General features: G+C 36.1%; 6 protein-coding genes across 13 annotated transcripts; 4 read left to right on the forward strand and 2 right to left on the reverse strand.

Annotated features, from left to right (window-relative positions):
• Positions 1-5,000: 5,000 nt before the first annotated feature.
• LOC115918141 (potassium channel subfamily K member 16-like) lies at positions 5,001-9,141 on the forward strand. Its single transcript, XM_030999139.1, has 3 exons — positions 5,001-5,019; positions 5,228-5,575; positions 8,823-9,141. Exons 1-3 carry the CDS (start codon positions 5,001-5,003, stop codon positions 9,098-9,100), a joined length of 645 nt encoding a protein of 214 aa, XP_030854999.1. The 3' UTR covers positions 9,101-9,141.
• Positions 9,142-15,357: 6,216 nt separating this feature from the next.
• Positions 15,358-28,141, reverse strand: LOC589719 (HHIP-like protein 2). The gene is made up of 8 exons (XM_030999140.1): positions 26,852-28,141; positions 25,994-26,322; positions 25,345-25,474; positions 24,830-24,972; positions 23,026-23,107; positions 21,756-22,057; positions 19,246-19,468; positions 15,358-15,427 (listed from the first exon to the last, which is right to left on the reverse strand). Exons 1-8 carry the CDS (start codon positions 28,015-28,017, stop codon positions 15,358-15,360), a joined length of 2,445 nt encoding a protein of 814 aa, XP_030855000.1. The 5' UTR covers positions 28,018-28,141.
• Positions 28,142-32,860: 4,719 nt separating this feature from the next.
• LOC115918157 (HHIP-like protein 2) lies at positions 32,861-45,607 on the forward strand. 3 transcript variants are annotated; one of them, XM_030999278.1, is made up of 9 exons: positions 32,861-32,944; positions 34,777-35,866; positions 36,265-36,596; positions 37,941-38,070; positions 38,418-38,560; positions 39,235-39,316; positions 40,126-40,211; positions 42,232-42,309; positions 42,941-45,607. In XM_030999278.1, the coding sequence occupies exons 2-9, from the start codon at positions 34,809-34,811 to the stop codon at positions 43,285-43,287; spliced, it is 2,256 nt and encodes a 751-aa protein (XP_030855138.1). In that variant the 5' UTR covers positions 32,861-32,944; positions 34,777-34,808; the 3' UTR covers positions 43,288-45,607. The 3 variants fall into 3 exon arrangements, with proteins under 3 accessions (XP_030855138.1, XP_030855139.1, XP_030855140.1); XM_030999279.1 differs by having other exon boundaries at positions 41,999-42,309; positions 42,941-43,051; XM_030999280.1 differs by having other exon boundaries at positions 42,026-42,309; positions 42,941-43,051.
• A 1,152-nt stretch (positions 45,608-46,759) lies between these two features.
• On the forward strand, positions 46,760-58,257 carry LOC589744 (transmembrane protein 179). Of its 2 annotated transcripts, XM_003729228.3 has the most exons (6): positions 46,760-46,955; positions 48,993-49,183; positions 50,530-50,661; positions 51,517-51,643; positions 54,009-54,146; positions 56,711-56,823. In XM_003729228.3, exons 1-5 carry the CDS (start codon positions 46,857-46,859, stop codon positions 54,132-54,134), a joined length of 675 nt encoding a protein of 224 aa, XP_003729276.1. In that variant the 5' UTR covers positions 46,760-46,856; the 3' UTR covers positions 54,135-54,146; positions 56,711-56,823. The 2 variants fall into 2 exon arrangements, with proteins under 2 accessions (XP_003729276.1, XP_011682594.1); XM_011684292.2 differs by lacking the exon at positions 54,009-54,146 and having other exon boundaries at positions 56,711-58,257.
• Positions 58,258-64,034: 5,777 nt separating this feature from the next.
• Positions 64,035-80,559, reverse strand: LOC589211 (metastasis-associated protein MTA3). Of its 5 annotated transcripts, none has more exons than XM_030999763.1 (19): positions 80,393-80,559; positions 76,922-76,989; positions 76,059-76,152; positions 75,152-75,339; positions 74,392-74,509; positions 73,870-73,972; positions 73,429-73,528; positions 72,802-72,990; positions 72,429-72,562; positions 71,870-72,009; positions 71,295-71,411; positions 70,815-70,918; positions 70,238-70,463; positions 69,530-69,652; positions 69,082-69,201; positions 68,156-68,209; positions 67,409-67,449; positions 67,089-67,174; positions 64,035-66,596 (listed from the first exon to the last, which is right to left on the reverse strand). In XM_030999763.1, the coding sequence occupies exons 1-19, from the start codon at positions 80,418-80,420 to the stop codon at positions 66,428-66,430; spliced, it is 2,202 nt and encodes a 733-aa protein (XP_030855623.1). In that variant the 5' UTR covers positions 80,421-80,559; the 3' UTR covers positions 64,035-66,427. The 5 variants fall into 5 exon arrangements, 3 of the variants coding, with proteins under 3 accessions (XP_030855623.1, XP_030855622.1, XP_030855621.1); XM_030999762.1 differs by having other exon boundaries at positions 64,035-66,593; positions 70,238-70,466; XM_030999761.1 differs by having other exon boundaries at positions 70,238-70,466.
• Positions 80,560-99,219: 18,660 nt separating this feature from the next.
• LOC115929605 lies at positions 99,220-100,222 on the forward strand. The gene is made up of 3 exons (XM_030999141.1): positions 99,220-99,431; positions 99,761-99,918; positions 100,123-100,222. Exons 1-3 carry the CDS (start codon positions 99,225-99,227, stop codon positions 100,220-100,222), a joined length of 465 nt encoding a protein of 154 aa, XP_030855001.1. The 5' UTR covers positions 99,220-99,224.
• Positions 100,223-101,122: the final 900 nt, after the last annotated feature.

Here is a 101,122-nt window from a genome sequence, read left to right on the forward strand (position 1 = left end):
GCCTTTAAACTTCTTTTCATGATCACGAGAAACATAATTTTTGTACCATGCAGATAAGGTACGTAATGATCCCTTGTCCATCTTCAAAATAAGATGTTGATGGGCTAACAACTCGTTGAACGTCATTAATTCCTCCTTGTTTTCACGAAGTGACGGTAGTGAGGAAAATCGTCACGCAAAGTGAATGCAATTTTTTTTCACTACCGTCACTTCGTGAAAACAGCGACGAATTGATCCAGGTGGCGTGTGCAAACAGTTGAAGCTGATGGTTCTAAACCAGTGATGAAGGAATGCAATAGTGTGACTATCAATCAATCAAGGCCAAGGGCAATAATTCAGCTTGTAAAGCAATGTTAAGTACCTTTCTGAACTCTTTCTGAACTTGAGATCACATGTGGTCTTGTGAGTTATGTTTATGTGACATTTTAAAGATGGTTAGTGTGACATTACTCTAATAAATGATGCAGATCTTGACAAATTCCATGGTGAAAGATTTACCCTCAGGAAACAACTTGACATTGTAATTTTCATTTTAGAGCCAGACTGCCAGCCATTTTAACAATTTGAATACAGTCAAACCTGTCCTAGTGGCCAGCTCTCTATATAAAGGCCACCTGTCTATAGTGGTCATGCATTTTGTCTCCCTCGAGAAAGAATTATGTGTTGTAGAACCTGTCTACAGTGGCCACCTTCTCTGTTTCCCTTGGGTGGCCTCAAAAGACAGTTTTGTGTAAATTGCAAATAGTATAGTTCTTTATACACAAATCAGTTACAAAGTTGTACTTTAGAAATGCTAATACTCTCGTGTCATTCCTGATTTTCTCCTTGAAATCTACCTTTTTTCCAGCTAATCCAAAAGAAAGTCAGTACTCTTTTATTGGAGGCTAATCCTTTATGAGCTTGTTTTTACCTTGAATTTGGCGATTCATGCAAATTTTAGCATTTATGTACTATGTTTTTCTGACATTTTAGCTTTTGGTATGTTTTCAGTTTGACACTCTAGACACCAAGATGTTGTTGCTGATATCTTTTTATATACATGCTTATCTCATTAAAATGACAATGTCTGAATGTTTCACCCTGTCAATTTCATTTTTAAAAATTCCCAACAGTGACTATCTAATATTCTACAGGAGGCCGTTTCATGAAACCAACTCCATGACAGTCATAGCTTTGTGGTCGACTTACGGAGATGTCACAAAGTCGATAAACCGTTTCACAAAATCATGATCAGTAACAAAATAATTATTTTGATACTATCGGCTAAAAATATATAGTCTTTGCTATGATCCGTCAGATTTTATCCTGAATTTCCTAATTTGATTATGAGGCTTAATTTCACTCAAACTGGTTAAAAAAGCAAAAATCTAAGTTAGTGGTAGCTCAAATAATACAATCTTCCAGTTTGCAAGAAAACATGTGTTATTATACTAATGATATGTACGAATGTATAAAATTGATGAAACTCAAGGTCGTTTTGGCGAGGACCGAATGGAAACTTGCAAATAAGCGACAGTTGAGCGACATAGTGTCGAGATGTCGTTGATCTATTAGTTATGACGGTTTCGAGAAACACTTAGTGGATTAGTTGAGCGACAATGTTGAAATGTTGTTGATCTTTTAGTTATGACGGTTTTGAGAACAACCCCCTGATGTTAAGAGGATCTGACTTGTCACGAATGATCTTTGTAATCTGTAATGCAGAGGCAATGTATTAAAATGATATTTTCCAAATACATTGATGTAAGGCAGTGAATTAAATCTGTATAAAACCATGACAAAAAAGATGAAATCAGTCATGTTCTTTAACATACAAAGTCTAGCTAAGGAAATGATGTCCTTTTTCTTCTAATGCATGTTGAATCTTTGAAGTGTAGCAAAGCATCTGCCATTTTCTTGAACATTTAAGCACAGTTATCCCTTCTGACGCCTGATGCTTTCTCTATTACATTTTGTGTGCCCAATAAAATGCATTTTTTTTAAATCCATGAGCATCAACCACAACTGTAAAAGTCAAAGTTTATGTTTCATTTGCCATCAAACAAATCATTTTTTTCTCAACAAAGTGTAGGATTATTGTTCATCCTAGTACATACTATAATCATGAATAATGCATCGTATTGCAATTACATTTGACCGATATTCCTGTAATACCAGTACCTAGTAAAGCTTTCCTTGCAAAGAGAGGCGAAACCTAATTGCATTCATGTTGCATCACCTGTATTGTAACTAGATTATCGGGAGGCGGTAGGGATGAGAGAAATGGAATCAGTTTTATTTACCCATACAGTTTCTCATAATAATTCAAGATGTACATTGTCCTCAGTAACATTTTCATCCGCAGAGAGCCAGATCAAGGGTGTTAAACTCTAACTTGTAATATTTGTTACGGCTTACAGTGTATGTGTCCACCTTTGTATTTGTAAAGCAGTATATCCAAATTTCATTAAATTCCATGGGGGAGGGTATACTGCAGAAGAGATTTTCCATCTGCTGGACTCGCAGGTTGTGTGTGTTGTGAAGTAACAGATGGGATAATTTCATAACAATCAGGTTATCAGGGTGTCTATATCTGTGTTTGCAAAAGCGATCCTGCAGATGTTAACTGTTACACCATCCATGTGTTTGTGAAGTGACATTTCCTAATTTTGTTGAGTCATTGTCCTCAGGCAATCCTGTGCAAGCAATTGAGGGGGTGTCAACCCGCTAATGTACTATTACTAGATATACATCATTCAGTAGTTATCACAAGGCAGACATAAAGCAGGGCAATTTCCCTATGTTCTATCAGCGAGATGGGTGTGAGAATCTTATCTGCCGGGATGGATGATAATGCTTGTATGTATCAACACCATCTTGCACCAACTTCTCTCAATTGTTGCATAATGGACTTTCTGTGTTTGCTATATCTGCACAAATATGGCAAAGTCCCCTCCAAACATATATTGTTTATGATATTTCCTGTGGTGAAAATTAAGAAACAATTGACAAAATTAATTCAAACCTTTTTTTATAAACAAAGGACAGAATTAGTTTTGAATATGAATCACCATACAATATTAAAAAATAGTCAGTGTGATCAACAACACACTTTCTTCTATGTTCATATGTTTATTTCTGTTGTCGGGATTTCCAACTTGTTGCTCTTAAGTTGAGATCCAAAAGGGCATCAACTCGTCCTCTCACATACAAGTAGAATAAATACCATAGGGCTCTTAGACAATATTTCAGACATTATTTCAGATGTCACTTGCTGTCTTTTGCTTCATTTGAGCTGAATTACATCAGCTTGGTTGCATTTCCCTGTTTAAAGACCAGTTTTGGAAACGCCCCCCCCCCCTCTCAAAAAATGAAATGGAAACTCTTATAATTACCAATCATGTGAAAGAATATGTTTTGACTAATACGTGGTCATACAAATTTTGCTGAGAAACTGCCTACTAATTGATATATTTGGTAAATTAGTTTATCTATTGGGATGTTATAGATATTATGCACGTGTCCCGCACATGTGCGTAGTCCCGTATACATCTTTCTGTGTACAGTGCTTGTAACTTTACCAAGACTGGGCCAAATTTCTTATGATTTTGATGATTTCAGAACCTTGCAGTACTGGTACACACCAATACTAATGCTAGATGATCAACCTTTCTGATCGATTCCACAACGTTTCTTTCACAATGCGATCGCATAATTGGTCTTTATCTTGAACTATTTAGAGTGACAAGCAATCCATCGGTCGAAAGGTGATCCACGGGAGAGAAAATTAATAACAGGAGCCCCTCCCCCCCCCCACAACCTAGTTCTGTTTATATGCTATATGCTTCTGAGCCGATGTAGACTTTCGTACATCTGCCTGATGTGTCAAACAATGGTTGCAAACAATCTTTCAAGATATATTGTGCATTGTAATCAATAAGAGTGCTGAGTGACCGTGTGTTGTGTAACCATAGCAACCAATCATGGTAAAGCCCACCAAATAAAGATGGAAGCTGACATAGTGTGAAGGACACAGAGAGACCTAAAGATGATGTATTTTATTAGTATTGATTGTTCAAGACGAAACCGGCAGTAGTAGGAAAACACAACTGATATCTCATCATGCTATAATTGTGCATACTCACTGCAAATTTATGCAACTGGATTCAGCAAAAAAAGATAAACAGTGCTATAATGGTATTGGTTGACTAAAAATATTTCTTTGACTGACGAAAGGCAGAAATGATGATGAGATGAGATTAATATATAAGAGAGAAATGGAAAGGTAAAATCAAGCAAAGAAAAAAAGCAGATTGAAGTAAAAATGTGAGAGTCCAAACCTGGAGGCAATAGGCTGCTCTGAATAATGACTTTTGTGCCATGCTTTTAGCTGGATGTAGCAATTGAAAATTGTCCTATATAAACCACTTTTAATCTCAACTAAATCAGTTTCCAGGATATGGAATGGATTTTCATTTTCAAATGGAAACTGGAGAAATGGCCTTTTGAGGAATAATTTACCACATGTTTATAACTCTGCTTCTGTAAGAAATATGTAGAATCAATTTGTCGATCGTCAATGGATTTTCATTTTCAAATGGAAAGTGGAGATATGACATTGTGAGGAATAATTTACCACATGTTTATAACTCCTGTAACTTCTGTAACAAATATGTAGGATCAATTTGTCGTTCTAACCCATTGACTCCTGTTTTAAGCCTATTGGAAATAAACAATCCAGTAGTCAACAGGTTAATTAGTGCTTAACTGCCGACTCTGTAAGCAGGAAAAAAAACTAAAACTTGCAAAAAAGACCACAAAAAACGATCACTGATTTCAATCTTGATAACAAATTAATTAGTCAGTAATTTAAATTCATTTTGTTATGAATGTGATCTATATTGCTACCAAGTATTGGCATTCAATTATATAGCTAACATTAAAGGTGTTGATCTGTTTCTTGTAAACGAAAACAAAATGTGACCTGAAGCTTTCGAGAATCAGGACCACTCCCAATAATGATGAGAGTTTCTTACACAGGCAAGTTTCAGGTTTTATAGTTCAAACCCATCAGTAGCTGAAGGAAAGAGAGATGCTCTAATATCAATGTTTATGTTGAAAGGTTAAAATTTATTAAATGACTACAAGTGTGATTAATACATATTGTGTAGTATTAGATAGATGTGAGAAATGACTGCTTTAATGAATTAAAGCATTAAATGTGTTCTTCTTCATTCTCTACCTACAGGTTATGGAAACATCTCGCCATCGACTCGCGGGGGTCAGTCCTTCACTATTTTCTACGCTCTGATTGGGATTCCCCTGTGCTGCGTGGTCCTGGCCCAGATGGGCACTAAGATCAATGCCAAGGTCAAGCTCCTCATTGACAGGATCTCTGAATGCTTTGGGCAGTATGAGATGAAGTCTTGGATGTTACCTGCCATCCAGGGCATCCTCCTTACCACATTCCTCCTCGGCTTCGGCTTGATTATACCGGCCGCTGCTTTCTCTGTGACGGAGGGATGGAGCTTCCATGAGGCATGGTACTACTGCTTCATCACCGTGACAACCATTGGCTTCGGCGATTACGTAATTGGTGAGTTTTCCTGTTTGGTCTACAGTGTTTATACATTTAGGTTAGCTTTTCTCTGTGTTTATGTCTTTTTACATTAGTGCAATATTTGATAAGGAAAATTTGAATTTGTTTGACACTAAATTAGTGTGGCAATTGTATTGTCAGTGATTGAGCTCTTGTAAAGTCAGCTATTTACTTTTTTTTAACTTATCTCCTTACATTAATAATACATTTAATTTATTAAAATAAAACTGAATTTAAAAAAGAATAATGACTCATGTTGGTGCTGCAAATACATAGTAAAGTTTTCAGTTTGTGTAAAGTATTAGCTCTCTATTCTCTCTTGACATATATCTCCTTAGTATAAGTGAAATATTTGTTTGAATGTTAGGAAAATGAAACTATCGAATCAGAATTGATTTCCTTCTAATGTGTCATCAGAAGCAGAGTCAACAAGATGGATTGGGGCTAGAATACCTTGTAGAACTTTGACAGGTTGATATACAATAAACACACATTAATTTCCATCCTGTATTAAGTGTATTTGAACACTACACTGGAAAGTCTGTCGATTTGAGTCCTATGGGCAAGTGCATGATCCATTATGCTTCTAACCTATCTTTTTATCATATTACATATTTAATTGTAGTTCTCTGAATAATTTGAATGTCAATGTCAGGGGAAAAAGTGTCAATATGAAGTCACTTTTCAGGTGCTAGAAAATGTGTGTGCATATGGTAATCAAATGAAATTAAAACACTTCCGTTGAAAGTAGTGCATTCTGTAACGAAACTATTAAATCACAAACTAAAGGACCGATGGGTGACAATTTTTTTCAAAGGCAGATTTACACTTAAAACATGCTGGATACAACTCTATAAAGGTTGAATCTAGTATGTTATATCATCTACCTTTAAAAATAGTCACTTATTGGCCCATTTTAAATAGTGATTTAACACTTTTGTTCTAAGTTTTTTTTCCAGTACATTTTCCTCTAAGGGTAAGCAAGTGGATATTCTATAGACCATGACACATAAATTTGATTTACTACATTAGGTAAATTTGACTTTATTTCTAATGATTTGTAATAGGGTGGATTCACAATTAACAGCGCCCCCACCAGCAAGTCGCGACACTGCAACAGTCTTATTTTCAGCTCGCGGGTCGACTTCTTTCATCCAGTGCCGAGAGCAGCAAAATGCTAGCAACCGATCGAAATGACCAAAGTCGTTCGAATTTTGTGAATTCATTCAATTGGATTGATTGTTCTGATATCAGCACACATTTTTATATTAAATTTGGATGTCAAAACCCACCCATCAATTGCTTTTGAGTGAAAATTTGGCCTGATTTTCGACAAAATATCAATGCAAATGATAATTTTATAATAGGCCAATTAAATCTCTTTTGCTGATATTAATGATAGGATCACCCCTGACCAAAAGTGACCATAATGGTAAGATCGGCCAAAATGACCAAAAACATCATGATGGTCAATAAGACAAATTTTAACTTTGAAAACTTCGTCGCCTAGCTGGCAGAAGGGCGTTAGCTCGAACTTCGGGTCAAATATGAAGCGTTAAGCAGAAGGGTGTTAGCACTAAATTGCCTCAAACTTTTATAAAACTGACTTATTTCTGAGAAAAAAATTGTGGCCGTGTTCTATTATAACATTTCTATTAGTCTTTAAAATTTGAAATCAATTTTCGGGATGGAAAGCAGTTTAAATATAAAACAAATCTTTAAATGCGAATAATTCAAAGAGTAGTTTTTGAGTCGCTCGCGCGCTAACGCCCTTCTGCCAGTCGGCCGACGGTCTTCTTTGATATTTCACTTTATAAGTGAGGATATGCATAATAAAAGTACATATTTCCTTTCTGGTAATTATAAAGCACAACTTGAAGAAAAACAATAATTCACTTGGCAGCTTCACAGTGTATAGTGTCTATAGAAATCCTTTGATAGGCATTATGAAATGGAGAGATGTTGCAATCAACCTCCGAACCGGGAGAAGATACTTAGATAGATAGAACCTTTGCACAATTTGATATTACAAACTAGAGAATAGGCTAGTCTTTATATGATCATTCATGTGATGGACATTTCTTGGCAATCAAATGGTAGATGTGTGATTCAAGATGTATAGAAGTATCACGCTTCATGAGCAAATATTGACCAAATCAATGCAGGAGTGATGAGTCTGGAAGATATGGAGAGGAAAGTTTTTCACACATTCCACTTTAAGTCACGTACTGTGTTTTCTCACAGTATCATAATTTCATGAAATTACAGTTCTGGCTTAATTGTCATATAGCCTCTAGCCATCTAATGACTTTGAACCACCTAGACTTTGATGAAAAAAAAGTATATATCTGATATATAAGGGGGAAAGAGTATCAAAAATGAGAATGGAAACTCTTTTGAAAAGGATGAACCGATGAATAAAAGTAAGCCGATATACAGGGTGTAGAACCATGTAGTTTAATCTTTAGAAATCAAAGAAAGGAACAAACGAAAGAGAGAGAGAGAAAGAGAAATAACAGTTGAACACAGAAAGAGATAAATGTAGAGATATGAGTGAATGTAAAGAGCAATGAATGGTGTAAATGAAAACATAAATTACTTGATACCAACCATGTCAAGAAAAAAATGGGTCTGTTGGTTGTGATAAAGTAATATTATGTTATTATTTTAAAGCATATAGTTTCTGAATATGTGTATATGATAAGCTGTGGATTGAATAATAAAACAATTTTGGTTGGTATGTAGGAAAAACATGTGTCATACTTTAACTGAGCATAGTTTTAAAAGGATAGAGCAACCTTACAGGTAATATATGAAATAGCTATAGTGTTAGCTATGCATGGTTTCAAAATTGATTTTCAGTCATACTTGCAAAAGTCTGTATATGAAATAGCTATACAAGTGTTGAAGAAAAAACTCTAGGTGGAGCTATTTATGGTTTGGATAAGTCTTGCATTGGTTCGGTAGCAGCCACGTCTGTAAAATGTTGACATTTTATCAATAAACTAGGAAGTAATTTGGGGCACCAGATTATTCTGGAGTTCCCAAAATATTAAGAGCTCCTTTTTTGTCTGTGTTGGGGTGGGGGGCATGTCAGACAATTTTGGAGTGGTTCTTGGGAGGGGGAAGCCCCCTAAAAAAAGTGTACAGTAGTGCTATTTATTCACTTCTTTATGTTAATATGTGAATGATATCAACACAAATTTTGACTGTATATTTTTTTCTTTATTTTGTCTTTTTCCAGGGACAAACTCAGATATCCCATACACTGTAGTCTACAAATGGTTCAGTCTCCTGTGGATATTCTTTGGCCTCATTGTCATGGCAACTATCATCTCCAAGATGACTGACTGGCTGTCAGAAAAGACGGAGAAAGCCCAGGTTTTCGTGAAACAAGGACAAGAGAAAGAAGGGGGAGAGATGGAAAGTGACGACAGCCGTGGAAAGCTGAATGGGAATGGAGGAGAAGAAAATGTCGATAAAGACGTAGAAATGAATACAGTATTGAATGGTCAGGATTAGATACTGATTATATGGCATGTTTCTACAGGATTACAAATACAGTTACTTTCCGGCCTTTTCCAGGTACACGCTTCCATAGAAACACACCATAATCAGAAAGTTGCGGTGTACAATTCCAGTGATTTGATTTCTAATGTGTCAAAAAGTGTGTTGGATTGGATACTTCCGATAGGTGCAACACCAAATCTAAATTTGAAATTAATATGTCATGTTATTGAAGTATATATGGCATGAAGACAATCTTGCAAAATAATCTTAATCGGTAACAGTTTGAACAAGCATATTAATAATAATAATAATAATAATAATAATATGGATATTTATATAGCGCCGGTATCCGCCAGGCTCTGACGCTCATGGCGCTGTACATACATGTATTATTATCACAAAAATATAACATTCTTAACTAAAATAAAGTAAACTAAAACAACACAAATTATTACGCTACATTAACATGATTAAATAGCACTGTTTAGAAAGAGATGGGTTTTTAGAGCAACTTTGAAGGCATGAAGGGTAGTTAAATTACGAATACTAAGTGGCAGCTTATTCCAAAGGGACGGACCAGAATGAGAAAAAGCTCTATCCCCCCAGGAACTGCGCGTCTTAGGGACAACTAATAAGGAGGATTGAGATGAACGAAGACGTCTTGTAGGCTTATACTTAAAAATCAACTTGATATTGTAGGATGGAGCAGAGTCATACAATGAATGGAAAACTAACAACAACTTAAAAATGATTCGGTCGCATACCGGGAGCCAGTGAAGAGTTTTGAGAATGGCGGTGATGTGGGTTCTACGAGAAGAAAGTGTGACAATACGTGCAGCAGTATTTTGCAGTTTCTGAAGTCGAGAAAGTTGTGTGTTAGGGAGTAGATAGAGAATAGAATTACAGAAATCTAAGCGTGATGAAATAAGAGCATGTACAAGTTTCTCTGTGGTCGAACGACTTAAGTATTTCCTAATAAAACCTAGATTTCTTAGTTGATATCTGACTGACTTACAAATACTAGAAACAAATACTAGAAAAATGTTTTGAAACCTTGGAAGTGAAAGAATAGTGGTGAAATCAGCATATTGAATTTGGTTTGCAATGTATTTTTCATGCTATCTTAATTTAAGTATCCTTTTCTTTGAAGACTTTTTTGATATTTCACTTTTTTTAGTGGGTATATGCATAATGCAAGTACTATTTCCTTACTGGTGTATAAAAGCACAACTTGAAGAAGAAAAATGATTCACTTGGCAGCTTCACAGTGTTATGTCTATAGAAATCCTAATAACCTTTGCACAATTTGATATTACGAACTAGAAAATAGGCTAGTTTTTAAAGGATATGAGTATCTGCAATGAGTACATTAAATATTGAAACTCCTTTCTTTTATTGCGTTCATATTCGCTTATATACCCCAATTATTCAAACTTATTATTGACAAATTCATTTTATGCTATGTAAAATTGTTCGAAAACTCCTGTTTTTGAAATGCACATGAGAAAATACCCACCATGGGTGGAATTTATATAATTCATGTTTTGAGAAATGATCTCTCAAAACTAACAAGTATTTTGTGTTGTGTGATATAAAATGAGTTAATTGGCTGCTTTCTTTTTTCTATGGTAAAGTTTAATGCAGAGGCTTTAGTAGAGGCTTTTTATTGTTCACAGGGGGGTCACTCTCATACCCACCCATGTCCATCAACCTCTGAAATGGACCCTAATGGCATATCGCACCTTTTCTGAAATGACCCTTTTTAAAGAAAACGTCTAAACCTCTGAACCTGAAAAGGTACCCTTTTATTGGTTTTTGTGCGATCAGTGCTTGAAAAACACCTCTTTTTAAGGAAAACGTCAACGACGCCAAACTTGTGAATCTGAAAAGGTACCCTTTTTTTGTGGGTTTTGTGCGATCGGTGCTTGGAAAACATCCCCTTTAAGGAAAACGTTGATGCCACCGTATAGCTGAAAAAGACACACTTTCAACACTTTTTCTGGACGTGAGTGCATAGCCAGTCATGTTGGGAGTTACCCCCTGGGATATTGTTTTGGTGTCGCATTTCAATTGTAGAAGCTTGATACATGAGATATTTTACCAAATATACTGCAAACATAAATTTCCCATTGATAATAGATAAGAGGCTTGTGCTTTTTCTTCTCATCAGTATATATTTTCTGGAGGAGCATCAGTTTGAAAAAGTATTTTTTGATAATATGTGAATTAAAATGATTTCATATTTTCGATAATATCAATATATTACTTAAATGATATATTAATGTGGGCATTAATTCAGAACACCAAGGATAGAAATAGTATAGGTTTAGCAATTGTTAATGACAACAAAACTTGAAATAAGGTTCTGCCAAAAAAAATGTTGATCATTCAATTTCTCGAAAGCAAAAGTGCTTTAGGGGCTAAATTTTTCTAGTGCTTATAAATACATCCACAGGGGCATCCAAATATATCAACATTTTAAAGAATTACTATCCATCCAATTTTCAAAATTTTTCCAAAACTTTGCATTACCTTTAACTTTTTACATTTTACTTGAGATGTTTGAATCTGTTCTTAACAGATTTTTATACAAGAACTCATAAATAAAACTATAGGCTTACTCCTCTGGTGCTAGAATTGTCTTAGAAACTGAAAAATAGTTTACATTTGTGTGGCTATCATATTAAATGAATTTTTTACTTTTGATCAAATGATATAAAGATATTTCTCATAGTATGTTATAAGCCTATCAGCGTGATATTAATAACATTGATAGTTTTTAGAAAACAAAATTTACTTATGAATATACTCATTTGCAGATACATGTACCTTGCTTTGTCTCGTCTGTATTTGACGTGGTCCTATGATGTTCTGCAGGTTTTAGGCAAGTTTCATTTACATTTTCATCAATTGAATTCCAAACATCATTACATTTTCAGGACAAAAGTATTGCTTACATGTGAGGCTTGAGACTTGCTCATTATTGTACACAAGTCTCAAAATTTGCAAGAATTATTTATCGTTTTTTGTTTATTCATGTCAGAAGTTGGCGATTGTTCAAGTGACCTTATTTTCAACCAAACCTTTTGTGTGATACCTAATATTTCATCATATTCAATTACCTCTTGTAGATACTTTTTACTTTGCATATATTTATGTTATAATATTTACAACAGCTGATGCAAATTGTGTAAACAGAGGTTGATATTCAGTTAGTTTAAGAGGAAGATGTTATGTAGTTATGTAGTGCTGAATATAGCAGGGTCTTTCTCCGTTCACTTTTCTCTTTTATATTTACCGAGGCTACTTTTTATATTTTCTTACTGGAATATGTTATCAAAGATGAGACTTTTTATAAACATCCCAGATGACTATTCAATATTTTTAAATGATTATTTGGGTAAGTTTAAGATGGTTAGAGGCAGAAAGATGCTTACAATTGATTTTACCTTGTGAATGAGTTGGGTTTTTTTAAATTGAAAATTCTATTTGACAATCATATAAGGTTTTCTATAATAGATTGTAAAGATTAATTTACAAGTAGTTGTTCGAATCTAAATTAAACAAATAATGTGTACTTTCATTTGGTATTTTCTATTGGTTGATTTAGGATTAGGCAAAAATTGTAGAGAAAGTCATATGATCAATGGAGGCTTATACTTATATTGTACATAACTCATTCCGTGCTAACATGTTTTACAAACGATTACTACTAATGAAAGTCACATTATGAGTTTTAAATTTTGTTTTATGACAAGACTTAGCATGAAATATTTATTCCATGGGATCAAACATGGCATTGCATACTCCTGTTTCCATTCTTTTTTTAAATGAAACTGCAATGATGTCACATCTACTGATTGACCATTTGGGACATTCATAATCAATATTGACAAGTCATAGTAAGACAAGTCATTGATAAATGTGTTCTTATTGTTAGCGGTTTATTGAATAGAATCATTATAGAAGAAGTAATTACTTCATTACAATTATGAAAAACATGTGAGTTACATGAATTATATCATTATTCATGTGTGAATGTGTACGTAGTACTTGTTGACATCATTTTACAATAGTTAGTATTTGTATACAAATCTGTGCTAAATACTTATTATTTTTGTTCAGTTTTTGCAAAAAAAAATATAATAATATAGAATAGATACAAGTAATTTCTAAAAAAAATCCATCTTGGAAAAGATGCTTGAGAGATAATTTGACCATGCCATCTTGTTAGTGTACACCTTGAGTGACCAATTTGTAGAAACAATAAATTAGGTTTAACAACAAATATGTCTGATTGTCTATTATTTCATGTGAGGCATAATGATTTCCGCCCTTTTATAGCAGTAGGGAAAAGATAGATGATAGTTCCATTTATGCAATTAGCAAGATTAAAATATAAATTTTGAAAAAGAAGTAATTATCATAGAGAGAAATAGATGGAGGAACTTATGAATAAATGAATGGGAGACAGAGAAGCTTGACGAAAGGAGTTAGAGAGAGAGAGAACACATGGTCCATTTTATTTCATATTTCATTCCCTTATGACATTAATGGCGTGTGTTAGAGAGAGAGAGTGAGGGATGCATGGGGCAGAAATGGAAGAGAAGGGCCACAAGAGGGGAGTTGGGAAGACTGGGATACAGAGAGAGAGAGAGACAGAGATTGATTGAAATAAGAGGGGAGTGTGGGAAAGAGAGAAAGATCACTGAGGGGGGGGGGGGGGGGTAGCTGCACTAATAAAGTGGTTGATGTTGTTGGCGATGAAAATCATTTTCATGATAAATGAGAGATAACAATAAATCATGTATAGCTCAAAAGTGTTGTGAGATTGTTATACACTTCTCTTTATCTTTCTGTCAAGTCCAAGATATTAATGATCTCGAGATAGAAAGCAATCAGCCAGTATCATAAGTAATATAAATAATGTATGTACAGTGCGACCCAGAAAAAACGAAACCGAGAATTATCGATGTTTTATCATAACTTGATCACAATTATATTTAATAAATGACACAAATTTGTAAAGCTTAGATCCTCCTCTTTCATTTGATGTAACTCATATGATGCATATTTCCGCATGAGTGATTAAAAGCAATTTGAAGGAAGGAGAAACCAAAAAGTCATTTGGCGGGCGGTATCTGAATTTCGAAGAAAAATTCACATTTCTAAAAAGTTAATTTTCTGCTCTTTCATATGACACCTCCATCAGGAAAAATGAGCCAGGAATAACAAAGTTCTGTTCGTTTAAAGTGATGCTTGCAATCCTTGCATTTTCATAATTTGATTAAACGAATTCGTTTTCACTGGCTGCCTGCCGTAGCAACAAACGGAATTGACAAAAGACTTAACTCCGTTTCGTTGACGATCAGACATAGACGAAAGACTTCAAGAAAAAACAAAGAACTACATGACGAAAGAGAAAAGGATATAGGTTGAAGAAAAAGCAAATTAAGACATATTTACGAAAAAGTGAAGAGGATATATTGAAGGAGAAACAAAGACATAACGAAAGAGAAGAGGATAGATTGAAGGAAAAACAAAGAAATACATGACGAAAGAGAAGAGGATAGATTTAAGGAGAAACGAAGACTAACGTAAGAGAAGAGGATAGATTGAAGGAAAAACAAAGAAATACATGACGAAAGAGAAGAGGATAGATTTAAGGAGAAACAAAGACATAACGAAAGAGAAGAGGATAGATTGAAGGAAAAACAAAGAAATACATGACGAAAGAGAAGAGGATAGATTTAAGGAGAAACAAAGAAATACATAACGAAAGAGACGAGGATAGATTGAAGGAAAAACAAAGACATAACGAAAGAGAAGAGGATAGATTGAAGGAAAAACAAAGAAATACATGACGACAGAAAAAGGGATAGATTGGCTGGCTCTCCAATTAATTAGGGCTTCAAACACCTACAATCAGGGGCGGCGATTTCTTTTAATGGCCTGGGGACGAAATGCGAGGGACGAGGGAACGTAGTGAGCAAGAGGGACCAGTGGCATAATGAGCAAAAACGTTGGGGTGTGGGGGGCTCAAGTATTTACGATCAGGTAGAGCAAAGCGAGCAAAACAAGTGGAGCTAAAATTGGCTTGGGGTCCAGGGGCAAAGCGCCATGAAGCTCAGGGGTTCTTTAGGCATTTAATAACGGTCATATGAGCATATGTTGATACCTTATTTGTGATACTGGCAGGTCACTAATTTGGAGTGAGGTCTAGGGGCGGCGCTCCCAGAAGCTCAGGGGTTTTAGGCATCAAATTACGATCAGACTGATGAGCATTTAGGGACCGTCTTAGGGCCCTCGGTGGGGTCCAGGGGGTAGAGTCCCGGGAGCCTAGGGGAAAATAATGCCATTTTAGCAACATTTGTATATTGCTGGTACCAAATTAGAAATAAACCATGTTTGATTTTATTGGGGGGGGGGGGGGGGTACTGGTACCCCCTACATACATACATACATACATATTGGTATTTATTTAGCGCCTTTACATGAACATGCTCAAGGCGCTTTACATTTTAAAATACAAACATAATAGTTATATAATCTCCAAGTGCATTACACTCTAAAAAATGACAATTACAAAGAAAACAAATGAGTTTTTAAATGTCTCTTAAATGATGTGACTGAGGTGCAAGAACGAATGCTTAAAGGGAGACTATTCCAAATAGTGGGACCAGAAATAAATACAGCATATTACCGCACAGAACCGGCTCTAAAATATCCCTGCACATAATACAACAAGAAAGTATGCATTATATTCACACAAGTACATAAATCCAGTAAATATAACATGCAACTTGGAGAGCAATAACAAACACGTCAGTCTGTTAGGCAACATAACAAACAAAACAATGTATGTATGTATGGAAATTTTGGTTTCGTGTGACACGTAATTGTGCCTTTTTTTTCTTCAGCCCGGCATTCCTAGATCATTTTTCATAGTCTATGAACCCCCCCCCCCCCCCCCATCAGTACGCCAGTGCAATGGGAGGAAGTGACGGAAGAAGTGACTACCCCCCCCCCCCCCCCCCATGGGGCATCTCGCAAAAGACATGAGGAAATAATTTATGTCGTGTGAAAAGCCAGGGAAGGACACAGACACGAAACCTCCATGTGACGTGCGTGGACTTTGGCTCCACCTACTTTGTGTTTTGCTCAAAAAAGTATCCACAAAAAGGACTATGTATGCCCTTTTTGTGATGCGACCTATCAGTAAACCTGTATTTTACGCAACATTCCATGGGCCAGTACCCAAATGTTCATAATTATATCGGTCCCTTTCTGGATTGCCTCACTCCCGGCCGTCCCCCAAAGAATTTTTTTTTTCAAAGTGTTACATGTGTCCTCAAAATATATATTGATGTGTCATCCTGACGAAAGTGGTGTTTTCATAATGATTATGGGCCTCCTTTATATATATTATGGAAGACTTTAGAAGACAACTGTTACAGTCCAACTAAGAGTGTAGGGCATGCTTGAAAGCATCTTCTAATCTGTCCTGACTAAAATGTAAAATGTTGTTCAAATTCTGAATTCTTTGTTGAAAAACTTGCTTGCTAGCAATAGTGTATACATTTTTTACAATTTTTAATGTCTAGTCCGGTTAATAATAGCACGTAATGATGTTATTAATTGACACGTACTTCACATTATCTATCGATAAGCGTAACGATTTGGTTTAGTATCATATAACAAAATATAACACATGACAAGTATGGTTTTCCTGAAAATTACATTACAATGTATATTCATCGTTATGGAAAGTGTTGTATAATATACAACAATGGGAAAATAATTGTTTCCAGACCAATGATTTAAGTGAGAAGAAACATTTAACATTGAAGCTGTTGCCGTTTGTATATACATAAACTTGAAATAATAAGTAGCCTTGAAAGTGTCGCAATATATCATGTGTGAGTTAACTTGAAGTTTAATGGTGTAGGTTTGTCTGAGACTATTATAGCCTATACTGAGATATCTCCAATCAAATCAAACTGAGTGATGTTATCTAACAACTTAACAATATCAATCATCTATTCTCCTAAATAAACATATACTTTATTATCTCATACAAATGTCTGATATAAAAATAGTGGAGAAACATAAGTACACTTTATTCTTACATTACAAACATCTTTAGAGAACTAAAATAATTTCAATGTAATTGAAAGCACAAAAACTTTCCCAAATTTTTAGGTACTGGTTTAAACTACATGTATAAAAAGATTGATTAACTCATTAATCAATCAATAATGAAATGCCAGTAAATGTTATAAACAATACAATTTTAGATTACTAGATCTTCACATCAAGCAAAAGTACCTCCTGAAAGAAAATATAGGAAATCTTTCTCCATATACCGTATACGAGACAAATTCCATACTACTACACGAGACTTCATTTGACCTACATTTTATCTTATTTTAACCCATTGCTTACTACATTGTCTCAATTCCATTTGCTTAGTACATGAAAAACCTGGTTCCTGAATAGCTAATGGATTAATAAGTTACAGATAATATTCTAATTTATATAACATATTTTATATAATTCAATAACATTTATAGTCTATTTCAGTAATCTAATTTCTTCCAGATCAGGGACAGTAATAGTTAATAGGCAGTGACAAAACCTTAAAAAGGTGAAGAAAAAAAAAAATGTGTTCCAATTAAACAAAGAAAATGCTTCAATGCAAAGTAGAATTAAACTGAGTTGTGATATTAATGCAATACACAAGTACTTTCATAAAATGATAAAGTTTTTGTTGTCGAAAAAATATGAGAGGTCCTGGGTTCAAATCCCCCAAAGGAGAAGGATCTTACGAGAAAAACAGAGATTAGTGATATTTTTTCCATGGCAACTGGGAGAGTGATCCACGTCCTACGTCACAATCCACCAACCAAACTACTAAGTTGAGATTCGGATAGACTGAAGTGATCTCATATTTCAAACATTCATAACTTCCTTACTATTGATCCGATTCATTTCAAACTTTTGCCATTCTGTTTCTGTTATCTTTCTGCTTTTATACAAATCAACCTATTACAAGGGTTGGATTGTCCTGTAATATTCATGAAATTTGTAACAGTAAGAATATGGTAATATTGATTATTATCTATGTAAGGCTTCCAAGTGGTACAATAAATCAGTGTATTCAATATCTTTAGCGCAGTAGCCGGATGACTGACCAATATTGTTTTCGTATTGCTCAGTCATCCGGGAACTTTCAACCTTGAAACGAAACGAAAACAAAGCCATATTTACCGAGGTAAGCCAAATTGTGTTATTTCGCTAGTCAGCCTGATATAGATAATAATGATAATATTGTATGGCTTTGTTTTTGTGTGATACAATAATATATTGCTCTCGCTATGACAATATGTTCTTGTATCACACTCAAAGCCATCCAATATTATATAAATATTTTTACCTCAATTTTAAGAGCAGAGTAATGCACTAAAAAGTTTTTTCAAGGTACAATCTAACTTTTGATGTAACCATGAATTATAATTAACCTAGCTCTGTAGACTGTACATCCACCAAGAAGATAACTGTGGCAGTTTTCATCAAAGAACATTTTGTAAATACACTTAGAAAAGAGAGAATATCAAGGGGCATCTATCTATAATAAAAATGATCACACTGTTTAAGAATTTGGTCATGTTTTCTTTTCAACTATCTGGAGGTAGGTTTATGCACAATCTATTTTAGTGTTTTAAAGTACCTTTGAAGTTACAATTAATTTGAAAGTGTTGAAATAGTTCATTGAAAAATTGTTAAGAAAAACATCCCGGAAATTTTATGGAAAAGAAAATATTTTGTATTGAAAAACAACCTAAATTATTCATGACTTTCAATATCCTATTCTTATATGAATAACACAAAATCATTGATTTTTTACAATGTGTAATTATATAGAAATCCATGATATTGTCTTCACCTGCAAATATGAATCTCATTTCTCATATTTTTTTGACAGATCTGTTTTTACATCTATATATAATTTTGTTAAAAAGTATATTGAACTAAATTGCTTGGTAAAGAGTTTCATAGTAAGACTAAGAGCCCTGCATTCCTTATTCAGTCGAGGGATCATGGAGGAGTGGTGCCAATGATAGCGTTTAACAATGGAAGACTCTTTCAGGATTAACTTCTGCCAAGACGACTTGAAGTCGCCAAGGATGAAGTAGGTCTGTCCCACCTCCAGGTTTGGACATCGGCAGCTACCAGATCGAGAGTACTGCGAGATGGAGATCCTTCGTCCTGCATGTATGGCAGGGAGGTCGTATGCCTTCTTGTGGAGTTCATCAACATAGACAGTGAGGCACAGTTCATTGTTAAAGCGCTGCGCCTTTCGGACTGTACCTGTTATCACTGCAAAAAAATGTGGTTTGATAACAAAATGGTAAAGCATAGAATTTGGATCCATTATTGTGAAATCAAACTCTTTTTATTTCAATTCCCTAGAATTTTTCAAATTCTTTGCAGGTTTGAATTTCATACCACTAAAGAGGGACTTCAGTTGGTTTTACTCAATTATCCTGTTGACCCCCCTCCCCCCCCAAAAAAAAAACATATATGGAGAGGTAACAGCTTGACATAGAATAATGATAAGACTAAAACCAGGTAAATGGCATCCCTGGAAGAAAAGTTCTTCCAAAAACATGGCCCTGAAGTAAAATGAAAAGACAATAGAGGGAGTGCTACTTAATGTTATTTCTTCATCATAAACATTTAAAACAAAAAATAAACATAGCCTTCATCTCCACTAGTCTGGAAAACTCACCTAACGTTGTAGATGATGTATACAAACATGGGAGAGCAGAGCTAGGCAAAGCATAACCATATAATGTGAAGGATGCAGGGTCACACATTTTGCACTTCCTGTAGTAGGGACAGTGGAAGAAATAGCTGAAGGAAGATGAAAATGACCATTAGCATGCAAGCTATTTTTTTAAAATTATATCCTGCATAACAAAATATTGGTTCTTTATGAGAGCTCGTCATGTGACCAGAAATATTTCAACCAATTTAAGGTTGCTCTGAAAAAGTATTATTTGGGAGTACTATTTGGGAGGAGAAGTACTACTTGGGTTTACTACTTGGGAGTTGATTTTTTTTTGGATGAAGTTTATTCAAATTGCAAAATGTTTAATACACTTTTTTTTAAAGGAAACAAGTATTATCCAGACAAATTTTAATACTGTTTTTTTTTCTTTCGGATGCAGAATATAAAAAAAACATACCCTGCCTTCTTTTCGAGGTACTGGCCTCGATGACTCTAATAGGACGATTTGCTTCGGAGCTGCGCCCTTAAAACAAATTGTACTAATGGAGTCACCTCTTGCCCATACTTTTAAGCAGAACCTCACAAGACAGTGTTTATTTGTGTAAATACTTTACTATGTTTTTACACTTGGTTCTGGATTTAATGAGGATTTAGATTTTAATTATAATAATGAAGTAAAAGCACATATTAATTTTTAAATAATTTTTGTGTGTAAAATGATAGCAAACAGATAATACAGCAGATAAGCCGAGAAGAACAAAGAAGTTATTTTGATCCAAAATAGCATGAAATCTCCAAACAGTCTTACTTAGATAACTACTTTTTGTTTGAAGGCAATGAAGAAAAAAAAAGGGGAAAAAAAGGTGTTAATCACATTAAGAAGAATCAAGTGTAACAATCATAATTATCCAACACAAAAACATGTTAATCGAACTTGCATGCTAGTATTTGTTACAATATAGTGGTTACTCTTTACTACCTACATTCTATTTTTCATAGAACTCTTTGTCTTCATCTTTAACTTAAATAATGCCAGTCTACATTTCATGCATCCTAAAAAAGGGTAAGGTCACACTCAAAATCAAGGCATTCATGATCATTAGTAAAAAGCATTAAGGTACATTCTTTCATAGCAAACTAACAATGTTATATTTAACAATGTCACATCAGCATTTGAGTCTATTTTGTTTCTTCTTCAATTCAAGTTTTTAATGTTTATGCAATCAGAAGGAAATAAAACAACTGAAAAGGTGATGATGCAGTTGGAATGTCAATAATCATAATGAAGGATAACATCATTATTCTGAATGAACAGAGCAGAGATGGGAAAGTTTGGATGCACACCTGCACAGGATGAACATTTCAATATAGACAATAAAGATGACCTTAAAATGTATGTCGGATTGCGATTTTACACAGCTAATTAAAATGATTTACCTTTGGCATACCATTTAGAGAATTAACATGGAAATCTGTATCATCATCAAGTGATTCCAACGAGCCAGAAATATAAATATGATATCATCTTTAACAAAAATGTAGATATAGATATTGAATCTAAAATAGGATAGGCTAGTACATAAGGATAGTACAAAAGGCTACTCAATAGGATATTGGTTAACCTTAGTGCGTTTTGAGTGAAAACAAAATTGCAGCGTTTACATGGGGGAGACTAGGAAGGACCAAATCACTTTTGAAAGTTTAAAGTGTGCACTGACATATTTATTACATTTATCAATACACTAGAACTTGTCCTAGGTATTTTTTTCTTCTGAAATTCCCTATGCTTAGTATTTGCACCAAAATTATAATGCACTGAGGGTATCCTTGTATGGACCAGACATCCCCTTCCTCTGGCACATGTGACATTACCTGAGGGTGATGGTTCAAAGGGTGAGGTAGGACCATGGACATCAAAGGGTGTGGTAGGACCATGAACATCAAAGGGTGTGGTAGGACCATGAACATCAAAGGGTGTGGTAGGACCATGAACATCAAAGGGTGTGGTAGAAACATGAACATCAAAGGGTGTGGTAGGACCATGGACATCAAAGGGTGTGGTAGAACCATGAACATCAAAGGGTGTGGTAGAACCATGAACATCAAAGGGTGTGGTAGGACCATGGACATCAACGTCTCTGATATCCTTGAGACACTCCTCAGGATTTCCTCTCCTATGACAAGAAGTGTCAGAAAATCAGCTTTAAGTGATACGAGCTATACAATAAACTGTTCCTACTTTAATTAGGCTGGTGTCTACTACAGGAATAATGATTTATTTGAAAGTTTTTGTTCTCGATACAAAAATCTGTACCTCAACAATTTTTAGCTGTTCAGCTACAGCCTGGACAACAATATGACCCAACTTGACCTTTCTTATGTAATAAATAATAGGTTAAACTTTTGCATTGAATTTAAATAAAAAGTTTAACTTTCTTACATCTTCACTATCATAGACTAACAGCCATGATTAGAATAAGTACTAATAAAGATTTGGTTGTCTAGTGGATCTATTTTTTGACAGTTTGAGTCCCTGACATGGCCTCATGTCCTTTATTAAGACAGTGATCTACATTTACCACTCTCAACCCAGGGGTAGATAATGGGTATCAGGCATGTAGAAAGTCCTTGAAGCTTGGCTACAGGCAGGGTAAATTACTTCTTTCTTGGCACCTTGAGGGTTCCCTTATTATGTTCACAATAGAATTGTAGCTATTATCTTTACCATGATAGCTGAATTAATATCTTTGGTGACATTTTTCAAATGCTTGCCCTTAAAATCTATCTAGTTATTACAATAATAATGATAATAATAATAGTGGGTTCTTGTATAGCGCTCATGTCAGTCAGATTTGACCAGGGCTGGATTTGACCCTCCTGGCGCTCCCGATTATTGTCCTGGCTTTAGCACGGGTGCCAAACGGCGCTCTAGCATTTTCAAGGAATATTTAGCTACAATTGTTATCAGAAACAAATTAGATGGTCATTCAAGACATCTTTAGTGACAGTTGGGAAGGACATGTGTCAAATATTTGATAACCGTAAAGACAAGGACATATTTCTAATTAAAATCAAAATAACGTCATAGGCATAACACAAACATCAAGAAATAAAATCCAAGTGTTCAAAGAGGAATACTTACTTTCGAGGATCAACGATTTTGAATACTTTCCCTTGAGGAACAGTGGTCTTCGCCTCACTAGTTGAGAGAAGATACATCTCACCTACATCAAGATATATTAAAAGAATAATACATAACCATGTACAAAGTTGTATCAAATTTACATTTGTCTTAGGCTCATACTGTGTTTTATCAACGATATTAAGCAAATAATTACCGTTGATGAAGGTGATGGGACAAACTATCACTTCCGAGGCGATCTGGATGTAGCTATCTTTCCGAAGGGAAGCTGAGGAAAGATAGCGTATACATTCAGATCGCTGAGGAAGTGATAGTTTGCCATCGCCTGAAACCAAAAGGTTATTATTTGCTTTATATTCCACACCGGGAACATTTCACTTCTTCCGTCATTTCAGAGCAACACATCATCAAGTAACAGCTAGCAAACGGTGTACGATACGTACAGTGCAAGCAGTATTTACATACGTACGTATACGCAACGTATACAGGAAAGTGCGTTGCACTGTGCAGATAGTACTTTTATCTTCAGTAAAAGTGCGTTGCTCTGTGTAGATAGTATTACTATCTACACAGTGCAACGAACTTTTCTTCTACCATCAATGATGGGCGAACTATCTTTCATCACGTGAATTACTTTTGACCAATCGCAGCGCAAGATTCTTTGTATGTGGAATATATTAACAATTACATCCTTCAAAAACCAAATAGCAATTTTATCCTACAACTATTTATCTAGGTTCTTTTTTCTTCTCTCTTTTATTTCACAGACAATGATGTGGTTGTAGGACACATGCATGCTCTGGCAAAAACTTCTCCATGATCAAGTACACTAACTAATTATTAAGTTCAATCTTGGACTAAATGTTAAACCTAACCCTAACTCTATAACCATAGACCTAACCTACAACTCAATTGCAATACTAATAACCCTGTATTTTTTGACAAAGTAAGCTTGGAGCAATTATCGACAGAGCATACATGTATATCACACCATATGTGATGTCTTTCATGTTTCTCTTTGAATCTATCAAAACTAACACTGGAATACATTCTTAAATCACTCTTCACATTTAAGAATGTTATCTCGCCAATTTTCTGAGCTAATGTTAAAGGTACAAAGTTTTGGGAAATTTTGAAAATTGGGTGGATGGTGGATGTGGATTTATCATAAGCACTAGAAAATTTAGCCCCTAAAACACTTCTGCTTTCGAGAAAAATTGAATATAAAAATTTACCGGTACTCCCGGTAAATTTTGATAAATTTCAAATAACGCCTACATGTACGGAGTCGAACGTATAGCTGCGACTATGAAAATCTCAGAATATGTAGTTGTGATATATAATTTCCAAACGGGAATAGCTAATCGGTCGATTTTAGTGAAGAAACATTTTTTTATAGCTTAATTAATATCTTGACCTTGAGAGGGAGCTATACAACATAAAGAGTTTATTATTTACAATTGCATATCTTTAGACTCAATTTCAACCGCGACAACGATCACTGAATATTGTAGGATCGCATATAAAATTATGCTTCCAATATGTTCATTTGAACCAAATTCATGACCCCATACCAAAACTTTGTATTACCTTTAATCTAGAACCGTTTGCATGCATGACATTTTAATGAACTTTGTAAGTAGTTCAGATTTAAGAAGGATTCATGCCACAAAATAATTACATACAAACTGACACAATACCCATTTTTGTAGTTGATTTAAGTTTCTTGCCCTGAAAATAACCTTCCCTAACAATTCACAAAAGATTTAAAATGCAAGATTTGATAAATTATACGGAAATATACCTGCTTCATCCTCTCCAAATGAAAGGATATTCTTAGGGAAGGATCCCAGCATAGACCCAGTGCAAACAGTGTTGTCCCCAAGACAGAACTCTCTGCTATTCCATTCTTGGGTAGTTGTGTTCTCATTCAATTGAAACAATCGTCTATTAGTCATACAAGAGTATAAGAAGAAAAGAAGAGTTTAATGTGTTGAATAAACAGACATTTCAATTCTTGAAAGAAGATCATCCCGTTAGACTACTATCCATGAAATAATTAATCTCCAGGAGGTTCACATGCCTCATCAATAAATCTTGACCTGATCTGAAGAATAAAAGATATGGTAACTTGGTCACTTTTAGTCACATAAACTCACTTTTTACGTACAGTTCATTAATAAAGTGATTTGCAGGATAAATAGAAATTATCAAATTTATGAAACATACACTCCCAAAACAGGGCCAAGACAAGTCAAGTGCACTGAAGAAAGTCTAACAAATATTTTGTTGAGACATGAAGTAAATTCTTGTACATACCCTGATACATAATCTCCAAAGATGTATTTTCCATTAAGGTTTGGGTACTGACACCCTCTGTACACATATCCGCCAATCACAGATTTGCCAACGGTATGAGGGTATACATGGATGGGCAGTACTTCATTCTCTGCAAAACAAAAACAATAATGTTTTTTTACAACGATAATCATGTCACATTTCATAACGAAAGTTCTCCATACATGCTATACAAGTATGTCATAACAAAGTATCATGACAACAGTCAGGGTTTTCATTTATTCACATGTCAAGATGCTACACAGAGAATCTTTATCGAATTAATAATTCGATGCTACAATAATGAAATAAGGATCATGTTGCAGAGTGGTTTATATTGAAGTGGTACTGGTACTTCATAAATAGATCCCAACAGGCATCATTATTGGTTTATCCAAACTCAGATATTATATTTCTCACTGCTAACTTTGAACAAAAAAGCAATGAGATCTATCAAATATCATCAACAGCGTATGTATAAATTTTTTAATACTGTTATGAAACATTCCACAACCTGCAATTTTGCATTCTAAACCTATGTGGTATGATTCATTCAAGAATTTTCTTTTTCACATCATGGTTTTATTGATAAAGGATATGAAAGTGAACACAGACTGTCTCATTCTCTTACCAAGAAAATTACAAATTGTATTATCATAGCAGGAAAACCCTTCTTTCCCCCGCCATCCATAGTTGCCTCCCTTCTCGATGATATCAATCTCTTCATAGCTACTCTGGCCAACATCCCCACAGAAAATACGCCCTCTTCCCTCCCCTGTCTGTCTATCGCCCTGGTCGATAGAGCAACGCCACATGTTCCGGGTGCCATAGGCATAGATCTCGTGACGTCTCTCACTGTTGCTGTACGAGACATATGGGTTGTCGGGTGGTATGGCATAGGCAAGACCTTCTTGTTGCTGATCTACATCAATTCTGATTACAGATCCTAGCAGCTCAGCCCTACAAAAATAAAACAGATTTAAAATAAGCAGAATACAATCTCTTACAAATCCACAACAGACACAAAGGTTTATGATACAGAATTTCCTATAAGTATGTTAACTGTCGAATTAAAGCTGGAGCTATTAAAAACACTTACTGTTTGGTTGGAAACTCTTACGATGAGCATGAAAAGTCTTACAGATTTTCACTAGAGGTTTAGATAAGATCTGCAAATGTTTCATATCACGAAATAATGGAATTATAACCAACACAACACTGGTTTTTGCAATTTTCAAAAGGCTCTTCCTGTAAAAAATGCTTTCGTGTTATGAAAGTTTCTGGTTTATATACTGGCGTGCACATACGTGCATACTACATTAAAATGATGAGTCCACAAATACAAAATTTCACTTACATCAACCAGTTTATGAGACGTATAGTATCATTAAAGACAATATAACAGATAAAAGTATTTAATAGTTGAGGAGAAAAGCTGACTAAGAGCCAAACAATGAAATGTGTGCATTAACAGAAAGAGATGACTTACAAATTTTGGGCATTTCCATATTGCCCAAAGGGATCTCCACCTCGTCCACCATCACCAAGGATAGCATAGAGGTAACCCTGATCATCAAACAGCATCTGACCACCATTATGATTACCAGCAGGTTGTTCAACATCAAGGATAACGCTCTCTGTTGTCATGTTCACCCGGTTGGAGTCATTGGACATGGTTTGAAATTCACTAATCCTGATTATTTCTGACCCTGAGGAAGATAAAGTGCTGTAATACACAAACAATCTGCTGTTGCTGGTAAAGTTCGGATGGAAGGCCAGTCCAAGGAAGCCCCTTTCATCTCCCCTTCGACTTGATGTCCGGACGGTGTCCTGGATGTCAAGGAAGGGATCGTTGAGTCGTGTCCCATTCCTGAGATACACATGGACAATTCCTACTTGTTCTGCTATGAAGAGACGGTGGGTGCTGTCGTTGGCATTGACAGCAAGAATAGGGTTACGTAAGTCATTGGCAAATTCCTCGAAGCACAGGCAGCCATCCCCTCCACCAGTTCGTGCTTCCCAAGCCAAGTCATCAAGGAAGGTATCCTGAAGGATGTTTGGGTAGCAGTAGTCCATATCACCTATCTCCACTGCAGCACAGAATGCGCTCTCACTTGCATTGTGTGCATCAATAATTGCTGCATCATCCGTCACTAAGGGAATAAGTCCTGGACATGTGTTGTAGAGAGAAGAGCAATATCCTCCACACAGACCTGGCAGAGAGGTCTTACGATGTGTAGTCTCTGCATCAAATAAATGAGCTGCGTAGGGTGAACATTCCTGGCACAAGATATCCTTCAGGAAGTTTCTGCATTCATGTGCGGCACTTTCTGGCAGGTTTCTCTTCAGCGTCTGGTATCTTTCTCGGATGGCTTCATTCTGAGTCAATGTACAACAACCAAAGTCCTTGTAACCATCACAAAATGGCTGACTGTCTGATGGAAGCTCAAATGGTGGGTAGAAATCAAGGCACTGGGGATGTGCACGGACAAAAGACAGATGTAACCCTAGCACAAGTAGGCTCAGCATCATGATGACCCTCTTCATATTTATCTTCTTTTTAAGGTCTGATGGGAGATCTAGAGAAAGAATGCAAAGAACCACATAATGAAATACATTTATAAACCAATGTTGACTTGACAGGGTGGCGTACATTCAGGTCTACCTGCCAGAGCAGCCGGACTATATACTCTGCTAATATCATTTGATAAAAACAACCAGGAAGTAAAGGCCGAACAGGGCATTAAAATGATATCATCACCATTCACCCATGTCCCACCCCCTCAAAATGATAGTCCATAGTGTTCAGGTAAACAAATGACGAAGAAAACAAATATCACTGCCAGAGATAAACATTCCTGTAAAAAGTGAATACTGAAGAGAGAGACAAGTGATTTTAGCGTTCATTTAGCAGTGCACAAACACTGCTGTAGTGCAGTGGTCGCCGACATGCAATGCCAGGATGCAGAGAGAGCAGACGCGCCCGGTGGGGTCACTCAATGTGACTTCCGGACCGCATGACCGTTACCAAAATCGCGGAAAAAGGGGTCAATTTCAAGCAATGTCCGCGGACAAAATATTCCTCGAAATAAAGAAAATAGGGGTGCACAGGTGTCCCCGAAATTGATAAATAGGGGTCAGGAAAAGGGAAAAGAGAAAACCGGGAAGGAAAAAGAGAAAACCGGGAAGAAAAATTCTCGGAGCCGAGTCTTGTCCTTGAAATATGGTAAAATAGGGGTAAATTTGCGAAAGTGTCCTTACAATCTTAAAAATAGGGGTATTCCAAAGTACGATTTTGTCCTTGTTTTGATGTAAAAAAAGGGGGTTAAATTTCACAAAATGTCCTTGAAATTGACCGCAAAAGGGGGTTATATGCATTGGTGGTAACGGTCATACGTGTCACTCTTTGCAGGGGAGTGACCCCACCGGGCAGACGCGACAGCGACTGGTCGATGTACCCGGCCCCCCCCCCCCCCCCACTCAGTGTTATTTAGGGTACGCATATGCTCGTTCCCTCTTTTTGAAAGCACCCCCTATCTGAGGACTGCCAACATTTCCGAACCCCCCTATCGCGGGCTTTTCGCGGGCTTTTCCTGCTTTGGAGACCCCCCTAAATCAGGAAAAATGCTCAATGTACCCCCCTAAATTCGGAATAATTTCTCAGGAGTCCAAAGAGATGAGAGGAAAATAGAAAAAACACCCCTTTTTAAAGAAATCTCCGGGTGAAAGTCAAATACCCCCCTTTTTTAATATTTCTCGGGCCGGACTTTGTCGCATGAAAAGTACCCCTTTACCGGACATTTTGGCAACACGCATGCGGTCATTTCGAAACCTGAGTGGGGGGGGGGGGGGGGGGGGTCGATGTAATAGTAATAATGACTGCTATGAGAGACATAGCTGTTTTTTATACTCTCAAGGGGAGGTTACATCGTGCTATCGCCCAAAGGCGTGCCGAGGGATAATAGCACGATGTAACCTCCCCGAGAGCCTATAAAAACAACTATGCCTCGAATAGTAAAGCAGTCATTATAACTTTTATATACCGAAAAGGGTCATTGAATACATGTGCGACTTACCAATCATGGTAATCAAGTTTGTTTACGCTATATCGAGACCTAGTCTTAATAGGGTGTCTGATCGTGCACCACTCGAGTTTGTGTGCTAAAATCCTTCCCATTGAGATTGCACGCGCATATACGTAAAATGCCAAAACCGGTCAATAGTCTTTTGAAAAGTGCCCTTTGGCGTTTTTCAAAAGACTATTGACCGGTTTTGGCATTTTACGAGAATGGCTAAAATCACGACTGCAATTTCGACCAATCAGGTGGCTGATTTTTTTCCCTCTCTTTTTTTCCCTCCCCCTTTTCTCTTTTTCCCGACGGCAGCGCAATTTTACCGACAATATCCTGACAGGTGGGGGTGTCGCACCCCCACACCCCCCCCCCTTTGGCGACGCCCCTGATCGTACATCGCACTTCGTAGGCATAACATGACTTTTAAACATTAAGTCAATCACTAGGTATATAATTTACGCCGTTGCCTTCCTAAAGTCGTTTAGAAAATTTCCTGCTTACCAAACTTTTCGGTGTTTTCTGGTCGAAAAAAAGGTATCTTCTTCCGCTCCTGCACGCGCATATTTTTTTTACACAACAGACTGTTTATAGCCACTTCAGTATACTTTGCGAATGACTGGAGACTGCAGAGTCTAACATTACTCTTCTCGGTATGTTTGGATTGCTGGAGCTGTACCTACTCGGGCGTGTAGCTAGCAGCGGTTGTGATTAGCTACATTAATTGTAGACAGGGGCGGCGATCCCAAGGGGGACGGGGACACGTCCCCCCGGAAAATTCGAAAAAGTGCCAAAAAGGTATAGCAAATACTGACTAAAGACTGCAACACACTTATAAGCTGTGGAGGGCCCAAGAGTGCAGCGTTTAGACTAATAAAAATACAAAAAACCTTCTCGCTCGTTCGCTAGCATCCCTCGCATTAATATCCTTCAAAAAATACAAGTAAATATTGTAGAAAATCTGTATTCCATTGGTATCACGTAAGCCCAGTTTACACTGTATGTTTACAAGATTAAGAGTTATAGAAATAGATCAGTGCTACAAAAATGAATATTCCGCTTGCTCTTTTCAGTAAGGAGTAACTACAACATATTAAGTGTATATATTTGCCAGTCTGATATTTTAGAGCAGTGGTCTTGTAATCCGGTGACCCGGGTTCGATGCGCTAGAGCCCTTTGGTAAGGCATTAATCCTCATTACCATGTCTCTCGGAGAGGACCTAAAGCCATCGGCCGCCTGGTTGCTTACTAACAAGCATTTATGCTTTCTTAGCAGTCAGGTAAAATAACCACCACCAGGCTGATATTTGCCTTTTCAACTCCCATGTCACGTAAGCTATATGACACAGGTCTAGAGTGGGAAATAGAAATCCCATCCATGCCCAAGCTCCCTACTGATACTAAACTTTACCTCCTAAACTGATATTAACAACCCTTCGGAATGCCCAGCTAATTACCAGCAAAGTAAAAGCGAAGTGTAAAAAAAAAAGGTATTTTGCTTGGTTTTATAATATAATTTCGCTAAGGAAAGTAATTTTGTAATAGAACAAAACTTCAAAAACATGTGAGGGGTTAGTCAGTGTCGTCACCTTTGCCCCTCTCGATTACTATGCTCACTGGCGTACTGATGGGGGCTTGGGAGCAGTTACCCCTCCCCCCCCCCCCCCCCAAAAAAAAAAAAAAGTTTTTCTAACTTTTTTTGTAAATTATACTGTTGTATGCGTTTATGGAAATTTCCCAAATTTATAGTCAGCCAAAAATATGCTTATTTAGAAGCCTACATGTCAAGGCCCGCGGATCGGGGGCTCAAGCCCCCCCTCCCGGCCACCTCACTGTTTTGAAAAAGTATGTTGAAGAGAACCTGCCAGTGTCACAAAATATGAGGTATCAAAATATGCTCGCCTGACCTTAATGATATAGTTTCTCAAATATATATTTCGTATTTGTACAATGTGTGACCAAAACAAATTTCCATGAACTCTTGTGAATTTAGATGAATAAAAAGAATTTAATCGAATTGAATTGAATATATATTGTGCACATTATGTAAGAATTTAAAAATACTTTTTTCTTTGGGGGAAAGGCGGGGGGCAATCCAAAAAGAGACCGATGCATGTATGTGAAAATTTGGGTACTGGCCCATTGATTGTGGCCTAAAATGGAGGTTTACTGATAGGTCGCTTCACAAATAGGGCATACATAGTCCTTTTTTGTTGATACTTTTTTTGAGCAAAACACAAAGTAGGTTGAGCCAACGTCCACACATGTGACATCGCACCCATGGAGGTTTTTTTTCTGTGTCCTTCTCTGGCTTTTCACACGACAGCATGTCACAAACTGCACGCTCGCGATGAGGATGTTGTGCACATTATTTCCTCATGTCGTATGTGAGATGCCCCACGTTCCGAGGATCTATTCCCTTACCCCTTGGACACAGCTAGAGCGTTCTGCAGTTGAAAATGAAATGTGCGAGTCAGGGGCGGCAATCCCGGGAGAGGGGGACTGGGTACACGTCCCCCCTCAATTGTTTTAGGGAGGATCGTCCCCCCCCCGGAAAATTTGAAAAAGTGCACACCAAAAATGTATAGCAAATACTGACTAAAAACTGCAACACACTTTTAGGCCCTGGAGTGCCCAAGAGTGCAGCGTTTAAACTAATACAAATGCAAAAAATCTTCTCGCTCGGTCGCTACGCTTCCTCGAATAATATCCTTCAAAATGCGCATGTACAAGTAAATATTGTAGAAAATATGTATTCTGTTGGTATCACGTAAGCACAGTTTACACTGTATGTTTACAAGATTAAGAGTTATAGAAATAGATCAGTGCTACACAAATGATTATGCTCTTTTAAGAAGTCCCTCTACTCCTGCCTACTTACTAAAATGTACCTAATAAATATTTACAACCCTTCGGACTACACACTTAATACCGGCAAAGTAACAAAACTTTGTTAAACTTTCGGTCTGCTGGTTCCTTATTTACAAACATGTACATGTAGGCTATGTCCATGCTTATAAGCATACACAAGCTTACTTAGGCAGTTAGGTAAAACAATTAAACAAATAAACATAACATGATACACTAGGTAATTATGAAGCGTGCGTCATCAGCTGTAGTAAAAATGTACAGCTGATTTGTGATCAGGTGGTACCATCAAGGTTATCAGGTGATGACAGCTTACCTAGTCTTGCAATCTAAACATTTTAACAGGTAATACATATTCTTCAAACGTGATTATCAGCTTTATTGCCTCATTTAAATCAATGTCCCTCGATTTGAAAAAAAAACGAATAAAAAAAGAAATAACAAATTGAAAATAAATCCATTAGCCTTAATGTTGATTTAATCTCGAGACAAAAACGTCAATAACAACGGGATTTAGAAACATTATAGATCTACTAGGGTCTATATAACAAGAATACAATCATTACTTCTCCTGTGCAGGATCAGGAGCGGAAGATCAGAGGATACCTTCTTGATCTTTCGACCAGAAAACACCGAATAATTTGGTAAGCGGGAAATTTTCTGAACGACTTTAGGAAGACAGTGACGTAAATTATGCACATAGTGATTGACTTAATGTTTAGAAGTTAAATTATGCCTACGAAGTACGATGTACGATTATCAAAACTAAAATGCAATTCATGGCATTGATATTACTAGCAAGTAATGTGTATCGACCACTACGTTGCTGGTGTGGGTTTCGCCATTGCCAGTCGCCGTCGCGTCGGCTCTCTCTGCACTCTGGCATAGTCAGCGACCACTGCAGTGTCTGTGCACTGGTAAATGAACACTAAAATCAATTGTTTTTCTCTTCAGTATTCACTTTTTACAGGAATGTTTATCTCTGGCAGTGATATTTGTTTTCCTCGTCATTTGTTTACCTTGTTATTTGTTTACCTGAACACTAGCTGTGGACTGTCATTTTGAGGGTGAATGGTGATTATATCATTTTAATGCCCTAGCTCTTCGGCCTTTACTTCCTGGTTGCCTAGATCTATATCAAATGGTTTTAGCAGAGTATAGTCCAGCAGGTAGACCTGAATGTATGCTACCCTGTCAAGTCAACATTGGTTAAATGTGTTTCATTAAGCAAAAAAAACAAAAACATGTTTAGCATCCTGGGGCGGTATTCTGAACCCTGTGTTATCTCTAATATTGTTGTATCTTTGAAGATAAGATAAAGTTGGTATTCTGAACACTGTTGTAACTTTTGTGTTATCTTTTGTTGTATCTTTTCTCTCATCTTATTGGCTGCGCCTGCGCTCATACTTTGGTGCGCTTGTAATTGTGCATATTATTAATAAAGTGGCATTTAATCTTCATTTGCATATGCGCACGGGAGATAATATGTCGAGATAATTGGTATTCTGAAAGTTGTTGTATCTTTTATCTTATCTTATCTTGCATGGTATTTACAACAATATTTACAACAGGTAGGGAGTAATTGTTGTATCTTTCGTGGTGATAATGGCGGCAATATTTTTTGCCCAGAACCAACTCGTGCCAATAGATGAGTTAGAATAAGATTGTGTGTTGACCGGAAACATCACACTGAGAACTTTCTACGATATTACATGCGAGGATATGACGATTTTAATGCTCTCATCTTAACCAATATAGTGAAAGCTTGATTTGTCTTCATGATCCACATTCAACAGCGCATAATGATGACGCACGTAATAAGTGCTCAAATAACTAATTAGGCCCAAGATTAGTATGCGCTAGGCGCATCTTCAGATATGGTATAAAGTATTCTTATTGGTTGACCTACTTATCATGCTTATATAAAATAGATTTTGATTGGTAGGGTCCATAAAAATGGACGTGTCATCAATGGTCAAAGATAAGATAGAGGCGTTCCTTCAAGAGATAACACAGGGATAAAACAATGTTCAGAATACCAACTTACAACAATTTAGCGCTGTGTTATCTCTGGAAGATACAACAAAAGATAACACAAAACTTACAACAATGTTCAGAATACTGCCCCTGTTTTTTTGAAAAATAGGAAGGAGGAGGCCCTCCTTTTTTTTTTTCCTTTCAAAATGGTCGCTCAAAATGGCCGCTCGTTACATTTTCCCTGACAGTCAGGTTTTTTTTCAAGATGGCCGCCGACATTTTTTTTTTTTTTTTTTTTAATCAGAAATAGATCCATTTTATTTTTAGCAGTGCTTTTCATGTTTTTTTTCTTTAAAAAAAAAAAAAAAATCAAAAAAAAAATTCAAAAGAAAATTTCAAAAAAAAAATTTCAAAAAAAAAAATAGGAGGCGGCCCCCAAAAATATATTTTTTTAAATGGCCTTATGTGGTTCTTTGCATTCTGTGTTCTGTTTCTCTAGATCTTCCATCAGACTTCAAAGAGAGGAAAAATATGAAGAGAGTCACCATGATGCTGAGCCTACTTGTGCTAGGGTTACATCTGTCTTTTGTCCATGCACATCCCCAGTGCCTTGATTTCTACCCACCATTTGAGCTTCCATCAGACAGTCAGCCATTTTGTGATGGTTACAAGGACTTTGGTTGTTGTACATTGACTCAGAATGAAGCCATCCGAGAAAGGTACCAGACGCTGAAGAGAAACCTGCCAGAAAGTGCCGCACATGAATGCAGAAACTTCCTGAAGGATATCTTGTGCCAGGAATGTTCACCCTACGCAGCTCATTTATTTGATGCAGAGACTACACATCGTAAGACCCCTCTGCCAGGTCTGTGTGGAGGATACTGCTCTTCTCTCTACAACACGTGTCCAGAACTTATTCCCTTAGTGACGGATGATGCAGCAATTATTGATGCACACAATACAAATGAGAGCGCATTCTGTGCTGCAGTGGAGATAGGTGATATGGACTACTGCTACCCAAACATCCTTCAGGATACGTTCCTTGATGACTTGGCTTGGGATGCACGAAGTGGTGGAGGGGATGGCTGCCTGTGCTTCGAGGAATTTGCCAATGGCTTACGTAACCCTGTTCTTGCTGTCCATGCCAACGACAGCACCCACCGTCTTTTCATAGCAGAACAAGTAGGAATTGTTCATGTGTACCTCAGGAATGGGACACGACTCAACGATCCCTTCCTTGACATCCAAGACACCGTCAAGACATCAAGTCGAAGGGGAGATGAAAGGGGCTTCCTTGGACTGGCCTTTCATCCAAACTTTGTCCACAACAGCAGATTGTTTGTGTATTACAGCACTTTATCTTCCTCAGAGTCAGAAATAATCAGGATTAGTGAATTTCAAACCATGTCTAATGACTCCAATCGGGTAAACATGACAACCGAGAGCGTTATCCTTAACGTTGAACAACCTGCTGGTAATCATAATGGTGGTCAGATGCTGTTTGATGATCAGGGTTACTTCTACGCTTTCCTTGGTGATGGTGGTCGAGGTGGAGATCCCTTTGGGCAATATGGAAATGCTCAAAATTTGTAAGTCATCTCTTTCTGATAATGCACACATTACATCGTTTGGCTCTTATTCAGTTTTTCTCCTGAACTATTTGCACTTATGTGTACATCAGTATATTCAGAAACTTTCATAACATGAAGCAATTTTTACAGGAAGAAACTTTTGAAAATTGCAAACAATTCGGTGTTGTGTTTATTTGCAATCTGAACTTCTAGTGAAAATCTTTAAAACATTTCATGCTCATTGTAAGAGTTTCTGGTGTACAGTTAGTTTTTTTATTGGAAGCTCCAGTTTTAATCGGCAGTTAACATTGTATGAAATGATCACTTGTATAAATCTCTATCATAAACCTTTGTGTCTGTTGTGGATTTGTAAGAGATTGCATTCTGCTTATTTTAAATCTGTTTTATTTTTGTAGGGCTGAGCTGCTAGGATCTGTAATCAGAATTGATGTAGATCAGCAACAAGAAGGACTTGCCTATGCCATACCACCCGGCAACCCATATGTCTCGTACAACAACAGTGAGAGACGTCACGAGATCTATGCCTATGGCACCCGGAATATGTGGCGTTGCTCTATCGACCAGGGCGATAGACAGACAGGGGAGGGAAGAGGACGCATTTTCTGTGGGGATGTTGGCCAGCATAGCTATGAAGAGATTGATATCATCGAGAAGGGAGGCAACTATGGATGGCGGGGAAAAGAAGGGTTTTCCTGCTATGATAATACAATGTGCAATGATTTCCTTGGTAAGAGAAATGAGACAGTCTGCATTCACTTTCATATCCTTTATCAATAAAACCATGATGTGAAAAAGAAATTTTTTAAAAATTCAAACCGTATAGATTTTAGAATGCAAAAATTTAGGTTATGGAATTTGTCATAACAGTTAATAAAAAGTAAAGTATATATCTTGTTGATGCTTTGTGGTAGATATAATTGCTTTTTGTCAATAAGATGGCAGTGAGGTATATAATTTCTTAGTTTGGCCTCGTGGGATCGATATACAGTGCGACCCAGGAAAAATGAAACCGAGAATTATCGATGTTTGATCATAACTTAATCACAATTATAATTAATAAATGACACATATTTGTAAAGCTTAGATCCTCCTCTTTCATTTGATGCAACTCAGATGATGCATATTTCACCCATGAGTGATTAAAAGCAATTTGAAGGATTTAAACCAAAAAGTCATTTAGCGGGCGGTATCTGAATTTCAAAGAAAAATTCACATTTCTAGAAAGTTCATTTTCTGCTATTTCATATGACACCTCAATCAGGAAAAATGAGCCAGGAATAACAAAGTTCTCTTTGTTTAAAGTGATTCTTGCATTTCCATAATTTGAATAAACGAATTCGTTTTTACTGGCTTCCTGCCATAGCAACAAAAGGAATTGAAAAAAGACTTAACTCCGTTTCGTTGATGATCAGACATAGACGAAAGACTTCATGCATGGCTGATTGTCAATGAAACTGAGTTAAGTCTTTTGTCAATTCTGCTTGTTGCTACGGCAGGCAGCCAGTGAAAACGAACTTTTAAAATCAAATTATGGAAATGCAAGCATCACATTAAACAAACAGAACTTTGTTATTCCTTGCTCATTTTTCCTGATTGAGGTGCCATATGAAAGGGCAGAAACTGAACTTTCTAGAATTGTGAAGTTTTCTTCGAAATTCAGATACCGTCTGCCAAATAACTTATTGATTTCCTTCCTTCAAATTGCTTTTAATCACTCATGCGTGAAATATATAGGATCTAAGCTTTACAAATATGTGTCATTAATTAATTATGATTGTGATTAAGTTATGATAAAACATCGATAGTTTCGTTTTTTTCTGGGTCGCACTGTATAATGCAGTACCACTTTACCACATGATCCTTCAAAATATTTCATTATTGTGGCATCAAATTATTCGGTTCTGATGAAGATTCTCTGTGTAGCATCTTGTCATGTGAACAAATGAAAAACCCTGACTGTTGTCATGATAATTTGTTATGACATACTTGTATATACATGTATGGAGAACTTTCGTTGTGAAATGTGATATGATTATTGATTCAAAATAAAATTCTTATTTTCATTTTGCAGAGAATGAAGTACTGCCCATCCATGCATACCCTCATACCATTGGCAAATCTGTGATTGGTGGATATGTGTACAGAGGGTGTCAGTACCCAAACCTTAATGGAAAATACATCTTTGGAGATTATGTATCGGGGTATGTACAAGAATTTACTTCATGTCTCAACAAAATATTTGTTAGACTTTCTTCAGTGCACTTGACAAAGCCTTGTTTTGGGAGTGTATATGTTTCATTATTTTGATAATATTGGCATTTATCCTGTAAACAATTTGATATTGAACTGTATGATGTTACAAATAAGTGACAAAAGTTACCATAGTTTTATTCTTCAGGTCGGGTCAATATTTTTTGATGAGGCATGTGAATCTCCTGGTGATTAATGATTTCATAGATAGTAGTCCAACTGGATGGTCTTCTTTCAAGTCTGTTTATTCAACACATTAAAATCTTCTTTTCTTCTTATACTCTTGTATGACTCATAGGCGATTGTTTGAATTGAATGAGAACACAGCTACCCAAGAATGGAATAGCAGAGAGTTCTGCCTGGGGGACAACACTGTTTGCACTGGGTCTATGCTGGGATCCTTCCCCAAGAATATCCTTTCGTTTGGAGAGGATGAAGCAGGTATATAGACTTCTGTAAAATTTATCAACTCTTGCATTGTAAATCTTTTGTGAATTGTTAGGGAAGGTTATTTTGTGGCATGAATCTTTCTCAAATCTGTACCACTTGCAAAATTCATTCAAATGTCATGCATGCAAACGTTTGCTAGATTAACAGTAGCTCAGAAAAATAGGTGAGATAACATTCTTAAATGCGAAGAATGATTTAAGAATGTATTCTAGTGTTAGTTTTACTAGAATCAAAAAGAAAATATGAAAGACACCATAGATGCTGTGATATACGTGTATACTCTGGTGATAATGCTCAAATCTTACTTTGTCAAAATTTCAGGGTTATTAGTATTGCAATTGGGTTTTAGGTTAGGTCTATGGTTAGAGTTAGGATTAGGTTCAACATTTATCCAAGATTGAACTTAAGAATTTGTTAGTGTATTTGATCATGGGGCAATTTTTGCCTGAGCATGTGTCCTACATATAACATCATTGTCTGTGACATAAAAGAGGGAAGAAAAAAGAACCTAGATAAACAGTTGTAGGATAAAATTGCTAAATTTTTTTAGGGATGTAATTATTACTATGGTTGATAAATCACAGTATTTGAGCCTAAGACAAATATAAATTTTATACAACTTTTTACATGGTTATGTTTTATTCTTTGAATAAATCTTGATGTAGGTGAGATGTATCTTCTCTCAACTAGTGAAGCAAAGACCACTGTTCCTCAAGGGAAAGTATTCAAAATCGTTGATCCTCGAAAGTAAGTATTCCTCTTTGAACACTTGGATTTTATTTCTTGATGTTTGTGTTATGCCTATGATGTTATTTTGATTTTAATTAGAAATATTTCCTTGTCTTACTGTTATCAAATATGTGACATATGTATATCGCAACTGTCATTAAAGATGTCTTGAATGAACATTTATTTGTTTCTGATAACAAAGTGTAGCTAAATATTCCTGTGAATAAAATTATTTGTTTTTCTGTAATAAGTAGATAGTATTTAAGGGCAAGCATTTGAAAAATGTCACCAAAGATATTAATTTAACTACCATGGTAAAGATAATAGCTACAATTCTAATGTGAACATTATAAAGGAATCCTCAAGGTGCCAAGAAAGAAGTAATTTACCCTGCCTGTAGCCAAGCTTCAAGGACTTTCTTCATACCAGATACCCATTTTCTACCCATGGGTTGGGAGTGGTAGATGTAGATCACTGTCTCATTAAAGGATATTAGTGCCATGTCAGGCAATCTAACTGTCAAAAAAATGATCCACTAGAGCAACCACATCTTTAATAAGATAGTGAAGATTATGAAAGTTGTACTTTTCATTTCAATTTAACGCAAAAGTTTAACCCATTATTCATTACATAAGAAAGGTCAAGTTGGGTCATATTGTTGTCTAGGCTGTAGCTGACAGCTGAACATTGTTGAGGTACAGATTTTTAAAAATTAAAAACTTTCAAACAAATCCTTATTCCTGTAGTAGACACCAGACTAAAGTAGGAACAGTTTATTGTATATCTCTGATCACTCAAAGCTGATTTTCTGACACTTCTTGTCATAGGAGAGGAAATCCTGAGGAATGTCTCAAGGATATCAGAGACGTTGATGTTCATGGTCCCACCACACCCTTTGAACCATCACCCTCAGGTAATGTCACATGTGCCAGAGGAAGGGGATGTCTGCTCCATACAAGGATACCCTCAGTGCATGATACTTTTGCTGCAAATACTAAGCATAGGGGATTTCAGAAGAAGAACAAAATATCTAGGACAAGTTTTAGTGTTTTAGTGTATTGATAAGTGTAATAAATATGTCTGTGCACATTTTCAACTTTCAAAAGTGCTTCGGCCCTTTCTAGTCTCCCCTATGTAAATGCTGCAAATTTTGTGTCACTCAAAATGGACCAATATCCTATTGAGTAGCCTTATGTACTAGCCTATCCTATTTTGGCTTCAAGATCTATATCTACATTTTTTTTATAAAGACAATATTATATGTGTATTTCTGGCTTGTTGGAATTACATGATGATGAAACAGATTCCCATGTTAATTCTCTAGACTGTATGCTAAAGATAAATCATAATTTCCCTTTCCATACCCAATCAAGTGCTAATGCAACAAATCAAACAGGTTTTTAATTAGGTGCGTAAAATCACAATCTGACATATATTTTGAGGTCATCTTTATTGTCTGTATTGAAGTGTTCATCCTGTGCAGGTGTGCATCCAACTTTCCCATCTCTGCTCTGTTCATTCAGAATAATCCTTCATTGTGATTATTGACATTCCAACTGCATCATCATATTTTCAGTTGTTTTGTTTCCTTATGACTGCATGAGCGTTAAAAGCTTCAATTGAAGAAGAAGACAAAAATTAACTCAAATGCTGATGTGACATTGCTAAATATAACATTGTTAGTTTACTATGTAAGAATGTGCCTTAATGCTTTTTACTACCGGTAATGATCATGAATGCCCTGCTTTTGAATGTATATTTACCCTTTTTTAGGATGCATGAAATATGACTTGCAATATTAAGGTAAAAAGGAAGACACAGAGTTCTATGATAAATAAAATGTAGGTTGTTAAAGAGTAACAACTATATTGTAACAAATACTAGCTTGCCAGTTCGATTAACATGTTTTTGTGTTTAAAAATTACGATTGTGATTAGCACCCCCCCCCCTTTTTTTTTTTCTTCATTGCCTTCAAACAAAATGTAGATATTTAAGTAAGACTGTTTGGAGTTTTCATGCTATTTTGGATCAAAATAACTTCTTTGTCCTTCTCTTTTTGTCTGCTGTATTATCTGTTTGCTATCATTTTACACACACAAATTATTTAAAATTAATATGTGCTTTTACTTTATGTTAACATTTAAATTCCAATCCTCATTAAATCCAATCCCCAAATGTAAAAGCATATTAAAAGATATTATACAAATAAACACTGTCTTGAGAGATTCTGGTTAAAAGTTTGGGCAAGAGTATACTGCATAGTATACTGTATACCATAGTTTTAACCAGTACCTCGAAAAGAAGACAGGGTATTTTTGTTTTATATCCTGCATCAAAAACAAACAAAAATTGTATTAAATTTTGTTTTAATAATATTTTTTTCATTAATTTTTTAATATTATAACATTTTAAGATTGAAATAAAACATTGAAATTGAAGAGAGAAAATTATCAAAAAAATTAACAAAGATTTTGTTAATGTTAACATTTTAACATTCTACAATTTTAATCAAATTTTAAGAATTAAAAAAAGAAATTTAACTCCCAAATAGTACACCCAAGTATTACGTCTCCCAAATAGTACTTTTTAAGAGCAACCTTAAAATGGTTGAAATATTTCTGGTCACGTGACAAGCTTTTTGATGCAGGATATAATAAAAAAATAGCTTGCATGCTAATGGTCATTTTCATCTTCCTTCAGCTATTTCTTCTACTGTCCCTATTACAGGAAGTGCAAAATGTGTGACCCTGCATCCTTCACATTATATGGTTATGCTTTGCCTAGCTCTGCTCTCCCATGTTTGTATACATCATCTACTTGTTGCCACGCCAACCAGCTTGCATCACTATTACCACCCATGCTGTGTTAGTCCTCCTACTCCTCCAGGATCTGTTGTTAACAAGGAAGGTTCTTGTTTTGATCCTGATCTTCAGAAACCTTCAGGTGCCCTAAGAAATGCAAAGGAGAGTACTCTGAAGTGGACAATACCACATACTGCGATGCAAAGTTTGGTGAGTTTTCCAGACTAGTGAAGATGAAGGCTATGTTTATGATGAAGATATAACATTAAGAAGCACTCCTCTATTGTCTTTTCATTTTACTTAACCCCTTAGCAACTAAACCGCCCGTCTGTTTTCGTTTGTTTTCAACGCAATATAGTATCCGTTCTAGGGTCTACTGTGATAATGTTATTCATGTGTAATCCTTATGATGTCTATCGTAAGATTCTGCATAGAAAAATAGTGCACGTTTCATATTGTTCAGAACAATGTCAAAATGAGAGCAATATTGCAACATCTTCCAGTGAGTAATAGGCCATCTTTACAAAATCTCTAGTTGCTAATGGGTTAATGGCCATGTTTTGGGAAGAACTTTTCTTCCAGGGATGCCATTTACCTGATTTTATTCTTATCATTATTCTATGTCAAGCTGTTACCTCTCGATAGATTTTTTTAGGGGGGGGGGGGTTCAGGATAATTGAGGAAAACCAACTGAAGTCCCTCTTTAGTGGTATGAACCCTGCAAAGAATTTGCAAAATTCTAGGGAAATGAAATTAAAGAAATTTTCACAGACTTTGATTACACAATAATCCATCCAAATTTTATACTTTACCATTTTTTATCAAACCACATTTTTTGCAGTGATAACAGGTACAGTCCGGAAGGCGCAGCGCTTTAACAATGAACTGCGCCTCACTGTTAATGTTGATGAACTCCACAAGAAGGCATACGACCTCCCTGCCATACATGCAGGACGAAGGATCTCCATCTCGCAATACTCACGATCTGGTAGCTGCAGATGTCCAAACCTGGAGGTGGGACAGACCTATTTCATCCTTGGCGACTTCAAGTCGTCTTGGCAGAAGTTAATCCTGAAAGAGTCTTCCATTGTTAAACGCTATCATTGGCACCACTCCTTCATGATCCCGCGACTGAATAAGGAATGCAGGGCTCTTACTATGGAACTTTTTGCCAAGCAATTCAGTTAGAGATAGTTCTTTTAAAAATTATATACAGATGTTGAAAGATCTGTCAAAAAATTATGAGAAGTGAGATTCATATTTGCAGGTGAAGACAATGTCATCGATTTCTATGAAATTACACATCTTGTACAAAATCAATGATTTTGTGTTATTCATAATACAAAGGTAAGAAGAGGATATTGAAAATCATAAATAATTTTGGCTGTTTTTCAATATGAAATATTTTATTTTCCATAAAATTTCAGGGATGTTGTTCTTTAGATTTTTTCAGTGAACTATTACAACACTTATAGATAAATTGTAACTTCAAAGGTACTATTAAGAAACTTGTGCACATAAAGTCTACCTCCAAATAGAAAAGAAAAGATGATGAAATTCTTAAGCAGTGTGATCATTACTATTACAGATAGATGCCCATTGATATTCTCTCTTTTCTAAGTGTATTTACAAAATCTTCTTTGATGAAAACTGCCACAGTTATCTTCTTGGTGGATGTACAGTCTACAGACTCGGAGCTAGGTTAATTATAATTCATGGTTACATCAAAAGTTAGATTGTACCTTGGAAAAACTTTTTAGTGCATTACTCTGCTCTTAAAATTGAGGAAAAAATATTCAACTTTATTCCTACTGTTACAAATTTCATTTTATTGACGCACAGGGGGGGGGGGGGGGGGGGGGTCTGATTGGTACTAGTGAGCAAATAAAAGATTCGGGACTCAGGGTAAACTTGATTAGTATTTTTCAAAAAATTGTGTTATTACCTCAGACGTGTGACAGAATGATTCGTCAACCATAAAAACTCATCATTTTGCGATATATGGGGCCCTGTCCAGGAGTTGAACCCAGGAACATGCCTATTTTTTCAACCACAAAAACTTATCATTTTATGATAGTACTTGTATATCACATAAATCGCACAAATCAGTTTAATTCTATTTTCCTTTGAAGCATATTTGTTGTTTTATGGGTACGCATTCTATTTTTTTTCCACACCTTTTTAGGGTTAGTCACTGCCTAGTAACTATCACTGCACCTGATCTGGAAGAAATTAGATTACTGAAATAGACTTTTAAATGTAATTGAATTATATAAAAATATGTTATGTAAATGAGAATAGTATCTGTAACTTATGACCCATTAGCTAGAGGAATCAGGTTTTTTGTACTAAGCAAATGAAATTGACACTATTTAGTAGGCAATGGGTTAAAGTAATAATAAGATAAAATGTAGGTCAAATGAAGTCTCATGTAGTAGTATGGAAGAAATTCTGTCTCGTATGTGGAGAAAGATTTCCTATATTTTCTTTCAGGAGGTACTTTTGCTTGATGTGAAGATCTAGCAATCCAGAATGGTATTGTTTATAACAGTGAATGATTAATGATTAATGATTAATTAGTTAATCAATTTTTGTATACCTCTACCGGTAGTTTAAAACAGTACCCACGAATGGAAAAGTTCTTGTGCTTTCAATTATATTGAAATAATTTTAGTACTTTAAAGATGTTTGTAATGTAAGAATAAAGTGTACTTAAGATTATTCTCTATTTTTATATCAGACATGAAATAAAATATATTTTTTTGATTTCTTACATTTTATATCCGAATATTGACATTTTATGTGAATCTACCATATGACCTTTCTGTCTATTCAAGTTCATTGCAAGTCAAGTTATGACGGCAGTATATGTTGAAATTTTAAGACATTGTACTAAATCAAGAATTTTAAATTGTGCAGCTGTTACGCTGTGATTTATATGGTAGTATAGCTTTGATCATTGAAGGGATTCACCTGTTTGGTGATGTAACATAAAAATAGCTCTCTATGGTTCTTTTTCGGTTAGCTTTTGCTTGTCCTGCTGTAATTAGCTTCTATTCACTACAATGATATGGTAGAATGAGATCGTACATTGAAGAAGAAAAAAGAGTTACAAATAAAGATAAATTTCTACTGATTCTGAAGAAAGAACTAATTTTAAAGGTTATAATAGCTGTAATACCAAATAAACTGTACAATAATAAAACATTATTTCAAATGTTTAATAGAAAGATATTAGATTTCCTTAAATGTATGAAAACTATATGGACTATAAAAGTTCTTCATGTTAGCTTTGTCATTATATACACCTAACATTTTATTAGGATATTAATCATCCTAGCCTACATGCACTACCAAATATATATTTTAAAATAAATATTGTATTTTTCTGATATCCAATATGATTATGGCATATTAAAAAGTATTGGCATTATCTCTAGGAAGTGTCCAAAATACAAATGTACTATTAAAATTATATCTGCAAATATGATGTCCGACTGTTACTAAAGATGTGTTGCCTTGAATCATTTGTTTGAGATAAACTGGAGCTCTGGTAAAGACTTCAAACAATTCTCACATAATTAATCAGATTAAATTAACACTAAATGTTCAAATCTACAAACAAATTATATCTATACCTATAATCAGGGGCATTGCTTGACAAGAGGGCTTGACAATATTTCCTGACAGTAATAGCTAAAACTTGTAACTAAAAAGAAAAGAATTTCATATCTATTGACAAGTTTGAAGACAGGTTCTTAGAATGCCAAACTTACTGGCAATTTCTACTCCCAAAAATGTAAAACAATATGGCTATCAAGAATACAAATCTAGTGATAAACCTACCTTCCATTCATTTTGCCGAAACTTTTCAGGATTAAGTTGAGCTATTTGTATTTAAGATCTCTCATTTATTTGTAGGTCTGAATAAAAAAATCCGGCCGGGGGATAAATATGCTGTAGGTTAGATGTGACCAAATGATTGATAAAAGTCAGTCATCTGTGTGACTGTTAATGGTGAGTGTTAAAAGTGACTATTAATTGGTGCACATGAAATCCTTGAGTGAATGTTTTTGTTGATATTGACATATTTACAGTGGGACTGATGTAAACTGGTATGATTTTATATCGATCTGCATGAGTGGCATTTTATCTTTTGTTTGGTTGCATTGGAATAACCTACATTACTTATATCATGACTGAAGAAAATTAATCAATATACATCCATTAAACCTGGACATGGATGAATATATGAATATATCACATATTGCCTGAGTACACTATTAATGTCTGTAGTATACCGGTATACCTTCACAATAAGACCCGTCCCCCCTGCACCAGTTTCTACACGGTAGAAATTGGTTAGGTACTTGAATAGGAATGAGATTGAAAATTAAGGAATAGGCCTACATCCACCCCTCTCCCTCCCCAACAACAACATGCACACACAAAAGTATGGATGATCAATTAATGTGATTAAGGAAAATATTGCAACACAATAATTTAATGCAATTACATGTATAATGAATGCAATTGTTTATTATCAGTAGATGGATCTTCCTCTAAAACTAAAAAAAAAAAGGGGGGGGGGGTGGATTGAGGTCGGTGCAATGGACGTGGCCGCGTTTAGCTACCTATGTGTAAGGTAATCGAGAACGATAACGCAGCTGTCATATTTATTTGGCGTTTAGGATGTGACACTCGATACCTGTTGACACGACAATCTCTGAACGTTAATCCAAAATTTAGTTGTAAAAATGGCTATTCAAGGTGTATTAGCAGTTACTGAGACTGTGATGTACTTTGTCGTTGGCATAACAGGACTCGTTGCAGCCATCACAGTTGGAATTTCTAGAGTAAGTGTTTCAATTCAATGTCGGCCGTCGGGATCGGGCCGGGGGCGGATCTCTCGAATTTTCGCCTTAGACCCATGCGTTTGTTTTTATGTTTGCTCATTTTGTATGCATGACCTGTCTGCAAATTCATTGAAATTTATGTGTGAGTGACGCGGTGTATGTATTATCATGGGGAGCCCTATGTCAATGACTATGTGCATGCACCTAAGTCAGCACTAGGCCTATACTTTCGTATCTATTTTTTACCTGCACACCCCCAGTATATTCTAGTACGATAATACTCTGTAAAGAGGTCTGTACTCAAAACAAAAGGAAGAAAGAAGAAAAACTCCGGCGTGGATCAACTAAATCTTCATCTAGACCCTAATTGTTCAAATAATGGTCATGATATGGCTTTGGTGTCAATTTTCTTATCATTTTTGGAGTATTTTTCCTAAAAACGAAGACAGTATAGATCTAGGCCCTAACTATAATATTCACTTTCTCACAGGTTTCACGGATGCACAATTACAATACAAATCAATACCGTACCGACGAAGGGCGCACGACTTGATAATGATATCATGACCATTATTTGAACAATTGATGAAGATTAAGATGATTTTTTTGTAGACCTATGTTTTAGTAGGGTATCTCCACGTCAGAGTTACGGGACAAAAATGGATACGAAAGTACGCTACCGCCCCTAAGTCTAAGATTTGACTCTAAATTGAACCAGAATTTCTTTTATATTCCTGTAAAGACTAAAGTGTAATAACTTAGTAATATTTTCAAATTATTCCTGATATTAATAAAGGAAATACTAGAATATCAGTGATATTCTAGTATAGCTAAGACTAAGATTCATTGTTTATTGTTTAACATGATGAATATTAAATAATAGAGAAAAAAGGGTTTTATAAGATTCATGCATTTAGGCAAAGCCTATATAGGGTCTTTCCACAGACCCTTAAGTTATAGTAGCAATACTATACCAATTACCTCGTGTACACTTGGTCATACAGCGGCAGCTTTAACACCTTGAATATAACAAGCACAACGGCTCAAGACAAATGTCATGTCACCAACATCAACTAAAAATTGGCAGATGAATTACAAGCACCAACAGGCCACATCTACATAGCATAGTACATGCAAATAAGATGTATTGATAATGAATAATGATGATGATGATGATAATTGTAGTAAAAATTAAATGATAATTATAATAATAATATTAGTGATTAATTTTTCACTTTTGCAGTAATTTTTCAACAACAAAAAAGGGCAACATCCTAAAACTCTTCGTTATGCAGATACAATGCTAAACGCTCTTTAAATTCAGTCAAATGGTGTAAGTGAGCATTTATATGGGGTATATTAATGTTAAGGATGGAATTCCATTGCAGTATACAGTGTAGGTGTGATATTTATGATTTGAGGCCTTTGAGCCTGAGGGTAATCCATACTGTTGTTAAAATATATATTATTATGATTTATAACTACATCATTTTGTGTGCATCTGTCAGAGATGTATTTTCTTACGTTCATGGCCAAATTGATAAAAATTCATCTTCTCTTACACAATTTGAACAATGTCTGTACTAATTTGCATTTGCCACAATGCCACAAACCTTTTCCAGATAACAGCAAACTGACCATAGACTTATGTACATGTAAGTGCTAGGCAGCGCACCCATAATCAGTCATGAAAACCACAAGGACAATGGTAGTATTCTTCAGCTTGGGGGAAATTATGTGTAGTTCCGTTTTTTGAAGAAAATGGTGACATATTGTACCTGTACATTGTAAAGCATTTTAGTGGCAAGAAAGACCTCTTTTTTCCTTCAATTTTAATGAAATGCAACATTAATGCCCATATTGTATCACAATGATGAATTGATAGATTTTTTATGTTTGGTTTAAAATTGTCCAGCAGTAGAGAACTGAAATAGAAGTCCAAAAAATATTACCAAAATTAGTTTGGAGCCTACCAAAGTCCCAAGCTATATATCTTTTAACTTTTAACTTTAAATTTTGATTTTTCATTTGCTGCAGGATGCCTTCAGTAATCAGTGCATCCTCTACAGTGAAATCAAATGGTGTAACGACACAGCTATGGGTTTCACAGATCTGGGAAGCAACACAGCTTGTTCATTTGCAGTTGGCATTGAAGTTATTGCTTCTCTGTATGCCATTGTGTTTGGTATCTACTACGCTCTCATCTTAGTCGGCAAGATTGAAGGAATGTGAGTAACTTTTCTTTCCTTAATACCTTCATACATACTGTAAGAAGCTACATACACATATATAAATGATGTTCAGGGTAACATTTTATTTTGTCCACATGTTAAACATCATAAACTCATTTAGAAGTTAGCGTCTTCATCATTTCATGTAATGAGAATTGATAGATTTTTTTTTAATGTATGGCCATATGTGAGCAGATTCTAAATCTATACAGTTACTTTACAGTACATATCTTTGAGTTAATGTATGAACTGTGTTTAGGTTTAGTATTTTTACTTTATATGACTTCACCTGTACGTCACAAACCTTTAGATAGACAAAAAACTATACCGTATACATTTGTTTACATGTAGGCCTGCAAGTAGTCCTATTTCCTACACATGTTAGATAATTGATTCTTTGAAAACATGTAATATACTTCACTGATTTCAATCAGTTCAAATCTCATCAAGACCACTGCTTCAGATGTAAACAAAGACTGTCACACCCCTAGATGATATGTTGACAGTTGGTATTAGATCTTGTTGGACTTATCTCTGGTAGCATGTTTATTTAAATGATAACACTCTTTACTGGATAAATCTAGGTCTACTTGTGTTCTTGGTGCATTTTGATTGGAAGATATAAATAGTTGATATACAGTAAATATATGATATGATATATAATTAACACAGTTATCAAAGTAAATGCTTCTTTTTTGTGTGTCTCCTTCCATGTCTTTTCCACAATTGTTTCATTTCTTAAACTGCTAATTTTCATTGTGAGGATTTTATCCTCCATTTAAATGCAATTTCGATTTACTTTGGATTCTCACTTACAAAATTTTTAAAGAGGAAATTTTACATCTCGTTATAAAAATTCAACTCTTGTAACGTAAAATAAGCCTGGTAGTTACTAGTAAGTGGTATTGGTTATGTTATTAACTGCTACACATGTTATGTGTATATAGACGGCCAGGTGAGTGACTTTAATAGATGTAAAGTCAAAAAGCCATGCTTGTGCGAGTGGTATGAACATTGTGAGGGGATTTCCCTATTAATCTGTGGGAAGGCCATACCTTGATAATCCTCTAATAGTCAATGTTCTGTTTGAAATAGTTATTTCCATCCAATATCCTTCAAATTATATCGAACAAAGTTGTAGATATTATCATCTTCAATGTTGTCTAAAGATATATATATATATATTTCATTCATTATTTTGTTGAAATGTCCATCAAAATCAAATTATTCCAAAGACAATTGTAGATGCGTATTATTTCCACTTCTTGAGTTGTTGGTGTGCTTTATACAATCTGTTTTTCTTTCTGGTACTAAAATCTTTATCCATCATTCTCTTTATCCAGCAAATACCTGACAATTCCCAGCATTATCTTCAATGTGGCTTTCACATTAGTCCTTTTTGTGGAATCTTGCATAGTCAGTGTTGGTTTTAAACAGTTCTGTGATGGTCTTACTTCAGGTCCCCATGTAAAGGAGTAAGTATCTTTGATTGTGTACTGTCTACCACTGACACCTCAAATATTGAGGAGACTTGGTTTTAACACTCTATTTATACAAATTTATTTGATCTTCTTTCTATTTTTTCCAGCCCCATATCTAGATTACAAGTTTGTAAAATAGAATTACACCTTGTTCAGTATAAAGAGTTTCAATTCCATCAAGCTTGATAACAATTTCAACAGAAAATTGCATTAACTAAATTTAGTTTGATTATGATATACCAGGTACATGTGTGTCTTGGGCTCTTGGCAGATTAATCAGTGAAGGCAAAATTCTGACACATTTGCCATGTTCCATTTTCTTTTGATACACCATTCCATTGTATGCAAATACTTGAAATACAGACATCAAATATTAGTCATCAAATTACAATTTCAATTTGAGGGAAATACTTACAAAGCACTGAATAAACACCTGTATAGAAATAAGGCAGTCCATTACAATATAGTGCTGTATGTTACCGTTTAAAGAGACTGTATGTGTTGAAAATATATTGAGTACAATCAATTGATAATTTATTTATTCTCAAGGAAATTGAACATACTTTGTAAGGTGATATGATCTATAGTGAGTACCTGTCCATGGTCGAATTTCACATGACTAGCATTTCAATTTTTCAATATTGTATTTTTTATTTGATGTTTAAAAAAAAAAAATCTGCCCAAGCAACAATATAATGGAAAAATGCTATTTTTAAAATTAAATTCAGGTATCTAGGTTGCAATATTTCCTACGTGTACATGTACATGTACACCAGTAGTACATGATAATATTGTCTACATCGTGTTAATAATAAAGGTTTGTTAACATATTTATTTGTTCAACTTCAGTTGTTCAAAAGGCTCCAAAGTTTCCAACTGGAATATAGCTGGAGCCTGTATAGATAAAGGCTATGTCTTCATGCCACATGATACCTACAATGGAGATCTGTACTTTGGATTCTATACAACCGGTCAGGTGAGTCCTCTCATCTTCTATTTTGGTCCATGTTTGAGATATGGGAAGTTGTGTGGTTCATTGTTTGCAAACTGGTTCTGTAACCACCAAATGTTATGATTGTGGTTTCCATAACAGTTGTATGGCACAGGCTCCTGCAACAATTGCTCTGTGGTCAATACCCAACAAAAATTAAATCTCTCATTTCAACCATCCACTCTACTTAACCCCAACCCTAACCCCAACCCTAACCCCAACCCTAACCAAAAACCCAATTACAACCCTAACCCTAACTCTATACTTTTGAAAAAAATAAAGCCTGGGGTAATTGTTGCCGGTGCACATGTCGGATCACCCCTATAACACCATAAATCATTATTCCATAGTACATACAGTGGCATGTGCTGTGCTTATCTCACAATGATTACATGTACCATACATATATATTGTGTGTGAATGGCTGAAACTTCATGCTAAAGCTTGTTGCAGTTATAAGTCTAGACCCAATTTTTTAAGATAAGATTTTTTTAAATAAAGAAAAACATACTTTTCATCTATATTTTTATTACAGGGTTATTACTGATAGCCAAGAATTTTTATTAAACATAAAAAAAAACATATTTTTAAGCATTTTGATTGAAGACTATGCCTCAGATTTTGAAAAGTGATTTTATCAGTTTAAAACAGTTTAAAATTCAGTTTATGTTCATATTGTTATACATGAAACAATTTTTGAAAGAAAACACGTTTTGTAGTATTTATAATATACACAAATATGTTCATGTAAGGCTTTGTATGAAGGTTTTGAAACTGGTGCTTAAAAAATTGCTAGAATACAAAGTGTGTATAAATTGATCTTGAACGCATGTAAAGACATCCACACTATGCTAGATACAAATAATGTGTCTCATACTTCCTATATAGGATCCTAGCCATTGCATTACAATGAAAATATTATCTTTGAGTTTTTTTTAATTTTTTTTTTAGTAATGTCTTTTCAATCAGTACATGTCAATTGTAGAATTTGATTGAGGAACTAATCTGTACATGTACAACATGTAGGTTTAAAATGTACCATACATTTATGATATAACCTTTATGGCCCATCATTGCATCAACAAATATAACACTCTGAGACACCACCTCTCATTTATGGTTAAAAATTTCGGAAGCACTTTGAGAGTGCTTTTAGATGTTTTATTTTGATATGATATGTGCAGTAGATACATAAACAAAATTCTGTATTATGAGCCAAAAGCAGAGGTTAATAAAGGGCAAAAGAGAACTAACCATAACTAACCTCTCATTTTCAACATTTTAAAATATTTATTGTTAAATAAGTTAGTGTTAGTCTTTCTTTCTTTTTTTTCTTCAATTTTTAATAACAAATTCATGAAAATAAACATCTCTTACTTGTCATCTACATAGTCACCCTAATTTATGCAAGAAATATGAAAAGCACATTAATTCTCCATTGCATATTCATTAGCCTGTACCATAACTATCAAAAAGTGAAAATGAATTATATAAATTCCATGTTTTTAGATTAGCTTAAGTTCTTAGAATACTAGCAGGGTGATAAATGACTTTTTACATTTTCTAATCACTATTGATTAATAGTTGGGAGGATGTTAAGTGGTACATTATCAGGCTATCTGTATTTAAATAAGGATAATTCTTGGCCAATATATACCCTAAGGCATTCAAATAATATTCAAGAAGATTTCAGATTAATACATTTTGTAGATTTGCCTTTTAATAGGTTATTTCCTTGTTATGTGCTCTCTACACGTATTGTCCACCAGGATGCTGCAAGTTAATATGTTGCGGGTAGTGGTTCAAAATTATCACATCTGTGAAAGACAATTTTCATTACTTTATACATGTGTAGATATTAGTCTAATCTTAGTCAATGTTCTTATATTAAATAGTCATGTAGTGACTGCCTTTTAATTATTACATGTATCATTAATGTCTTGCTTGCCTTCCATTGTGTCTTCTGATGTTAATTTCTAGAATGAAAAGAGCTAACATTAAATGTAAAAATGCCTTTTAATATGCTAATTAGTCTTAAACATAGTCATAAGTAGTATTCACAAAGCATACTTTGTATTCTCCATAGGCCTAATTCTCTATAGTATTAAATTGGGATGCATGTACATGTACATCAGTAATGTACCATACGTATACATTTTTTTACCTCAAATTTCTGATCAGAGATTTCAGTCTTCAATTATAAATTATAATTTGCGTTTACGAGTAATAGAAGTTGATATAGGTCTAAGCCTTCGATTGAAATACTCAGAGGTTATGACTTATGGTTAAATTTATATTAATAGAATATTTAATTTCAATGATTTTACAGCATCTTTGTAATTGCTTTTAGGGTGCATCCTGGTTTTCATTCCTCTTTTGGATGGTTATTGCTCTTATGAGTATTTTCCGCCGCTTCCGGGACAAAGACCCCGTAGCCGTGGGGAGTACAGAAGAACGCAAACCCATGCTGACATAAAAACTATTAAAAGTAGGTTATGCTGATCAGAGACACCCCTTTGCTGCACGTTGCCTGCAAAGAATGCATGTGCTAACAACTTCAACATGTACTGAGGTAGCTCCTAACATCACCTGACTGTACCCTAACCCAACACAACCAAATGCTAATAAATAAATGTAAACCACACTTTGTAAGCACCCCTGACACTGAATGGCCTGTGGCGTAGTTGCTTGGCGGGAATATGGTAAAGAATATTTTGTAATGTTTTCCTCAATGTACAGCCAGGATATAGGCATGTTTATTCAATTGATCCTAAAATGTATGTTTGGGGGCAAACCCCAAGACTCAATGATGCTTGATTTTGCTTTCATAGATATTTCCTACTTCTGGACTGTTTCTTTGTATTTTAATGTATACTGTAGATGTAAATGTTGATTGGTAAGTTCCTGTTGGTGCTGTCTATAGAAAATGTAATATTATTAGTCCTTGGTTTCTTCCCACATTGTTTGTACATATGTACATGTATGTGTACCTGTATACAAGTCAAGTGTAACTAATATTTTGAAGGTTTGAGAATGTAGTCTAAGTAGTTTGTGTTTTTTTCCCCTCAATTATCATCGGAACACATTTAATTAGTATCACAGCTTTTTAATAGCATTAATGCAATTTTTTGTTGCATCCATTATGATATTGATCATTAAAACATTTCATTTCAGCATCATCACGATCATTACATGTATTCCTATGATAATTCTCATTACCTTGACTTGATTATCTATCACAACAAGCAAGTATTTGTAAGAGCAGTACTTTTATGTTTACACATACCGATACATATACTATCTTATTATTTTACATTTGTGTGTATTTTACTATCCATCATTGTAGTTGTTATGGAAATTTACAATATCATTACCGGTAGTCTTTCCTTGCCGTAATCTGAGTATGCATATCATGAATGATTAATGACATCTATTTATGTATTATGATAGTCATTAATCATCAAACTCAAGTTTTGGTCTTTTGTGTTGTGAAACTTGCTACCCTTTAATTGGATAAACATCTGTGTACCTTTGCTTGTAGCACAAAGCCTTGAGGCTTTTGTGAAGAACACATCTGAAACCAATTAAATGCAATTTTATTTCTTGAAAATTGCTTCCAGTTTGCAAATGATGTTTTCATGTTTTTTTGTAATCAAATACTTGAAATTATATATGTAGATTGTGTAGGCAAGACTTTCCAAATTTGTCACTGAGTTTTAAAAAATATCATTGAAGCTATAGATATCATTTTTCTTGATCACATAATCTACATTCTGTTTACTTTAATATTGTTTGATATTTATTTCTTCTTCAATGATAATCTACTGACCCATACACTATTATGAAATAAACCTGTACAGCAATACATGCACAGGTAAAGTGTATCATATTGCAATCCACTCATCCACATTGAAATGCAACAACTAATATTTTTGTTGCAAAACTTGCAATTTTCATCATACTTGCAATGGATATATCTATTGAGATTTTAACAAACATCATTGGTAAAAATGCTTTTTCATTCTATTTCTTGAACCACTACTAATTTAAATCTTCCTTTCATGAATAAGCATCTACTTTTCAACCGGTCCAAACCTTTTTCTATACATTGATGTGATTCAGCTATATTTGACCATTCTTTAAAGCAACCCTATCCAAAAAGAAGGTGAAGTACTTGTTCATGCAACAATGTAATATGCATTTGCACGGGGCAATTTAGCACCATGGTTGGAGAGTAAATTACATTCCTTCTGTTTGTCATCAATTATGCATTTCAGAATGGGAAAACCTTGTTCTACATGTACTCATTAGTTCCATGCCTATTGCCCGGGAGCTATAATAAGCCAAGTGCTGTATGCTGTCTCATTATGGATGTGAAGAAGAAAGGGTTTGCTGGGTGAATTTTCATGACGCCAGCATAAATGTACTGTAGAATCATCTGAAATGTGTCCTTGACATTATTTTTGGTGAAATCAAGTGGATATTATGGTTTTCTGAAAAGCATGTTTAAGTTCAGTAATCAAGTAGAATTTTGTTAGATAAACAATTAAAAAAGGTATTTTTTTTATTTTTTTTTTTATTAGGAAAATATAGGACTTGCATTTCAGCACAAAATGTTCACTGATCTAAATTCTTGCTCTCTGTATAAAACTACAATGGCAATTATAAAATGTAAGCATTGATTTCTTATTTGTTCAGATAGGTATAATCCCCTTGTCATTTGTTTATATTAAGTAAATATGAATACTTTTAAATGTTTACTTTACAACTCAGTTTTTATTTCTGCTTTATATGATTCTTCTATGGCCTACTAATTTTGTTCAAATGCACTGCATACGTGTAGGCCACATACTTCTTTACCAATTCTTGATTGCTTTACAATGCTTTTAATTGTTGTTTCTTCGCCATGTGCTTATTCTTCAGATTAATTTCTCCAGATGCAATACGCAGGGTAAATACTTTTATCTTTTACTGAGAATGAATACCAGTAGATGATTGTATGACTGTGTTTACACTTGACCCTTTTTATTTCTTCTCTTGTTTGTTGTTTAGAGCGCATCTTGGTTCTCTGTTCTCTTCTGGTTGATCATCTCAGTCATCTCCATCATCAGACGTGTCAAAGACAAACCAAGTCTGGATATCAACTCCGACAAATCACCCATCACGTCCAACGTCATCTAAAAGCTAATACCCATCACATTGTCTAAATCTTTTTGAAATCCTGATCTGTCATCCAGTATATCCAAGACAACCCTCCCTTGATCCTAACTCTGATGAAGATCTCAATACACCGATCAGCATCATCTAAACCGCACCCCCCATCGTCGTACCTATCGCTGCACCCATCACATCTTGTGAAGCTCAGAGTGAAAGATAGATCTGTCATCCAGTGTATCCGAGACAACCCTCCCTTGATCCTAACTCTGATGAAGATCTCATTACACGGATCAGCGTCATCTAAACCGTACCCCCCCCCCCCCATCGTCGTACCCATCGCTGCACCCATCACATCTTGTGAAGCTCAGAGTGAAAGATAGATCTGTCATCCAGTGTATCCGAGACAACCCTCCCTTGATCCTAACTCTGATGAAGATCTCAATACACGGATCAGCGTCATCTAAACCGTACCCCCCCCCCCCCCCATCGTCGTACCCATCGCTGCACCCTTCACATACTGTGAAGCTCAGAGTGAAAGATTGAAACTGATTTCCTCTTTGAAGTCCTGATCTGGTTGACTATATCACACCATTATATCATCTGGCGTTTCCGAGATAAACCCAGCCTGAATCCCACCTATGTAATGACAAAGCAACCATTACACCCAATGCTGTTATGTTAGACCTTGTCCGGCATACAAACCATAAGCTGATGGTCAGAGCTAAGAAAAAGACATGACTTTGTGTATATTCACATCCATGATTGATGGAAGATGTGTATTACCAACTCCCCCAAAGTACTCATTTTGTTTTCATGTTCTTGATTGGATGTTTAAAGTCTAATTTTTGTATTGCTTGCCTAAAATACCATTATGTCATGGTATAAACTGAATAATGTATTGTTTGTGAAAATGGTAAAGACCATTAAGTTTACTTTTCTTGAATGTCCCAAATTATTTTTCTCTCCATAGCGATGCATTGATGTGAAAATTCATTGAGCATTATAAAGTTTAGTATTTCAAGCAGAAATGAATACTGTTCAGAAGTTCAAAAATCAAATAATGTGAATTTAAAACTGAATGCATCAATTACCAACTGCTAGCTTTTAAGATAACTGTAAACAGAAAACTATATCCCTTTAAGTTTCTATTTAATTTAGATATAAAGAAATTATTGTACAAAAGGTTTAGAAACATTGTAGCTATCAGTAGTATTTTTTTTAAATCTAGTGTACTAAATACTAACCAAAGATAAATCTGGCAGATACGTATGCCAATTTGCATGGGAAAATGGCATGTAATTATTTTGTAAAAATCTGTGTTGTAATCAACACAAAGGGATTCTGCACAAGTCCTTTAATACAGGGATTTTGTAACATTGCTGTAAAAAACAATAAAAAACCAAAATGTCTTGGGAGATGAATTATGTGAATTTAAAAAAAAAGAGAAATACTAATGGTGAGTAAAAGAGAAAAATCCCATCAATATGTCAGGATATGCATGCACAACATTGTGAGGTTCGTTGTGGCAATCTGGTCGTGGTTGCATTAAAGGTATTACAAAGTTTTGGTATGGGGTCATGAATTTAGTTCAAATTAACATATTGGAAGCATATATTCTTTCCTACAATATTCATTGATCGTTGTCGCGGTTGAAATCGAGTCTAAAGTTATGAAATTATAAATAATAAACTCTTTATGTTGTATAGCTCCCTCTCAAGGTCAAGATATTAATTTAGCTATGAAACAATGTTTCTTGACTAAAATCGACCGATTAGCTATTCCCGTTTGAAAATTATATATCACAACTACATATTCTGAGATTTTCATGGTCGCAGCTACCATTGTACGGCAATAGACGCTATTTGAAATTTATCAAAATTTACCGGGAGCACCGGTAAATGTTTATATTCAATTTTTCTCGAAAACAGAAGTGTTTTAGGGGCTAATTTTTTTAGTGCTTATTATACATCCACAGGGGAATCCAAATATATCAAAATTGTAAAGATTCACTATCCACCCAATTTTCAAAATTTCCCAAAACTTTGTATTACCTTTAAACAGGTCTTCATAGATTCATACGGAGATGAATGTATCTTGATATAAAAATCCAAACCTGCAACATCTCTTTATACTTGAAGCGTTTGTTCAGTACAACAAATGAAATCAGTTTGTAAAAAGGGAAGAAGTTCTCAAAGTAATGTCACTTGATACTTGAAATGCTAGTACAGGAGATCTTGTTCCTGTAAGAAGAATCCTAGACGGTTCCTTATGAGAATGATCTAGATTGCCATTTGGTACAATGCCAATTCATTTTACTTGTATTGTTTTGTCTACATACCTCTGCACCTTGTTTTTTCTACTCTCCTTGGAGTCTAATGATAATTTAATCTAATTATGAGAACTTTTCCCACTTGGCATTCATCAAATATCTGAGTTTTTTTTAATTTCCTCTCTAATTAATATCTACTTAATGTAAAATAAATTGATTGTTTTAAAAGAAGAAAAGAAAGATGCAAGCAAGGACCACAGGTTGTTTTGCTGCATAAGCTGTGTAATTTTTGCCTCCTGCCTGCAAGAAGGCTGTAAAAATATGTATTGTCAATTGCAGTATGGCCTTCTTTTGGTCAGCTGACTATATACAGATCAGATGTGGTGTAGACAACACATTATAGGGATTTTTAGATTTGCATACAAAAAAGATGTCGAAACAGTGGACTGCTACTTGTGGCGTCCTTCTGAAGTCCCTAATGGTAGCCCATTAGGGGATAGACACTAGACTAATTGATGAATTGACATTAGACCAAATGGCATAACAACTTGATAGTATTAAAGTTGAATTAAAGCACAATAAACAACAAAATCCATTGCATGAATTGGTGTGTTTTGTATTGCTATACAAACTGCAATAATGGAAAAGAAGTGCTTGTGAATATAAAGCTTTTGCATAAGACTTCAAAGGATGTATGTGTACATATATACATGTTATTGTTAATGGTGCACTCTCAATTCACTATAAAGCATAGCTAAATTTTAGAACAAAAAACTCATGTTGGTTAAATTTATATGAAACAGTGAAAGGAAAGAGTCTTGGTGGCAAGGTAAAAATTACAATACAGACATTGCATTAATACTTATTCTGTAGCTTTGTATAATCCACTGATGTTATACATGTAAGTATCATTGTGAATTAATTTCCTTTTTTTTTTTAGGTGGGGGCAAAGAGTATACTTGCCTTACTTCACTGATTGCCTTTGTCACACATTCATTTATCTGCTGTTTTAAATTAATGTTTGATTTTTATAATAAGATGTATATTGCATCCATTTCCCTCTGTAAACATTGAATAGTTATTATGAAAACACACTGGAAACTTGACACTCATAAATTTTCTAAGTGCAGTGCTTTGTACTACTGGTAAGCACATTTGTGTTACTTTTAAAAATTCTCCTCTCATGCATTATATCAATTTGAAAATACAGGAATGTTGCTAGTGTTGGGGTGAATTTTTAAGTACAATTATAGGCGTACTTACATCATAATGCCATTCCTATTTGCGCTTTCAAAGTAAATACCGGTAGTGCAAAGTGTTCTTTGTGGTGTCTTCTATTTTGTCTGGATAAGTGTATTTTGCAAATGTATTGCATTTATGATCTTTCCTCTAGGTCTGTATTAAATCAAGAGCAAATGAAACAATTACAAAGATTAAGATGGGCTGTGGTAACTCCTTGGAAAGATTTAGTGAGCTTTGTCACTGCATAAAAAGAAGATAAGTAAACAGCAATATTTTGAAGCTGAAAATCATCTGAATACAATAGAAAAGCCCCCCCCCCCCCCCCAAAAAAAAAAAAAAAAAAAACTGAATATGAATTGATCTTTGATAGCCCTTCTAACAAGGTTCATTTTAGCCATTCAAACAAAGAAAAGAAAATTGCAATTAAACCAGATTAAAATAAAATATTGAACATAGTATTTACTCAAATAATGCATTTTAATGTGAATTTATGATTGAAATCAGTGATTCAAACCAGTAAAAAAAAATTCCATGCCATCCCTGCCTCTCCATAATGTGCGATGAAAATATGAAATATGAATACAAGTTTTTTTTGTATTCAAGTTATGCATGTATTGATATACCTTTGCTACTTAATGAATGTTTTATGCAGTATTTACTATATTCATAAATTTGAAATTTACTTTTGTTAGGGAAGGTAGTATGAATTCCATGAAATCAGAGCTAGGTACTTCACTACAATAAGGGAGTTTACAGATAGCACATGGTACAAATGACCCCAAATATCCACAGATCTTTTACACATGGAGAAGTTCCACTTTGAGCATATTAGAATAATAACTGCCAAAGTCCTAGATGTGCTTCATGAATACCTTTTGTTTGCCCTCTTGAAAAGAATACTTCCACCTGGGTATCATAGAATGTACCGTTGCTGCCTAAATGAATAATATTACATAACTTTCATGAGCGCATATCCAGTATTCATCTCTGTGGGTTTTACCTTTTTGGTATAAATGACCTTTATCTGCCCATGCGCAGATTGTATCTGTAAACTCCCGTATTGACTATGACTGATACAAAGTTTTGTAGAAGTTGATCTGGCTTGCTTGAAGGCTGTATTAGAATGAAGCTTCATGAGCTGATCTAATATTAAATACTGAATGCCCATTTCTTCACATACAATCTTTCATGTGTGTTGTAATCAATGAACATTGTGAATTATTTGAATGCTTTGTTTTTTTGTATTTATTTAGATTATAGTTCGTAATTTACGACATGTATATACCTTATATGACCATTATGAAATTTGTCATCTCAGAAAATATATATATGTCACCTGTCGTTATGAATAGATTTATCTTGTGTGTTCATTCGTGTATGTTCATATCATTGACTTGTTCATTTAGTCAAGATATTGATGACCACTGGTAATTACGGAAGGAGGGGGGGGGGGGGGGGTAAATATCAAACCACACTGAATTCCTGACAGTGACTAACGGAACATTTTATATCTGAAAATGTTGACTTTACAGAGTATAGTACATGATTGTTTGTGGAACTTGTGTGTTGTGAAGAAAAAAAAATGAAGGGTAGAAGCAATTCTGAATCCATATTTGAATTTAATCTTAGCTGGGGTATTACATGTAGGAGTGATGAGATAATGATTTTTGGTTTCATATTTATTAAATACTGTATTAAACTGTATTAAATTAGTGTCAATGTATAATTTATAATTAGAAAAAAATTATAAAGATATCTTTGAACTCTGTTCTAGTATCTTTTATCTCTGTAATAACTATTTTTTTTCCTGATGGATATACTGTATATTGAGTGAAATAGAATTTCACTTGCAATATTTGTTGTCATGTAAAATAAAAGAGATAAAAAGCAGATGTGCAGCACAAAAATAGCAAGTGCGGTCATGGGGACTTCACTTACATCGTGCATGCAGAGTATCAAAAGGATCACATTTTATATTTGTTTTATTTGCGCAATCTGATTGCACCTATGTTATATTTTACACAATATTAAACCCGATGAAAATGTAGGCTATCATTCTTATTTTGTGATTTGAATGGAATGTAATTATGGTAGGTTCAAATAAAAGAGGTTAAGATCACATGAAAAAATTATACATTGTAATATTAACTGTGAATGAAAAAACAATGATGTATTTAATTCTTTAAAAATGTATTGATAAGTGGCACATTAAAACAAATAAGTTCTGCAAACTTTAATATTTTCATGTATTATGCTAGAAATGAATGCAAAGTCCGATAGAAAATTGTAAGGAACATATACATGTGCATAAATCTTCTGTCTTTTTTTTTCTGCCAGTGCTGTAATTCATTTGTACATGTATAAAGGATTACATGTAGATTTGATGTATGGTTCTAGTATATGTTTTGTAAGGCTATATTTTTGATACTTGCTTTCAATCTCATCATTAGTGTACTCCTGAGTAGAATATATTAAAAGGAAGCGTTTAAAAGTTATTCTTTTGTATGGCATTGATATATTTGTATCGTGGTGTCTCCACAGTTTGACCTATTTTTTTTTTCATTGGGTTACTATCAAAATATTGATGATCAGGGCATATCAAAATTGTAACATATTGGGGTGAGATAAATTGTGTACTTTCGTTGAAAACATCATCATAATTACATGTTCACTCATTATCAATGTAAATGGAACTCTGAACCATTAAGGAAATTAGGAGGGTTTTCTTTAAATGTTTTTGTTAATCTTTCTTTCTTCTGTTGTTATGCAGCTTCACTTTTTGTGGGCAATATATATCTTGGTAAATCAAACATACCGGTATATTTTTATAAAGCAATACACCAATAGACTGGTTTACTATTCAAATCTATGGATTTTTTTTCCCTATGGTTAAAGTGATATGTTATTCCATTAAACAATCTGTAACCATTACTTAGTAACCTTAGTATAAAAAGAATGCATATAATATGAATTTGTTAGTAAACCAACCAGTCTATTGCACTAAACCATCGTTTTACCCCAAACCATCATTTTACACGTACAGTGTAGCTGTGTTTCCTGTGACCCAACACTTCCTCCCACAACAATTGCTCCAGGGACAATTGCTTTAAGCTAGAGATAAAATACATGTATCTGGCCAGATTCTGGACTAGGTTGAGAGTTGCAATTGAATTTGGTGGGGGGTTGGGGGGGGGGGGGAGTTTAGCTTGGGTAGAGTGTTTGATCAAGGTTTGAAGTTACACATTTAGTTAGCGTAGGATGTATCATGTTGACCATGGAGCGATTGTTGTCTGGCCAGAACAAGTGTGTTTAAAGGTAGTACAAAGTTTTGGGAAATTTTCTTTACAATTTTGATACATTTGGATGGTCATGTGGATGTATTATAAGCACTAGAAACTTTAGCCCCTAAATCACTTCTGCTTTCGAGAAAAATTGAATATAAAAGTAAATATTGATGATAAGCCTATAGCTTAATTAATATCTTGACCTTGAGAGGGAGCTACATATTATTTACAATTTCATAACTTTAGACTCGATTTCAACCGCAACAATGATCATTGAATATTGCAGGACCGCATATGCTTGCAATATGTTCATTTGAACCAAATTCATGACCTCCCTCATCTCAAAGGAACACCTTTACACACTCGCCTTGCTACTATTTCACATTTCAATGCACAACTTTAAAACATACATCTACTCAGTATCTTTGTCATGTACATGTTACAAGAACCGGTTTATTCAAGATCATACTAGGGATGACAGTCACATAGCATCCTTTACAATGTTATCAACACAGAAAGGATTTGTTAATTCAGAGTGATGCTATCAATTGTCGCTTGTATGGAGTTTCCTTTTAAATATTTTGTCACGTGAAGAGTGTATAAAAAGACACAAATTCACAAAAATGACCTCATAATAAAATACACAATTCTTATCAACACAAAATGTTTCTAGAAATACCAGATTACAATTCTCCATAGTTTTTTTTTCCACATGCATTCATGTTTTACAAAGCTTATTTTCTTTCCCCGAAAAATCAAATATACAAAACACTATTGGCTCGTTTTCTAAATACATAGCTACATGGTAATACTTTCCAATCACTAGAAAAATTAATATTTACAAATTAACAGAGAAACATTCACATCTTGGATACAAAAAGAAGAGATGTTTATTTACATATGCTGATTCATTATTAGATCCTGACAATGTTTAGGATGAAAACACATACCAGACGGTTTTATAAAATAAAAAAGCCCCTCGTGAGAAAAGAAATGATTACATTTTTTGACTAATTCGTTCTCATCTTGGACATCAAAGGGTTGGCATTTTCAAAAGCATTACATGGACAACTGCAATGATCTATTTTGAGTTCACCTATCCACCTAAAATGAATTTTCAACATGAACAAACAATAGCAAAAAATTAATTATTATGCAAAAAGTACACTGTACATCAATGTGACCATCAGCAAATGAAATCATTGGGGCAAAAATAATCAATATTTTGGCACATGAATATTTGATGTATTGCCACTAAATACATAGTTGCTCATTTTATTTGTGGCTTTTTGTTTACCAGTAAGTAACCCTTTCAGATTTTCAGTGAATAAATACTTGCTAAATTTTGTTAAGCAAACTAAGAAGAATTTGATTTCGTTGTTTTGGGTTTCCTCCGAATCATTGTTTTTTTATATATATTATATTTAGTCATCATTTTGAAACAAATCTTATTGAGATAAACATCATTTGAAACTCATTTAAAAATTCTATACATTCCATATTGATGAAGAAGAAAAAAATCATCTTTCATTCATATCAATGGATATTTTCCGAAATCAAATAATTATATTTTATCACAAGTGAACATGTATCAAAACAACTATAATACAAGATTATCAATACAAGATGGTATTGCTACAAAATAAAAATGAAAGTCACTAGAAAAAGAAATAAATAAAAAAGTTAACCCCCAAAAAAGAATCAGCACAATTTGGCTCCAGTTGCATCTCAAAATCACATAACACACTATACATAATAACGTATATACAAACACACTTACAAAATTATGTCATTGGATTTCCTAGAGCCAATTTTTGTTACACCTTCAATAAGTTTACTCAGTGTTTGATCATTTCAAAACATCTTTAAAGAGAAATTCTATGTTTCAATTATATTTGTGATGTAAAGTACTATTAATTGCAATACTTTAATTCTGATTTGTGTTATCTGTGTATTTTCACTGAATGATTATTAAACAGAACCTTTTTTTTTTTAAAGAGGCCCTAGCAAGATTTCTCTGAACGGTTTCTAAAAGCTATATTAACAACATTACAATGTACATTAAAACAGCTCACCTTCATAATTTTCTGCACATATAAGTCATTAATTAGACTACTTGTTTAGCACAAGGCTAATCTGACAAAAGGTCCATATTATTCATATATTATCCTCTAAATGTCTCCCAAATTTAGGATCAATTAATTAGTTTAATTGATCAAGATAACAGGCAACCCTTTAGAGCCAGCTACAGCATATTGCCATTTTAATCTTGAAAATCTTCCTAATGCTTACCATACAACTACTATAATATACAGTAGAACTTGGTTATACTTGATATTCATTACAAACAGGTAATTTTGCCCTGATAAAATGAGGTTTCAGCAAACAAGGTAATTTTCTGGGTCTCTATGAGTAATATGCTGTAACAGGATTCCACTGTGTCTGTTCTACATGTTCAGTGACAAACTAGTATTAGAAGTGGCCTACTTTAAAGAGAAATATTACCATTCCTTAAACCCCAGTCACACAAATGACACCAACCCCAGACCTAACAGACCAAACAAAAAATAACACTACCCCTGGATGAGCAAGCATCAGTCAGTGTAGAGTCTGTTCGCCAGTGCGCTGAGGTATTACTGTTAACCAGGTGGATAGTCTAGACGTCATCAATGACAATGGGATCTGCAGAAGGTTTGACTGGGGATGGGGATGCAACCGGCTGTGGTGGGACGACTCCAGGGTTTGAGGGTCTAACAGCCATGGTCCAGGGATGGAAGGCCAGGCGATAGTGTGCTTGTTGTTAACCAGGCGGATAGTCTAGTCGTCATCAATGACGATGGGATCCGCAGGAGGTTTGACCGTGGATGGGGATCCAACTGGCTGTGATGGGACGACTCCTGGGTTGAGTGGTCTAACAGCCATGGTCCAGGGACGGCGGGCCAGGCGACGCTGCGCCTGCACACTAAGCTGTTTCCTAAGCTTTCTGCTTGGAATAAGAAGCAAATTAGAAATCTCAAGATTAGACACCTGTCACATGAGTTTGGAATGGTTCACAGATTGACAGGTGAATTCTTAGATCTTGTCGATCTTAAATCCAATGGTAACAAAATAAATATTTTTCATAAAAGCAGTTCAATGCTTAGTATCATCAGAATCTAAATTCCCTAAAGAGACAGCACAAAACTACTTCTGCATGACTCATTCAATACTGGGAGACAACAATGATGAAAAGGCGTCTGCCTCAACAGCAGAGACAGCTGAAATCTTGCCTAGTAACAACGACCAACGGACAAAATATTCATCTACCTAAACTAACATTTAAACTTCTACAACTCATCAAACCCTATTCAACATTCAAATGAAATAGAGAAACAAGAGTATAAAGAGAGTTTTGCCCCATGAGAGATACATCCATACTACTCATTTCTTGTCCAACAATTCTTAATAAATTTAGTGACAGATTGTTCAAGTTTCTCACCTGGTATTACTGTCTGCATGGAAGAAGACATCGTCAGGAGCATCAAGCCAACTAATCGGACGCTTCCTCCGAGATAGAGGATCCCCCTGTCAAACAAAACACAAACCTTCATTAACGGGAAGAGCATGTCACAATCCACATATTCCACGACACATTTTTTTCACTGCTCCTAACTACAATTTAAGAACTTATATGACATGAAAGGAAGTTAGTGGGTGAAGTTAGGGAAAGTTGTGTATTTAGAATACAATACATGAAATTTGTCTATTGACTATTCCAAGAATTTGTGTTAGTATAAACAAAGAAAAATTTAAACTAACCTGACCCACTTCTCTCAGCTTTCCATCTTCATCATATTCAGCTATGAAGGAGAGAGCAAATAGAAGTAGAAAAGAAATTAGTCTAATGACTAGTATGGAATTGATCCTATTGAAGAGTATTAAATGCTTAGTAAAATTGATTATTTTTAAAATAATTTTTCTTTCTTCAAATGAAGAATGTCCACTGCTAGCATGTATTATGTATAATAATTAACACAAGCTAGAACCGTCCAAGTAAACTCATTAAGTAAGAGCCTTAATTTGTTTAGAAGTGGTGAGAAATAAACTTATTGTTAGAAATATATTTTAAAGTACAATAAAATCATAATTTCTTTTAGAAAACAAAATTTTTTATAGCATCAACATCCATGTTCAACTACCTCACATTATCAACATATCATCTATACTGTAGAAAAATGTGATCTAATATGAAATTTTGTTAATTGAAAAAGAAAAAAACTTTTTGTGTTGCTTTACATTAAAATGCTGAATCAAGTTTGATTTTGGTGTAACATTTACATGTAGTTTTCATACACTCTAGCCTAAGATACATCTTGGACATCTCTCCAATTGATCCAGAGAAATATATGTGAGATAAAGTGATGTCTTTTCTTGAGAAAAGTAAATGACTGACATGGAAATTTAATTCTAGATTTGCATAGAGTTGCATTCAAGATAAATGGTTTTGTAAGTCTAATAAGATGAGTAAGATTATTTCCTCTCTTTGACATTGATTTTCACACTCACTTCTTCTATATTGACGAGGTGCTGATATGGTTGTACGCTTTGTCTGTGGGCCTTCTGTGAATACAAGGTGAAGAAAAAAAAAATCACTTTATAAGCTACATTCCTGTTTGATATGAAACATTTGCTGCAGACATACATTTTGTTACATAATTCAAGAAAAAATGCACAGTGAATTTTTAAAATAAAAGTTAATCCATTTCAACAACATTTATGCGTGTATGCAAAAATTACAATAAATATGTAAATTTGGAATAATTTAAACTAAAGAACAGGAAAACTCTATTAAATCAACCTGTCTATGGGAGTTCATAATAGTTTTATATATTCATTATTTAGAACATGCAAATGAAGAAAGAGAGGCAAGTAATATATTAATATAGATTTTCACATTCACTTTAAAAGCAAAAATATAAAAGTGACAAAATTACAGAAAAATATTTACAAATACAACTAAAATTACCACATTGAACTTCTGTAGATTATTTCAGCACAAATAGCATCTCAACTGTTATGTTAACTTATTTAAGAATTGGTTAACAGTGCAGGACTTCCAAAGACTCATTCCCAGTTGCCTGGTCACCTTCCAAAACACAAGCAATTTCAATAGAAGCTACAAACATTTGAGTTAAGGAAAATCGGTCAATGTAAACACTTTACTTAATGAATACCAGCACCAGATATACAGTCAAAGGGTGGTTGCAGATGAGTGAATGAGTAATGTGTCCACTTATTTCAAAGGAAAAGACCACATCCAAGATAAAAACTTGATTTTATATCAGGTTATTTCAAAAGGTTTAAACAGACCTCTGCTTACATTTTTTTGTAAATCCACAAAACATATATCAAGATGAATATATGATGAACAGGACCTATTGTTTTGGAGACTCTTGCACTGCTATCGATTACCTTCATTTGTTTATAAATACCTTTTCGTTTCTTTTCTTCTCTACCTCCACTGTCATCAAGCTGCCGTTTTCTGATGTTAGATAGCGTGCCAATAGGGTTGGTGGGCTGAGGGCGTACATTACCGTTTGGTGTTGGTCGCTCTGCAACAATAGACACAAAACACAAAAATATAAATTAATTTCAAGAACAATCAATATTGTTTAAAGTGACACCATATTGCCATATTCCCTTCTGGTTAGCAAAGAATAATAATATAATTACTATTACCCTGGAGACTTCTTCTAAAGAAATAAATCATAGAAATCTGTAATAAACATTGATGAAGAGATATCTTTTAGCACAGCATTCATCTGTAGATTTAGATGTCTAAGCATCTAGACATGACTTGATCAATCATTTGAATATTTCATAGGATTCATCGATCTCTGTTCCATATCCATAATTGAGGTATAATGACAAGTGACTTACGAGGGACTGGTTTCTTTGGCCGGTCCTGATCCAGGTTAGCCATGACAACATCCACCCTAGGCCAGGTCTTTGGCTTCAGCTTAGGCATGGTGGGGATCACACCTGGGGTTAGCTGATTCTGGCCTATAAAAGACATAATAAAAATTGTTGAGCTTATTCAGAAACTAGGATACATATATTAACATTTCAAGAAACAGTTGTAAGAAATAAATGTATTTGGAATTATGTCTTTGTATTGAAGTATTCTAATTTGTTTCATTGAGTTCTAGTCTAAAAGTTGAAAGTTTTTCCGTGAGCATTTTTTCATCTTAGACAAAGAATGAATTTTTTTAATATATTTTGACCCAAGTTAAGTAAATAGGTTGCATTGTGTAATTCATCCCTTAGACACAGTAATCACAGTAAATCCTCAGGAACAACTTCCAAAAGAAATGGAAACGATGTTCCTTAACATAATAAAAATGAATTTAAACTAGTAAGTCAAACTAAATATATATATATATAAATGAAATGACATACAGACACACAAAAAAATAAACATTAAGATAAACACATTAACTGTTTTTTTCATCAGGAACAGAATACATAGCCTACCAAAGTATTTGGGATACCATGCTTCACAGTTTACAGCCATTGTGTAATCGAGTGTCAACCACTACGGGAAACGAGCTAAAAGAATGACGACCACCAAGGTCCTGGAGTACTCACATTCCTGTTTGACTGTAGCCACGTTGATGGGGTCAAAGGGACACCTGGCCACGTGAGGTAGATTGAGCATGTTCTTACAGAGGAAACGAGAGAGGCGTGTGAGTGGGGTAGTGACCAGCATGAATGCCTGCCTTGTCTTGAGGGACAGGGCCCGAGGGTTACTGGTACGTATGGTCAGGCCGTGCACCGTCTGACAATGGCGCGCTAGGTGTGCCTTCAATTTGAACTCCTCCATAGGAAAGTAAAAGACAAATGAAGAAAAGATAGTAACTTATTCCAAAAGAACCTTCAATAACTGCACTCATAAACAATAGAATTAGATTTGTTGAAGTATTTGGTCTGATACCTAACAAAGTATTCCTTAAACTCTCTCTTGTTTAACAGGAAAAAAGAATTATTGTTGCAACACACATTAATCAAATTAAAGAAAGTAAAGTAAGCTACTTGCATTAATCAACTTTTCCTGGACTTTTCAGTGATAATCAGAACTTCCCTTCTCAACTACTGTGGGTAGCACATAACAAGATCATGTTGGTTTCGTCTGTTTGAATAGATATATTATGTGTAATGTTCTCACCTTGCCACAGCCGCTAATGGTACAGCAGAAAGGCCGATGCATCCCAGACAAGGGCATGGGAGGGCGTTCTGTACGGTTCCTAAGGTTACCAGGACGTTCCCCATCTGTGTCATAATTTCAATACAAATAATATGATACCCACATATTCATGTATGTTTTTGATGTGGTTTATTGCTGAGGAATCAAAATCTCTGACTAACAACTAAAATGGAGATTTAAAAAAATCTTAACCACTTTCTCTAAAGAAGAATGTGTAACAAATACGGTCCTCTCCTCCTTCCGTGGATGAATAAGCAAACATTATTCCTCAGGGATCTTTTCTTCAATATAATAATTTGCTATTCAGTTATGGGCCATGCCATCAGTACTCACCAATAATCTACTATTACAGTTCTTAAAACTTCATCCGTGAACATGACAAACCATACAAGAATCGTTCATTATACATGGAATATTGATATTGTGATGACTTCAACCTACCCAGTCTAGTGGGCATCTTAAGTCCACCACATTTCTTCCAGTACACCCAGCAAGTAGCACAGAGCCTGCACTGCATGTTGGCTGGTCCCCAGGAATACCATTGAAATGAGTTGCTTGCTGTAGGGAGAAAGAATGAAATTGGTAAAATCATGTTCCTCGACTCCAATGTGCGATCATTGCTTGTCATTCTTGTAATGAATGTCTAATTTGAAAAGCAGAAAAAGACATGTTTTCCTTACATCGAAAACAAATTGTGGACTTTCAATAGCTATGAGTGCAATGCAATAATATTTGTCAGCCACGACATTTTCGGAGCATTTCTTCCATTTCATCTTTTGCTCCAGGTTATTCAAACATTAAGGAACAAAGATTACGCCTGAAGCTGATCAAAAAACTGTCACCTAGCCATTACAGAGACCAGCAATAATTCAAAAACATGGAACTAATAGCATATCTACACATAAATATGTGTATTTGGGGCCACAACAATAGAAAGAAGTGGACATATCAAAACTGACTGTAAGTACTGTTAACTTGAAACATATCCACAAGTTAAATCCAAAAGTAAAGCTTACCATGGCAGCTCTCACAAGCCCTTGCGCATGGCTGAACCGGTGGTGGACCCTGTCCTAAAGGGTTGCCCCCTGCAATGAGTGGACTGGGACGGTTGCCCAGGTTTGTAGCTACGTTGATCTGATTCGGGTTCGGCTTGTTGCTGAAAGGAGGACAAAGAAATAAAGTGTATTTAAAGAAGTAATATAAAATAATCATAGATAAAGGTCAGATTAAAAGATAAAATCATGTATCCCTGGTATACAGAAAAACATTCGCACATACAATTTCTGATATGAAATGTTTTAACACGACTGTTTTTGTGTAAAGTTTGCAAAATACAAAAGCTGGCATCTGGCAGAAACAATACTTTTATCAACAAATGAACTGATAATAGACGGCCATAATTTCTTCAATCAACATATTATAAGGTTACACAAACTGAAAACCTCAAAAGAAAAATAATATTGAGACAAATCATTTCGGGACGTGAGGGCTTAACTTAACACTGGTTGCAAATAAGCACATTACCAAATCAATTAAACTAAAATGTTGTACCTACGTACAGAAAAATATACTTACTAAGTAGGTATGTAGACTTGTTTAAGTTTGCTTTCAGCCTCTGCTGCCTTGAGACGTTTCTGCTGTACGTATCTATCTGTGGTCTTCCACATGTAGTAATATTCCACTATGCTTTTGAGAGATTTCCATGGCAACTGGCAAAAGAATCAAAATCATTATCAATGAGCTTTTTTGTTCTTAAAAGAAAACTGAAATGAATTTTTTTTAAGCTTCAGATTTCTGATATAAATAACTTCAATGTAATTCATATGCAAAACAATGAAAATGTTATCCATAAATTTATATGAGCATGCAAATGTATGTCAGTATGAAATATAAACAAAGTATATAGTGGATAACATTATAAATGGCATACCATGACTGCAATACTTACAAAGTCTTGTCTAATATCATTGAAGTCCTTGCCGTATTTCTCTAGAGCTTCTTCAAAGAGATTAGCTTCAGAAGCTGACCATTCCTCCAGCTGGTCTCTACAGATGACCGGTCCACCGGCCGGTACCAAGATGGCCATAGCCTTGGCCAGTTCATAGGTCTGCTGATGAAGCACATCCATAGCATGGAACTAGAAGGTTGGGGAGAAAGAAAAAAATACATTGAAATTTTCAATAAAATGGTAAGAAAAGACATGCTACTTAAAAACTAAATTGACTTTATTGCATTACAATACAAGATGTACAAAAATTAAAAACTCAGGGTTATTTGGAGCTTACTGTGCAATGCAATGCAGCTCAGAGGGGTTAGCAGGTTATACAGATAAAAACGAGAGATGGCTTAAATTATGATTACATTATCACTGTAAAGCATCAAGGCATTAACAATTTCAAAATGATCAATTATAATGTGTATGATGCATTAAATCAGATTGACATTCATGCAGAACATTTCCTTATACATACAAATGAATTCCATACATACAGAGTGTAAAACAGTAAGAACATTAAAAGCTGTAATAGAACAACGCAGTTGCTAAATGCTAAATTCTTCCCAGTATGAAACCTACCAGTGTGATATCTCTTGATGCTGCAGCAGCACTCATGTGAAGACTGGGCTGACGGATGGAACTACTGCAGTCAAGGGCACGTCCAAAGGTTCCAACAGACCTTCATTAAAAGATTACAAATCAAGTAGAGTCATGTTACAAATGTCCATACCTGTGCTAGACTACCATCACAGCCAGAGTACATTATTTGCCAATAACCAAGAAATATCAAGAACTTATTCATATATTTGACTAGAAGCAAATCAATATTTGTTTACAAAAATATTCTCATCTCTTTGAATGCTGTCATTTAATATAGAGATTTAATTATGTATTTGTATCAATCTATCTACATATCTAGAGAGAGACATGAGATAAAGTACATAAATGCCTCCATTATAACATTGATTTTTGGATTTTGCCCCCTATTATACAGCATTGTTTAAGGTACACCAGACCCACCTTGCAAGCACCAGGAACTGGTCAATGCTTCTGTCATTCATACAGTGTTCTGGGTTCCATGTAAGAGCCTCAAGGTTTGCAAGATCACGTCCATCTGTCTCTTCTGGTGAGAGAAGAAAAGAGAAAGAGAGTGAGCAAGAAAAGAGGCAGACAGAGACACAGACAATGTGCGTGTGTGTGTGTGTGTGTGTGTGAGAGAGAGAGAGAGAGAAAGGAGTACAGGAGAGTACAGGAGACAGTGATAAAGGGTAGGCGTGGAGTTTACAAATGGAGAGAGGGAAATAGAAAAGAAGAAAAAAAGAGAGAGAGAGACATTCTAGAATAAAAAGTAGAATGGGACAATCTGAAGAAATATTATGGGAAAGAGTAATAACAGTATTCATTAAAACATTATAGTATAGCTTGCAAATTGAAGACTAATTAGAATTTCAAGAAGAAGCAAGACACAAGGAAGATAAGACAAGACACATGAAAGATACAAGCAAGTCTAGAACATAATTGGATATGACTTTCAAACTTTACCTTCTTTGAGGAGTGGTGTGACATCAGCTTGGTAGCGAGAACCAACTCTGATTTCTCCTTTATCTGCAAGCAGGGTCTTTTGTTGAGGGTCATACACCAGTGAGTAAAAGAAGGCATCCTAGAGATGAAGAGAAAAGACAAAAAAGAGGTGAAAAAAAAAGTGCCGGCCAGTTGAACTAAACTGAAATTTGATGCTAAAACATGTGTTAAAGTAATTATTTATATTTAAAAAGTATTGTATCTCCATGTTCTATATTATTAAAAGTGTAATGCATTGAAAATGAAAACATTGGAGGTTTCATGTTTATGTCTGTTACACTTTTATGCTTCTGGGGATCAATCCTTTATATACATGTATTGCATGAATTGTGTTCTTGATCATTTGGTATGTACAACTGGGCCTCACTCCGGAACAAACAAAAACTAATATTGTCAAGGGCTACCTTTAGACCAAACACATTTTATTCATTACAGTATATCACAATAAAATTGCCAGATACTGCATATTCAGGAGCTCTTTTCCCCACAACCTGGGACCCATTTCACAAAGCCTTTTTTTCAATGACAAATGACAAAAATCAGTGACAAATCTGCTGATAACCAATCAGAAGCAAGGATTTCACTAGCTTAAAACAAAAACTGTCATTTGTCACTAATGACAAGTTTTGTGAAACGCCCCCCAGAACTGCCAAATACAATTTTTCTAGAAAATATCACCGAGTAGCATATTTGTAGTCACTAGGTGTAATGCAGAACTTACATCTTTGGACAAGTAGGAGAGAAGGCTTTCAGTCTCATTGAGCAATGTGACTGTGCATTTGCCTCTGATGTGTGTAGCCGGAAGGGTCTCTAGCTGACGAGATAGGAAGAGTTCACGATGCTTCAGCTGATGACGTTGCTTCTCGTTTAACTCCTCCAGTGCCTCCTCCTGCTCCTCCTCAAGGGCCACTGAAACGCAAATTCCAATACAATGAATGATGATTAATAACTATTCCCTATGGCGTGAATCCATGTTTGGGCACAAGCTTTGATACAAAGCTTTTATTAGGCATTTACATGAAAATGGTAATTATTTCTAAAAAGCTCTCTGGAAGCACAGACAGATATGAAACCAGATATATTCTATACAAAAATGGAATATTATATCTATAAATATTTTCTGACACATTTCACTTAGCATTGATGTATAATACACAGCATATATACAGAAAGGAACATTAATTCAAGCATGTTAGTCCTGAAGGTCATATTCATCATGAATTTACAATGTCATAAGATCATTCTAAACATCATCAAAAAAACAGACATGCAACATATTGTAATCAATATTGTGCAATCACCACATTGAGCAAGCTCATAAAAAATGTCAAATCGTTGCCCTGCAACCTTGCAGGCACATGTAACTTCCAGTCCACTTCTGGGGGGTGTTTCACAAAACTTGTCATCAGTGACAAATAACAGCTAGTGAAATCCTTGCTTCTGATTGGTTATCATCAGATTTGATCCTGATTTTTGTCATTTGTCATTGAAAAAAGGCTTTGTGAAACACCCCCAGATGTCTTTTTTTTTGTTTTTCACACCATCCACAATATATATCCCACACGAACACTGAACATGATACATGTATCTCCTCCCTGTCATGTGTTCTATGACGTTTTCAAACTTACTTGCATGTTTATCTGCAAGCTGGATGAGCGAGTTAGGAATGTCTCTGCGGCGGTAGAAACATACCACCTTCGCCTCTACATTTCCACTGGCAGTCTGTGAGAAAAGGAGTACATGTATTGTTGAATTCAGCATCAGGGGATTTCTTATCACATTTTTTGATTCATCACAATACTCAGTGCACACAATATTAAAGTGACTCGGTAACATTGTTGAAAGTTGATGAAAAAACTGTTTAATTTTTGTATGAAATGTTACTTATTATATTCCTTCAACTGTACTAACCCTCTAACAGGCAAAAAAATCCTGAGAAAATTCTCAAACAACAAAGTTTTTTTATGGTTTTCTTTGAAGGCATCACTGTGCAACAGCCTCTAACAGTGTTTCCGGTAACTTCACTCATACTTTCAGATTATCTTTAATTGTACATCTAGCATCAAAGTCGCTACCTTAGCACCATTTTCTCTCATCTGAACGATGTTACCATATCCCTTTAAAGTCATACTACGTTACTGATCAATGATACTAATTTCAAGTAACTCAATAGCAAATGAAAAATGTTTACATGTATGTGAAAATTATTAAATCATACTTAAAAATGAAGAAAAAAATCCCTCTACAATGTACAAATTTACAAATACATGTATGTTACTTGGATGATGATTTTTCACATACCAATATCTATTCCCATTTGTGTATCTATGTTTTGCATTTGAAAATGAACATGATTTGCAAATAGATTAGAACTTTCTTGTGCAAAATTCCAAATTCCGTTTTTTTAAATAAATTTCTTACCAGTTCCTCTCAAATACTATCACTGCAAGCATGAACTGACAATTATTTCATAATCTTGAATGTAACATACCTTATTGAGTTCTTCAATCCTTCTAATGAGGTATGGTTGGGACGATGATGTCTCAAAGTAGACATAGTCTGGAATATAGAAAGTAAATGACATAGATCTCTTTTTTGAAAAACAATCACACAAAGCAATACATGTATACATTGCATGAAAATAATAGAAAGCAATTTCATGTTCAATACCAGTTTTAAACTAGCAGACCCTGGGGCATAAGGGGCAGACTATCCCCCCACTAAAACATAGAAATTAATAGTAAGTGTGCAACAAAAAGTGATTAAATGGAGAGAATTTAATTTTTAATTTGGGAATCAACCCAGTCATTTTATTATACAGTTATTGACCGGCAGGGGGTGTAACCGTGTAATATTAAGCAAATATTAATCGACTACGAGGGTAATGGTGCAAACTATCATCGCTGAGGTGATCTCGGGGCTACTATCTTCCCGATCCGCAAGGCGAGGGATGATGGTAGCCCAGAGATCACCGAGGCGATGATAATTTGTATCCATTGCCCGAGTAAAGGAGGTTAATATTTGTTTTATATCCCACATCGGCAATAAGGTCTATTTAAAGTGAATTTTACATAATAATAAGAACTGATTCTGCAGACAGTTTAGCTTCAGCTAAATTTTACAAAGCGCAACATGCATACATGTAATACAGTCGATGCGCGCTCATTTGACATTGACATTGACTTTGACATTTCGCGTAAACTACTTTGCTATGCGTATTCAATGGGCAAGGGTGGGCAAGTGGGGTAGCAGCAAAAAATTACTTTACAAAAGTACTATCTCAGGTAGATAGTACTTATCTATACCGTTTATTGCTCTGTACAATCGCAATGCAAACAGCTATACATGAGGGATATAAAACATTATATTAGATAGCTTAGACAGATACCGAGACGTGATTGGTCCAGAGCTTGTCACGTGATATCAATTGCGAGGATCCAAATTGTTATATTTTCCTGGCCGGTTATACTTTACCAGCAGGTGAAATGGAAATATTTTTAATCAATGCATGTCGCCCTCTTGAGGACTGTATGTCACCAATTACACATATTACCTGGGGTCGTTTTTTTTTCTTCCCCAAAAATGCTTTTTTGGGTAAGGATTTTGTTTTTTCGAATTTTTTTTTCTCCCTTGAAATTATATTTTTTTTATAATTTTTTTTTTTAAGGATTTCATTTTTTCTCCAATTATCTCGAAATATTTTTTTTCTAAAATTACCAATCATTTCGGGGCTTCATTTCAAATTTTTGGAAAATTTGGGGGGTTTACTTTTTCAACTTTCGGGGGCTCTTTATTCTGGGGCTACTTTTTCATTAATTCATAAAAGGATACAGTATGTTGAGATTTGTATAGTAGGCTAAGGTTTCGGGCTTCCAGCTTCATAATTGCTTAGACCTATTAAAAATAAACCCCTTTTTCTACATGAACTTCAATAACTAAGTATTCATGCATTGATTTGATGCAAGAACTGTAACATAATAGACCCTAGATTGTGATTAATTCTGGCCATGAATTTCCATACATCAAATCATTTTTCAAAGTAAAATTTTCACAAGAAAATCAGACAGCCATTTAAAAACGTAGACATTAGTAATACTTTTACTAATTCTAAGTTCAGGTTTCATACATCTATTCACGAAACTATATTGAAATTGCGGCAATAATGATGCAAACCAACAGATAGCAATTTCAAAGTGTCAAATCTCTTCGGCTCTACTAGCTCAGCTCAGCTCAGCTCAGCTCACACACACAATTGTACGAGTGTCAGTCACAGTGATTTTGTCTGATTTTCTTTACTTTGAAGAATGATTATCAAAATGCAGTAAACATGGCGGGAATAATCACAAAATAGGCTTTAATTTCATACCTCTATTCACAAAAACTTTATAAAATTGCAGCAATCGTGATGGACATTGATTGCAATTTCGCGATGTTTAGTGGTCTAGGTTCAGCTAATATGATTTATCAAAACAAAATCGACCGCCAAAAACTCGGCGCCTATGCTACGTCTCGATCTTGCAACCGCAAAATGTACGGGTGTTGGCGTATGTGCTTGCGACATGGTAAGCCAGGTAAGGTATGGAATATAGTTCGAATTTTTAAGACCGATTTTTTTTGTGCATACAATTTTACACGCCAACAAAGAAAAGCACAAAATGAATACGAAGCTAGAAGAGAGCGCGCGGCCGCTCATAATCGTTATGGGGGCGATTTGAGATCATTTCCTTTTTCTGATGTCGCCCCCGTAATCAGATTTTGGGCCTATTTCGGAAGCTGTTTATGGTGTTTCCGGGGCGAATTCGCCCTCCGCCCCCGTGTATTTTGTTGGCTGTTACCAATGTTCATGAATTGTGATGATATAAGTTAATAAAATTGGAGTGACTCGAGGTCGCCGTACGCTCCGCTATGCACACACTGTGTGCAAATTCACCAATTGTGACCGCACCCGAATGTAATCGCAATTCAGGTATGTATATTCCCTGTAGCGACGGCTCAGTTAATCATCACGGAACTTACGTACAGGTAATGTGCACTGCCGAGCGCTGGTTGCAGGGCGACTAGCACTGATGAGACCATAGCGCACCACTGGCTATATGATGAAATTAGGTCTGCTGATAACCACAATCAATATTAGTTTTTTTAGCACAATCAATGTTAGTTTTGAGCACAAAAACGGAACGATTGGCCGATTTAAATATTGTTTGTGTCTAAATTGCATATGATATGTACCTACACATTCTCTGTCATATTCCATAGGTCTATCCTCTTCTTATTTTTATTTTTGTGTGGTAAAAGATATTTTGATCAAGACTCGTGTCACTTTTCTTTGAAAATGAAACAGGACTGCATAAATTTAAACACAATAATTTTATTCAATACCTCAATAATTTTGGGGTCTGCACATATAAGACGCTTCATATTAATAATCTAACCAATGGCAAATATTTGAACAAATTAAACATCATTTTGACTTCTAGTTCCGCAGTTTCAACATAAAAATCATTAAAAATAAAAATATTAATTTTTTTTTAATACATTTCAAAAATCAACTTCACACAGTTATGTTATTACAATACGTTGATTCATTTAAAGAAAACTAGAACTCTCTACGACCCTCGGTTCAAAAGTTAATAAGTTTAAAGGTTTAACGGATTAAGCGGCCCAGCGCTTCGCCACTCAGCCACCAAAATTCACTGCAGAATTGCCCCAAAAACCCAGAGATTCACCAGATTCGATTTTTAAATGAAGAATATGAACTATGTGGACGGATTGTCAAGTATGAGATCCGTCCAGCCTGGGCGTCCTCATGTCCCCCCATGAACCAACGCGTCTTTTCCTTTCTTTGTGTTGGGCCTGCTGCTAGTTAGCGAAAACAAAATGGTGACCGAATTGGTAAGACTAGCTTGTTACGGGACATGAAAAAGCTCACTACAATCACACATTTCTGCACCCTCGTACTTACCACCAACTCTATACATGTTAGCCGCCATTCTGAAAAGTAGCCAGATGTGATATTTTCAAGCAAAAATGTTGAAAATTAAGAGCTCTTTTCGAGCGGAAGCCGCAGACGCGTTACGCTCACCCCCACGTCCGATTTCCGTCCTCGTCGACTTCGAGCCTAGCCAGGTTAACTAGTTATATACGTGGTTTAACAGTAGATGGCGCTCGACCAGTAAATGCGCTGAGCGCGCTAGCGTCAGGCATGCAAATAGAGAAAAAGCCAGCGGCCGAACACTTGATTATAAATATTGCATCGAGCCAAACAAAGAAAAAAAAATCCCCGCCGGATGGTAGGCCTAATATTTTTTCTTCTTCCAGAGTTGAGTTGTTGTTGTTGTTGTTTTATATATATATATATATTTTTTGGGAGGGGGGGGGGGTGAGGAGTGTTGAGTTGAAGAAAAAAAAAGTATTTGTTTTCATCTCATATTAACATTTACATCAGATGGCTTCATTTTAGGGGCTGGAATTGTTTTGAAACTTGTTACAAGTTTAAGGGTTCTATGCACTCTCTACCTCATTTCAATGATTTCAAGCTGTTACTTTTTTATAACAGAACTAAGCATGGGTGAATTCGAACTAGGTGGATCAGAGCAAAACAGCCGTGCCCACCTATCCACTGCTATAATATAGGCCAAGTAGCAAAAGTAACGAGTTTTCGTCCTGACTTTTTTTTTTTAAAGGAGGAGGCAGCGCTTTACTTTTTTTCTGTTTTTTTTTTTTGTTCTATTTTTTTCCAAGATCATGAGCCACCATATGGCTAGCCAAGGTATATTTATTTACATATATTGTGCTATTTGAGTATACTAGGCAATCAGTAGCGTACGCAGGATTTGTTCAGGGGGGGGGGGGGTTAACATTTTTAAATCGGGCCGAAAATTTCGCAACGTCTCAACCAGCCGCTGAATAAGCGGGGGGGGGGGGGGTCTCGAAGTTTGAAAATTTGACATTTTGCTCCGTAGGGGGGGGGGGGGGGGTAAGGTCACCGTCTTTTGGTCAGCCATTGGCATATTTTTTTTTTTTTTTTAATCCACAAAGGGGGGGGGGGATTTGCTCCGAAATACACACATTAAAAAAATGAAGGGGGGTTAACCCCCCCCCCCCCCCCCTGCGTACGCGCCTGGATGCAATGTATGACATAACCAATGAGTTGTATCATTTTAGTCCACTTGCTATAATAGCAAGTTTCAACATTCAGAAACAGTGCATAATATATACTTAAGCCATGTTTGAATTAGCTAACGCTATATACAGAAGCTATTTATACAAAATGAAGGCCTACGTATATCACTGCTTTTTTGTTGCTTTTTTCTGGATAATAAATGGTAAACAAAAGGATGCGGGTAAGGACAAGAAAGTCGTAAGTTTTTTATTTGGCCTAACTTTAAACGAAACAGTTTGGTAGGGTCTAAAATAAAATACTACGGCTGAAAAGTGCTGTGTTATTGTTATTTCAATAACAAATTATCACATGGGAGTTGTTGTTATGGGGGGAGGGGGGTGGGAAGAAAGAGAAAAGAAGGTAAAAGAGATGAAAAGTGGAAATGGAGAGAGAGAGAGAGAAAAAAAAAACACGGAAAAATCGATACCCTGGGTAAAGGGTGGGCAATGTATTGGGAGAAATGGAAGCCCCATCCCACCGCAAGCTATACGTAATGTGTGCATAAATGTATACATCAATGGCGGATCGGGGGAGGGGCGAATCGGCCGCGTCCCTCCCCCTTTTTATTTTTCTTTGCGTTCTACACAATGGAAAAAGCCAAATAGAGAGCGACGGAAGAAAAGGAGAGAATAAGCAGGAAAATGGTAATAGAAAAGAAGGATATAGAGAGTGAGAGAGAGAGAGAGAGAGAGAGAGAAATGAAAGAAAGAAAAAAAGGAAGATCATGAAACTTAAATGTACACATTAGATTTACCTTAGACCCTATCACAAATCGCCGATGAGTTGGCTCAACATGATTGTGTCTACGGAAGAAGACTTTGGACGAAAGTAGAATAGCGCCAACAACAACAAATTCTTTAAAAAAGAAAAAATTTCTATCGCTCATGAGGACGATCTCGAAGGTTCTATATTGTTAAAAATTCAAGAACTTTCAGGACCCTCCCCCCCCCCCCCCCCCCCCCCCCCCCCGATAAAGGTTCTGGCTGTCATCCCGCAAAGGGTCGTACGACAGGCCCTTGGACCTTATCCGTAAAGACAGTTCCCAAGACAACCCTTGTTCTATGAAAGTGTCCTTTGGGGAGAATGAGAGCGAGAGAGAAAGAAAGAGAGAGAGAGAGAGAGAGAGAGAAACAGAGAGAATCGATTTCTAATGAAATAAACCCATAGGGGCAGTGTAAAATAATATTTAACGGATGGATGAGATCGAGTTTCTATCGCTCAAGACGGCTATCTTGAGGATTCTTATTGCTAGAACTCGAGAGTGTGAGCTCTGACAGGGATTTGCAACCTACTAGAGGGCCCAAGGTCGGGCCACTGACCCGAACAATAAGGATTCGTACACAGTATGCGTTTGTCCCCCCCCCCCCCCCCCCTCCGCTTTTGGAAAATTCTGGAGTCACCGCTGGAGGGCAAAATAGTGTTGGTGACATGTCACCAGTGGCGGATCCAGGTGGCCCAGGCCCCCTCTCCTGGGGAAAAACATGTTAATTTTACCTTTATTTGTATACAAAAAAGATGGCCCCCCTCCCGTGGTGCTGGAAGGGGAGGGGGTACCCAAACACAATAGTGCTCATTACCCCCCCCCCCCCCCGCCTATTCACCGGCGGGCTGTTTTGCCGCTAAATATTTTCTCACGAATTGGGCCACCTCGTTGGCCTCCTCCCCTGTCGCCGGCTGGATTCGCCTCTGCGTGTGACGTGTGTGATCTCACACGGAAATTGATGTGAACAATCCAAATACATTTTGAAATCTCCGTAAATAAAAAGTGAAAGATTAAAAATTTTACCGTTTTTCGGCTCTCCTCAAAATAATTTAACTTTATAACTGGCCTACATAAGTGGGAGGCTGCCATCTTATGCTACGGTCACAAAGGTTCGTACGAATCTCCCTCTTTTTCCATTGTCTTTCCGAATTTCCATTGTCTGAAAATCGTTCGTACGGCGTTCGTAACAAAAAAGGTCAATGCACTTTAGAAATTCATCAACACAGTTAACATCGTCCGATTCTAATGATTTTAGAGTCTAATAATATGTTTTCTGGCATAACAAATTCAACTAAGCAACTTTTAAAATCAAAAGTGGTTGCCATAACCTTGAAATTCCCCCAAACCCATGGATAAGAAGTTGTTAGATGTTTGTCACCGAAACGGCAGCCATTTTGAATGTACATGGTCAAGGTAAGCACTTTTACTTTTGAAAGTTGTATAGTTGAATTTGCCATGTTAGAAAACATATTATCATATAGTGAGCACTATTTTTTTTTCATTTGAAAAAAGTGCCAACCAATATTTCGGGGGGGGGGGGGATAGAAAGCACCTTGGCCAGCCCAAGGGGGATTTAAACCCCCTAACCCCCCCCCCCAGATCCGCCCCTGAGGCAAACGGCTCTCCGATGAGTTTTTTTTCTTTCGATTCTTGTTTCTGAACCATAACAACATGAATATCGATATAATATGAATTGTTTTAAAACTTGATGATAAATTGTTAAAATTTGATAAAAAGTCATTTTGTGGCTTAGTCGAGACAAGTTGTGCTAGTTGTGTAGTCCCGTATGTTCTGTATTGCGTGACAGGGAATAGGCCATTTTCGTAATGTAATCAAATTTAATACATAAGTCTTTGTGAGGTTCCTCAATACAAATTATTTTATTCACCTGTCTAAGCAGGAAGCTGTAATTAATGGAGATCCCGTCCAAGAGGTCCCTTTGAAGTCATCCGTGGCACCGCGCGTCTTTTGTTCCCCCTACCGTAATCCCCTTAATCCCCCTCCGAAACCGTACAGCTCTCTTGTAGCACTAAGTCCTCCCTTTCCACATACAGCCCAGCCCAGCGAGCACGGCGGCTTTTGCTTTGCCGGCCCGTACTTGGGGTGAATAGTGGTGATAACTTGACAACTTCTAGCACTAAATCAATAAATGCGCAAACATATAACACAATATCATTTAGTTTATTAGAAAGATAAACCTTTGGACTACCTTCCTAGCTATGTAAAAATTTCGGAAATTTTCGGGAAATGTCAATAATTAGATGAGAAAATCATGATGATAAAAACCTTTCATTCGCTATAACTCATGATTTCCTTGGTCGATTTCGCTGGTTGAAATGGCCATGTCTTCAATACAGCTATCTGAGAACGGAAAAGTCATTTGATGACTTATAGAAAGTTGCATTGGTCATTATGTTGTGAATTCTGTATTTTATATGTTATAGCTAAATACATCTTCACTAAACATGACTTAATTTGTCGGTGCCACGCATGGCTTCAAAGCTCGATGCTTGCATATTTTTGCAAAAGAGTGAATAGAGAACTTAGGGAAGCAGATGGCGTTGCGTAACATTTCGTACTATTTGGAATGCCAGAGAGGGACTGTGCATTGATATGGACAGCTGTGGATGGAAATGGTGGCTGGAGAGGGTTACATTTCTTTTTGTTAAGCCAGGTTAATCTTGAATATTTTATCCTCGGAAAATTCTTTTGAGACGGTATCTCCATTCATTACAGCTTCCTGGTCTAAGATACGCAATAGTCAGAATGCAAACTGCATGTATTAAGTGTGGCAACAACTAATGTATGCAAATTGGATTCTGTCTATTGAAATACTATTATTATTATCAGGTGAATGAAATAGTTGTATCGAGGCACTTGATTCACTTGGGGCGTCATTGAGAACGCCCGTAGATTTGGCCAAAACCCGTTCTGGATTTCAGTACCGATCAGCGGTCACCCTGCTGTTACTATAGTAGCTTCTCGATTTTGCACACGAACCGTAGATTATCTGTCCGCAATGGCCCGAATTCACAAAGCAAGGTTTGAGCTCAAACCTCCTTTTGTTCTTTACAAACCAGGTTTGTAAAAAACGCGTAAAACGCGTCACATGACGTACGAAAACCAAGGTTTGTCGACAAACCTCGTTTGTGAATTCGGGCCTATGAGTTTGCGAAAACTCCCTAATAACCCCTCAAGGCCTGAACCCTCGCTAATCCATCGCATCCAAGGCACGTGGTCATAAATATCAGGAGAATATATTTCTAACCTAATGACATCGAATGGGCCATTTTCGTAATGTAACCAAATTTAATGCATAAGTCTTTGTAAAGTGCCTCAATACAAAATTATTTCATTCACCTGGTAAGAATAATAGTATTTCAATAGACAGAATCCAAACTGCATACACTAGTTGTTGCCAGGTTGGACAAACATTATGGCTTGACCTACCTAGCAACACTTGATATATGCAGTTTGCATTCTGACTATTGAATTGCAGGTGAATGAAATAATGAGGCACTTCACAAAGACTTGTGCATAAAATTTGGTTAAATTACGAAAATGGTCTATTCAGACGTCATTGTTGAGTGCCTCTTTACGAATTATTCCATTCACCTGTTACGAATCATTAATTGTATTTCAATAGTCAGAATGCACATCACAGACATGTTATGGAGTTTGTCCGACCTAGTAACAGCTGATGAATGCAATTTGCATTCTTACTCTTCAGATACAATAATAACGGGTGGATGTAATAGCGCGTGCTAGATAAACGTAAATAAATTTGAATACATTTTGAAAATGGTCCATTATTTCCGTGAGATGTTCGGAGAAGTTAAAAGGTTTGAAACATTTAAAAGATTCGAATACATTAAATGTGAGGAAGATCCGGCCCCATCTACTTGACAATGATAAAACTATGAAAAATTATTCTTAAGTAGGTTCCGCTTTGTTAACTCTTAGGAGGAAAAAAAAGAGACATTATTTTGATAAATTTTGCATAAATTCTAAACCACTTTAAAAAAAATAGAATATTCAACGAAATATTTATCCTGATTTTAACGATTCAAAGAGAATTTAGTTGTTTTTGCATTTGGTTATCTCATTGCGTTTTGTAAACACATTACTCTCCAAATATTTTGCAAAATTACCACGATTTATTTTGTTTTTTGCTTATCTTGATATCCTTAATACTTTATATGTGTTTAGAAACAAGCAAACAGACAACCAAGCAAACAAACACGATTGAGTGAGTTTAAAGCTATCGATATCGGGGAGGTTGGACCGCGCTTTTATTTTTGGAAGAAATTTACATTCCTAGGTGGACGTGCACACCTGTAGAAAAGAAGAAAGGAATGTGCATAATTCCGCAACCATGCCCGAGCAGACGACTTAAAACGCACCCGCGGCCGCGGCAACAGGTACCATCCAATACATTTCAGAGAGACTTTGCTGCCCGCTTGTTTCGTAGTACGGATGTATCAACTATAGTACATACGGCACGGTTGGTTAATATCCGGGGTTAATATGCGAAAAGGCGTTTCCCTTTTTCTTGATATCATACCTTATTACATCTTTTTCAAATCTAATTTTTACATGAAACCAAGAATAGATAGTTCTAAAAACATTTTCAAAACTTAACTTTCAAGAACTACCACCAAGCTCTATTTTTTACCTTTCAAAGCTGCCACAGGCTTAACACGTAAAACATAATACCCGGAATATCAGGGTTACTACTCGTCCCTTTTCGTGCTTTGCGTGCTTTGCGTTTTGACTAACCTATCTTTGCAATACAAGCGCTGTGATAACGGAGATTTTAACAAAGTGCAATTTTAGAGACAGCGCTATTATTCTATTCGCCATCAACAGATGCAGTACGTCATGTCGCCTTCTCTAGAAATTACTTGTAGGAGGGCAACTTTTGAGTGAACAAAACTTATTCAAGACACCCAGTTTGGTGAGAAATTAGTTAGAATTCTTAGGTAGAGATTGAAAATATCCTTTTGTCATAAATAAAAGATTTTTCTTCATTCTAAGTTAGAAACCGATGTGAGAGCCTAAGACTATGAGCTGGAAATTCAGTTATGTATTGGTTAAGCCTAAGGAGAGTTTTCTGTTTGCCCATGTTACTTAGTTAAAAGGCTTTATTTTTCCGTTTGAATAATCTAGAATTGAATAAATTGTACCTAGAGTATTTAATGGGGAAAAACAGCGGAATGTCGGACTAAATTTGCCGACAAGTTTTTCGGAAATGTTTAAACAAACAGCGCAAAAAAGGACCTCGGATATCCATTTTGCCAACGGGGCTAGAGAGAGGAAGGTTCATTAAAATTACCATTCTCAACCTCGCCGATAACATTCTTGATTTAGCCGATTAAAATTTCATTTTCTCCATCATTTTGGGCCACAAATCTTGCAGGTGTGCCGATAGGCGAAAATCCAATGCAAGTGCTTTTGTCCTAATATATTGTGTAAAAAAAAAAACATTTACCATTTTTAATGAACCAAACCTTACAGCTTATGAAGAAGGGATTTACTCATTGTGAAGATATGTCTGCATGTACGAAAGTCCCTATCCTATCCGAAGTCCAGCCTATAATATTCGGCCCGTTAATCTCACCGAGACCGTCTAAGTTCAATGGCAAACAAATGTTGTCGGCCTAAGGTCCTTCGGGTGTAGACCCACATGCCCCGAAAAAAGACCTGCAAGTTTTGCCTTTAACTCTGTAATAAAGATGACTTTATGATAACTTAATAAAGATGACTCTAATTTTAATATAAAAAATGAAAAGTGACCCCAAAAAACAAAAACAATAGAAGAAGAAGAAGAAAACAAAAATGTAATAAAAGGAGAGATGATGATGATAATGATGACGATGATGATGGTGATAATGATGATGATGATGATGAACGTAGTGTCGCTTTTCAATTTTGATTACATCAAAGTGCTGCATTTCATTCAGTTAAAATTTACTTTATGTAACTCGAGTGCCGGGCTCGAGTGTTGCAATTTGATTAAAATCATTTTAGTACATGCTTTATTTTTGTCCCATACGTTCCGGATTACATCGAAAATGTTATTAGATAGAGTCTATGTTTATATTATCAAATAAGTAGCCGTCCTGGAGCTGAGATCAGAAAGAAGTTAGCAAAGTATCAAAATTGACGTGAATCTATGTTAAAAACTCCACAATAGTTGGTAATATTTATGGATGGAGCACGAAATTGTTTCACAAAAGCTATACCCATACATTACATGGCTGAAACATGCCTCGCGTGGATGATGTCTTGCTTTTTTGACAGACATGATAACACAATAGAGAAGAATGTGATACATCTGTGATATTAACTCATGGGCACGTGAATGCCGCATATCTCAGATACCGAGAGAGTACTTTTATTGTATGTTGTCGGACAGTCCATCATCGCATGAAACCAAATGAAGTCTGGCATCCAATCGAAAATGTGTGTTAATTTTTTAACACGCGATTCAATGAGATGTCCTCTACCCCCATCCCTCTCTCTCCACCCCCTCTCTCTCTCTCTCTCTCTCTCTCTCTCTCTTCCTCCATTATTTTGACTGGTGATGGGCGTATCTGGACCTTGGCTTCATTATTGGGGAGGGGACATCCAAGCTTATAGCAATCCATTTATTTCGGTTTAAAAATAATGGCAAGTGCGACAGCTTAATTTATGTTAACTGTCCGGTAATCTCGCCTCCACGCCCCTACTCCAATTAGCTCTTTATGACCCAGGTCGCAAACAAATAAGACACAAATGTACGAGTTTTGAAGAGCGATTAGGTGACTTTTTTTTGTTTACCTTGATTTATAATATTTTGATTGATCAGGGCCCTGTCTTACAAAGAGTTGCGATTGATCCAAATCAATCGCAAGTCCTCCACTCAATCGCAAGTTTGCAGTCTCCTATCTCGTATGTACATAGTTGCGATTGATATCAACTCTTTGTAAGACGGGGCCCAGAAGGTCTTCTTTTTTTTCGTTGGCAATTTGTCAGAAAGTGCTCTTTTTTGTTGGTGCTTAAACAATTCTCACTCTCGTTGCTTTCCTCATTAGCATGTAAGGTAAATCAGGATCTTGCTAAATATCCTCCCCCCCCCCCATTATAGAATAAAGTGTTTAACGTGGAGTTTTCATATATTCAACCATCCAAAAGAAGCCTAGGCCGTTTAGTTGTTTTGCACATTCTAATAATGTATTTCTCAGACTGTCATTAATTTTGCGCCCGAAATATGATAAATTACGAAGGAGAGAATATATAAATGAAAGGGTATTCGATATTCAAAATTTGAAAGATTCTCTCAGGCTCAAAAGCAGTGCCACTATGTGTTTTCTTTTCCATTAGGGTAGGCACGCATAAGAAATTACGTTTTTGAGGTTTGGAAATGATAAATAAATTCTACCAGTCGGTCCCTTGCATGTATCAAATTTTGGCTACCAAACCACTCACTACCTATTTAAAGGGACAAGGAGGGTAATTCACCCCCCCCCCCCGTCCCCAAAGAAACTTTGAGAAAAAACAAAGCCGAAAAATATGTCTTTCCAATCATTATGAAGAAAATCATTCAAGGTGTAATTATCAAATTCCTCTTTATACCCCATTAGTATGAATTCCACAGGATTTCTCTCGCTGGATGGCAGTGCAACCTCGTTTTAAAGCCAAACTATAAAATAAAGTTTGGGGAGATTGTGGTCACATAATAATCAAGCCCAACAGAGCTAATTTGAAGTCCAATTTTTTATAAAATGATGTATTGAAATCAAAGTTATACAAATAAATTGCTAATGTATGTATGATAAAGAATGAACCTGCCCAGAAAAATTAGTTCAGAGGTAAATAGAGCTCCAATATTTTCTGGCTCTTTTTGCTGACTTACAATAGTTATTATTTCAAAGTTGCTAACAAACTGCACTAAACAGAAATAATATAATGAACTAAATCATTAATTATTATGTTTTCAAATGCGATCAAAAGAATGTCTGTTGCTCTAACCCCCCCCCCCCCCCCCACACACACACACAAATTAGAGTCCTTAAAATAATTGTTCTTGCTGGATCGACAATGGCTCGAAGATTTTGCCCACCTCTAAGGAAATATCTAGATATGCCAGTGAATCACATGCATCAAACATCATTGTCACGGAGTGTTAACATTTCTGAAAAAAAGGGTTATTAATCTGGATAATATTTGAAAATGAGTATGGGAGGACGTGCATTCTTGTGTGGGTATTCCTAGGGTACCAGATTGAGTGGACGAGAACGGCGTGAACGTCCACTGATCATGCGTGTCTATGGCAAGCCGTTTTAACATTTATTCCTCTTGATATCAAGAATTCAACACTTGATATCAATAACTACCATTGCTTTACAACAGAAAATCATTTTTTGATATAAAAAATTACCATTGCATTACAACAGAAAATCATTTTTTGATATAAAAAATTACCTTTGCTTTACATCAGAAAATCATTTCTTGATGGTAATGTTACATAATAGCTATTTGCTATTAGGTAACCTTTCATTTTAAACGGTTTAATTTTCCCTAATATGAATAGATGCTGCATGTTTTTTACCAAAAAAGATAGGAATTACACACGGGAAACTACATGTTTGGATGTGATCAGATATTTCAAGCAAATTGTATGTGACTCATTTTCTTAGGAATCAAATGCATGTTCATACAAAGTATCTTTTAAAATGAGGACATTTTTCGGTGAAGATGGAATATTATGTAAGGTTTTAATTTTACTGAGCCAAATGGTATTTGTTTAGTTTACTTTAGCTTTCCACTCCGTTATGCTTCAGCGCACTCCTGACCTACATTCATTCTCTCATGTCTGCTAGCTCTTGGCTTCTATTGTTCTGTCCCTATTCATTCCTCCTCATGCACATTACCTGACATAGCACCACATATACACACACACACACACACACACACTCTTCCTATCTCTTAGCTATTCAACCCAGCACACTATAGGTACATGGCACTCTATCTAGTACAAGCTTTTCTATTGGTTACTTACTTATTGTCCAATCTTGTGATTGGTGATTATTGTTGGATGGACTGCATGCCAGCCATCTTGGCAGCCATTTTGTGGTTGTATTGAAATCTAACAGTGCAGCTCAAGTCATCAAACATGTAAGACTGGTTTTGTCTTGTGTGGGTCCTTACAGTAAGAATTGAATTCTTGATATCAAGAAAGAGGACTAAATGTTAAAAACGGCTTGCCATTGACACGCATGATCAGTGGACGTTCACGCCGTTTTCGTCCACGCAATCTAAAAGTCCCTATTATCTCGAATCAGTCAATGTCATTGACGACTACGCCTTATACTTGCCCGACATAGCAATAAATAATGTAATGACAATAGTTACGGTTATAGCACTTCATTTTTTCCTGAAAGTATTACATGATTTCATCGTAAAATAAACAACAACAAAAACTTAAACAACACACCTTTTTTTGTCTTTTCAGGGCGGTCGGAGATTAAGCCGGACAGCTTAAGATGTGACATAGTTGAGATGCAGAAATGAATAGCTTGTCGGTTGCCCTGTAGGGGACTGCTGTGTCTAGGCAAGGACTTCGAGGTTACCAAGACACATCCAATATACCTCATAATTTCCCCAGCGGACAATTTTGGGACATGAACCTTATTTTTCTGTAGATGAATTTGCTTCTAAAGATGAACTTCTTTTCTGAAGATTTTCTTCTTGTCTGGAGATGAGAACACGACGTTTAGTTTCTTGTCTATTGTTAAAAGTGACTTTGCTGATACCTAAAGACACTTTACTTTGCATGATTATTTCTGGACGCTAGATTTCATGTGAGTGCATTCAACCGATCTTGGACTTCCGATCAATCCATGGACATACTACTTACGATGATGCCTGAATATAGGAGAGTCCGAATATTCATATTCTGAAAGATACATTAATATTTTCGAGCAGGACTTGTGATTTCGAAGGCCACATTAAATTTATCTACAAAATAAAAAAAATTCAGATTTGCAACCATGCTTATCTCTAAGCAGGTTTCGCTATTCCGTCAAATCGGACGGTCATAAACTGAGGACAATTCAACTGAGAAGTATCTGATGTCAAAATCTTGAAGAGAACTTGCCTATTCGGCCTGACTGATTCGAACCTTGCAAGAGGTTTGTTGATCGGACTGTGCCGGAAAACATCCAAGATAAAGACAGACTTTATGACTGTTATGATACTCGATCTACACAACGACCTAAGATATGGAATGATACCGGTGCTGATCATTTGCAAATGGAACAATATTGGAGCGTGACGGACTTTTGGATAATCATTTTTTTAGGATCAAATGGAATGTTCATGAATTACTGTTTGGATCACATTCCCGCTGGATCACAGGATTGAAGGGGAGAATGCAGAGACTGAACCTTGAGATGTCGGGGCAAGTGAAGGTTAGCCTGTAAACAATACAACAATATCACTTCTGATCTTAATGGAGCTCTGAAATTTACTGAGATGTGTCAAAGTTGGGTTTGAGTTAAGTTAAAAATATAAACTATGACATTTACACATTAGGGATAATTAATATAAATGTAGTGTAAGGGCCTAATTTGAATCTGACCCTAACCCATCTCAGAAAATTTTGAGCTCTATATCAGGAAGATTGTTGCGTTGTAGAAAATCTATGAAGTGTCCAACTTTTCGAATTGGACACGTTTCGTATCGAATCCTCGCGGCTCGGCATGCCTCGTTGCCACTCGTCGCATTTCGTTGCGTTTCGTTTCGTTTCGTTTCGTTGCGTCTTGTGACGTCTCTTCACGTAACGACAATTTTTCGGTGAGATATAGTATGGATTATTATTTTGTTGGTGAATATATGATAGATTATCTCCGTTATATTTGATTTCAGTTTAGTCTGTGATTGCTTTATTAAACTGTAGAAAAGATGATATTAACAATAATACTATTAATAATAATGATTATTGGACAGAGATCGTTCCTATCACATACGACAAAGAAGAAGAGAAGAAAATGAAGATAAGAAGAAAAGGAAGATGTGTCGTACAGATAAGTGTCGTATTGGTAGGCTTGCTTTACTAGAAATGTAGTTTGACAATTTTTTTGATTAGCATAGAATAAAAAAAATACGACGAATATGAGGAGGACATGTACCTATAGTCTCATTAGCAATATTTATCTTATCCTGCCAAGGCAGTTGAATTAGATCTATTTGCATACGTTTTGTATATTTATCTACCGATGTGATTAAAATTGCGACTAACATGAGAATATTAGGAAGATACGTTTAGATGTATATGTATATGTAGATATAGGATTATCTATAACACCTTTACATTTAAACTGCGAACATTTTATAAACCGATGTGATGAGAAAATAGAGATAATATGTGTCGTCAAACTCACTCAGTGCAGAACTCTCATCTCTCCTATCCTTCATGCATAGCACTAGTTTCTTGTAACACATTATAAACTTTGACGAGTCACAAGCAAGTTTTTAGTCTTTTTTTTCCTTCTCACCAAGTATCATGTGATAATGAACATTAGTAGACATCGGGATTGACATTCCATTCATATTTCATTCGATTCAAGCTTTAGGCTTAGTACTAAGGATTTAATAAAGTAACAAGATGTATTGTTGATACATCGTATAGGCGACAAAGTAGCTTGGATTCGCTCTCTTTTTGTCTTTCAGGTTTTCATTGCGGTGTACCTGCATACATCCATGACTTCTTTGATCTTGTCGACTTCGTTAAGCTATCGTCCATAATACTCCGTTCAGCCTCTTCACATCCCACGTTCATGGCATCGATGGGGGAAGTTGATCATATGACTAATTTACATAAATGTAGCGTAATGGTCTAATTTGATCTTGCCCTAACCCATCTCAGAAAATGTAGAGTTTCATATCAGGAGGACTTGCGTTCTAAAAATCAGGGGGGCAATTTGAATATTCCTTATTATTTGGATACACCATGTCACATCTCATCAAGTCTCGTCACCTCTCGTCACCTCTCGTCGCGTTACGAATCTCTTTGTGGTAAGATATACTTACATCTTTATGGTAATATTCCCATGTTAACTAGCTTTTTATAATCAGTTAGACCTAATATTATCAAGATATGATTTAATATTGTAGCATTAATTTACATTATTCATTTGAATGGAAAATTAAAAAAAAACGTGCTCTCCTGTTTACAGTCAGTGTGGAAATCATTCCTTACCAAATACTGTAATAGAATTAATGGTCGTTTAGAGAATAAATGCATAGCAATCGTAATTAGCAAGGCATTAATGACGTATTGGTAATATCCCCACATTAAAATATTCAAATCGTATCCTATATAGTAACTACATATCGATGTGAGGAGAAATCGACAAAATGAATAAGAGAAGAAAGAGAAGATGTTTTAAGAGATATGTGTCGTATTGGTACTCTCTTAGTATAGCAATTAAACTAGGTCTATTCATAAAAACATGAGAAAATACGACAAAGAAGAAGAGACTAAATAAAATGTCTTTCTAGAGATATATGTCGTAACACTTATTGAAGGCAGGAGTCATATCTATCACATACTTCATTCGCTGCACTAGTTTCCTTTAGCACCTATTCATGGGCAAATCTTTTTTGATTTTGTGTTCCTTGCTTTACCGAGTATTATGGAATTATGACCTTAAATTGGCATCAGAAGTGTCATTTACTCTATATCTCTTGTGATTCAAGCTTAAGAACTACGACTAGGGACTTAATGAAGTGATAAGATGTTTTGATACATCTTGGATATGACCAAATAGCTTGGACTCGCTCTCTTCATGTCTTTCAGGTTCTACAATGCAGTATATATACACGCTTCCAGGACTTCAGTCACATCTACGAACCACCGCGTCGACTTAGTTCAGCTATTGTCCATCGACTGCGTTCATCTTCTTCACATCCCACATTCACGGCACCAAGGAGGAAGTCGATCATTTTCAAGATCTGGCCCACCACTCTGATATATGTGTACATCGTCAGCAACTACGAAAAGAGCTCAAAGATTAAGACTCAGTTTAATTATGCCATCTCCCTTGTATCTTTTTGGTAATTGTGTTTTTTCTTTCTGTGAGTGGGACCTGATGCAACACCTCTCGGAAAATATAAGTGTCATTGATCTACGTAGGCAAGTATTATCAGGTATGTATTCCAAAGTTTGCTAAAGAATTTATCTATTAAATCAAGGCAGAATGAACACGAGTATATTTCTCATGAAAAAGTTTATATTGAAACAGGTGTTGTACTGTTACAAGGCGCGTGACAATAATAAGTCTCATAATTACCATTCGACTGATATGAATACATAATACGAAGGGAAATGCTCAACATTAAAGAGCTACAGGAGAAGAAGAATCGTTAAAAAATGGATAATAAAACAGGGCAAAATGTATTGTGATTATGAAATGCAAAGACATATTTTTAAAAGTATGAATGCAAACAAAAAGAAGAAAATTATTCACTCGAATTATTGTGAAGAGAAATATTTATTCAATATATGATGCGATTTTTGCAAGATTTCTCATTGTACAGGTGAAAGAAGGGAGAGGGGATGACGATCACTGATTTGACTACGCCACACGATGACGACCATGGTAATGACTACGGTGACAGCGAGGGTGACATAGGAGCAGCAGTGGATAGGCTTCGTGTTTCTGCAAACGTTCAGTAAGATGTGTTCATTTTAGATAACGACATAAACCCAATACATCATTTTAAGTAAGTTTATTTCAGTTAGGTAAATTCCACACTCGTGGAGATAGAATTAGATTATTGTTGATAGGACAACATATGATTTAAGATGGAATATCCAAATGTTTGAAATCTAGGATGTAGTTTAGTATCTGTTAAATCAAAGCGGAATGAAAACCGAGTATATATTCCTCGTGATATAAACGTTTTTGAAACAGATATGGTACTGCAACAACCCACGTGATAATTGTATTTTGCAATATTATACTTCGACAGGAATGCATAGGTTATATAAAAGAAAATATGTACAACCCTCAAGGGTTACGAGAGGGAAAAAATATAAGCGAATGAATTTTAAAACGGGGCAATGTATCTACATTTTTACGAAATGGCGATTAGGTATGACTATCAAAAGGGTGGTGTCTAGGATGATAACTACGATGACGACCATGCACAATTCACTTGAATTATTGAAATTAATTTACTACATATATGACTTGAAGAAAGTGCAGCCATGATGGAATGCCTTTCGATTCTCCCCTCTCCTTGTATCAAACCAAATAACTCTATCCGAGATTGTCATCTTGTCATCCTCCTTCTGTAATATCGGGTAGGGTTACTTTCAGGTTGATGGCGAGAAGGATGACTACCAGGGTGACGGCGGGTAGGGTTACTTTCAGGTTGATGGCGAGAAGGATGACTACCAGGGTGACGACGGGTAGGGTTACTTTCAGGTTGATGGCGAGGAGGATGACTACCAGGGTGACGGCGGGGAGGGTTACTTTCAGGTTGATGGCGAGAAGGATGACTACCAGGGTGATGGCGAGTAGGGTTACTTTCAGGTTGATGGCGAGAAGGATGACTACCAGGGTGACGACGAGTAGGGTTACTTTCAGGTTGATGGCGAGGAGGATGACTACTAGGGTGACGGCGGGTAGGGTTACTTTCAGGTTGATGGCGAGGAGGATGACTACTAGGGTGACGGCAGGTAGGGTTACTTTCAGGTTGATGGCGAGAAGGATGACTACAAGGGTGATGGCGAGTAGGGTTACTTTCAGGTTGATGGCGAGAAGGATGACTACCAGGGTGACGGCGGGTAGTGTTACTTTCAGGTTGATGGAGAGAAGGATGACTATCAGGTTGATGGCGAGTAGGGTTACTTTCAGGTTGATGGCGAGAAGGATGACTACCAGGGTGATGGCGAGTAGGGTAACTTTCAGGTTGATGGCGAGGAGGATGACTACCAGGGTGACGGCGTGTACTTTCAGGTTGATGGCGAGAAGGATGACTACCAGGGTGACGGCGGGTAGGGTTACTTTCAGGTTGATGGCGAGAAGGATAGACTACCAGGGTGACGACGGGTAGGGTTACTTTCAGGTTGATGGCGAGAAGGATGACTACCAGGGTGATGGCGAGTAGGGTAACTTTCAGGTTGATGGCGAGGAGGATGACTACCAGGGTGACGGCGTGTACTTTCAGGTTGATGGCGAGAAGGATGACTACCAGGGTGACGGCGGGTAGGGTTACTTTCAGGTTGATGGCGAGAAGGATAGACTACCAGGGTGACGACGGGTAGGGTTACTTTCAGGTTGATGGCGAGAAGGATGACTACCAGGGTGATGGCGAGTAGGGCTACTTTCAGGTTGATGGCGAAAAGGATGACTATCAGGTTGATGGCGAGAAGGGTTACTTTCAGGTTGATGGCGAGAAGGATCGGGAGAAGGATGACTACCAGGGCGACGGCGGGTAGGGTTACTTTCAGGTTGATGGCGAGAAGGATGACTATCAGGGTGATGGGGACTAGGGTTACTTTCAGGTTGATGGCGAGGAGGATGACTACAAGGGTGACGACGGGTAGGGTTACTTTCAGGTTGATGGCGAGGAGAATGACTACCAGGGTGACGGCGGGTAGGGTTACTTTCAGGTTGATGGCGAGAAGGATGACTACCAGGGTGACGGCGAGTAGGGTTACTTTCAGGTTGATGGCGAGAAGGATGACTACCAGGGTGACGGCGAGTAGGGTTACTTTCAGGTTGATGGCGAGGAGGATGACTTCCAGGGAGATGGGGACTAGGGTTACTTTCAGGTTGATGGAGGGAGGATGACTACAAGGGTGACGACGGGTAGGGTTACTTTCAGGTTGATGGCGAGGAGAATGACTACCAGGGTGACGGCGGGTAGGGTTACTTTCAGGTTGATGGCGAGAAGGATGACTACAAGGGTGATGGCGAGTAGGGTTACTTTCAGGTTGATGGCGAGAAGGATGACTACCAGGGTGACGGCGGGTAGTGTTACTTTCAGGTTGATGGAGAGAAGGATGACTATCAGGTTGATGGCGAGTAGGGTTACTTTCAGGTTGATGGCGAGAAGGATGACTACCAGGGTGATGGCGAGTAGGGTTACTTTCAGGTTGATGGCGAGGAGGATGACTACCAGGGTGACGGCGTGTACTTTCAGGGTGATGGCGAGAAGGATGACTACCAGGGTGATGGCGAGTAGGGTTACTTTCAGGTTGATGGCGAGAAGGATGACTATCAGGTTGATGGCGAGTAGGGTTACTTTCAGGTTGATGGCGAGAAGGATCGCGAGAAGGATGACTACAAGGGCGACGGCGGGTAGGGTTACTTTCAGGTTGATGGCGAGTAGGATGGCGAGTAGGATGGCGAGAAGGATGGCTTCAAGGGTGACGGCGGGTAGGGTTACTTTTAGGGTGACGGCGAGAAGGATGACTACAAGTGTGACGGCGGGTAGGGTTACTTTCAGGTTGATGGCGAGAAGGATGACTACCAGGGCGACGGCGGGTAGGGTTACTTTCAGGTTGATGGCGAGAAGGATGGTGAGAAGGATGACTACAAGGGTGACGGCGGGTAGGGTTACTTTCAGGTTGATGGCGAGTAGGATGGCGAGAAGGATGGCTACAAGGGTGACGGCGGGTAGGGTTACTTTCAGGTTGATGGCGAGAAGGATGACTACCAGGGCGACGGCGGGTAGGGTTACTTTCAGGTTGATGGCGAGAAGGATGGTGAGAAGATGACTACAAGGGTGACGGCGGGTAGGGTTACTTTCAGGTTGATGGCGAGAAGGATGACTACCAGGGTGACGGCGGGTAGGGTTACTTTCAGGTCGATGGCGAGAAGGATGACTACCAGGGTGACGTCGGGTAGGGTAACTTTCAGGTTGACGGCGAGAAGGATAACTACCAGGGTGACGGCGAGTAGGGTTACATTCAGGTTGATGGCGAGAAGGATGACTACAAGGGTGACGGCGGGTAGGGTGACTGTCAGGTTGATGACGACAATGATAGTCTCCAGGATGACGAAAGGTGACGACCAGGTACACAGTAGTTAAGTTATATGAACCGTTTTACCATATAACTTTATCAACGATCTTGAAGAGGAACATTGATGTTAGCCATGATGTTACATGTATAGTCATCACCTTTTAGACGTAGACACAGAAGCAAGACGATGAAACACCTTCTAGTCTGCCCATTTCTACCAGAACCATTGTATTCTCAAAGATCATGAGGAGTTTAATAAGCCAACTTCAGGTCCTACATCGTGCACTGGATGGGACTTGTGTCGTAACTTGTAACTGACCATTTCTTGCCTTGCCGGTGGATTGAAGAAGATTATAAAATCATCTATTCATTTATGTTGCAGCGCGGAGAGCAGGATGACTTTGAGGATAACTACCAGGGTGATGACCAGCAGCAACATCAGGGACGATGTCGACCTACCAGGTTGATATCAACGAAGGAGACGAGCAGGGCGGTCACGACCAGGATAATGACTATGGTGACGTCCCTGAAGAAGAACAGGTAAACAATAATGACATAATTCAATCATTTTACCACATAAATACATTAAAGATCATGACAGTATGCTCTCTCATTGCGATTTACAATTTACATTCTTACAATTGGCGTTTCATCAAGGAGGTACGGAATAGCGGTTTCTGTGATCGACCGAAGCAATATTGGCAGATTAGATTGATTACAAAAATATATTCATTTATATTGCAGCGTGGGGAAGACGACGACGACGATGAACTGGACGACTACCAGAGTCACTACCAGGGCGACTACCAAGCTGATGACGACGACCAGGATTACAATGAGGTAGGAATCGGTCAATGTTTAAAATTATACCACATATTGATTGTTTTGAGGACCGTGAATATTGATATTAAAATTAATCTTTGCTGTTGTTGCAAGTCATTTCATGTGGAAAACTGAATTCATAACAATATTTTTTTCGCCGATTTTGGTGTTTATTTTCTTGGCACCTGTCAGTGATAGCTTGCTCAATTTGATGAAGATTGATTCAATCAATAACAGTGGCAATGAATTCATCCCCCAAATCGGCAAAAGAATATTGTCATGAGATCAGTTCTTATATGAAAAAGATTGGTTTAAATTATTTGCATGGGATTTCTATGCTAAGAGAGACTAGGGAAAGAAGAAAAATAAAAGGAACGAGTATTCTGCATATATTTACAATGCTTCAGTTTAGAAAAACAAAACATAAACAATAATCAGTTCTATATACTTTTTGTTTTCCAGTGCTGTCTACGATGTTCATCTGACTGCTCTAAATCGGGGTTGCAGTATCTAGCCAGGGTCATTGACCTTACCAAAACACACTCAGTGTACCTCTTCACCTCGCCAGTGGACAAGAACTTCTATACTGGACAAAAACTTGAATGGACATGAAACTTATTTTCAGGAGATGAGAACATGACGATCCATCTCGTTGTCTATTGGTGATTTGCAAAGAATTATACAAAGACACTCTACTCTGTATAATAATTGAGGAGGCTTGATTTCATTCCACCAGAAACCTGTAAATTTCTCTGATCAAATCTTCCTTGGAATCCTCATTCATCGATGGACATACTACGTACGATGATGCCTAAACATGTTGCAGTCCGACTTTCTATATTCTGAAAGAAACGCAATCATGTTTCATCAGGTTTTCTCATTTAGCAAGCAAGCAAGCAATCTAAATTGTCTCATAAATTTG

Source organism: Strongylocentrotus purpuratus, unplaced genomic scaffold (genome assembly GCF_000002235.5).
Source record: "Strongylocentrotus purpuratus isolate Spur 01 unplaced genomic scaffold, Spur_5.0 spur5_scaffold_5, whole genome shotgun sequence".
NCBI classification, from domain to species: Eukaryota; Metazoa; Echinodermata; class Echinoidea; order Camarodonta; family Strongylocentrotidae; genus Strongylocentrotus; species Strongylocentrotus purpuratus.

Coding starts and splice junctions, on each gene's coding strand:
- LOC589211 (XM_030999761.1), bottom strand. CDS start 80,420: ATGGCGGCTAACATGTATAGAGTTGGTG. Junction 73,529..73,869: donor CAGTTCCTGGTGCTTGCAAG/GTGGGTCTGGTG, acceptor CTTTTAATGAAG/GTCTGTTGGAACCTTTGGAC. Junction 72,563..72,801: donor ATGATATTAGACAAGACTTT/GTAAGTATTGCA, acceptor TTCTTTTGCCAG/TTGCCATGGAAATCTCTCAA.
- LOC115918141 (XM_030999139.1), top strand. Junction 5,576..8,822: donor CTTCGGCGATTACGTAATTG/GTGAGTTTTCCT, acceptor GTCTTTTTCCAG/GGACAAACTCAGATATCCCA.
- LOC115929605 (XM_030999141.1), top strand. CDS start 99,225: ATGGCGAGAAGGATGACTACCAGGGTGACGTCGGGTAGGGTAACTTTC. Junction 99,432..99,760: donor TGACGAAAGGTGACGACCAG/GTACACAGTAGT, acceptor TTTATGTTGCAG/CGCGGAGAGCAGGATGACTT. Junction 99,919..100,122: donor ACGTCCCTGAAGAAGAACAG/GTAAACAATAAT, acceptor TTTATATTGCAG/CGTGGGGAAGACGACGACGA.
- LOC115918157 (XM_030999278.1), top strand. CDS start 34,809: ATGAAGAGAGTCACCATGATGCTGAGCCTACTTGTGCTAGGGTTACAT. Junction 38,561..39,234: donor GTTTGGAGAGGATGAAGCAG/GTATATAGACTT, acceptor ATCTTGATGTAG/GTGAGATGTATCTTCTCTCA. Junction 40,212..42,231: donor CTTTGAACCATCACCCTCAG/GTAATGTCACAT, acceptor CCTGATCTTCAG/AAACCTTCAGGTGCCCTAAG.
- LOC589719 (XM_030999140.1), bottom strand. CDS start 28,017: ATGTACGCCACCCTGTCAAGTCAACATTGGTTTATAAATGTATTTCAT. Junction 25,475..25,993: donor TACAATTTGTAATTTTCTTG/GTAAGAGAATGA, acceptor TTTGTTTTGCAG/AGAATGAAGTACTGCCCATC. Junction 23,108..24,829: donor ATTTGGAGAGGATGAAGCAG/GTATATTTCCGT, acceptor ATCTTGATGTAG/GTGAGATGTATCTTCTCTCA.
- LOC589744 (XM_011684292.2), top strand. CDS start 46,857: ATGGCTATTCAAGGTGTATTAGCAGTTACTGAGACTGTGATGTACTTT. Junction 46,956..48,992: donor TCACAGTTGGAATTTCTAGA/GTAAGTGTTTCA, acceptor CATTTGCTGCAG/GATGCCTTCAGTAATCAGTG. Junction 49,184..50,529: donor GTCGGCAAGATTGAAGGAAT/GTGAGTAACTTT, acceptor CTCTTTATCCAG/CAAATACCTGACAATTCCCA.